Source organism: Myodes glareolus, chromosome 10, assembly GCF_982192425.1.
Source record: "Myodes glareolus chromosome 10, mMyoGla1.1, whole genome shotgun sequence".
Lineage (NCBI taxonomy): Eukaryota > Metazoa > Chordata > Mammalia > Rodentia > Cricetidae > Myodes > Myodes glareolus.
Window position 1 is genome coordinate 56,200,749 of NC_142035.1, and position 121,468 is coordinate 56,322,216.

The following is a 121,468-nucleotide window of genomic DNA, read 5'->3' on the forward strand; positions in this document are numbered from 1 at the left end:
CTATATGTTACCTAGGACACTAGGTTCCCTTGGGAATCAGCACTGATCCTTGGTGTTCCAAAGGTAACTGGACTGGATCAGAATGGCATGATTAGGAAACTTGAGCTTTAGATATATGATGGGAAATTGCCCTGGAGTTCTCAGGCTCTTACCTGTTCAGCTACAAAAGGCCAAAATGCTTCTTAAGATTGAAGAGCAGAAAGGAAACTCTTGTGTGGGCTTCCACAGCTGGTGTATGGAGGGTCAGGTTAGGGTTAGGGGCGGGACTGTATTAGACATCCATCTAGCCGCACAGGTATACCAGGTTGTGGCTGTATTAGTGGATCCGTACCTGGTTCTCTTGCCTTCGCCCACACTTAACAGGAGAAACCTATCTCCCAGCACACACAGACCCCTCATACTTCTTTCAATGAGAGCAAATTCACCAAAACATGGACTCCAGGCAGTATAGGTCCAGCTTATGTGGAAGCTCGGCAGAAGTGAAAGGACCATTTTCTACAAAGAAAAAAAACAAGATGATTAGGATCAGGATGGTTGTCACCACAAATAAAAGAGCCCTGGCTACTCTAACAGAACAACCCCCGGAACAGGAGCACTAAGTATTTTAGCCGGCAGGGGAGGTACCTGAGTTTGAAATTTGACAATTTGGGTGACCAGTCATCAGAAAAACTGGTGTGAGCTGACCGCCAGCAGGAATGAGTTTCCCTCATAGAGAAAGGTTTCGAAAACCATGTATATCGACCCAGCGAAAAGTTTGGAGGCCTGAGAAATGTGAGTGTAAAAATATCCCAGATTAACTAATGAAAGAGGTTTATGTTATTTACCAGATCACAAAAACAAGGCCTGAATTCTATAAGAAAGCAGGCACCGACTTTCTGCCCAAGAAACCACGTCACCCAGGTTATGTTCCAGATGGAACATAAACAAAAAAATATCTTTCTGTTTACGTGAAACTCTGGAAATACACTCATGTGATATGGGCCAGTTACTGATGTGGGCAGTTACTGATGTTGCTTTGGCTTCAGTCATGATCCCCGGGATTTACTTTTATGGACACGCACACACACACACACGCACACACACACACAATCTTCTTTTGTTGCTGTTGGTTTCCTAGGGTCAGGATGGCTGCTTGAATGAGCTCAGAGGAAACGGCTTCATTATCCTTCACTCTAGAGGTAGCCCTCTAGCCAATTGTCCGTCACCCAGGGCTCACTTACAGACTCACACTCTAGCCCTCTGTCTAGAGGTTGAATTTATAAATTTCTTTATAAATTGCTATGTTACTCTATTACAATGAAAGCAAAGCTGTCTGCTCGACAATGGACAGTAAGCTACAGTCTGCTGCAGGCCTTGTTAACCGCCTGTTATTTTTGGTCCAGGTGGGGTAGGGCTCTATCAAGCATGAGGGCTCAGCCAACACCTCAGCTGAGGACAATTATCCTCAGTCTTTCCTGGGAATCTGACTCGTGTCCTGGCATTAGGAATAGGTGACGTTTGGGTCCCACCTCCTCCATTATGACGGACCCAGAACAAACAGATCTTTACAATTTCTGGATTGTAGACTGTACTGGGTTATTTTACCATCAACTTGACACTAACTAAACTCATCTAGGAAGAGGAACCCTCAACTGAGAAAATACACCTACCATATTGGCCTGCAGGCAAGGCTGTTGTGTGCGTTTGTGACTGATGACCAATGTAAGAGGGGTGCGGTTCTTTGTGGGCAGTACCTCTGCTCCTGGGTTCTGTAAGAAAGCAGGCTGAGCATGCCAGGAGGAACAAGCCCACGAGTATCATTACGTCATGGTCTCTGCATCAGCTTCTGCCTCCAAGTTTCAACCCTGTTTGAGTTCCTGCCCTTTCTTCTCTCAGTGATGGACTTTTATAAACTGTGAGATTTCTTCCTTTAGTTGTTTTGGGTCATAATGTTTTATCACAGCACTAGAGAGGAATGTAAAGAGGGGTGAGACAGGAACCCGCTCTCTTTCATGGAAAGAGGAAAGATTTCATAGAGGTAAGAGCTCTCTAGTGGCCTGGTTGCCTTGCTTTTCTGATCTTCACATCGAGCTCCAATATCTGTCTCTGAGTTTTTATTCTTTGTGCTACATTAGTGGGTTTTTTTCCCAAAAAAGCAAGAATGACTAGAATAGTTAACATCTGTCTTCTAATACATCATTTGCCAGATGTTGTACATCCCCTTGGCTTGAGTGTCTTATTTCCTTCCAGATATCCTAGGGACCTTCTGGCACTCTTGACAATAGTTGCATCTCTGATAATAGTTTTTAAAAAACATTATTGGGTTGCCTGCCACTCAGCAGCAAGGCACAGAGTTGCTGACAAGAGGGGAATAACAGTACTTGGGACAGGAGGGACACAGTCTGCTCTGTGGCTTCAGGAAGAAGGATGTGTGGGCACTGGCACTCTGTGTGTGTGTGTGTGTGTGTGTGTGTGTGTGACTTCAGGAAGGGTGTATGGACACTGGCACTCTGTGGCTTCAGCAAGGAGGACGTGGGGTATTGGCACTCTGTTTGGTGTTCCGCATCCAAGAGCATTACCACCTGAGAGATGGGTTTCCAGTGCTCACAACCAAATGAGTTCTGGGGCAGACTACAAAGATATGGATTCAGATTACTCAAGTCAAGGAGTAGACCAGCTGTAGAAAGTGACTGATACCATTAAAAATCAATCTTGGTGACAGATGAATCATCATGTGTGCCCTTGTTGACAGAGGTTTCTGTCCCACCAGGGTTTCTGTCCCACCAGGTCCCGCAGTCATTCAGTACCAAAAAAAAAAAAAAACCACACAGAGGTCTACATTAATCATAAACCAGTTGGCTTGGTACTTTGTGGCTTGGTACCTTTCATCAGCAAGACATTCGCATCTGCATCCTCTACATCTGAGTGACTACTACAGACTGAATCTTTATCTTCCCAGAATTCTCCTGTTCTCAGCACCCTACCCATACTTCCTGCCTGGTTGCCCCACCTATACTCTCTGCCTGGCTACTGACCAATCAGTGTTTTATTAAAATACAATTGACAGGGTACAGACCATTGTCCCACAGTATACCCTGAATCCAAAAGACTTTCCTTTAATGGGGCTGCCTCCTTGCCGTGTCCTCTGACAGTTCTATGTGGTGAACCAGGAGTTGAGCTGCCAGTCATACCAGAGGTCAGGAGATCCAGGCCTGGGTGTGTTTCTCAGTACTGTCAGTGACTGCTCACTGACATCATGGGCCTGCAGCCAGGTGATGTTGTCTATCCTTTGGAAGAGGCACATTTTTTACCTGAACCACATCAAACCACTGAAAATTCAGCTTCAGCAAGGACTAAGACTTCCCCTAAGCTCAAAAGCCTTTGAGGAGTTGAGGCAATTGATCGGATCGGAGTTGAAGAGTTTCAGACCAAATGGAACAACCCAATCCCTGAATAAAATGGAAATGGCTTTTGGAGATGCTGTGGATATCAACAGTCTTCAGGGTTTGGGTCAAACAAACCCTCGGGGCTAAAACAAAGTTCTTTTCGCTAAAGAGAAAATGAACTAGGAAAAAAAAAAGTCCAGCAGAGGCCAATTTCTTACTATTCATTAACTCCTAAGGCAATGCCACTGCAGATAAAAGTGCCAGGGACATTTTATACTGAAAGAACACTGCCTCTTTCAGTCTTCACTGAAGGTGCGTAAGAAGCTGGGGCGAATTTATGGAGGAATCTGGAAATTTGTATCCTCTTAGCAAGAACAGCAGACATTTCTATATGTCCACATGAAGAGGGCTGGTGAGTTTCATAAATTTCATAAGCTATTCCTCCAAATTTGAAATATGAAACAATATTTGCATATAAACTTTTAAAGCTGTGTTTGTCTATTGATTGCTGAAATAAAGACCTGTTTCACATGGAAAGAAAAAGAAAAATGCTTATTGGATATTCACAACAGCTATGTTTCTAACGCCTCACAAAATGAAACTCATCTATTTTGCCTCTGAGAAGTCTTAGAGGGCTCTTCCTCAAAACACCAGTTAGTGAGAAACCAAAAGTAGGAATCTGAGATTGCTGAGAGGAAGGGACCTTGGCAAAACAATGCCAGGAAGAGGTTAGAAGGCTAGGAGCTGGTGGGGGCGCGAGGGGGGCAGGGCAGGCAGGATTTGACTTGACTTCCGGCTATGGTTCTCTGGTCGCTGCAACAGAATACGGAAGTGACACAATGTGACTTCTGAAACTACATTGTATTTGTTATTCCATTGGGACACTTTAAGAACTAACCACGCCCATCCCAGCCACTTTTGGACCCTCCCCCCGCCGCCCTCTCTCTCTCTCTCTCTCTCTCTCTCTCTCTCTCTCTCTCTCTCTCTCTCTCTTGCGTGTGTGTGTGTCTTTGTTTAATGTTTGTCTATATCTCCCTTTTTTAAGTAATAAATGTCTAGCTTTATGTATAGCCTTATGTCCATTTACTGTGCCGTTCACCGTATCCAGCTGCCTGACTCTGCCACTCACCCAGGGACCCTGTACTGCTCCGGCGGCAGCTTCTGCCTGGCTTGCAGGCCGCCCGGGCCATCATATCATCATATTCTTTTTAAAAGAACAATAGTATTGACTGCAGAGCTCCTGCCAGGGTTTCTTGGAACACTGGCTCTCGGGACACTCCATCACGGAACACAGACCATCTCTAGATGACACAAGAACTACTTGTAGGTTCATCAAGAGCTTCACCTTCAAGTCATCTCAGCCAGGGCAGTGAGTGAACATGTAGGGGAAGCCCTGAGGCCTCAACCTACACAAAGAACTACAGTCAGCTAAGACATGCCAAGAATAGTCCTCCCCGGGTAGAACACACAATTGGTTATCCAGTACTAAATGGTCAGCCCTGAAAACATAATGCAAGTAACAGTTTACAGACATAGCGGGTTATATTATATAAAACACATTTTATATAATATAAAAGGGATGGTATAATGTAAAAAGGAGACCATGAATTTTAAAAAGAACAGGAGTGGTATATATGGGAAGGTTGGAGGTAGGAAAGGGAAAACGATGCAATTGTTTGGGTGGAAAGTTCCACCCTAACCCCCTCCCAGGTGAGTTGCCTTAGTCCAGACTCCACCTCCCAGAAAGCCTACCAAACAGTGACCCCCTCCCCAGAGAGGCTCAAGACCACTTCCACAGGCTATTTAATCCCCCTCTACCCCCAGAACAAACAAGTGGTTTTCTGGTCTTCCTTTCCCATTTTCGCTCTGAGGGTCTGGAAGGCCACCTGGGAGCCCTGGCATCCAATAAACCTCGGCTTTTTCTAATTCGGTTTGGTTTGGTCTGATTTGGATTATTGCGTCAGCAGAGAGGTTTATTGGGGTACAAAAAGTTTTCAGTAATTATCTCAAAATTTAAAGAAATGGTTGAAAAACACAGAGTATAAAGTTATCAAAGAATTAACAAAAGTCATTAAAATAAAAACAAATAACTAGAAACAGAAGAAATTCCGTCAGGAGCTGGAGAGATGGCTCAGTGGTTAAGAACATTTGCTGCTAGTGCAGAGGACTGGGGTTTAGTTCCCAGCACCCACATGATGGGTCACAACCTTCTGTAACTAACTCCAGTTCCGGGGTATCCATTGAGCCCTTTCTGCGTCTGAGGACACCAGACAGACACTAACATGATACACATGCATATATGTAGGAAAAACACTCACACACATAAATTTACAAAAAAATAAGAATTTATGCCTGCATGAAAGAAACATTATATCCACCACAACAATTACACGTCAGAATTGGTTCTTTAAAGCCCCACCCCCACCCCACCCTCATAGCCCTCTAGTTACAACTCCCAACTTAGCCAGAGTAGCAAAGAGTAACCCAGGCTTTAATTGGTACTTTCTGCGCACTCCTGCCCCCTGGTGGCCACATTCTCTCTATACAAAATCAACATTTCCTGCCTACTGGGTTTCATTCTTCCTGAGATTTTATGAAAATTGTATTCTTGGGTGGATCTTCCTTGATGTACCAGGCCTTAAGTACTAAGATTTTTTTTTCTGGAATTCTTTGGTATTTTTATCCCATCATTGTGTTCTTTCTGGAAGTTTTATCAGAGATCCCGAATTGATCTTTTACTGTCCTGAGTTTTCTTTCTTCTATCCTCCTACGCCCCCCTATTTTTTGAATGGCAATGATTTTAGAGTCATCAAAAAGAAAGTACCAAAACATCTTACTACATAAACAAAGCCATGTTTCCTAAAGCCTTAACTTACCTGTCTTGGCAATCGCTTGGAGGAAGGGGAAAGTTGAGATGTGTATGAAGTTTTGGACTCTGAGCGGTCTTAACAAGCTCAGACTTGATCGGGATTGGATAAGAATGGTGGGTAGGGATTGTGGTCACAGCAAGCAAGGGTCTTGAGACCAGTGTTCCTGCTTGGGAGTAACCAGTGCTTGATGGTTAACTGAACTGTTCAGTGTTCAATTTCAATGAGTTGTTTTAGGCTGAAATAATCACTTCCCAGAGTAAAGAATTCTTCCTTTGCCCCTCTGGGAAAGTTTCCTGCTCGTGCATCTTAGCGATGTAATAGAAAACTAAAGTATTGTAAAGATGAAGTGTAAACCGTGGGCATAGACAGCCTCAAAGCTTCAAAGTCTCCCTGCCTATCTACCTTCTGTTTTTTAAGCGAGGATGTTGCTATTGTTTAGTTAGTCGGAGTGGTTGGTTGGTCGGTCAGTTTGTCCATTTGTTTACTCTTTGGTGTTATAGACTGACCCAGAGCATTGAATACACAGCACATACGCTGCCAGTGAGCTGTACCCACAGTCTGCTCCCTTTGGTTGAATTTTTAACTCTGCTATGGCATCTTTTTATTTTTACAGCATTCTTATTTCTTCTGCATGCTCTTTCTCAAAAGCTCCTTTCTTTCAAGGGAAGGAAGCCTGCTGAATCTTTTGTTGCTTCCAATAATAGGTTTGAGGTCTTTAAATGATGTTTTCTTGTCAGTCTTTGGAGGTATTCCTCAACTTTCTGGAGGTGATCTTTGACTGTGTGTTTAAGAGCGAAGACTATCAGTTAGCATATGCATCAATTAAGCAAGACAAATAAATTCCAGGAGTCTGCTGTACAGCATTCCACAATAAAAATGTATGGGCTGCTAATGAATAAAAGTGATCAATAGTCTCACCCACCTATGAATCCTATAAACCTTAGTAATGAATAACCTGCAGGCAGAATGTACCCTCTAGTATAATAGTGGTATGGCTGTTATGGGAGTAACCAATCATTTTCTGATTGGATTTGAGACCTGCCCCGCAGGAAAGAAATTGTGTCTGGTTCTATAAAATTTGGGACAATCTTGGGGCTAAGGAAGTCATTGACCCTAAGGGGAGCTGGCTATCATTGTTTCACTAAATGGTTATCCTGCCAAAGAGTCTTCTAAATACTCATGTTTATACATAATATTAGTGTCCCATCCAGTCTTCATCAGTGAAGTTTCTTGTTGCAGTGGATGACAGCTAATGCAGAAAGAACTCACCAACATGCATGCCTAAGATACATGATGATGCAGTGCTTGGCCCTAAACAAAACAGCATGGCATGGCCATTGCGCTCATGCCCTCATTGCAGGTGTGGTTACCTGCACAAGGTCAAAGCCCTCAATGTTTGGTCATGAGTCTCTGGTCCTCATAGACCATCAGCAGATATCGGCTCTTGGGGAAGGGGTGTCATTTTATTCTGGGGCATCACCACTGATAAGTTGCCCATGCTCCAGTAAATAACCTCCCATCTGTGCCCAGGCAATAACAAAATAATAATAACAACTTAGTGGGTCACACACAGAAAGACATGAAAGTAAGATGGAGACTTAATGAGGGGAAAGTTCAGCTAGAGAGGGAGGCAGCTGATGGGAGAGAGGAATAGAGATCGAAACGACTAAAATTCATTATGTTTACATACGAAATGGTCTTACAAAAAATTGCAAAGACTCTGGGTGGATACATTTCACCTTGAGTAGTCTTAGTATAGTAAAATATGTGAGAAGACCGATGAGACCCGCAGCAGGTCAGGTCTAGGGGCTAGGGGTTGGGCTGGTCAGGGTTGATGGGCAGAAGGGTTCGCCTGCTTCAAGCCAGCAAGCTTCCCAGTGGGGATGCTGCAGTCATGTGTGGTCTGAAGAGGCTGGCCAGGCTGGCAGCATTCTCAGAGCAGAGTACGGGTGGGGAGGGCAGATGTCTATGTTTTATCCTGCCTTTCAGAGAAACCTCACTGTGAACACAGCAACGCTGCACGGGGCTGCGCCTTGTACTCCAGCGCTTTTCTCCTTTCAGAGACGCCTTGTACCTCATTCACTTGAGCTTGTCTGGGGTCTGGAGAACAGACTTGCACTGAGCTTCCCTCCCTGACTGTTTAGTGGTTATCACTCTGCTAAGTCAGTTCCCACTATTGCATCTGCTCTGTAGCTGCCAAAATGTGGTCACTGTTGTCATTTTACCCAGTGTCTTGGTCCTTGTGGGTTTATGCATTTTGAACCTATTTGTCGTTTTAGAGGTTTGGGAACAGGCGGCAGAGACAAGTGAATGTTCTCGTTCAACCACCTCTAACTAGGACACTGGCTTCTCCTAGTTCTGTGATTTAAAATGCATTTTAAGCGAGGAAAGAGTGAGTGGATAACTGGATGTGATGTTGGGGGTGTTGTATATTGGGAACCTCATGAGAAAAAGGAAGATTTGGTCTTTGAGAAGGTTCGTGGAAGAGATGAACTGTGTGTGTGTGTGTGTGTCTGTCTGTCTGTCTGTCTGTCTGTCTGTCTGTGGTGATTTCAACCACCAATGAATGGTGCTTTATTCTGGAAACATCTATGTATTACATGGTTATTAACATCCTTCCTCTCACCTCTATGCCTCTGCAAACCCAGAAAGATTGACAAACCAAAGCTGTCATGTATAAAAAGCTCTTACCTACTTTCTCAGAAGTCCCAGAGAGTGGCCCTGCCTGTGAGGAAGGGTTGTGAAGGACCCGTCTTGTGTTCACCAGACCGCCGCGCTTTTCCCTGGGGGAATCTCAGAGATTCATTTCTTCATCAGGACACACTATCGTCCCCCACTTGACACCTTAGCAACCTGAATATCGGATGCGTTTTTCATCTGGCAAGAGTCCAAAGTGACTTTGTGTGGGATGCTCAGGCTGAGGAAAGAGAGAGCTCTGTGTGTTTCTAGGAGACCATGTCCTGGGGGTTGAAAGGGGCTGTTCAGTTCGTATGCCTCGCCGACACTGCCTGTTTCTCAACTCTGTGGCTGTCGACCAGAGACGACCCCTCTGCTGCAGTTAGTTCTGAGAGTGTCCGAATAGGTATGCATGATGCTGAATCACATGGCACTCTAGGTCATCTGCAGGACCATCTTAGAAGACCTGGAGGCTTTCCTCCCTCCCTGCCTCCTTCTTTTCAGTCAAGGCACACTAGGTGGTGCTGTCTGCCCTGAAGTTTCAGCAGCAGCATCCCAAGGGTACATCTCCTGTTGGGCTCTTTCAGCACCTCGGCAAGCTGCTTCCCAGAACTCCAGCACTTTCCTGCCTGCCAGTCCTACAGGCAGCAACGGGGCAGACTTCATCACTCTGCGGAGTAAGCCAGTCCCTCATTCTGCTAGAAGAGATAATTATCAATAAGAGGGATGCTCTTTCAAATTGGTTATGTTATGTCCAAATCTGTGGGTCCCCACAAAAGCCAATATAGAAGACCAAGTCCTGTATGTAAAAGCAAAGAGTCTTTATTTTAATCAAGTTTGCAAACTCAGTCTCTCTGCATGTCCAATATATTGGAATATCCGGAGAGCCCCGAGCTCAATTAGAATTGGGTTTTTATAGCAGTAAAGGTGGGGGTGAGGGGTTTCTGAGGTTCAGGACCCCTGACAGGCTGACATTTGTCTAGGGTGTCCTGGTGAAGTGCTGGCAGGTGTTTCTATTTACAGTGCTTAGAATGCCAGGAATTTCCTTTGAATGGGCTGCTCTTGGGTGGGGGTTGGGTAATCTTGGCCTGCCAGGCATTGTCACAGGGTAAACTATTGAGACTCTAGACTCCATTTAAATTTATCAATGGCCAGAGTCCCAGGTAATAATGGTTGGAGGAAGTAAAGAACTTCCTTTCTGCCCAGACTTAGATTATCATGGCTGGCCCTCACAGTTACTTTCTTGGGTATTCTGTCTCAGCCCAAGGGATGGTGGTTGCCCTGTTCACCTGTTCTTCCTGTATTATTTTACCTCTAATGGTCCTCTTTATTCCTAAGAGTTAAACCCTATTACTATAGTATAATTCTTTTTAAAACCATTTAAGAATTTGTTTAGGTTTTTTTCAAAGCAGGGTTTCTCTGTGTAGACCTGGCTGTCCTAGAACTCGCTCTATAGACCAGGTTGGCTTCACAGAGATCCACCTGACTCTGCCTACTGAGGGCTGGGATTAAAGGGATGTGCCACCACTGCCTGGCTCACTTAAGATTTTTTTTTTTTGCAAAACGTTCCAAACAAATGCAAAAGGAGACTCCCAGTGTCCGTCTCCCTGTCTCTTTCCCTGTATTAGTCTCCTCTTGCTCTTCTGCTTTCTATGTTAGGTGGCTACAGAATTTTAAAGCAAATCTCAGACATCATGTCACACCTGTCACCTTTAAATAGTTTAGTATGCAACTCAAAAATCATTCTAAACAAGTGGGGTGTCGTGGCACTTGCCTGTGACCCCGGCACCTCGGAAGCCAGTGCAGAAGGATTGCTGGATCAAGGTCAACCTCCTGTGGAGCAATATTAGACAGGCCACAAATTTCTGCATTGTGTCAGCAGCCAGGCTTTCAAGCTACAATGGCAACAGAGGTGCTAAAAGCATCTTCAGACTGACTGTCTCCCGAGCTCAGGATACACTGATGTTGTTCTCCTCCTTTGTAATTATGAGGGCCTGGGAAGGAGTGTTAATTCCAAGCTAGTGACAGAGCTGCAAATGTGACTTTGGTCCTGCTACCCCGGAAACAGAATGCTAATGACCTGAGGGGGCTCAGTTTACCTTGGGAGATAAAAGGTGTTTGGAGAATAAACGCAGTGATCTTCAGGATTTGAATGAACCCTGAGACTCCCTTCCGATATTGCTGTGTGAACTGTGTCTCATTATTCCCGCACCTCCACACCGGTCCAGAGAGATAGTTTATGTTGGGGTTTGGACCCTGACAACCAACATACTGGCACCTGGCTGCAAAACAAAGAAAGAAAGAGAGAGAGAGAGAGAGAGAGAGAGAAATATGCCAACAGTTTTCTGCATAATCACAATGCCATTATCTTATCATTAATTTCTTAATGTCGTTCAATATCCAAAACAGTCATTTCTCCTATTATATATGAAAAACCTATAATTGTCCCATAGAGTCAAAATTAAAAACAAAAGTTATTCAATTAAATTTAGTTATGTCCCTTGAGATTCTTCTAAGCCTTTGAAGTTTTATGCATCTCTCAGTCTCGTACAGTACCCTCCCTTTTTCCTTTTGTTTGAATTGATTCGCTGATAGAATGAGTATAGTAATATTTTATTTAAGTTTTAATAAATAAAGCTTGCCTGAAGATCAGAGGGCAAAACTAAGCCACTAGAGGCCAGCCAGTGGTGGCACACACCTTTAATCTCAGGATTTGGGAGACAGAGGCAGAAGGATCTCTGTTAGTTCAAGGCCACACTGGGTTACATAAGATCAGTGAAGAAACAAATCCAGGTGGTGGTGGCTCACTCCTTTAATCCCAACACTTAAAGGGAATATAAAATGGGAGGAGACAAGACTCAGGGCTCAGTCTACAGTGCCCAGTCTTGGTAGAGGTGAGACTTCTCTAGTGGCTTGGCTGTTTTGCTTTTCTGATCTTCAACTTGAATCCCAATATCTGTCTCTGTGTTTTTATAATTCGTGATACATCTGATACACAAAGTTTGGGGTACGAATTCATGAAAAAGTCTTTTGCCTGTGGCTTTACAGCCACCAGCATAGGCCAGAACTACACACTCGGCCAGAGTCACCACCCTACTGGCTGGGTTTTTCTCTCTTGTTTCCCAGTAGGCTCTCCTTGAACCCCCTTCTTGGGCTGCTGCCAAACTAGGAAGCTGCCTTGAAATCCAGGCAATAAGCCTCCCATCCTCATCAACATTGTCCACAGATTTGAGAAGACAATTGGGAATTCTTAAAAAGGAAGAATTATTTAAAACACTCCCACATTAAAAAAAAAATGGGAAAACCATTACATTGGGGAGATTTGAGCCTCTGTATAATAATATGCTATACAGCATGAAAATGGAACAATTAAATGAGAGAAAAACTAATTTAGATGAAATTTATGTAACGTCAACTGTAAACACTATCAGCATTATCATTCTTGTTTTATCACTAAAAATGTTGATTAATCCAAGTGCTAAGAGATAGGCCTTAGAAAAACAATAAAAACAGAACGCAGAGATATTCAAATATAGACAGAGGAATTTAGTGGAGAATCAATTTCAGAATAGCATTATGTGGTTAGAGAGGAACAGCCTAACGTTTTCAAACAACCAACCCTAATATATCCAGTAATCTCACAGGAATTGCCAGATGGAAGAGGCTCTGTTACAGCTACTGGACTCTTGTGCCAGCCACTCTTAGTTTTAAGGAGATCCAAGGAAGCAGTTGTCTCATATGGCATGCATTCACCTTCTGTGAAGCAAGTTAAAATTATGATCAGTGTGTAGTAAAATTATTCCTAAAGACTGGGTATAATTGGTTAAAACTGTTTTAGGACCTGGACCACAATTTCAAAGTAGTACCTGGTTCAGAGAAGAGGTTAAGATTATTGAACTCACAGAGATCCATCTGCCTCTGTCTCCCAAATCCTGGGATTAAAAATATGTGCCAACACTGCCTGGCTTCTAGTGATTTAGTTTTGCCCTCCGATCTTCAAGCAAGCTTTATATATTAAAACATAAATAAAATATCACTGTAAATGAGAGTCCAGCAACAAGATACCTCTATGGTATTAGATTATCCATGTGTTATGTTCTTTATGTTCAGTATCTCCTTTGTACTAGAGCTAAAACAACTAAAAAAGATTATGTGTGTGTATTGCCTGTGTGTCTGTCTGTGTGTATGTCTGTGTGTGTCTGTGTGTATGTCTGTGTGTATGTCTGTGTGTATGTCTGTGTGTATGTCTGTGTGTATGTCTGTGTGTATGTCTGTGTGTATGTCTGTGTGTATGTCTGTGTGTATGTCTGTGTGTATGTCTGTGTGTATGTCTGTGTGTATGTCTGTGTGTGTGTCTGTGTGTGTGCCTGTGTGTGTGTCTGTGTGTGTGTCTGTGTGTGTGTCTGTGTGTGTGTCTGTGTGTATGTCTGTGTGTATGTCTGTGTGTATGTCTGTGTGTATGTCTGTGTGTATGTCTGTGTGTATGCCTGTGTGTGTGTCTGTGTGTGTGTCTGTGTGTGTGTCTGTGTGTGTGTCTGTGTGTATGTCTGTGTGTATGTCTGTGTGTATGTCTGTGTGTATGTCTGTGTGTATGTCTGTGTGTATGTCTGTGTGTATGTCTGTGTGTATGTCTGTGTGTATGTCTGTGTGTATGTCTGTGTGTATGCCTGTGTGTATGCCTGTGTGTATGTCTGTGTGTATGTCTGTGTGTATGTCTGTGTGTATGTCTGTGTGTGTGTCTGTGTGTGTGTCTGTGTGTGTGTCTGTGTGTCACAGCACGTCTGTGCTTACCAGCTCCCTGGGACTGGAGGTACAGAGAGGAAGGTTGTGCCCCACACACACACGTGAGTGCTGGGAACTATGCCTGAGTCCTCTGCAAGACAAACAAATGCTCTTAAACACTGAGCCAACTCTTCATGGCCCTCTAATTATGATTTCAAAAGCTCTCCCTTGACAGGGAGATATCTCAGTGCATAAGAGTGCTTGGTGCTCTAACTGGAGGCCCTAAGTTCAGATCCCCAGATTGGTGTGACCAGGAGCATGGACAATCTAGGTTTTTTTTCACTAGCCAGTCAGAATCTAGTGGCAAAATAGCAAGCCCCAGGTCAGTGAGTGGTCATTTCCCAAGGAAATGGGGCAGAGAGATAGAGCAGGACACCTGACCTCCTTTGGCTCAGCACATGCACATACAGGCACACACAATTGTACATCCATGTATGTGTACACATGCACACACACACTCCTCCTAGGCAGCGCTGTGCTGTCACCCCCATAATGAAGCACATACTATTAATTGTTTAACTTGTTGTGACTTTAAGATTGATCTTTGAAGCCAGATATGGCTTCTTGAAGGCAGGGATGATAACCCATCACTCTAGAGGCCGAGGCAGGAAGAGCTTATGTTTGAAGCCAGCACAGGCTACGTAGGAGACCTTGTCTCAAACAATCAAAAGTCAGTTTACTTTTAACTGATTTCAAGCTTAAGGAAATGTTACAGAAACAGTTTGTCGTTCCCACATATCTTTCGCATAGCTTTGTCTAATGCTGGCGTCTTATATAAGCAAAGGAACATCATCACCATCATCATCATCACCATCATCATCATCACCATCATCAAGAACAGATCAGCCTTAGTATAGCACTATCATTTAAAGCACAGACTTTATGTGAACATTAGTGATGCTTCCACTTACCTTAGCTCTCTGCTCCAGGAGTTTTACATGGTACTCAGTTGTCCCTTCCGCCAGTCTCTTCCAGTCTGTGACAGTTTCTCCCTTTCCACTACCCCTCATGACATTTATATCTTTTTATAAGGACTCAATTCTCTTTGTGATGGGACAAGGTACCGACAGAGGTCTCATGGTGGGAAAAGCATGGCTGCACTCACAGCACCAGGGCCAGCCCTGTCTGTAGTGGAAGGGGAGGCCACTTGCTCACAGATTAGTGCTTCAGGGAAGCTGAGAGCTCAGACTGGAACAGACACCAGAGCTGACCGTCTCCTGTGGCCCTAAATTAACCATCTAGGCACCATGTCCCAAAGACTTCACAACCTTTCTGAGCCAGCATCAGCTAGAAACTAAATGTTTGTTTAAAATGAGCCTGCCGGGAGACATTCCACATTTCCCCATAGCTTCCTAGCCCTGGCCTCCACAAGTTCATGGCCATCTCACCATGTAAAATCCATTTGAATCCAGTTCCGAAATCTTTAAGGTCTTAAAACTCCAACACTGTCTAAAGGTCCAAAGTCTCTTCTGAGACTCAAAGCGATCTTTTATGATCTCTTAACTATGGTACCTTTAAATCAGAAACCAAATTACTTAATTCTAACATAAAATGGCACAGAATATGGCTGGATGTGGTGGTGCACACCTTTAATCCCAGCTCTCAGAAGGCAAAGCCAGCCTAGTCTACAAAGTGAGTTTCAGGACAGCCAGGACTATACAGAGAAATTCTATCTCACAAAACAACCTAAATAACAGCCCTCCCCAAATGCCACAGAATAAACATTCCCATTCCCAAAGGAAGGAGTAGAGAAATAGCAGAGAATCAGTCAACCAAGGACTGAAACCTAGAAGGAGGGAGTGTGGTGGGAGACACACAGGCGACATTAAATGCTGCAGCTCCATGTCCACCATCCAGGATTCCTGATGACATCATCTGGACTCCAATGGGCTCGGGCAGCCCTGGACCCTTGGTACAGGCCTCCATGAAGCTTGAACTCTTGTGCCTTGCATGTCTGAAAAACTAGTACCACGTGGACAGTGACTGACATCAAATTCTGCAGTCAGCACAAGACCTAGCCTGGCCTCCACCACACAGCGACCCTGGGCAGTGAGGACTCTTCCCTAGGAAGCTGGTTTGAATTCGGAAACCCTTGCAGGGATACTCTTTGATTAAGAATTTTCTTTCAAATGAGTTTTCACTGATATACACTAAAGCCCTTGGTGGGGAGGCCCTGGCCCTCAGCAGGCCTTTCCTGTTGTCCCAGTGCAGAGGGCAAGGTCTCTCTTCAATTGCATTCGTTTCTTTAAGTACTGTGGCTCCTTCGCCTCCGGTACCGTGTTCGCAGCTTTAATGGGGTTTGAATGTCTCTTCTGGCTGAACTTCCCAGTTTTCTGCTCTTTCTGCTTTCTCGTCATAAACCTGCTAAGCGCAGTTTAGAGAGGGAGTCCCTCAGACTCAGGCAGCGCGCGCAGATCAATCAGTGCGAAGTCTTTGGGGTTTGGGGAGTTAAAGTCAGGAACCACTCGCTGGGCCAAGGAAAGTTGTAAATAGAGATGCTTAAAGTGAAAAGCATCTCTACCCCACTATTTCTTGCCCATGAAGTGGCCACTTCCCCAAACCACAGTTCTAGCCTCAGCTACCTCCGATTCAGCAGCTGTAGCTAAGATGACCTTTCCAGAAGAAAAATCTGGTAACAGTGCAACTTTTCAGAATTACAGGCGGTAGTGGCCCCTGCCTTTTACTCCAGCACCTGAGAGGCAGAGAATCTCTGAGTTTGAGGCACATCTGGTCCACAGAGCGAGTTCCAGGACAACTAGGGCTACACAGAGAAACCCTGTTCCTAAAAACATGTGAGTGTGTGTGTGTGTGTCTGTAAGTAAAACCTAAATACCTTAACATTTCACACCAGCCTTTCCAGAAGGTCTGGGATATAAATCATCAAAACACACATACACACACATGCACACGCGCGCACACACACACACACACACACACACACACACACACACACTTACTCTTACTTGGGCAACAGTGTGCACCTCATTCTCTTATGCTGCTGTGCTTTTACACTTCTGTCCTGTGTGAGGCACAGGAAAAAAAATCTCCATGTATGTGAAGGCCTGACAGGCTGTGTGTTGTTGGCATGAGCTAGCATGTCAAGGACCCTAGCCTCAGACCCATGGAAAAACAACAAGATTCCCCCAACCCACCTTGCCAAGGTCGGGGTGAGGCTCGGAGGCCTGGTAGGGCCTTTCTCCAGGCCATGAGTGGATGTTGGTAGTGTGTGCAGAGGGCACCACCATAGATTCCCCGCCTGACTAGGGTTGTTCTTTCCTGACAGGAAAACCTCAGCGACGTTCCTGGGTAAAGTCTGGGTTGAGACAGACACACGGTGTTGATCCATCCCTCCAGTGAAGACCTGGACCACAAACAGTTGGCAGCATCAACCATAACGTCATCGGCATCTTTGTAATGGATTGGTGGCCAGTGAGAATGTGCTCCAAAGACATGACCAACCCTCCAGGTGTGACGAAACCCGCCACTGACCACCTCACCTGAATAAACCGCTGCTGTGAAGAGCAGCGATCACTGATTCTCTAGTTCCACCGTTCCTGCTACACTTATTCCTTGTTTTTAGCTGTAAAGAATATAACTCTTCCCCATTTATTTCTTTAGCTTCAAAACTTTTTTTTAAGTGTGTGTGTGTGTGTGTGTGTGTGTGTGTGTGTGTGTGTAAGGGGTGCCTGTAAGTGTGTCTGTGCTGCACATGCATACATGCATGACTGGTGGAGGCCAGGAGAGGGTGGTGCAGCCTCAGGGACTGATTCCAAGGCTGTGCCCTAGCCATCTCAGGTCAAGAGCAGAGAGCGGCAGGAGACCTAGAAGAGACTCGGGTGTCTCTGAGGGCAGAGGGATTGTTGAGCCCCTGCACCAGAGTGGGAGGAAAGATCACGTGGATTTGCCAGAAGAGAAACAAGACACTCGGTTAAATCTGAATTTCACACAAATGGTGAATAATTTATCCGTTGAACGGTGTCCCAAACACTGCATGCAAAACTACTTACACTAACGCTTTTTGGCTTAGCTAAAATTCAAAGTTAACTGAGCATTCTGCATTTTTAACTCGCTAAACTGGCATCTATAGGGCCAGATTGCAGAGAGAGCTGACGCATACTGAGGAATTTTCTCCATGGTTAAAATGAGCCCGTGGAGGATTTGGATACAAAGGAGGGGATCTGAGACCAGTTAGAAGACAATGACGGCTGTCCAGGCAGGAGGTTCTGAAGTATGAGGCCAAAGCAGAAGGAGAGAAAAAGGATCGGTTCTAGCAACTGGTTAAATATGATTGTTGAAACAAAACAAAAACAAGAAAAATCTATGACAGGTTTTCAGACTGGGTGGCCGAAAGAATGACAGCTGTCATGCGCAGATGTGCTCATCTCAGAGAACCCTGCTCTAAACAAAACCTTGTTTGACCTTCCTTCTCCCCAGTCTTCACACCTTTGAGACCTAGCCTCAGTTTATCCTGATCCCCAGGTTATGCCCAGGCCCTGCACGTCAAATGCATCTTAGTTCTCTCTAGAGCGGAAAGTGTGGCCTGAACTTTTTCTACACCACCACCGTGGAAACAATTCCTGATACCTTAGACAGGTATGGCTGAGCTATTCAACCCAAAAACCCTACTCTGAGCGTCTGTTCCCAAAGACCACTTCTGAGATCCACATGCTTTTAGCCTAGGATACCCCACCCCCGTTAAAAAAAAATAATCAGAGTTTAATTTACACAATAATTCAGGTTTTTTGTTCTGGTTTTGTTTTTTGCTTGTTTGTTTGTTTTTTCAAGACAGGGTTTCCCTGTATAACAACCCTATCTGTCCTGGAACTAGCCCTTGTAGACCAGGCTGGCCTCAAACTCACAAAGATCCCCCTGTCTCTTTCTCCCAAGTGCTGGGATTAAAGGCGTGTGCCACCACTGCCCAGCAATAATTCATTTTGTATGACAGTGTTTTATTGGCTATTATTTGAAAAAAGAAAACGTGAAGGGGGGGAGCAGAAAAGAAGTGGAAACCAAGGTGAAGTGGTATGTTCCCAAGAAGGCCATCACTTTACCACAGACGGAATGGGTGACTTGCTCTTCCAAGGTGCCTCGGGGAGTTCACTTGAGGTCTGTCAGTCCTCCAAGAGGCTTCCAAGGAAGCCAAAGCCTCTGAAAGTCATTTCAGCCAGTGGCCAGGAGCTTCAGCCTTCCTTCCTGGGAGCACTGACTTTGAATTTATGGTTGTAAGAGACAATACAGAGGTGTGGGTATTCACGACCGAGTAATACCTAGTCCCTGGCATTCATTAAGTACTTATTAAATATTAAGTATTAGCATTATAATAATTGTTGAGTTTTGTGGCATGACGGTTGCAAGCATGACTTGACCGGCTGGAGCACCTTGTCTAAGCCTTGGTAAACACCATTGTGCCAAAATGGAAGTCAGATATGCAGCCAATGAGATCTGACTGATTCAGCAATGTATAGGCCATGGTCAGGGCAAGCCAGCCATACAGCAAGTGGTTTCAGCATCTCCACCTGATGGTGATCCCATCCAGGTAGCATACAACCAGACAACAGTGAGTGGCTACTAACGATTCCTTACGTTATCTACCCATCTTTAAACCTTTTAAATATTTGACTGGTCTCTGAAAGCCACGAAGGACATAACTTGATATTTGTTTTGTTTTATAAATGACAGCCCTGTGGCTGAAGGATAGTTTACCCAATCACAGGGTTCCTAGATTTGCCTCTGAAACCAGGCAGAGAGGAACTCGAATGTCAAATATAAGAATAATGATATTTTCTTTGGGAAATTTGCTACATTATCCTTTGAGTTTGCCTAGCCATAAGGAAATATCGTTCACTTGATGAATAATTCAAATCCAAGTCCCGTTGCTATGGAAAGGGAGCAGCTATCTTTGCCAATTGTTTTTTATGAGGTGCTCAGCTTCACAGACATAATGTTTACCTCTCTTGAGGGAGCAACAGCTCTTGACAAGAGGAAATATGATTTCAGTAAAAAAAAATCCCAGTTCTCTGTGCTTGTTAAAAGTTGCTTCACTATTCTGTGTTGCTTCTTGCTTCAAATACATGGGAAAGGTTCTTATACTCAAGGGTAACCTGGTGGCGGATGCAATAGATACCAACCTTGAGACGGGGACAAAGAGAATTTTGAGCCTTGGAAAAAAAACTATGTAACTTTTGCTTTTTCTAGAAACCGAGCAAAGCTGTTTGGTCTAGTGAAAATATAAGCTGTGGGGAAAATGACTCCCTGCAAATCTCCTAATGCTTGCTCTTCTGTAATGCGTGAGCATCTGCTTGTAGAAAGCCAACTTAACTGTAGCCATCTTGGCTGGAACTGCCATCTTTCCCCAGCTGACTCTGGCATACGCCCCAAACTCTATGAGACAAAGTTAAAAAGGCTGAGCCTGCTGTGCCAGCCATGATGTCAAGACTCTTTGTTTCTTATTTTGTAATGTTCTATGTATTATCGTGTATATGGTGTGTGTAAGAGAGATCACACACGTGCCACGGAATGAGAGCAGAGGCCGGAGAGCAATTCTTTTGGAGTCAGGTCTCTCCTTTCAGCTTTACATGGGTTCCAGAAATTGAACTCTTGTCGCCAGGCCTTTGAGGCAAGTGCTTTTACCCACTGAGTCATGCTGTTAGCCCCTAGACTGTTTCCTGACTGATAATAGACACACAAATAGTCTCTGAGAAAGGACAGTCACATTCCGATTGACTGGTGTATATCTTTGTCTCACTTTAACCCTCCCTTCTGATTTGGAGGACATAAGCCCTCATGTTTTGCTGTCAATCAGTACATTTATCTCTAATAAAGTGTGCTCTGTACAATCCTGGACATATCTGTTTTCATAGATTTCATCTCCTTCACCTTTGGCGGCCAGGCTCTCATCTGCTGGAATGGGCTGTTCCAAACAACTGCCATTAGCGCTGGAGCCATTGGATGACCTGGTTCCCAGTGCTCTTGGGTCACCTTCGTTGTGTAAAAGTGGATATGACTCCATCTATTCTGAACTTTAGACTTATACCTTAACCATAGCCCAGGACTTTCTGTCTATACCCCCTCAGCAGGATCCAGTCCAACCTAATCCATCCTCTCATCCTGCTCTTCAGAGTCTAACTAGAAGAGAGTTGGGTATATGCAGGGCATGAGACCAGGTACCCCTGGAGAGAAATACAATACACTTATGGTAGATGTGTGCAGAAAGTATTCACCTTCATCCACTTGGCCTATTAGGAAAAAAAAATACCTTAGACCAAGAGGATTCTAAACAATAGAAATTTATTCCTCACACTTATACTTTCTGCATACATCTACCATAAGTGTATTATATTTCTCTCCAGGGGTGAATTGTTTGAATGCTGAGAAAGGAGCAACAGCTGCTAAGAGATATTTGTTTATAAATGCTGCTGAATTAATCCAAGATAGATATTTTGAAAATACCTTGGCTTCAAAATTGAAGTCAAAAGGTATGTTACTTTGGAGAAGAGATTCTGCTTTTGTTTCCACAGAAAACGAGAGGCTCTGGATTTATTCAGAGTTAAGAAAAATCATCTTTGACCAAGGGAGGCCACCTGAGCAATCTCCGACAGGAACAGATGGCCCAGATGTCTGAGTTATACATCCAAAACAGATTCAAGACTGCTGCCTGAGATGATCAAGACTCACAGGATACTCCAGTCAGAACTTGATTATAACTCTAAATTTTCTTTAGGTCCCCATAAGATTATCAGCGCCCCCAACCAGCAGGAAGTAGCCTGAAATACTACGCCCACATTCCCAACAAATGGACTATGGGTATTTTTCTTTGTTTAAAAAAAAAAAGAGGGAAATGGTGTGGGAGAATTGTCTGTATCTGTCAATCATATTTTAATAAAACGCTGATTGGCCAGGCAGGCAGTATAGGCGGGAAAGCCAGACAGAAAGTAGGGGTGGTGCAATGAGAACAGGAGAATTCTGGGAAGCAGGGGTTCCTCAGCCACTCCTGCGCAGATCACTGAAGAAGCAACATGTAAGCTATCACACTGAGAAAGGTACTGAGCCCATGTGGCTAACATAGATCAAAATAATGGGTTAAGATAAGTTATAAGAACTAATAAGTAGCCTGACCTAATGGGCCAATCAGTTTATAACCTTATGGAGTCCTGTGTATAATTTCTCTTTGGGATTTGCCGGCTGTTGGGGTACCGGGCGGGACGGAAACCCCAACAAGCCGGCCCTCATGTTACAGACAGAGAGGGCTGGAGAGATGGCTCGGCGGGTAAGTTGTGTAATGTACCCGCAGAGGACTTGAACTCATTTCCAGCTACCCACATGGGGTGGCACAGCTACCTGTAACTCCAGCTCCAGGTGGTCCCACACCTCTGGCTGCCTCTGGCCCCGACACACAAACACACAGACACACATGTATAATTTAAAAATAAAATAAATCCTTTATTTTAAAAAACATTTTATGTACAGGGACCATTTTTGCTGCTGTATGAAGATACTAAGGAGTTTTCAAGTTTACAAATATCTGACAACACAGAAAAGTTATCATTAGCATTCATAGGCACTTCACATAGAATTTTAGAAACATAGCTTTGCACCTCCATCTCTGCCCAAGGACACATCATAGACTATAGCACTTTTATGAAACGCTTTTGGGTTTTGGTGGTTTTGAAACTGTCTCCTCACTCTGTAACCCAGGCTGAGGCAGTCCTCCTTAGCTGTGGACTTAGTTACGAGGTTATGTGGGTGTACCACCATTCCAGATTTAAATCTAAGCATCTATGTGATTCCCTCACTGCCCTCACTCCAGGCCGAGCCAGGGATTGAACTTGGATCTTGGCTCTTACCACATTTACAATATTTCCCCCTTAGCTGCATTCCTACCATAATTTGTCGGGGAGTGGGGGGAGTGGAGCTTGGCTTATGAGGCGATTTCTTTCTGGTATGTGGCACTCCAGTGGAAAAGTGGGTGCTGATTTTTATACAGGGCCACAGGGAGCCCAGAACTTTGATTTTGTGGATTTTAGTGTGGGCCTAGTAGAATTCGAAGCATAAGTATGTGTCTGGAACACAAACCCGTTCTACAAGAACTGCCATAGAAATGTCCCTCCCCTGGCTCATACACAGACAGGGTTGCTATAGAGGTCGCAGCACTTAGCGAGACTCATGGCACTGAACTCCTTGTCTTCCCAGGGACCCGAGAAAGAAGGCGTATTGGTGCCGTTCAGCCGCGTACTGAAACGATAAAGCGAGGGAGATGCCCGTGTGTCAGACACAAACAAGGCAGCGCACTCTATCAACAAGTTCTACCAAGTAGCTGAGAACAGAACTCCAAACCTGTGAGCGGGTCTGTTGGCCACAACCAGGAAATGATAGCCACTTAAATGCCATTTTCCTACACACGCTGTAGTTAATGCTAGCACAGAACCCTGTCCAGTGTCTGCCCTGTGGCCAGCTCCCGACCCCAGCCCAGTTAGAAATAGCATTTCCAAACAGCTGAGACAGAATCAATCCCTTATCAATGATCTAGAGTTGAATTTAATAAAAAAAAAAAAACAAGCTGATAACCTAAGGCCACTTTTCTCTTGAGAAGGAAAAACTGCTTACATTTAATTGGTATAACTTAATTAGGCAAAGATACTTTTCTTTTAAATTTCTTTGATTTTTATTTTATTTTTTTTTATTAATTTATAAAAATTTCCTCTTTCGCCCCTCCTCCCACTACCCTCCCACTCCCCCCACTCCCTCTCCTCCACCCTCTCCGGTCCTATTTGATTTTTATTTTATTCAAATTGAAATAGAATTACATCACTTCCTCCCTTTCCTCCTCCAGCCTCTCCCAGCTAAACTCCCTCAACCCACGCCCATATTCTCCTCCACTCTCAAGTGAATAGCCTCTTTTTCTTCAGTTATTATCACTACATACATATGTACACATGCATGTATAGGTGTGTGTGTGTGTAAAATATATATGTAGTTAGCTAGTTTTTTCAAATCCTGTCTATGTATGAGTGTGGGTACATGACAGGAAGCAGGTGCCTGCGGGTGTGGGTACGTGCCTGGGAACGGGTGCCTGCAGAGGACTGAAGCATGAGACCCTTCTGGAGCTGGAGTTGCAGCTGATTGGAAGCTACCCAATGTGTGTGCTAGAAATAGAACTGGGGTCCTCAGCAAGAGCAGCCCGCTAACTGCTGAACCACCTCCTCCGGCCCCAGAAACATTTCTTTCAGGTTCTAGCTACGCACGATTCTTAGAATGTGGCTTTAGAAAATCCACTGAGAACATACACGCCAGGCTAAAATCTATCCAGCTTAGAAATTCCTCTTTAATAATCCGCAACACTGGCGAGTCATTTACTTTATTTCTTGACCTGTTACGCAGCTCTCATCTGAATGCCCCACAATGAACAGATCACTCGCGGACATCGCCTCCTAAGCAGACTCCAGTTCCGGCTTCTCCCCTGAGCGCCAGACTCCAGCTGACTTGTGAGCGACTTCATATGGTGTTCACACAGGAACCTCCGAATGGACATATCCAGGACTGGAGGAGGCTTGGCTTCCTAAAGTTCTCCCCAGTCCCTACAGACCTCTACCAGCACACAACTTCAGCTTTGACAATGTCAAATATTCTAATTTCTCATACCTTCCTTTTACGTATCCCAAAACTAGTTCTTTTGTCTCAGTGACAGGTCTATTTCAAATTCTAAACTGCAATAAATGTAAATGAGATCATCTTTATATTATCTAAACAAGGTCATCTTGTAATTTTAAATTTGTCATCTCTTGGTCTTTCTTTTTATTTTTATTTTTTTGTTTGGTTGGTTTTGGTTTTTTGAGACAGGGTTTCTCTGTATAACAACACTGGCCCTCCTGGAACTCCCTCTGTAGACCAGGCTAGCCTTGAACTCACAGAGATTCACCTGCATCTGCCTCCTGAGTGCTGGGATTAAAGGTATTCACCACCATGCCTAATGGTCCATTTCTATCTAAAAAACCTTAGAGTTTACCAAGTAGGACTATTGCAAAATCATCACCTAGAAACTATCTAATTTCAGTCACAACAAATACAGTAACTTCTTAAGAGGGGCCACACTTCTTTCCCTCCCCCGACACACCACTGATAAACAGAACCTGTCACACACAGTAGGGCCACTACTGAAGATAATAAGAGAAAAGAATACAGACGGAGGCCACACTAACTTTCGTGTTTTGTCTCATATACTCCATACAGCTTCCACGGGACTGTACCCAAGACCTCTCATCTCCCAAAATCCAGAAGTTTCCTTCACGGCAAGAAAGGAGATAGGAGGAGGGAGCAGGAGCTATGGTGTTCACCTACCTCTGGAAAAGCTCTGTGCAGCACACGTAGGTCTCGTAGGTTCTGTTGGTGAAACTCGTGCTTAGGAATGAGACACAGTCAGCTTCAGCTCCCCTGGGGACATAGAGGATTCCTGAATGAAGGAGATAGGAATTACATGAAATTACGTGAAGGAGGAAGATTTGGCATAGGGTCCCCAAAGTTCCTTCCTGTTTGGTTGGGAGTTGGAAACACTGTAGCTTAGGTGTCTGTGGTATGGGTGTTTGGTTAAGTGACTATTCTGAGAGAGATGCTGTGATCTCTGCCAGAGACAGCGCTTAGGCACCTACCTGCCATGCAGGCACTGATAAAGGAAACACAAGCTCCGGTGAAGAGGGCTCTGACCACAATCTTGCACAAGTCACTCTTCCGCTGGGGCACCATCGATGCTACAGGCAACAAAAGAAAGCAATTGGATGTCTTCCCCATACAACAAGGTAGGGTAGCCCATGGGTCCCCATTCAGAAGAATGTAAGAGAAAAACAACACAACCCATCAGATGAACAGGGCCCTTATACCAACCACCTAAGGCTGACAAAGCTGCCGTAAGAAGTGTGTACATATATTAGTTATTTATCTATTTATACTTTCCTGGGTCAAGGATAGTATATCTGACCCTCCCCTCAGTGGTTCTGGAATCTACACAAGATATAGCTGAGTTAAGAAAGGCTCTGAGCTGCTCCAAGCGGGTGGATGCCTGGCATTTGCCAGTTGAGAGCTACACTCTTAAGTCTGGACTGGAATTAGATGAGCCATTGAGAGCCAGAGGACTAGAGAGGGCAGCATCCATCTTATCCTGACCTCCAGAATCACAGCTAGCAAAATCACAGTGGCTGAAGTAACCAGTGTGGACAGGCGTTTAGCGGAAGAAGGAAGATCAACCAAAAGGAAACTGTTTCATCTAATCAGCTAGCAATGAAATAAATTTAATAATTCCATCCCAGAGTGCCAGAAGTGGTGGCTTTCACACATTCTTTACATATTCTATTTCTTCTAAGACTCATTTCTAACTTGTCTCTCCCAAGTGCTTGGGATTCTAATAGATGCTCCCCACTCTGGCCTCCAGGACCACTCCCTCTCTCCTGGTGTTTCTGCAGTCACAACCCAAGGTCAGCAACCTCTCCTCTCCAGCCATCGGAACTGAGTCCCCTACACTCCAGGGCGCTCAGCTTTTAGCCCGACAATGTATAATGCTCACTTGTTCTATTTATTTGGGTTTTTTTTGTCTCCTTTCATTTCTTTTTTTTTATTTTTGATTCCTATACAAATGTTGCTTTTGTGAAAAAATAAAACTACTGAGTAGCTTAATAGCAGCAAGTACCCTTGGCAGTTGGTAAGATAGAAATGTCATTTTAATAACTTCTCTCTTGTAAGTACCTTTGGCAATGGTAAGATAGAAATGTCATTTTAATAACTTCTCCCTTGCAAAGAAAATAAAAATAAACCCTTTTTGTGCCTTAGCAGGAAGGAGAAGACGGGGGCGAGGGGGAGTCAGTCTGACTGCATGAGCTCTGAGTTCCGCGTGGCCTAAGAGACAGCTTGCTTGCTTTGCGTCAGCTTCTCTATCTCACCTCAGTTTTGCAGGGGGCAAAGGTTGGGATCTGTCTGGCCTACTGGGGAGGACCTGGGAGAACTTAACAACTCACTCAGGCCTCCCAGGGTGATTCCTATGGAACTAAGATTGGCGAATCCACAGAGCGAAAATGTTGCAATAATTTCAGCTTTCACCTAGGAGGAAAAAAAAAAAAAACCAAGTAGATAAATTCAGTCTTGCTGTGACTCACAACCACGGTAGAAGTTTCAGGACACACCAACTCTTTCTTGTAGGGTTCTAAAGAACCATGAAAGATGCTCAGAAAACAACGGCCCCCGAGTTACAACAGCTGCCGTGATATGGTAATACCACAAGACTCCTTGCCCGGCACTGCAGTTATTAAACATAAGGAGAAAACTACCTAGGGACCCAAGCAGATGTGAAGAAGACAATTCACAACAACTTGAATGTGCAAATAAAGGGACTTCAGAACATCTGAACGGTGTGTTCCTTGTGTAAGGAAGCACCAATCATCTAGGTCAAACTTGGGCCAGAATGCAGGGGAGAAATAACAGAGGTTCGGCACTGAGACTGCTTGTCTTGGGGTTAAGCTGGGACACTGGGAAATACCTGGGGGCCTCCAATGTCTGTGTGGAACGTGTGCTTTCCCTGAGATATGTGTGACCCAAACCTCTCTGTGACGTCTCTGGATTATCACTTACAGAAATCCACTGTTTCTCGCCGTTGATCCACTCTTCTACCCCAGAGAGACGCTTGTTCTTATACTGAGACAGTTGTTGATAGGCCACAAATTCATTTATGAAGAACTTGACTCCCACTACCTCAGCCACCAGTGGGCAGTCTGCCCAGTCCACACCCATCATGAAAACCATAGGCCGAAGGACATAGGAGCAGATGACCTGAGTGGGAGGGAAATGCCCCAGAGGAAGAAGAGCAGACAAGAGTCAGAGGTCAGGAGCCTTGCTGGGGACTTAGCCCTGCTCTCCCTACACCTCCCTCTTCTGCTCTGGCTTTCTCTTAGCTTGTGTGGGTCAGGAAGAAAAAATGGCCAACACATATAAGGCTTACCTGGAAACTGAGTCCATGTATATCCACCATTTCACCCAGCCAGGAAAGAGTTGCATTGATGAAGGCCAACACAGCCAAAAAGGCAATCAGATTGGCTGCAACGTTAGCAACAAGGCCTATGGCGTCTGTGGCTCCATTGCTCGCAGCTTCCAGGATGTTCCTCTCTTCCCTGTGGTTATTGGGCACAAAGTATATGCTACCTCAGCTCCTCAGAGAAGAGAAGCGCCATTGCCTCTGAGGTGTGAGAGATGATGCCGTCCCTTAGTGAGTCCAAGAGTGGAGATTACTCTGAAGTGACTGAGATGTTATTGCAGGACGGCCTGATGCCAAGGACATGGAGTGATTGTCTAAGGGGTTAGGGCCAGGTGGGAAGGTTAAATCGAAACAACATAGAAATGATAAGCTGACGTCAAGATAGCAAAGGGAGACACGAAATGGCATTCTTCCTTCAAGGAAACTGGAAGTCTCTGCCAGCACGGGACCTCTCCAGGCAGCACACCTTACCATCTCCCGAATCAGACACTTGCCCTGACTCACCCACGGGGCAGCTTCACTCCCTCCTTGCTCTTGAACTTGGACTCTTCCACTTCTGGATATACCAGTTTGGACAAGGCAAGCGCACAAGGGGCAGCCATCACTGAGGCAGAAATCAAGGAGGAAGCATCAATCTGTAAGGCCAGGTGGGGGATTAGCATGACCCGAGGGATCAACTGGGGTGTACCAGGAGTGATTAAGGGGACTGTGCCTCACCCCGAAGGATATGAAGGCTCCCAGGACAGTGCCTGCTATGGTAGCAAAGCCTCCGGTCATCACTGCATGGATTTCAGAGAGGGTCATGTCTGCAAGGTAGGGACGGATGAGCAGAGGTGCCTCCGTCTAAAACCAAAGAGAAACCGTCATATACCAAGAGCCACACACCCCATATCAAAGTGCTCATCCCAGGCATGGAGTGGACCCATCCGGTGCACACCCTTCCAGCCAGTGGACCAAAGCTGTGCCCTGAGGCTTCAGAGCGGCCCAACCGTCTCCTTGCTGCCTGTGTTTTCACTGTTTCTAGAACATGTTATTAGACACCGGTATTCGTTTATTTATTTATTATTATTCGTATTTTGTTTACCATGTTTAAATGCATGCAGTTACTGGGTGAATTATGGCATACAAGTGCACTTACTGACCACAGACTAGATGTCTACAAAGCATGCATCAAATGAACTGAAAATAACTTATCTAAGCAATGCCTTGTGAAATAATAATATCAGGTCCCCAAGAAAGCTCATCCTGAGAATCTGAGTTCCATGTCTAGAATTCACACGGTAGAAAAAGAGAAACGATTGCCACGAGTTGTTCTCTGACCTCTGCATGAGTTCCATGGAATGTGAATGCTTACACACACACACACACACACACACACACACACACACACACACGGTCATTAAAAAAGCATAATAAATGTCTGTAAAATTTCTATTAGTTAGGAAGATTCAACTAGGAAATTACCTAGCCTCAATCTAGGATGTCATTTATCCTTCAATGAGTGACGGCCAAGGGACCTAGTCACTAAGATCATTAATGCAAAGATGATTGTAAATAATTAGAGCAAAAATCGAGGGCTGTGATAGAAGAATCAGAAGTCCTCTGAAAACATAGCAAAAGCAGATAATCAGTCTAAGGCTTTGGAAGGAAAAGACCTCAATGTTAACTTCTTGCCCATTTGAACAACAATTGTCCCTGATGTTGATTTGGTCAGTTAGTGAGCAGTTTACTGGTTATCAACAACTGATAGGCTCTTCCAGGAGACGAGACTCTAGGAATGCCTTGGGATTACCTTGATTAGATCATCCTGTGAGAAACCGTTTTAATAGGGGTCACCGATGTGGGAAGACCCACTCTAACAGTGGGTACCATTCCCTAGGCTTCTGGAGGACATTAACAAGAACGCTAGCTGAGCACACACATCATTCTCTGCCTCCTGACTAGATGCAACGTAATCAGCTGCCTCGAGTTCCGGTCACCAAGATCTTCCTAACAAGATCTGTCCTCTCAGACCGTCAGGCAGAAATAAGTAATTTCTCTCTTACTATGCTGGTTTTTTCTTCAGTATATTTTATCACAGATATAGGGAAGGACACTTATTTCACACAAACACCACTTTTATTTCATGTTGTGGGATATTTGTACACTGTGTGAGGATGTATTTGCTGAGATTCGTCTAATAAAGAGCTGAACAGCCAATAGCTAGGCAGGAGGTATAAGGCAGAACTTCCAGGCAAGGAGAGAGGAAGAAGGAAGAATATAGGTGCGAGAGAGACGTGAGGAGACACAGAAGAAGCAGGATGTGTGGTACGTGACAAAATATATATTAATTAAAAATGGGTTAATTTAAGTGATAAGAGCCAGGTGGTGTGGTGCACACCTTTAATCCCAGCACTCTAGTGACAGAGGTAAGCAGGTGAGTTCAAGGTCACCTTAATCTACAAGAGCTAGTCCCAGGACAGCTAAGGCTGTTACACAGAGAAACGCTATCTCAAAAAAAAACAAAAAAAAAAAAAAACAAAAAAAAAAAACAAAAAAAACAAAACGAAAAGGGCTGGAGAGATGAGCACTGACTGCTCTTCCAGAGGTTCTGAGTTCAATTCCCAGCAACCACATGGTGGCTCACAACCATCTGTAATTAGATCTGGTGCCCTCTTCTGGCCAGCAAGCATACATACAGACAGGACACTGTATACATAATAAATAAATAAATCTTTTAAAAAAACAGACAAACAAAACCAAAACAAACAAAAATAGCTAGTTAAAAGCAAGCCTAAGCTAAGGTCGCGCTTTCATAATTAATAATAAGTCTCTGTGTCGTTATTTGGGGCTGGTGGTACAGAGAGAGACTTGTTTAAATTCCACACAGATGGACGCACTAAGGAAGTCCTATGAAAAAGAGCCCTATTAGTCCTGATCATGACAAGCCATTGCTTCCTCAGAGACCTCTGAAAACAGGGATCTCAGGGAGTTACACCAAGAAACCAGGAAGCAGCTCAAACATCCTTCATTGCTCCTGAAGTCCCAGGATAAGTCACGGATGAAGATTTTCACTTATATTCCTGTGTAAGAAGCTGCACCAGTAACTCAGCACCTTCTAGATAGTGTGTTCAGACTGTGTATTGGGCATCAGGGCTGAAAGTACTGAACTAAGTTCTCCTTGACCCTCTAAGGTTTCTTCCATAAGGGACCAACAGCTTCACCATCTTCATTTCTTGGACTTTGCGTGTCTTTCAAGCTGTGTGGTGACTTATACTCCCAGCACCCGGGAGGTGGAGGCAGGGGGATCAGGAATTTAAGGCCATCCTCAACTACACAGTGACTATGAGGTCAGCCTGGGCTACACTGAGATTCTATTTCAGAAAAAAAGAAAGGAAGAAGGCGGGGAGTGAAGAAGGGAAACGCCTCTTTTTTCTGAATTTGTTTTCTGCCAAGTTCCCAGTTCTCGAGAGAAAAGAAAAACAGAAGGCTTCAAGGTACTCACCATTCCCACAAAGATGTTTCCTGCCACAGCCAGGGTCTCGGCAGCAGTGGTGCCCATGGTGACTTGCAGAAACCAGGCAATCTAGAAGAATCCAGACTCCTAAATCATTCATCTACAGTAGGAAGAATCTTGGCTAATGTCCAGCAAAGCCCCCCCCCCATTTCCTCATAAGGAACCCGGGAGCTAGGGAAATAGTGCGGCGGGACAACAGAATGAGTTACAAACATATTAACCAGAACTCACCCTGGGACTTCTAGGCCATGCAGATCACACCCAGGATGTAAGTGCGGTCCAGACCAGTTTTTTACTATGTTCTGTCCTAGCCTTTCCCAAGCTGGGTAATCATTTGATATCAGGATGCTTAAAGGGAGGGGAACCTTTTCACATCAGTTCTGACTCCATGTTTCACGTAGGAACACTTTTCCCAAAGAAAGTCAGCATCACTCATTCCCCTGACTAGTCCAAGCTGGCAGTTCTTTCGTGGCCTTACCTTCTGAACCACCCATTGCACGAGGCCCAGGTAGTAAAGAATAGACATCACGCATCCAAAGAAAATAATGATTGGCAAAGACTGCAAAGAAAATGGTGGTAGCGGATGAGAGATTATACTACATGTGTATGCGTGTCACAAGCAAGCTCTTCTACGCCTCTCAATTAAGCTCTGGGCATTCCCAGGGCATCTGATACAAGGTGGCTTAGAAATAAACTCAAACTGAACTGCAAACCTGTAAGCCTATCTATCAGTACGAAACCATAGGCTACTTCATTTCCTGAACTTCTCCCTAACCTGCCTTTCAATCAAATGATCCCTGGTAAGGCTCATGAGAAAAGAGTGGACTCCCTTCTAAGGTCAAATTGGGAAAGAGACTATCTGACCTCGTGGACACACGTATCAGCCTCTGCTTTACCCTCACCCTTTAACTGGCATTGGCATTCCTGCACACAAACAGGTATTACCTGAAAAGCAAAAACGTTTTGGACCAGGGCATCACCGAAAACAAAACTGGAGCCTTCCACAGTATAAGCCAGGAAAATCTGAAGTGGGGGGAATAAGGGATGAGAGTTAGGACAGGCAGGACGCAGAGAACGCTGTGATCTGCCTCAGTTGTGACCCCCGTGGGCAGGTCATGTCCCAAGAGTTGGTCATGAAATGACAGACTCAGCAAGTCAGTTCTCTTCGCTTGTATCCATCACACTCTCTCTTTACCCAACCAGGTTCCCCAACACCGCCATGAAGACAGAGGCCGACAGCCTCATGCTCCCCTCAAATCTCCATTCTCTGGGTTCCAGAGGCATGAAACCCTGACATTCAATTCCCTGTACCTGGATCTGATCTCCCAGCCACTGAAATGCATTAAATCCGGGTTCAGTTCTGATGACCAAAATCCCAAAGATGAACTGAAGGCCCAGGCCCCAAAACACCGTCCTCCAGCATACCTGGGATGAGAAAGAAAATAGCCCAGCATGAGTTCCAAACCTTTACTTGTCTATTGCCTGGTTCAACTGTGTCCTGTGAGTGGAGCTAGGTGAGGGTGCTAATAGTCAGTCTGGGGTAACACGGCTGAGCTGGCTAGCTTTATGTCAACCTGACACAAACTAAAGTCATCTAAGGGGAAGGAACCTCAGCTGTGGAATTGCCTCCACAAGACTGGGCTGTAGGAAGTCTGTAGGGCATTTTCTTAAGCAGCGATTGATGCAGAAGAGCACAGTCCATTGTGGGTAGTACCATTACTGGGTAGGTGGTTCTAGGTTCTGTAAGAAAGCAAACTGAGCAAGCCATGAGGAGCAAGCCAGTAAGCAGCACCCCTCCATGGCCCATGCATCAACTCCTGCGTCCAGATTCCTGCCTTGTTAGAGCTCCTGTCCTGACTTCCTTCAACAATGAACAGTGATGTGGAAGAGTAAGCCAATTAACCCTGTCCTCCCTGACCTGCTTTTGGTCATGGTGTTTCATCACAGCGATAGTATCCCAAGACAATGGCACAGGGAACAGGGAGACCGGTAAGAAAAAATAGGGTGACATTGTGCAAAGAGACAGTATGCCCATACAGATTTCTTTAAATAAATTACATATTTATGACACAGGTATATAATAACTCCCACAAATGTCATTATTGCACAGTGCCAAAATATGATTCTCTGTCATATTTTCTTTTCTTTCTTTCCTTCTTTATATTTTCTTTTATTTTTCTCTAGTGCTGGCTAGATCCATATAAACCACAATAACAATCGGCAGGCCTAGAGTCTCTAAAAGTGTCCCAACGTCTCTTAGGAATAAGACTGTCAGAGGAAAATTCCAGGAGTTGTTACATGGTCCTAAGTCTTCATCATGACTACCTGACACGTACCTTTGGCCATTTCTACCACCCCTTGTTGCTGTTATGCCCACCCAATGACCCCCAACTCACCGCGCTGGGGTGTTTGGAGCAGACAAAGAGGATGAGGATGAACATACAGATTCCTGCAAAGGAGATCAGCTGCTCGGGCCTTTGAGCCGTGTCGAGAGCCAGCCACAGGATAAGGCCGACCACAGAGGCTCCTATGAACACCCTGAAGGCGGAATGCCAGAGCTATGTCACCAACTCAGTGAACGAGCAACCAAAAACCCTCTGACGGATAGGAAACTTCATCTGAGGGTCCATGAGATAACTCAATAGCTTACTCTTTTTTTTTAAAGATTTATTTATTTATTATGTATATAACATTCCTTCCATGTGTGCCCACATGTCAGAAGAGGGCACCAGATCTCATTATAGATGGCTGTGAGCCACCATGTGGTTGCTGGGAATTGAACTCAGGACCTCTGGAAGAGCAGTCAGTGCTCTTAGCCTCTGGGCCATCTCTCCAGCCCAACAGCTTACTCTTGATTAGACAGAGATGGACCTTGAGAATTATCTGGTAGTTACTTAGCTTCTACTTGTTCCTAATTTATGGAAGTAAGTGTCTAATCTAATTAGACAGATCACATAACTTCTCTTTTCTCATATAGCCATATCAATAAAATTCAGTATAAAGGTTCATCCCTGAAGATGCTTCCAATGACTAATCAAAACACTGAAAACAGAAAAAGAGAATGCACTGGTCCCATATGATGGCTACTCAATTTTTAGCCACTCCAAGGGTGAGACTTAAATAAGCCATGTATGGATGTATGATCTTTACATATACCAAACATATTTCAGTACATAGACTGAAGGCTTGGGATGTAGCTTAGCAGAACACTTGCCTAGAATCTATAAGACTCTGGGTACAATCCCCAGCCGACCACAAAAAATAAGGATCCAGTCATGGTAGTGCAAGCCTTAGGGAGTAGAAGCAGGAGGATTCAGGTTTTAAGATTGGAATTGGAGAATTGGCTCAGCAGCCAAGAATAATTGTTCTTGCAGAGGACTCAGGTTCGATTCCCACACCCACATGGTGGCTCGCCAACCATTTGTAACCCCAGTCCCCAGGGATCTGATGTCCTCCTCGGAACACAGTGGTCACCAGGCACACATGTGGTACACATATGCATTCAGGCAAAACACTCATACATATAAAGTAAAACTGCAAGAGATTAAAGTCCTCAGCCTCACGGTTAGTGTGGCGCCAACCTGGCTTACATTACATCTCCTTTCTCAAAGACAAACAAACACAGAAACAAACAAATCAACAGACGAATTTCCCCAAACCTAAGTGAAGAGAATTAGAAAGGAGATCGCAGGTGAAAAGAAACCAAAAGAAGCACATGACCCACTGAGACACCTCCAGCGCAGGGCGGCAAAGAACCACAGTACCGGACAAAAATCCACGGCTCTTTTCTACACGCCTTCCTCAAAGTGAATAAAGCTGGCTTCCAAAAGCTTATTTAATGAATAAACTCGCTTTGGCTTCTCCTCCCACACACTGTCAAATAAATCAGTGATACAAAACTTCAGTGATTATCTGTTATTTCTCCAAATTATCACTATTGAACACCATTTTCTGTGCACGCACTGGAGAGAGGGAAAAGAGAAACTTTCTGGACAGTCTGGCCTACAGTCAACACACATGGACAGATTGGCGATAGCTACTTCAGAACCCAGTTCAGTTATGCTAATGATTAAGTTTGCGCCTAAGATGCTAAGACAGTGGTTCTCAACCTGGGGGTCATGACCCCTTTGGGGTCATATATAAGATATTTACATTATGACTCAGTAGTAAGATTAATAGTAGCAAGACTACAGTTACAAAGTAGCAAGGAAAATAATTTCACAGTTGGGGGTCACCACAGCATGAGGAGCTATATTAAAGGGTCACAGTGTTAGGAAGGTTGAGAACCACTGAGCTAAGAGGTTGCCAACTACAAAAGCAGGTAGGGGTCTCTGGAGGACTAGAAGGGAGGAGGCTGGAGCATAGGCAAGAGAGAAGCAACTTGGCTGTAGCTTAGCTAAGTGCAAGCGTGCGCTCTGACCCCTCCATTAAAGACAAGTGCAGGCTTTCTCCCTTTGTCACAGGCTCCTGGGATTCCAGACTGAAACTCCTCCCTGATCTGAATGAAATCCCATCTGTGCCAGCAATACTGACCCAAGGCTGTAAGAAGCCAGGCTTTGTGGCTCTAAGGCCCGTGGCTCTGTGGTTTCTATGTTTTATCTCCATGTAGATAAGAGCCTGGATCCCTCTCAAGAACTGTCAAAATGTTAAAATGTTCAATGAGATGCCGATTATGCTCAGTTGGCTTGCCTAGGATGCACAAGGCCCTGGGTTCAATCCCCAGCCCTCCATAAACTGAGTGTATGAGTGCATGCCTGTAATCCTAGCGTTCAAGAGGTAGAGGCAGGAGGATCAGAAGTTCAAAGTCATCCTTGGCTACATAGAGAGTTCTGAGACCAGCTTGGACTAGAGACTTTGTCCCACAAAAAGAAAAAGAAGAGAAAGGAAGGAAGAAAGGGGAAAGGAGACAAGGAGAGGGCTCCCATCTCACCAGTGAGTTCATTCACTGATACATTCACAATTAAAAGGACTACTCGAAGGGGGTGGAAGCTGTAGGAGGTGGGGCCCAGTTGAAGGAAATTGGTCACTGGGGACATGTCCTCACAGGTTACACCTTGTCCCAGATCCCTTGCCTTCCTTATCTCTTGCCTCCTGGCCTCCACGGTGTGAGCAGCTTTGCTTCACCAGTTCACTTCTCACCATGACATTCTGCCCTATCACCAGCCAACATGGATGGGGCTAGGGGTGCATAGGTTAAGCCTCTGAAACTGGGAGCCGGAAGGGTCTCTCCTGCACATTCATTGTTCCTAGGTGTTCCGTGAAGGGCAACAAAAGGTGATTGACACACTTACCACTTCACCCAAAGCTTCAGGCGGCTGTTTTGCAAGGGCTTCAGACAGCTCATTAATTTTTCACCAAAGCTTTTCTTCAGAAAGTGGCAAGCCAGGACGAAGATGACAAGGCAGGTGAGGATGAATAATGCCAGTGCCCTCTGGAAGTTCAGGATGCAAGCCGCCAGGAAGTAGGCGGCATAAGCTACAGGGAGAAAGTGAAGAGTGAGAGCCAGCAAGGCTGAGCTTCCACAGAGCCCCGCACCGTGCCTCTCTGCTCCCGGCGAAGACTCGCTGCCTTCTATTTTACCTGCTGTCCTCACTCTCTCCCTTAGATTTGGCCAACAGCCACTGTTAGACTCTTTGGAAACCGGACATCTCTTGGGTTTTTATCCCCCAGCTATGTTGAACTGTCAAATGATTAACCTTTTCTCTTGAGCAAAGCCACGTAAAGGAGGCTGCCTCTAGGAGGAAGAGCTACATGGGGCTTCTCTAGGTGCTCCCAGCTTCATCCCCAAGGACAACTTTTGATCTCATTGTCCCAGCTGCTTCTAATCAAAGCCCCACATGTTACTGGCAACATACTATAAACAAGGTTTTATGACTTTCAAAAATAATGTATAGCGCTAATTTTAGTTATAAACCAGTAAATAAGTTATGTATAACAGGCATCTGTCATAAAGATTACAGACTTGTGCCCTGATTCAAACCTAAGCACTAAAAAAAGAGATTTTATATATATATATATATATAACATATGTAATCTTGACACAAGTTAATGATTCTAGAAATGCTTGTGGTTCTCCCTTCCATAAATCTTCATGATCTCACCTAAACACAAGAGACCGAGCAGGATCTTCTTGGATAATGCAGCATGTCTCTTAAAGAAATGTCTCGCCTTGGTGAAAGGCTGCAGCTTCCTCCTGATGAGAAACCACATCAAAACCTGAGAATTACTTCCTCCTGTTTGTGAGGTTCTCAGACCTCGGATAGCCCAAGGCAGTGTTCAACAGTGTTCCAACCAGGCCCCAAAGGCCACCTCAAAACTTGTGTCTGTACATAGGTCAGAATGGCCCCGCTCAGCCTAGAGTACATCTTCGATAGCAGTGGACACTGATCATGTGTTTTTCCTAGGGACAGGTGTTGCTCGGCTTTCATATTCAGCCTGTCCTTCTTAGAAACCATTCTACCATTGCACCCCAAAGCCACACAAAGCCTTTGTAGTTGTGTGTACGTTGGCAGAAAGGAGAGAAAGCAAACCAGCTTCAAGAGTCTCTGCGTCAGCAGGTCTGAGAGAAGATGCCCAGCAAGGGCTATTCAAGATTGCTCTGTATCGTGTTTTCCACGTGTGTGGGCTCAAAGAACTTTGCAAATACTAACAGGGTTCCTCTAAGACCCCCGAGGTTGTTCTTGCAACCTGAAAGCTGGGGAAACTGAGTAAATTTCCCAAGGTCACGGAGGTTGTAAGGAGTAGCTCTCGAATCTCCATATCTCCCTTTGCCATTCCTAAGTGTCCTTAGCACATTGCAGCCATGTGAGCAAAAAATATTCCACTTTCAACAAAGAAATCGAGCCCAGCTCGAAGTGTCCTGTGTGACTATGGTGCTAAGGTATGTTGCTCAGCCAGAGATGGAACCAGCCACTACCTAAATGGTCTGGGGTCATGGTGCACACAATTCTGGGTTCCTTCTCTATTGTTGCCATCTGACTTGAGATTGAAACTATAGTGCCCATTGCCCCTATAGCCTTCCTTCTTCGTTTCTGCCTCTATCCTCTTCTCTTCTGCAGGGAGTCCAACCCTGGCTTAACTGAGCAGGGTGTACCTTCTCAAGTACATCTCAGGTACCGGGATGTCAAAGAGGGAGGCAAACTATCCTCATCAACCCTGGCTTGTCTAAGCCCATCTCCTCGGGAGGATGTTGGGGTCTCAAGACCTCTGCCACTATCCATTAGAGGAGAAAGTGGTGGGCAGGAAGTTTGTTTATGATGTCAGTATCCGAAGGTGCCGTTACCTTAGGAACATCATTCGCAAGGCCCATCAAGCAATGCCCTTAATTTTAACCCTAGACGTCCACAAGCGCCAGATCTTTGGTTTGCTCTTCCAGGTCCTCACACCCTGCTAGGGGCCTGGAAGTTCAGTCTGTGAGGACAGAATCACTGGACAATAAACCCTTGGCTTATCTACCGGGGTTCTGCCCATGGGACCTCCTAGGCTATCTAGGTATAGAATGGCTGAGGTCCACACATAAGCAGGGAGGGACTTTGATCTGACTATCCTACCAGGTTCTCTTGCATCATACCCCTTCTGGTCTAGGGACAGACTGTGTTCACTGTTTCAAACCTCAGGTCTCGTACTCTCCTTCCCCATGGTTCTGCTCCACTTCATACCATTTTCAAATGTCCGTGTTCTTTTGTTTATTTGTTCTTATGTGTATATTTGTGGAGGCGGGGGTTGTGCACGCCGAGGCCAGAAGAGCTGGAGTCACAGGGAGCTGTGAGCCACCGGATGTGGGTGCTAGGAACTGAGCTTGGGTTCTCCGAAAGAGCAGCACACATTCTTACCCTCTGCGCATCTCTCCAGCCACTCTTTTGCTTTTCCTTAGTCTTCCCCTATCAGGATCGGGTTTCGTTATGGTATTTTCAGACATATGTGTCATTATACTTCATTTGCACATAACAGCCTCTGGATGCGTAAACTCTCTTCTGGTTATTCTAGTTTAAATACGCCACCTGGTTTCCCAGTACACAAGGTGAAGATGGCTCAAGACCACGCCCAGTTAAATAGCAGTCAAGCAAAGGCACTGTGAAATAGGATGCTCCATGCACTGGTCTAAGAGCAAACAAAAATCACAGGCTTAGGGCTTCTGCCCTCACCTCTTCACCATTTCTTGGGGACCGTTTCAGTGCCGGCTCCGGACATTGCTTAAAACCCTCTGCAAAGCCCATGAACAATGGAATCCTAGAACACCAGGTTAGAACTGAGCCTCTGGTACTAAAAAGAAAACAAACAAGCCCGTAGGTGGTGGCGTATTCCTTTAATCCCAGTACTTAGCAAGCAGAGGCAGGTGGATCTCTGTGGGTTTGAACCTAGCCTGGTCTACAGAGTGAGTTCCAGGATAGCCAGGGCGACACGGACAAACCCTGCCTCGGATAAGAAACAAATAGATGAACAAACCAATGAGGATGGACTATGAATGAGAAATGCTCCAAAGCAAACGAGAAAAGTTTTTTTTCAACCTTTTAAACTCATTGAGAAGTTCATAGAAGCACGTGGGCAAGTGTCTGTGCACTCTGAATCTTGCCTGGCCCCGCATCTCAGTAACAGCACCAAGCTCTTCACACTACACAGTGGTCCAGTTTGAGTCTTAATGTCTGTGCTATGGCTAGAAATTGAGCTGATTTCTCATGGTGAGTGAGCACTGATGTTCTGCCTCTGCCTCCAAGTGTCTGTTACGGGAGACTTTCTGGGCACTGACTAAAGGCAGCCTCCTAACATGCATACTGCCCGCATCCCCGAGTGATATGTGGAAAAGAAACAGGTGAGCAGGATCAGAAGCACTAGCTAAACATGGCTTTAGTCATCACCAGATCCAGCGGCAAAGACATTCATGAATTTTCTTAGTTACCTACTTTCGAGATGTAGAAACTCTCCCAGCTGAGAGAGACGGAGCCTTGGCAACTGCTAGAACCTGGAACTCTTCGTCTAGCCATTAGTGTGGGAAGCTTGAGGGAGCTTTCAGAGAATTCAGCTCCAGTGACAGAAGACAGTGTGGCCCTGCCTGAGTCTTTGCTAGTCTGGCTTGAAGGAGGAAAGACAAGAAGGAAATGGAGGCCACAACTCACAATCAGCTGATGGTGTGAACGAAGCATGAGGCTAGCCTAACACAGGGGACCAGAGACTTTCAAAGGTCAAAGTCTTATTTTACACCCAATTAAATATCAGTTGGACAAAGCTACTACAAAACAAGAGGGGGCGTACTCTAAGAAATCAGTCCCAGACAGAAGACTTTGTCCCTGTCTTCCTAACCACAAAGCCGTTCTTGGAAGAACCACCTTCCCACTTTTCCACAGTCCAAGTTCTGCACACAACTGGTTCTGAGCTCAAGAGCTGGACGATGTAGCCACACAGGAAACTGAGTCTCCAAAACAAACAGACCTTAATAAACACTGTGGAAAGCCAAGTAGGGACTGGAAAGCCTGGGGAAAACCTGTCAGGAAAAGGCAGCATGAGGCCAGCCTGAGCGACAGAATAGGAATGTCCTGATACAGACAGACAGACTGGCTGACTGGTAAGAAGAATGTATACAGTGGGTTTTCCAACCTACCCTCAACTTTTTCCTCACAGAACTCTCCTCTGTCCAAGTTGGAGGTAGCATTTGTTCCGATAGGCAGGGGAGCCTTCCCAGGGAAGCTGTTCTAACTCATGACTATGCCCCCATGTCAACTTCAGGGATGGGGGGGGGGCGGGCTTGAGAATATTTCTTTTGCAAGTAAGGTTATAGGTGCTATGTGAATAATTAAGGAACAAGAGGATGAGTTGGATTTGCAGATGTTCTCTTCCCTCAACCTCCTGGGAGCTGAGATTCTATGCAGGCTGTTAAATGCATGAGAGTGGAATCTCTTGCTGGTATAATGGTGCACGTCTGTCAACCCATTCATCGGAGGCTGAGGCAGGAGGGAGAGTTCTGGTCTTACTGAGTGTGAGAATAGTCTGGGCAATATAGTAAGATCCTCTTTCTGAAAATATTTTTTTTTCTCTTTGAGCACAGTTTAGACATGGATGTTATAAATATATTTTCTTACCTACCAAGTGAGATGGGCAGTTGGAGTACTTTTTGGTGAAGGACAAAGCAGTAAACATTTTAGTTTGTAGACTTTATATTTTATTTATGTTTTAATAAAGTGTGACTGTAGACTGAGACCCTGAGCTCTTGTCTCCTTCCGCCTTATATTCCTCTCTAGTGCTGGGATTAAAGGTGTGCACCACCACTGCCTGGCCTCTGTGGCTAACTAGTGTGGCTGTTGGGATTAAAGGTGTGTGCCACCACTGCCTGGCCTGTATGGCTGACTAGTGTGGCTAACTTTGTGCTCTGATCTTCAGGTAAGCTTTATTTATTAAAGCATAAATAATATCACTACATTTTTCTTAGAACATGTCCATACCCATTTGTTTATTGTTACCTATGGCTTCTTTCTCACTAGAGTGGTAGAGTTGAGTAAATACAACAGAGACTATAAAGTCTACAAACTAAAATGGATCTTCCTATATTGCCCAGACTATTCTCACACTCAGGAGTTTGAGGGAAGAGAGCATTAGCTGCTCTTCCAGAGGACACAGATTTGATCCTAATATCCACAGGTGCAGGGAATTTGGTGCCCTCTTCTGGCTGCCTTGGGCATTGCACACATGTGATGGACATACATACTGGCAGACAAAACACCCATAAGCGTAAAATAAAAATGATTTTTTTGTGGATGTAGAAAAGCAGATGGGTGTGGGGGCACACACCTTTAATCCCAGTACTCTGGGGGCAGAGGCATGAGGATCTCTGAGTTTGAGGCCAGCCTCGTCTACATAGTGAGTTCCAGGACAGCCAGGGATGTTACAAAGAAAACCCTCTCTCAAAATACCAAAAAAAAAAGTAGAAAAACAAAATACATTGAAATATAAACTATGTGTAAATGAATATAGATATTTTATATAAAAATTTGTAGATTAGCCAGGGTATGATGATGTAGGCCTGTAATTCTAGCACTTCAGAGGCAGAACGAGGACCAGCGAGTCAATGCCAGCCTCGGTTTCATGACTGTGAGGAGATCTGGGATACAGAGGCTCTGTTTCAAAACTAAATAAATAAATACAAAAATAAATTATATAAAGCAAATTGTGGAGATGGTAGAACATAAGGCAGTTAAAAGGCGAAGATGTCACTGAGTTAATCAATTTTTAGGAAACAAACCAACAAAAGTAATCTTTCATTCCAGAACATCTTTGGACTTACACTCCCTTCATCAACTCTCCAGGATTCTGTTCTCAGCATGCGTATCAATTCCTGGCCTTTCATACCACTGAACTTAGCTTCCATCTGAGCAATTTTACCCAAACTCCCCTTTGGCTTTAGCACTGACAGCAGGTCCATGTTCAGACTCAAACACCCTTCACCACCCCTCCCTCCCCGGCTCCTGAGCGCACAGCACTACGGACTGTGGCTTCACGCGTCAGGCTTCTCCCTTACCACCCACATCGCCATCTTCCTTCAGCCTCCAGAGAACAGCCTTTTGTCTCTGCTCCTATGGATTTCTTTCTCCTGTCCCTAAATCTGAGCATTCCAGAAAAGCTTTTTTGGTCACGTAGAGATGGGCTTTTTATTTTGTTCTGGACAGGGTCCCACTATGCAGCCTTAGCAGGTCTAGAAGTTTGGCCACAAACTCATAGAAATCAGTCTACCTCTGCCTCCCAAGTACTGGGACTAAAAGCATGCACCACAAGTCCTGGCCTCAGAGAGATTTATTTTGTTTTGTTTTAATTAATATGAGTAGATTTGTTCCTAAGTCTCAATGCTCTAATTTAGACAAAAGAATTAAAATTAGTACTTTCCTGTTATGAAAAGTAAACTAATTACACAAAATTACGCATAATAATACTCAATAAATGTTAGCCATTGTTACTGTTATTATTGCTGTTGTCGCTATTTTTTTTAAAGTCACCTAGGCTGACACTGATGGGCTCGTCACTGTCATGAACTGACACTTCAGTTAGCTCTACAAAATACGAGCACATACATGTGGAAACGTGCAGTGATCCTGGTCTTGTCTGTGAGTCAGGCAGTCTGAGAATGAGTGGCTTTGATCTGTTCTGCTCACTTCTCTTCCCCATCCCCCCAGGTCCTTGGTGACTAACTAAACTGGACTCTGGAACATCCTTACCCCGGGCCATCCTTCTGGCTGTGTTCCTCCGTCACTTCAGTCTTTTTGCTTTGCTCAGGATTTCCTCTTTCCTATAAGCACAGGTAAAGGTGAGGTCAGCCGTGCAGCCTTGTCAGAGAGGCAACAGACTAAGAAAGCCGCTAAAGACACCCCACAGCCCACAATGTGAATTACCATGAGTTCCAGCCCTGAGTTCTCGATGCCATTCTCCATGGTGGCCTGGGAAACAGATCCTCTTCCCTCTGCTTTCTCCATCTCCTGCTAGCCTCAGCTGGAAAACAAACTCAGGGCTAATTTCTGGCAGATTCTTTGTTCTATCTAGTTCGGGACGAGGGAGAATTTTTAAGGCCAGATCCTTTCAGAAAACACAAGACTAACATTCTGACTAAAAGTCAGCTGCTTCCATTAAGAATAAGGACTGGAAAGATTGGGAGCTGACTAATATAATAAGTAATGAAAGGTAGAATTTGATTTCTTGTCATAAATGGTTATGGAAGAAGGGGCAAGGAGACAGAAGAGCTATTAAGGGCAGGAAGAACTGGAATGAACTGGTGAGCCTCCCGGGGTCCCAGGACCTGGGTTGAAATATAACCCATTTAGTTATTCAATTCAAGGGCTATTTAGTAATGTTCTTTATCTTTTTCCTGGAGCAGGCCCCACTGCTAAGCTGCAAGGAATGAGAAGGAAAATGACAGCTGAAGAAGCCCCATGGGCCAAGGATTTCTGGGAAAATAAGAGAGATAAACAGACTGCATCCAGTAGGGTTCTCTAAGGAACAGAACCGATAGAAGGTGTATATAGAAGAGAAGGTTTTCTAGATTAACTTACAATGTGCTGGGTGGGTCGGCACAGTCCAGTCCAGGTCCCAATCTGGTGCCTGGAGCGTCCTGCAGAGCTACTGGTCTCCAGTCCACGTGGGATGCTGGAGACGCTGGACCCTGGTGTCAGTGGAGAAGGACAGCAGTCATAGAGACCAGGACTTTCCCCAACAGGAGATGAAGGCAGGCAAGCAAACAGCACTTTTCCCCTCAGACTTCCTTCTCTTTAGGCGATTACCACCCGCAAGAGCCGCCCACTCTGGGGGAGGGGCTTCTTGGTAGTGCGCTTCTCAGTTGGGTGTAGCCCAAATTCTAATTGGTCTTAATAAATAAAACCTAAAGTCCAATAGTGGCGGGTGAAAGGTGAAGGATCAGAGAAGCCATGTAGCCAGTCACTAGAGAGACATTTTGCCCCTACCAATGTTCAGATTGAAGGGGCGATCCTGTCCTCAACCGACATCCAGGGACTGCTCTGAGCTCCTGTCTCCTCCCACCTTATACCCCTCTTTTCACCCAGCCATATCACTCCTGTCTCCACCTCTCAAGTGCTGGCATTAAAGGCGTGGGATCCTAAACGCTGGGATCACCTTTGTGTGGGCTCTGTTTCTCTTTTAGATTGGATCAATCCCACGTAGCCCAGGGTGAGCTTGAACTAACAGAGACGCCTCTGCCCCTGTTTCCTGAGTCCAGGGATTAAAGGTGTGTGCCGCCACTCCCTGGCCCTTAGCGGCTTGACTCTGCACTCTGATCTTCAGGCAAGTTTTATTTGTTAAAACACAAATAAAATATCACTACCGTTGCGTCAATCAAATCATTCCGTTAGCTGTGCATTTTCAGATGAGTACAAGGTCCTAATTCTGCCTAAAATGATATAGTTATCTCATGTACCACTGTAAATGTGCCGTTCTTCCCTCGGAATAAGTGACAAGAGGCTTTGAGGAATGCATAGTCTTTTAGTATCCTACAGCTTAACTAGGGCAAAATAAATTTAATTACATTTAATTACTGATATTATCTCAGTCTTTACATTACAGGGTAAAGGAACAGAAAGGGAAAAACCCACAAATGTTTGCTTAATATATGTGCCTATATATTTAAACATATTCTTAGCAAAATTAGGAGAGAAACACTAATGGCAATAACAATCCCCATTTCTGTAGCAGGCCCCTCCCTTCCTTACCTGGGGTTTATAACTGTCTTCCACAACCCATTCCGTAGTCCCTCCACCTTCAGCCAGCACCTCAGCCAGTCTTGGCTCTTCACCTGGAGGAGAGACCCATACACTCTTGAAAGGTCTGGGTTGACAGAGTTGACTGATTGGTTCCTGCCTGGGTTGAATTGTTGTAGCTTCCCATTGACGTTAATCTCAAGGTTCGTCTCTTGCGTTTGATACACTCTCCCTTACCTCCGCGGCAGAGAAACAATCCAATTTCCCTTTGGTCTGGGTCAGTAACCCCTCCTGTCTACACTATTCCTTCTTTTCAGTCTGTTGACTGAAGGGCATCAGGAACTTGAAGTGGCTAGGGAAAGGTCTTAACTTCCAGCTCAGAGGGCACTCCCTCTTCTAGGCCAGCAGAGGGAATAAGAAGCAAACGTTTGGCTGGTAGCTCACTGGGGATGAGGGGTCCTTTCCATTTCCACGTCTCCATCCTGGACCAGTGAATCCTGAGTGACAGGAGAAACCGTGTACTGGGCACTGAATTGAGCATATTTAAACCTGTGGTAGAACCTCAGTATTCTAGGCGGCAGTGGCCAACTGTGTCTTTTCCAGGGGGAACTGGGGATAAGTTCTTACTAGCCTATACTAATTACATATAATGATGGAAGTCATTATGACATTTTCATACATGTGCATAATGAATTTCGATCGTATTCAGCCCTCTTCTCCTCTCCCGCCTCCCTCCTCTCCCACCAATACTCTTTCTCTTCCAAACTAGGCCCTCTCCTACTTCCAGGTCTCAGTTTTTCCTTCTGTGACCCAGTAAATTTCACGAGGGTTTCTTTACAGGATTATGGGAACCTTACCAGTGACTATACCTGAAGAAAGCGTGTCTCCTTTCCCTATCAACCACTAGCTGCCATAAATAAAGGTTCAGGCAAGGGTGGGACTCCTCCTTTCTCTCTCCTTCCCTAGTGTTGAGCGGACAAGCCTAATGTCATGCATATCTTGTCGACGTAATCCTCTCTGTCGTGAGTCCAAGAGTGTTTGTATGACCGTTGACTTCATGCCCAGAAGTCATCTCTCCACGTCCTCTCTGCCTCCCTTCCTCCAGCCCTTAGGTTCTTTTCCGCCCTCTTTTCTGTGACAGTCACTGAGTCCTGTACGTGGCTACATCGATGTCTCATTTATTCAAAGTACTTAGGCCGACTGTATTTCTTCACTCAACCCCTGACCTCTGAAAATCCACTGACCGAAACTGGTAACTACCGTCTTACGGACACAAACAGCTCTTTAAAGCTGCTTCTGCTTAGAATGGCAGTTTGATAGGAACTGAGCATGTCTACTGAGCAGCAGGACTTCCCCATTGGGAAATAGAGCTTCCTAACCACAGGCTTTTGACTGTGAATTCCTTCCTGTCGGTTAACAACAAATCCTATCAGTCGGCTGTTGGCTCTCCCCTACCGCTATTGGACTAGTCAGTAGTGTTGCACACAGCGTCCACAACTAAGACCGTGGATAACAATTCCCCCTCTCCCGCCCCCCGGCCCCCTGTATTCTGTGTAACACGTTCTGTGCTATGAGAGACAGTCAGAAAGGAAGAAATTTTTTAGCCACATTCTAGCATGATTTTTCTATGTGTTGTGGTCAAGGAATGGGGCTTCTTCATCGATCTGGTCTTACTATCTAGTACTGGTGAACAAACACCAGCCCTGGCATGTTTTGTGCCCCTCCCACGGGACTCACTGGGAAACAACCCATGGGGAGGTATCGCATCCCTGACACAGGCTTTTGTTAAATAACTCATGACTTCTGGGGTCAGCATTTTCCACCTACATAAGTTACCTCCATCCAAACTATTAAGTTTATTTTTGTTGGCTCATTAAGCGTCTGTGGTGTTTTCAAGCATCTTTATTTCTGGCTGACTCCTTTTCCCCTGTGTCCTGCCACAGCTCCTTGTGCCTCTCCACGCCCAGCGTTCCCCTTTCCGTTTTCATAGCACACACATTCCGCTTCCACTGGAGGCGCCTTTCCCCCCTTTGCATGGAATCATTTCTAGTTTTCTGGGATTTACACAATTACTTCCACATAAATGCACACACACACACACACACACACACACACACACACACACACACACACACAAAGGCTTCTTCGGAGACCATTTATGTTTTGAATCCGTGTCCAGGGTATGACACTGCTTCTTCTATAGCCAGGATTCAAAGATCCAGGGATCAAGATGTGGAAATGGGAGCAGTACATCTCATCATTTTCCCCAGTGGGCCATCAGCCAGATTTTGTTTCTTATTCCTGGGAGCTTATGCTCTGCTGGCCTAGAAGTCTTAGCTCCAAAAGGGGACATGTTTCTCCCAGGAGGAACACTAGACACCCAGTGAACTGAAGGTGAAGACTCCTTGCTAGCCACTTGGGGTTCCTGATGGTCTTGAGTCAGTGGGCTAAGAGAGTAACAGCAGTGTTAGGAGGAGCCATTGGACCAGAAGGATAAAGGGTAATTGGATTCCTTCTCCACAGTGGAGGCAAGGAAGATGATGTCTGCAGTGCAGAAGGGCCTTCAGCAGGTCTGTGATTAAAGTCAGTGGGAAGCTACAACCCAGTAAGACAGGATGATAAATGGCCCAGATCTTTGAAACCTTAAGGTATAGATCACTCCTCCAGGTAAAAAGCCACAACTGGCTAGGTTATGGTTGCAGTGCTTGCTGAGGACGGAGGGGCTATGGAATGATGGCAGAGAGGGTAGTTACACACACCAGCTGACCACGTGGCTACTTTCAGAAATGATTGGAATTTTCATGTGTGCTTTTGTCCTAATTAAAAGGGCATGTTTGTGCATCTGTACACTTATATTTGTATTTCTTTCCTCTATTTCTTTTCTGTTTAGATTTTATCACATTGTATTCATTCTTGCCTGTGTGTGTGTGTCTGTCTGTCTGTCTGTCTGTCTGTCTCTGTGTGTGTCCACGTATCACAGAGCACAAGTTGAGGCCAGAAGACAACCTGAAGGAATTCCATGTGGGTCCTAGTGTTTGAAATCAGGTCATCTATCTTGGTGGCAAGTGCCTTTACCCACTAAATCATTTTTTCCAGCTCTCCTCTATTTATCACTTAAAGAAATTACCTTATTTTAAAATTCCTACTTATGTGTATTTGTGTGTGTGTGTGTGTGTGTGTGTGTTGGATCCGCTGAAGCTGTGGGTGTTACAGGTGATTGTGGATGTGGGTGCTGAGGACAGAACCCAGCTCCTCTTCAAGAGCAGCAAATGCTCTTACCCGCTGAGCTATCTCTACAACCCCCTATTTCTTTACCATTTAGTGCAACATTGAGATAATATCAGTGGTTAAGTGTTGCAAATGCATAGTATCATACCCAGGGTGTGGTGCACTAAGAGACCAAATGTTCCCTAAGTGAGTTTGTCACTTGTTGGAGAGGAGAAGAAATGATGTGCTTGTAGTTCTATGAGGGACAGTAATATTATGGTAGGCAGAATCGTGGTGTTGTCACTGTTTTCATTTGGAAATCAGTCACGACACAAAGACATGTGACTGGGTATCAAGTTAACAAGGGGTGGGCGTCTAACGGTTAATCTTGGTTTTCAACTTGACTGGATCTGGAATCAACAATTTTTAAAGGCAGGAAGCTAGGCACACCTGTGAGGCACTTTCTCGACCAGATTATTTAAAGTGGGAAGACCTGGCGTTTAATGTAGGCAGCGCCTTCCAGCAACACCCTAGATATAAGAAAGAGGAAGAGGGCTGGAGAGATGATTTGGTGGTCAAGAGCACTGGCTGTCTTCCAGAGGACCCAGGATCTCTTCCCAGCAACCACATGATATCTCACACCATCTGTAATTCCAGTTCCCCGAAATATGACATCCTCTGGCTTTTGTGGGCACGAGTCATATGCAAACTCTTTAGTGAGTTTTACTTCCAGATTGTGATTAGATATTTTTCTTGTTTGTTGGAGAAGGTTTGCATGATCTAAAGATTATATTGATGGGAGTCCTTGGTTGATAGGTCCCAGAGTTACTCTTATGATTCACTCCTCAAGCACTTCTGACTCTACCTTCTATCTCCACTGACCCGGGAGTAGCAAGGTCCACACGGCGATTACAAAGACTGGATGTACTTACCATAATCAACAACACAGTAAACTTTAGCACCTGCTAAACTAATCTCGGTGTTCTCAGAAATGAAATAAGGTGTCTACCCAGGGTTTGCTTGATCTCTACAAGTGAAGGGACTCCAGACAACGGTAAGAAAGGTTACTTTGAATTACTGAAATAGAGAATCAAGGTCCCCTCAACTCATTTCCTGTCTTGAGTCAGTTTAAAGACACCCCCTCAAATGAATGGGAGACCAGGACCCCTTGAGGCAGAAACTCCTACAATATTTGAAAGTTTCCCTCTGACTCTCTTTCCCTACGGGACCTAGAGATTTTTACAATGGTAACTTGACCTTAGAGAAAAGGAAGTGATCAGACCTTCTCTAGTTCACAAGACTCTGCCTCTGAATTGATGTTGATTTCCGAAGATCCCAGCAAGCATTGTGCCCAAAGTCAAAGAGGCTTGTGGAAGTCAGGTTGTTTATAGACTTCAGCAAAAGTCTGGCTCACAGTGGGCCCAGTAAGTCTCTAAACTTATCCTGCGTGCACCCCAGAATGCACAATTGGGACAGATAATCCCCACACTGATAATCCTATCTGCGGTTGGAAAGGCCAAATACAAGCAAATAGAGCTGCCCCTGTCAGGGAAAATAGTGAATAAAACCAAGATGCAAAGCCTGTAGCATGACAGAAATTTGTGCCACCACCAAGGACTTGAAAGATGCAGGGGTGATGGTTCCCACCACGTCTCTTATTTGTCCTGTGCAGGAGGGCTGAATCATGGAGAATGAGAGTTGATAATCACAAACTTAATTACGCAGTGACTCCAATCTCAGCTGCTGTACCAGATGTGGCTTCCTTTCTTCAGTAGACTAACACATCTTCTGGCACTTTTTATGCAAATGTTGACCTACCAAGTGGTTTTTTTTTCTTAATATCATCCCACAAGAACCACCAGAGGCAATTTTTCTTCCGCTAGCAAGGCAACACTACACCTTTACTTTTTTACTTCAAGAGTTCATTAATCCTCTGGTCTCATTGTTATAACTTTGTTTGCAATCATCTTGGTATCTGTCTCTTCCACAAGTAATCACACTGGTCCATTGTATTGAGGACATTAGGCCTATTAGACCAAGAGAACAAGAAGTACCAATCACTTTGGACTTGTTGGTAAAGCATATATGCATCAGACGATGGGAAAGAAATGAACTAAATTTCAAGGATTTTTCTACCTTGATGAAACTTCTAGGAGTGCAGTGGTGTGAGCCAGGCAGAGATGTTCAGAATTTCCATTCTAGTCCACCGATCAATGTATCTGTTTTTAAGTTAATGCCATGCTGTTTTTATTACTATAGCTCTATCATACAGCTTAAAATAGGGAATGGTGGTACTTCCAGCACTTCTCATACTGTTCAAGAATGTTTTAGCTAGCCTAGATTTTTGTGCTTCCACAAGAAATTTAAGATTAATTTTTCAATTCCTGCAAGAATTGTGTTGGATTTATGGGGATTACATTGAATCTGTAGATTGGTTTTAACATCAAGAAAGCAAATAACCCAATTTAAAACGGGAGCATACGGGGCCAGAGAGATGAGTCACAGATTAAAAACACTAACTGCTCTTCCAGAGGACCCAGGTTCTGTTCCCAACACCCACATAGAGGCTCACAATCACTATAACTCCGATACCCAGGAATCTGATGCCCTTGTCTGGCATCTACAGACACTGCATGCAAGTGGTTCAGAGTTGTATGTACAGGCTAAACTTCTACACACATAAAAAAATATTGTATAGCCGGTGGTAGTGGTACACACCTTTAATCCCAGCACTTGGGAGGCAGGGGCAGACGGATCTCTGTGAGTTCGAGGCCAGCCTGGTCTACAAGAGATAGTTCCAGGACAGGCTCCAAAACTACAGAGGAACCCTGTCTCAAAAAAAAAATAGATAGATAGATAGATAGATAGATAGATAGATAGATAGATAGATAGATACTATTGCATGTTTTCACTCATACATGGATGCTAGCTTTTAAGCTTTATTATTGTGGGATTCATTTGGATTACCCACAGAGGTTAGGTATCTAGTAAGGAATTTCGAGGGAAAGGGGATCTCCCAAGGAAGGGGAAATAGAATCTAGTGTTATAAAGGGATAAAGTGGAAATCAGAATAAGATGATTAAATGGGATGGGAGATGGGAGGGCGAGGAAAAGGAGGGAATGTGGGGAGGAGTAATTCACGCTGAGTCTTTCAAAATGCTGTATGGAAACTAACTACTGTAAAAGTCTCCTAAAATATGTACATATGCAAAGCGAATTTAAATGAAGTTATCATATAATGGGGTGGAGAAACAATACCTCAACTCGACATCATGTGCTACCAGATAACAGCTCCAGTACAGGAATAGGTTACATCATTAGAGTTGTTGACCAGTGGGTTCCCAGGGACCTTTCTCCAAGCTTACAGACTATGGCCAATGCCGTTGCTGAAAACACTACACTCTTACGTCATAGAACGTGGAGAAATGCAGATGGTACTCAACTGGACACATCATCCCTACAGATAGTGTTCCTAGTTCTAGAAGCATTGTGTATGCTACTGGAGAAGAAACATCATCAGTCCCATCTAGTTATTACTCCTGCCAACTGCAGTAGTGACCTGCTGACAAGATACACCCACTGGGGCAACAGTGTGTAACATATATCATAGGAGTAATAGTATATTACTTCTATATTATAGTAATATAATATTATAGAATTAGTCACTTTTTAAACTGGATTTTAAACCCAGATCAATGAAATGGAGCCCATACCTGACACTGTCAATGAGGCCAAGAATCTAAGTCTGGATAGGTGATGGGCCATAGGGGAAAACCTACCACTATTATTCTGCTAAACGAACATAATGATAAAACAATTCCTAGTGATATATCATTATAGATCAGTGCAAGCTTCTTCCTGCAGTCGGTGACAATTAACACAGAGACCCACAACAGGTCAATATGCAGAAGATGGGGGTATTTGCAATGCTCTGCCCTAGTTGGGACATCTATATCACACCATCCCCTTAATCTATGTGAAAGAGGCAGAAAGGTCGCAAGAGCCAGAGCTGGTATATGACTGCAGGAAAACGGTGTTTTCTGGACAATACAGGGCAGGTGTGTGTAAGAACTCACAAGGCCTGTGATAGCATACACAGACTTGCACAAACTCAGGCCAGACAAAGTCCCAGCATGAAAGAGAGGAAGTGGGCATAAAGTCCCAACCTCACCAAGGATCTAGTCATAATTGATAGCTTCTGGGAGGGGGAAATCTGTGTTCACCAATGGAGTAGCTCTGGGTATACTCCACTCCAGGACAAGCCCCACGCTCAGGAGTGGTCAGCCAATACAAACTGGTCTCCATGGGTTTTTTTTTTTGAAAGAACAAGAAGTTGGATAGTTACAGATGTAGGGGAGGAACTGGGAAGGGGAAAGAATATAATCAAAACTTATCATATAAAATTCTCAAAAAAATAATAAAAGCATTATTCTAGAAAGTTCATTCTACTATTTAAAAAAGAAATTAAATCAATTCTATCAAGCCAAATGCTTCAGGGTGGTGGGAAACATGGTAGAACTTACAGGGTCTATGAGCATGAGTTCATTATCACACTTCCTTGGCTGTGAGGTGAGTTCCTTGGTCAGAAGCAATACTGCCTGGAATAGCACAATGGTGGGTAAGACATTCTATAAATCCACGAATAGAAGTTTTGACAGAAAAGCTACAAACAGAAGAAGAAAATGAATAATCACAAGTATCTTTTTAAGTAAGAAAAAAATGCTGCTCTTTCCACCAGATAAGTAGTTCAATGTTGTTAACCTGCCACCAGATCGCTGGCTGGTCATCCCCAGGTCACTGGACACCATATCAAAGGCTCCTTGTTAATCTCGGCTGCTGGGCAGATTTGGCACTCACCAAGCACCACAGCAAGGCCAGCCTTGGTGAAAAAATCCTCATTATTTAGCCAATACATAGCCATCTCTCACACCATGGCCACTTGGGCAGGGATGGCCAAGGAAAGAAACTGACTGTCCACAGAGTAGGTCATTCAATCCACTGGATTGTTAAACTCCTCCTCTTCTGAAGTCACCTTTCAGTGAGCATTTATATAGCACAAAGCTAGCTCCATATCCTTGCCTGTTTGGAGGAGTTATACCCGCATAGCCCTTCCCCAAACGTTTTTCACACCAATTTTCCAATCATACTTCCAAGTCCCGGGCCATTCAGGCAAATCACTAGCTACAGTCCATGCACCAGTATATAAAGACATCTGGTCTTTTTGATACCAAACAAAATGCATGCTCATGACAATGTGTACCCCCCCCCAAATTCTGCCTACTGTGATTTTCCTTCCCCAGTGTCCTTTCATGTCGTTCCAGAATGGGACAGCAATGTAATATGTATCTACTTCTGGGTAGAATCTGAATGCCATTTAGAGCCTTCGTAAACTGGATCTTAGTCTTTCCTTTCTCAGTCAATCACAGAGCATATCCCACAAGGCCTAAGGTGCATGCTTGGGGACTGAAGGCATTATAACGTAGTAAGAACTTCTTCATGTAGCTTAGCTGTGCCCCCAGAATCTGCTTGAAAGCTATCACACATAGAGTGCCTTGCTGCTCTGCAGGTCCGTCATTATGGTTTGGTGGATTGAGTAATACCCAACTCATGATTGATAGCTCGTGTTACATAATAATATTATGGGATTGTTGTCAAATGCTCAGTTTCAACTAAGTAAGGCGTAATGCCAGGCTTAGCATTGCTTATCAAAGGGAGAATAGCTATCTGCAGATAACAGTAGGACTTTGCCCCAAAATTCCCAGAGCCTGATAAGTGATGTGGTGTAATTGGCCTAGCATCCTGCACAGCAGCCTGGACCTATGGGGGAAAAAAAAACCTCTTACTCAAAACCAGCAGCTTTCTGAGACATTGGTGTATGTGCTGGAGTAACACACCCAAGTGAAAATGTGCTGCCCCCAAAATCCAGATAAGCCCAGAAGGCGTTGTGTTTCTTTCTCGGTGGTGAGAGGAGCCAGGCACATTAAACTGACCATTCACCTTAGAAGAAATATCTCTGCCTGACCCGCACCATTGGATTCTTAGAAAGGAGTCTTGAATTTTGGTTGGATTTGTTTCCCATCCTCTGCAGGGCAATGAGTTCAGTGTGAACAAGGGGGCTTGCTGTGCAGGGATGAGACCCTCAGTTCAAATCTCGTGACGATACTTAGAAAAAATTAACCAAAGCACAGCCATACATGACTGCAGTCCCAGAGCTGTGGGGACAGAGACAGGACGGGCTTGGTGGTTGCCAGGTGAGTGAAAACCTCTGCCTCAAGGAAACGGCAAAGAAGACAATAGAAGAACACCTAACATTCTACTCTGGCCGCTGCATTACGTACGGACAGGCCCCGCCCCGTCCCCACATGCAACACACACAACACACGCACAGCTAAAATTTAAAAATACCATTTCATTAAACATATACCATCAATCTTTATTGTGTGAATTACGCATTCCTGTATAGGACAGGACACCTGAACTTCATCTGACTACTAAGAAATCTGGCAAACCAGCCTTCTGCCCTCCTCCAGTGCCTTTGCTTACCCCAGCCTACGATCCCTTGCAGCTTCTCGTTGAAGACTAAAAGAAAAACACAGGAGCAAGGAGGAGAGGCCTCCAGCCATTGGTCAGCTTTATGCCTCAGGCCCTCCTTCACTGCGTCTGTCCTTGCTCTCAGTTTAGGGGTGCAACCCTCAAGTTAATATTTATAGATTTTGGACTTTTTTGCAGGTCTAGGAATTCTGTGGGAACTTTCAGCCCAGGGCCTCACACCTGCTAGACTGTCTCTCTACCACTGAGCTACATCCTCAGCTAATTCTGCTGAAGGTTTTAACAGGTTTATCTGTAGGAGCATCGTCCACCACTGGACTAGTTAGTGAGCGGTATGCAAACAAGGGTCGGTAGTTTTGTACTGGAAATATTATTCTTCTAGAAAACAGGACTATGCATGACTGCATGCCAACTAGCTGGTATGAATCCCTTTATCAGTCCATTTGACTAATGGATAAGTGCTCACTATCACCCTGGCAACCACCTTGTTTTCTGAGGATACAAAGACAATGTCTCTGCCATTCAAAAATCTAGGGATCACTAAGTGTCACATCCTGTACTACAGGATCCTGGAAAACCGATGGGGTCGATTAGAGGATGAAGAAAAACAAATGACAGATACTTCAGACATGATAGGCACACATACAGAAAGGCTGGAATCAGGTGAGCTGTGCTCGCTTTGATGGAGGGCACCTACTACCAAACCTAGCAACCCAATGTGTTTGCTTTATATATAGTACCAAGTGGGGGGGCTGGCTCATCTTGGGGAGAGGTCTCTGTAGAGGAGCAGTCTCAGGCTCTAAACATGTGGGAGAAGGAAGCTGGGGTGGGCTGATGTTCTCTGCACACTCTGTCAACATTCACATGGATCCTTGGAAGGCTTGGCTGTTTCCCTGTGCCTGACCTGCGGAAGGTTTTGCTGTTCTCATGGGCCTGAGGCACTGGGGTCCTTGACAGAGCCTTGCTCATCTCAACAATACATGTTCACTTAGGATATTGTCTGCTCCCCACAATGAAGAAAAGGCAGGTGTGTTGAGAAGCTGAGAACACTTGTACTAAAGAGGTGACAAGGTAAATAACGGAGGGTATAATTGAGGAGCTGATTAAGGGAGGTTGGGAAAATTTGTACACCAGTTAAGGAATGGAGAGGGATGCCATTTTGTTGAGCTTGCAGTGTTTGGTGTTTACTTGATCCTTATTTGTCCAGCTACTGTGGCAGCATCCTTTATTCTTTCTCAGAGCCTTTGAGTGTGTCATCTTTCTCTGCAGTCTGAAAAGAAAAAATCCTTTTAGTATCCTCTGTAGACCTGGTTTAGTGGCTACAAATTTCTGTAGTTTCTTTAGGTCATGGAAAGATTTTCATTCCCCTTCAGTTATGAGGTATTTTGCTAGGGAAAGCAGCCTATGTTGGTACCTGTCTCTCATACCTTGAAATACCTCCAGCTTTTTGACGTTCCTGTTCAGAAATCGGCTGCTATTCTGATGGGCACTCCTTTTTATATGATGCAATGTTTCACTCTTGTAGTTTTTCTTCATTGTGTGCCTTTTAGTGTTTTAACTATTATGAGACCTGGGGATCTTCTTTTGTGGTCCTGTCTATTTGGTGTCCTGCACACCTCCAATACCTTGGTGGGCATCTCTTCCCCTAGACTTTGAAGTTCCTATTTCTGCATTTTGGTTTGGTTTTTATTCAGTATTGCTGATTTTTATTGTTCTATTTTCACATCCCATATTGACTTCCTTATTTAATTCAGTTGTTTTGTTCTCTTGGGACATCATCCAAGAGCCTATTTGTGTCCTCTTTGATTTCTTTGAGCATATTTATAATCATTCCTTAGAATTCTTTGCCTGGAACTTCATTTAAATCATTTTCACTGGGGCCATTACTGTTGTTTTGTAACTTTGGGTGAATTGCTGTCTTGTTTTTCATGTGACTTATGTTTTTTAATTGGAATTTGCACATTGATTGGATTTTCTTAACTTTTGAAAATTTCAGTGACCTTTCTTCTCTCAGTGCAAGTGTCTGTAATGCCTAGGGGAATTAGGTTTTAATAAGACTGGGGTGTCATTTTCCTCTGATAGTTGATTGTTTGGGGCACAGGGATCTACTCTCAATACTTCCCTGAGAGTAGAATGCTGTCTATAACAATAGTCACTGTGGAAATGAATTAATAGTAAATTAGGAATCAGTCAGCCATTAGCACCAGTCATTTTATGGAATAAAGGAAGACTGATAATACTCTCTGTGTAGATAATATTAGTTATTGTGAGCATGAGTGGAAAGAAACAGAAAAGAGAGGAAAACAGAGTGATCTAAGTGATTAGCATTGGATTAATTAGAATCGGCAGAGATGAGAACACTTGTAGACAGAAATTTCTGTCCTGTAGCCATTTAGTCCCAAAGAAATACACAGAGGCTTATATTAATTATAAACAGGTTGGGCCTATTAACTCAGGCTTAATATTAACTAGCTCTTATACCTTAAGTTAACCCATAATTCTTATCTATGCTTAGCCATGTAACTTGGAGCTTTTATCAGTGAGGTATTCTTGTCTCGCTTCCTCTGCCCCTGGCTTGTGACTGTGTCTCTTTCCTCTTCCCAGAATTCTCTTAGTCTCATTGCCCTGCCTATACTTTCTGTCTGGCTACTGACCAATCAGTGTTTTATTAGGCCAATATGAGTGACAAATCTTTACAGTGTACAAAAGCATTATCCCACAGCACTTTCCCCCTTTATTTCTTTTCAAAATAAGCACTGAATCTAATCTCCTTTGTTTAGCTTTTTTCCTGGCCATTATCCATAACAACTTGTAACCAACAGGTTAAACAAAGACAAACAACCATAATCAATTTTTTGAGAATGTAGGTGTAGTTTTCTAGGCTACTCCCTGCTGACTGGGGGCACTGATAATTTTATGGGGACCCAAAGAAAATTTAGGAATATTGTCAAGTCCTCACTGGAGTATTCTGTGAGGCTGGCTCATCTCAGTCAGCAGCCTTGCAGCAGTTCTGGATGTGGAACTCAGAGGAAACTGCAACAGAGGTCCCCTGAAATGTTGGATCATCTGGTCCATCTGCTCCTAACGAAGATTTTTCAGGGAGTCTTGCTTGATCAAACTTCATTTTTTTTAACTCAGGATGAATCCACAGCCTTTCATTTCCTCTGGAAACAAAAGCAAAACCTCTTCTCCAAAGTAACATATCTTTTGACTTAAATGTTGAAGTCAAGGCATTTTCAAAATATATAGGTTGGATTAATCCAGCACATTTATAATCAAATGTCTGTTGCTCCTTCCTCAGCTGTCAATCAAACAATTCAAAGACAACACAATAACGTACAGTATCCATATTCTTTGTGTATTTTCCATCTTTACATGACTTTTTTTAAAACTCTATTTCTTTTATTTTTATTAGTTAATTTTTAGTTTTTTGAGACAGGGTTCTTCTGTGTATCATAAGCTGTCCTGGAACTCACACTGTAGACCAGGCTGACCTCAAACTCACAGAGATTTGCCTGCCTTTGCCTTCCAAGTGCTGGGATTAAAGGTGTGTGCCACCACACTTGACTGCTCTTTTCTTTTTCTAAGGACTTTCTTTATCCTTTTTCTTTTCTCTCCCAAGCCTGCATTTATTTTTAAACACACTGTAAACCATTTAGAGGTTTTTTTTTTAATCTGACTCTGTCTTTACTGATATTTCTATCTTTTTCTGACCACATGAGTCTCTAATCTGCTAAGCGATATGGCTAGGATTAAAGTTGTTACTTTGGCGGCTGGCTCAACCCCGCTCCTTCACTTTTTTTATAGTCTAGCTTCATGGCTGAGGTACAGGCAGGAGCCATATTTACTACCACAACTCTGTGGAGCTTCTAGGTCCATGCAACCACCAAGAAACCTGATGTTGGCTGTTCATAAACATCATTTAAGTGTTTAGTGGCAGAGACTCTTAAAGAGCTGCGAGGTTTTTGCTGCTAACACTGAGTCAGGAAGCCTCTCTTAAAGGAGCGTGCCTCTGCTTCCTGCCAGCAAACAGAGAAAAAAAAAAACAGAGAAAAGACGGTTACCAAGAAGCTGTGCTTGCCTCTGTTCTTGTCTGTCTTGAATCCCTTTTTCTTAATGCTTTCTCAGGCTTTATGTGGAAATTCTTGCCAAACATTAGGGCACCATTTGTAGACAGAGGTTTCTGTCCCACCTGGTCCCATAGCCATTCAGTCTCAAAGAAACACACAGAGGTTTATATTAATTATGAACTGCTTAGTCTATTAGCTAAGGCTTAATATTAACTAGCTCTTAAAGCTTAAATTAACCCATAATTCTTGCCTATGGTTTGCTGCGTAGCTTAGTACCTTTCATCAGTGAGGCATTCTTGTCTTGCTTCCTCTGCATCTGGCTGATGACTGCGTTTCTCTTTTTCCTCTTCCCAGAATTCTCTTAGTCTCGTTGCCCTGCCTATACTTCTTGCCTGGCTACTGACCAATCAGAGTTTTATTAAACCACCCTGAGTGGTTTGGCTAAACGTAGACTTAAAAGAAAGAGGAAAAGTATGTTCTCAGATAGTATGGAACAGTCCAAATCTCAGCAGGAGGCTGAGCCACACAGACCCTGCACACCAGGCTTACCTAAGCTCTTTGGAAGAGGAAAATGAAGACATTCAAAAAAAAAAAAGAGGAAGAAGAAGAAGAAACCTGTACAGAGCAGAAAGTATCCCGTCTAGTAAGTTGGCACTGGGTGTTAAATAAAGAGGAATAGATATTGTGGGGCAAGAGAGGTGGTTGGGGTACAGGATGTAAAAACTGGCTGGCCTGATTGGTGGATTTAGTCTTGAGTTTTTTAACATGCCTTTCTCACACCTGGGAACTCCTCCTTTGAATGACTGGGTTAAAGATCCTAGTCCAGTCTATGAGCAATGCTTCACAGGCAGAATCTCAGATTCTGGTGGCACCTGTGTGTCCCTTCAGTGTTCTGGTTGCAAATGCTAGCCTCACTCCTGCACAGCTCTTTCCAATGCCCTGCATGCTGCTTGGAGCCTTTGTGAAAATCCCCATAGGTCTTGGGTTTCGATTTCACTGCATGGTGCACCATGGTTGGGGTCTAGTAAGGGTTTACTTCTGGGTTGCAGCCTATATTTTCCTTTCCTTCATGGATTCACATAGTCTACAAAGGACCAGAAAGTTCTGGGACCTGTTTTCAAAAGACATGAACTCAAACCATGAAGGCTCCATTCTCGTGGCCTAGTGACTTTCCAAGAGTCCTTTTCCCAATATAATTACATCGGTGGTTAAGACTTGGCCCAGAATATGATATCAGACAAAAATTGACACACGTCAATTGAACAGAACAGAGAGTACAGAAATAGACCCACACAGATATAGTCAATTGATTTCCCACAAAGTTATAAAAGCAGCTCCATGGGGAAAAGATAATCTTTTCATGAAATGACACCAGAACACATGATAACTACACATAGCACCAAAAGCAAAAACATGGCCTTTAATTTATTACTTCTGGTGTACTTTAAAAGCTATCCAAAATGGATTATAGACCTAAGTCCAGACATGGCTGGGTACAGTGTGATAACCTAGAGTCCCAGCTATTTGGAAAGCTGAGACAAGACAATTGCTTTGACCCTAAGAGCTCAGTGCAGCTTGGAGGACACTGAGTGCACTCAGTGCAGAATAAAAAAAAGGGGGGGAGGGATTTTTACGTTTACAAAGACCTTTTTGGATACAACACTATCAGCACATTGCATACGGAAAACTAACAAACTGGGTTTCACAAAAAAAAAAAAATTAAGAACTTCTGCTCTTAAAAAAAAAAACAAAAAACACCGAGAATGTAAATAGGGTTGTGAGATGGCTCAGCAAATGAAAATGGCTGCTGCCTACGGCTGATGATCTGAGTTTAATCCCTGTGACCCAAGGTGAAAGAAAAGAACGGACTCCTGGGGGTTTCTTCTGACCTTTGTACACAAATAATGGTATGAGTATGTTCATATATGCATGTACACACACACACACACACACACACACACACACACACAAATGAATGGTGTAAAAATAAATACCCTAAATAGGTACATCACATTTGCAAATCTTATCAAACCAAGGACTCACAGGTATATGGGGTGTATACTTAAATATCTAATATAAAATGTTATTATTCTAATTTCGTCATCTATTTCATTTATTTGCTGCTTATTTTTTTAGACGTTTCACTACTAGCATTAGGGTATGTTGTATGTATATATTACATGTGTACAAGTGCTGGCACACACTAGTGAAGCCAGAGGCCAGCCTTCCGGAGTAGCTCTTCTCCTTAATCACTAGTTCGTGATTTCTAGTGGGGTGAATCAAGTTGTGAGGATTGCATAGCAAGTGCCTTTACCCACTGAGGCATTTCACAGACTTCTATCTTATATCTGTTAATTAGTTTCCCCCTTGTTAAGGGTCATTTATCACATGCAGGATAATCTATAGTAGAAATATGTCCGATGTCAGTGGGCAATGGATTTTTCCGTTTGTCCTTAATTATTTCTGGACTCCACTACTGGGTATTAATTAGGTTACTTAGAAAAGGGTTAACATGTTGAAACATCCTTTACACTTTCTTAGGTGTGAAACATCCTCTAAACCCTGGCTCTCTGGGCTGGGCAAATATGTCCCTGCAACTCTGTTCAGTGTTAAGTGCTCTAATGCTAAAGTAAGGTCTTTCCACTTTGACTAGTAGGGTCCCAGGCCTGTGTGAACCTCAAGGACTCCTCTGCCAGGTCTCTCAGGGGTTATTTCTAAACCCAACCATCTCCTGATGTGCATGCGCTGATTCATTTCCTGTTACACCGCTCTCTTCTCCACACCCTGTGCTCCGAATTCCAGTCACCCTGCCATCCCTGGTGTCTCAGCTCCGGAAGACCACGGGTCCATACCTGGCTTCTGCTCTTAGGCAGTCAGCTGAGACACTGACTGTAAGGCTAATCTTGTTTACCTTCTTACAGAGTCCATCTTGCATACCTGTTGTTCGATATCTGAAAAACGTTGTTTTCAGGATTGAAGTTGGGATTATTCAGCTGTTTAAAATAAGTTGATAAAGCTGGCCCCTGTTATTCTACCTTGGCCAGAAATGAAAGTTTATAATTACCAAGTAGGTTCTATTGTGTTGGACACAGCCTTAGATGTTGAAGATACAGTGGTGACCCTCACAGGAAAAGGCCCTGGCCTCCTGGAAGATGCATTTTAATAAAGGCCTGTGAAACAAGGGTGGGATTCAGCCAATGCACAAAGATCTGAGTGCTCTCTTGGTAGGGACCTTCTATATCTACTAGTGTAGTTTCATAAAGCAACAACTGTGATGTCAGAAAATGGAAAGGTCTCCCATGCTCTAAGGTAGGTAGAATTAACATAAGAAAACGGCAATTTTGCCAAAAGGAATCTACAGATTCAACACAATGCTCATCAAAATCCCCGCAAAATTCTTCACAGACCTCGAAAGAACAATATTCAATTTCATATGGAAAAACAAAAAACCCAGGATAGCCAAAACAATCCTGTACAGCAAAAGAACTTCTGGAAGTATCACAGTTCTGAACTTCAAACTCTACTGTATAGCTACATAATGAAAACAGCCTGGTATTAGCATAAAAACAGACAGGAGGACCAATGGAATCAAATTGAAGACCCAGATATCAATCCATACATCTACAAATACCTGATTTTTGACAAAGAAGCTAAAAATATAAAATGAAAAAAAGAAAGCGTATTCAACAAATGGTTCTGGCATAACTGGATATCAATATGTAGAAGAATGAAAATAGATTCGTATCTATCACCATTCACAAAACTCAAGTTCAAATGGATCAAAGGCCTCAACATAAAACCAACCATACTGAATCTAATAGAAGAGAAAGCAGGAAGTACACTTGGACGCATTGGTACAGGAGACAACTTCCTAAATAGAACCCCAGTATCACCAGTTCTTCCTGAATCCAAGATGATGGAAGAAATCAAAGTACAAAGGAGTACTTGGAGGCCTCTGGATCCCTTCCTTACTCAGTTCTACCTGACCTTAACACCATCCAAAACAACCATTATTCATGGGTGTAGAACAGAGAAACTTAGAGCAAAAGGAGTGGCAAGGATCCCTGGGATCTTGATAGTACCTATCTCACTGGCTGGGACAGTAAAGGGTCATCAAGCTGCAGACACACCTGGGAGCCATGTCCTAGGGACATTCTACTGGTCATATACTCGGGCCCACAGTGAACCTGCCACACAACTTAGTGGAGACAATAGGCATCCATCTCTCCCACCCTGGCCTTCCATACATACTCCTAATTTTATAAAATCCTGGACCTGTGTGGTAGTGCTCAGGAGAGTTCAAGGTCAGCCTGGGCAACACAGTGAGACCTGAAACTTCCCTGTCTGTCCCAACAACAAAATTGCTTATCTCCTCCCTCCCTTTATCCTGCTGACAAAGGAAGTATGCCTTATGCTTGCTTCTGGAGTTCTGTAACTTCATTAGCACTTTCTATGTCTGGCCTTACGGGAAAGCAAAATACGAGTCATTACAGGGCTCTCACCAGGGAGTTCCAAGGAACTTAGGAGGAAGAAAAGGAGGGGCCGAAGAGAATGCAAGAGAAAGTCTAGAGATGCATTTCTCTAGCAAGTTGTAGTGGCTCACACATGCGCTCTCAGCACTCAAGAGACAGAGGCAGGAGGACCCCCCAGAGTTTGAGGTCTGGTCTACCTAGAGAGTCTCAAGTCAGTCTGGGCTATAGAATAAAACCTGTTTCAAGCCTCATTCCCCCAGAGAAGAACTCAGAACTCAGAACTCAGAGAAGAACTCATTCTGAGCAGAGAAAACAGAATGAAAATATGGCAGCTCTTAAAGAGCTACAGTGTCTCTGTGGTGCCGAGCCAAGTCTCCTTTCCTGTCTTCTATTTGTGATGGGGATGCTTGGGTGTGGCAGGTTAGGGCTGGGAGCACTCATTGGTTCTAGAGATTCAGCATCGATGCTCTTCTGTAACCGTCATGCTGGAGCTCAGGGACTTTATTCCCAGAAGTTACTGTTCTTGAGAAATTTTTTATCTGAGTTCTCATTTTAAAAAGCCTGACTTCCAATTGGGAAATGGTGGCACACGCCTTTAATCCCAGCACTCAAGGAGGCAGAGGCAGGCGGATCTCTGTGAGTTTGAGGCCAGCCTGGTCTACACTATCCAGTTCCAGGACAGCCAGAGATACACAGAAAAACCCTGTCACGAAAACAAAGCAAAGCAAAAAGCAAACGAACAAACAAAAAGGCCTGACTTCAAGTATTCCTTATTTAATGTTAATTAATTCCTTATTGATTTGGAGTTGGCTAATCATCAGCGTGACCAAACTGTAAGAGACCACTTACACTGAGAAAATTGTTTTTGATTGACCAACCAACCCCTGGCCTTCCCACTGCATGTTCTAACTGTACCCCACTGGAGAAAATCTACCTACATTTGAAAAACAAGTTATCAGGAAATAATCATTGGGCAAAATCTGCTTTTAAGCATTTCAGAGCTTGAACCCTCTTGGGTTTGTTTGGTTTGGTGTTTTCCTATTAAAAATGAGTGCAAAGATTTTAATTTGGAAGGTCTATGAGTGATAGTCACCACAAATGCCTGTAAGGTTACTGAAGATGGGCAGGCAAGCTGGTTCAGTGGATCAAGGCTCTTGTCAGCAAGCCCAAGGACCTGAGTTCAATCCCCATGACTCACCTAGTTTAAAGAAAGCACACACTCCCACAAGGTTCTTTGATTCACACACATACCTACATACAAACACACACACAAACATAATTTTTAAAAAGTTTATTGAAGAAATTAAATTAAAAAATAACAAATGTGAAAAGTCATTTCAAAAGTATTACTGTAATAGCCACTTTCAATATTAAAGATGTTAGCTGTGGTCACTTATCCCTCCCTTTTAACTTAAGCTAGATTGCTCTTTTATATTTCAGGTACTAGTCCCTTCATTTAATCTGCATTTTCTCATTTACTCCTAACCACAGACTTTTGAGGAAGGCACCTACTGCTATGGCAGTTTTCCAGTTCAAGCAGAGATAAACTGATTTACCAAAGTCATTCAGTGGGCAAATGGCTATGTGAGCCTAGGGTCCTCGATGTTAACCAGGACTTCACCGCTCATCCCTTCAACTTCACTTATCCTATAAGACTCAACTCAAGGTGTTGCCTTTCCCTGACTTCTGCCTTTGGACAGCGGTCCAGCACCCTCACATAAACTGGTCATCTTCTGCTGCCCTAGCAACTCATGCAACAACTGTGTGATCTCACTTGTATTTCTTTCTAGTCTTGTTGTTTGTCATGTCGTCTTGTACTGTGTCCTAGAAGAAAAATAATCATTGTGCTGGTTAGTTTTTTATCAGTTTGACACACCTGAGGTCACCTGGGAAGGGGATCCCTCAACTGAGTGAATGCCTGTCCATCAGATCGACCTGTGAACAAATCTGTGAGTCACTTTCTTGATATGGGAGGCTCCAGCCAAAGGTGGATGGTAACACTCATGGGCAAGTAGTCCTGAATTGTCTAAGAGAGCAACCCGAGGGACCTGGGGAAGCAAGGCAATGCGCAGTGCCCCTCCATAGCCTCTGCTTTAGCTCCTGCTGCCAGGTTTCTGTCCTATCTTCCCTTCATGATAGACTGGAAGCTGCAGTGAGAAATAGCTCCTTTCCTTTCCAGAGTGCTTTTGGTCATGGTGTTTTATCATAGCACTAGAAAGCAAAGGAGAATGTTCGCATAAAGCAAAAGGGCCATCGGAAGGGTTATACAGTGCTAGGAATGCAGGCCAGCGACAGCACCAGGGATGCAGGCCAGCGACAGAGTACTTACTGCCTGTGCTCAGGGCCCTCAATTTGAGCCCCAACATCAGAAAATGCAAACACGTAGAAGGAACACTTATTCTTATGGAATAAAAGTTCTCTGCTCAATTCTGGAACTGCAAACAAAGTTTATCGAACACTGAAAATATCTTAAAAGTTGTATTTGCCCTGGCACACACCTGTAATCTCAGCGTTCGAGAGACTAAGGCAGGAGGATCACCGTGAGTGTGGGGCTACCTGGCACTACATGCTAATGCTAAGATCAGCCTCAAAAATACCAAAAAAAAAATGTATTTGGCAAATGTCTTGATTGGCTCTTTTGCTAAAACAGTAGCTGTGTTAAAAAAAAAAAAAAAGAAAAAGAAAAAGAAAAGAAAAAAAACTGTTAAAGAAACGAGAAGGTCCTAGGATAGGTGCCTGCACCATCCACAGCAAAAGAGAACAAGAATGCCTGTTCCTGCTCCAAGGTATTTGCATTGTCGTATTTATTCATCGTGTATGTGACGCACCTGTGTGCCGTATGTGCATAATGAGTGCCTTCACCCGTGTATGTGTGTGGAGGCCAGAAGAGGGTGTTGGGTGCCCTACTCTGTCACTCTAGCCTGTGAATCTGGACCTGCACTGATAGCTAGTAAGGCCTAAAGATCCTCCTGTCTCTGCTTCCCGTGATTACGGGTTTATGTGTGTACAACCATACCCGGCTTTTTTACATGGGCTCTGGGTATTTGAACTCGGATCCTCATGCTAGTACATTAAGTGCTCTTAGCCACTAAGCCATTTCCCCAGCAGAAGAACACCCACAATTCCTTGAGAAATGAAAAGCATGGTGCCTAGTAATCCACAAGCGTTCACTACACGGTGGCTAGGGTGTCTGCACCCGTAACAGGGAGAATCACTGAAGCATCTCGGGAGAAGAAGCAACGTTGAGTGAGTAGCACACAGGATAGGACAAGTCTTAGCAGAGGTAGCAAAGACTAAACCAAAGGACCTACAGCTGGGGACACAGCTCAGCTGGTCAGCACTTGCCTACCAGGAAAAATGTCCTAGGCTCAAACCCCATTACTGTAAAAGAAAAGAAAAGAGAGAGAGAGAGAGAGAGAGAGAGAGAGAGAGAGAGAGAGAGAGAGAGAAGAAGAAGAAGAAGAAGAAGAAGAGGAAGAAGAAGAAGAAGAAGAAGAAGAAGAAGAAGAAGAAGAAGAAGAAGAAGAAGAAGAAGAAGAAGAAGAAGAAGAAGAAGAAGAAAGAAGGCAGAGGAAGAAGGGACCACTAGCAGTCACGCTCTGAAGCTAGGAGTGCTCGTGTACCCCTGTGACCCTGCACAAAGGAGACTGAGACAGACATCGCAAGTTTGAGGCCAAAAAGGTTACAGAGTAAGACCCTGTCTCAAAACGTTGGTGGTGGTGGTAGTTTTTGTTTGTTTGTTTTGTTTTGTTTTGTTTTGTGCTGAGCTGCAAATTCACTTTCCTTCCTGGCTCCAAACCTCCGGTAAGGTCTGCGTCTGACTAGTGCCACAGCTTGGCGTCCATAGTGTTTAGCGTGTTCAAGGTGCCAGGTGATATTTGAAGACAGCAGGGACGTGGAGAGGAGACTGGGGATGGAGGTGGGTGTGTGTTTTAAAACCAGCCCACTTAGCAGTGAGACTTCAGAAGAAGCTGGCAAACAGAACCTGGGGCTGCAAAGAAAGAAGTCCCCCCAAATTCATACAAATATTTGAAGCGATGGTATGATGGCTAAAAAACTCCATCTTGGGCTAGTATCCATCTTGGTACCCAACAGCCATGTCCCCGACTCCAATCCCTGGAAAGTGAGTTCTCAGTAACCCTGACTCAGTGACCTCCCACCAATGCACAGCCATGACTATCTGCTTGTTATAACATGACTGTCTGCTTTTTGGCTTCTGTAACCTGCTAAACGCGGATAGTCTAGGACTATTTTGAGGCCACCCTGGCTACCTACTCTGGGCAGAGCAGAGCAGCTCTTGGCTTGTTTGTGCAGATATTCATGGTCTTCTTTGGTCTCTGTCTTTAAAAATCCTTCCCTCACTCCCTTCACACAACAATCTCAAGTTTGGCTCAGAGACTGTTGTCCTGCTAGTAGTAACCTATAAATGCTGCGGGAGTATCTTCCGCTGCCTCAGCCAATAGTCGCTGAAGCATGAGCCCACAGTGTGGCGGGGAGCGCCTTCCGCTCCGTCAGCCAATAGCCGCTGAAATACCAGCCCACTGGGGCGTGGTATATTTCTCTTTTAAAAAGAGACACAGATCCCGGATCAGGCCCTCTTGGTTCTGGCGCTTGGTCCCGGCTCCTGCTCCAGCGACTAGGCTCCCTTCCTGACGGTTTATGGTGTATGTAAGTTTTACCCCCCAAAATAAATAACCCCTTAAAACATAACTGGTGTGGGATTGATTCGCCGATAGATAAATCCTTTTATTATGATTGGGTTAAATCTGTGGCCTTTTCCCAGGGGTCATGAACTTCAATACATTTGGAGGCTTCCAACCTAGGAGAGCCTGGGAGGTCTGGGAGGTCCCTGGGAGACCCCAGACACAGGGCTGGACCATGGGGTTGGAGGATGGGTCTGGGAGAGGTCCCCAGAGGGAGCAAGTCCAAGGGGGACTTGATAGGTTCCTGGGACCCCAAGGTCACGGCTCTCAGGGATTGCCCGAAGCAGGAGTAAGTCCAACACAAACCCGAGAGGCCCTGGGGAACCCAGACTATGACTATCACACATTTGCAAATTGAAAACAAAACAGAAGTAAGAATTGTTAGCCACTAGCATCTGAAACTCAGACCTGATTGATAAAGATGAATTTCTGTTGTTGTTGTTGTTCTGTTTTGGAGTCTGGGCATTTGGAAAAGAGATGTGGGGAGATGGGAACCATCACAGACCCAGTCTCCCCAATAAAGGAGATGCCCTTCTGTCTGCTCAGTCTGGTGTCTGAATGAGAGTGACCACCACATGTCTGTTTGTTTCATCACCTCTGCTGGTGTGGACTTTTCTTTTCTTTTCTTTCTTTCTTTTTTTTTTTTTTTTTTTTTTTTTTTGCTGTTGTTTGGTGGATCTGAGTTTTCTGATGTGCTCATAAGTTTTGTCGCAGATCAGGCACAGGAGCTGGACGGAGCACGGCTAAGACCCCTCGGGAGTGCATGCTGGTCATTTTGTCAGGATTTCACTGAGGCAGATGGCTCCTGGCTCCCTCCATGCTAGCTCCCCCTGGAGCTTGCTCTGTTCCCATTCCTGTCACTGCCTAGCTCCTGTCACTGCCTAGCGGGAGCCTGCTGTTTAAGTCTCCCAGGTCTCACAGATTGTTATCTCTGCTGTTTAAGTCCAGAGGTCTCACAGATTGTTATCTCTGCACTTTCTTTGCTCTCTGCTTGACCTGGTCCCTCACTGGTGACTGGTTTTTGCAGGGATCCAGGTGTCTTTTGAGTATGGGTAATATTGAAGTGCCGTTTTGATGCTGGTCTGCTTTATTAAAAAACCTGACTCTGGAGTTGGGTTATGGACCTCTTCTCCAGACTTGTTTAAAAGTCTTGTTTCTTCCAGCTGGGTGATGGTGGTCCGCGCTTTTAATTCCAGCACTTGGGAGGCAGAGAGGCAGGAGGATCTCTGTGACTTCAAGGCCAGCCTGGTCTACTACAGAGTAAGTTCCAGGACAGTCAGAGTTACACAGAGAAATCCTGTCTCAAAACGCCAGGCCCCTGCCCCACCCCTAAAAAAACCCTGATGTCATCATTATCTGATTGCCCATAAATGTCTGGCTTTTATAGTTTTCTGTTCAATGGTGTCTAGGTTTCAGAGACTTAGGTTATTCTACAACTTGATGACTTTTCTAAGAGACAAAACACTAAACCTTTCATGCTCCCCGCCTCCATCAGCAGACACACAGCTATGGAATTCTCTCAGAAATAATCCCAGATATGCCTGCTTAAAATGATAAGAACTGGATTTGTTAAAAGTCAATATTTCTTCAGAAAAGGAGACAATAGGTGAGGTCACTGGATGGTCACCTGCTAGCCAGCCATTCCCACAGCTGCCCGCAGGCAATTAAGCCCTGGTTGCCTGAGGCCTCAGGATTTCCTGGAAAACTAAGACACACAGGTCAAAGGCTAACGTTAAGGAGGAAGTCCACCTGCACAGCAGTGGGAAAGGTGTTACATACACTGGATAAAGGCTCCAGATATCTTCCAATGCCTCCCCATGGAAAATGTGTTATAATAAATGGTGAATTTGTTAGTTATGTCTCATGTTATTTAAATTTTTTAGTCAAAAATATATAAAAATTAAGATGACTAAATGTAATCACAGATGTCTCTTTTTTCCCCTTCCTTGGTTCTTTTTTACAAAAAAAAAATCATCTTTTAAAGGTCATGGATATCCAAAGCTTTTGTTAAAATGTAAACTTTCTGTCTCTCAGGATGGCAAGGGGACAGAGGGGAGCTATAAAAGTCCAAACAAAAACTTGTAACAAAAAGATTAATAGTTCAAGTCTATATATAGGTAATATCAATCTACTAATACATGCTTATATGTAACTTGAAATAACTTTTTTGTTTGTTTGTTTTGTTTTTATGAGACAGGACTTCTCTGTGAAACAATCCTGGCTGTCCTGGAACTCACTCTGTAGACCAAGTTGGCCTTGAACTCACTGAGATCCACCTGCCTCTACCTCCCAAGTGATACAATTCTTGTTATCTCCTTTTTAGACTAACAAAAGGTCTCTAAGATATTCTGGATTAGGATAGATTTTTATATGATGACTTTTGTCCTAAAAATAAAAATTTTAAAGAAAAAAACCACAACATATTGTTAAGCTCCCAACTTAACACATATGTTGAATAAATAAAATATATTTGATAAATAAGGTTTATAAATTCCTTAGGTCTACTTAGGTTAACAATAATTGACTTAAAGATACATGTCTAGCCTCTTAGTCTTTCCTAACTTAAGTAAGCTTTAGCTATTGGTTAAACTGAGTAGTACAAAGAAGTAATATTCTGTAATAATGCACTGTAAAAGAATCAGAAAAATAAGGTTGCCAGTTCCTGTGGGCTGCATTTATGGTTTTGTAAGGTTCCCGGCCACTTTATGGACTATAGTTATAGTTTAAAGTTTTATTTTATTGCTAGAAATTTTTCAATTAAATCTTCAATTCAAATTTTAAGACTACGTTTTTTATTTATTTATTTTTAAGACGATCTTTTCTCATTTTACATACCAATCTCAGTTCCCACCCCCTCTCCTCCTCCTGCTCCCCCATCTTTCCCTCCCCATCCACTCCTCAGAGAGGGTAAGACCTCCCATGGAAGTTAACAAAGTCTGGCTCACTTTGAGGTAGGACCAAGTTCTTCCCACCTTTATCTAGGCTGGGCAAGGTATCCCTCCAAGGAGAATGGGCTCCAAATAGCCAATTCAAGCAGTAGGGATAAATCCTGGTCCCACTACCAGTAGCCCCACAGACAGTCCCAGACAAATAAGTTAAATACAGAAATAAATCTGTAAAACCTAATTCTGTAAAAGCTACTAAGTCATTGTAAATTGTTAAAGATAACTAGACATGCAAGTTAATGGTCAGTCATCTTATAAATAATCAAGTTCTTTAATGCGTTCAAAACTAAGTCTATACTCATGGCAAACACAAATTCATTCATCTACAGAAGCAAGCGTGCAGGAAGAGGCAAATGGACACCTCCCTTTATATAGTCTTCTGTATATGTTGTCAGGTTAAGCCTGAAATACGTAACTGAGAAGAAACAGAGTCTGTTTAAAATCAGGTATACTTAATACATTAAATAATGCCCCTCAACTCCTCAGAGATCTGCTGAATATGGCATTTAAAAAATGTTTGATGAAGACCCTTCCCATAATAGACAAAATGCCTGCACCTAGAGACAGCCCTAACGTCCCCTTCAAAGATGACAGTGGGTCACAAAAGACTCCACCTGGATCATGGTACCACCCATCAGTGGGCAAAGAACGGCCCCACGCCTGACCCCCTGCCAGGACCCTCGCCAGACTGTGAACAGACAGGACACTGAAGAACTGACTGTCCTTCCTTGCCCTCACTAGCGCAGACCAGTCTCTCAAGCTCCTCATCCACATGAAAGTTTCTCAGCTCTTCCTTGCCTGGCAGAAGGCTGATGCTGCCCTACATGGCAGCTGAGAAGCTAATGCTGTCTTGTGTGAAGGACACCCTGACCTCTGACGGCTGTCCCGAGAAATCTACCCCCAAGGAAAGCATCAAGATTCCCACAGTGGAGCCTAGGATAACTGGCTAGCGAGTAGGTAAGTCTCTGTCAATTTCACTCATACGGAGATCATTTGGATTGTACGTCCCGCTCAGATTTGTCCTTCTCAGATCTCAGAGGAGGGAGACAGCTAACTGTAGCTTTATCAGTTTAACAGCAGGAAGCATCCAGTTGCTCCCCTCGTCCACAAGGGCTCCAGCTGCCTGCTCAGTCCATTTAGTATGTAAAACTCAGGCCTTGCTTTTCCTAGAGCTCCTAGGTCTCCTTTTGAAAAAGGCAGCCGCACAGTTTACCTGCTGAAGCCTTCACAGTAAGAGAGATAAACTCACAAAACAGTTTTTCAAACAAACAAACAAAAACCTTGCTTTTCAATAATTGCTTTCAGTAATCACCCACCTATGTCTCGTGGTAAATAATTAGGTTAAAAAAAAGATTGGGAGTTTATTAAAGTGCCAAACTTCTCCAACAGGCTACTTTCAATTGGCATAATGAGGTTTCCTCTGTTTAATCCTTACACACACACACACACACACACACACACACACACACAGCCTGAAATACTCAGGTATTAACCAACCTCTTATTTTTCTATTCTATCTCCTGGTCCTCAACTTACACGGAAAGTCATTTTTAAAAGTCCCTTTTATCCTTTCATTTTGACTTCTCCAGGCCTTTTTCCTTTTCTATCTAGAAAACTAACTTTTCTGCTCAGCTCATTGGAATATTCATTCTGCTTTACAGAATTAAGAGTTGTCTGACTCTATAATTAAAAGCACAGGGGCTAGAGAGTTGGCTCAGTGGTTGAAGAGCTGACTGGTCTTGTTGGGTACCATATCCAGATTATAAAAGGCAGTTCGCAATCATCTGTAACTCCAGCCTCAGGGAATCCAGTTCCCTCTTCTGGCCTCCATGTTTTCCTGCATACACACACACAGACAGACAGACAGACAGACAGACAGACAGATAGATAGATAGATAGATTTTAGAATGCATTTCAGGGGAAAATAACCAACGAGCCAGGCAGTGGTAGTGCATACCTTTAATCTCAGCACTTAGGAGGAAGAGGCAGGTCTATCTCGTGAGTTAGAGGCCAGTCTTATCTACAGAGCAAGTTCCAGGACAGACAGGGCTACATAGAAACCTGTCTCAAAAACACAAAACAAAACAAACAAAAAATTCACTGTAATAACTAAAGTTTGTTTTAAGTTTAAATTACTGTACTTAAGAGATCTATAAAACAGAAAAGTGTCTAACCTGTAAGCCCCACTTGCCCCAGGACAGCTGGCTTCCTGGAATGACGGGGTCTGTTGTTCATGTTCCATAACAAGCCACATGCCCTTTGCTTCTGTAAGCAAGCTTGATTGCCCCAACTGCACAGGATGTGTTTGATCACATGTAAACAGGAGGTACATAGGCAGGAAATGTGTCAGGATGTATGCTTGTCCCTGATTGGACGAAGACAGGAAGTGTGTAACCTTGTGGGTTTTGCCTTTATAAGACTCTGACTAATGAATGTAATTCGGTGTCATACTCTGGGAATCCTGTGTATGGACCTGGTCAATGCCCATTGTCCTAACCAGTATTTAATAAAGCTTGCTTCAAATCTGACTCAACTTGGTAGTGGTATTATTCTTTACCTGATGGGATTAATAGCATTGAATTATGCTCCTTAAGCTGAATGATCATATTTTTATCCTTTGAAAGTATAAGGTCTTTCCATGAATTTGATGTAAAACTTAAAATAGAACATTAAGACTGCCTTTCAAAATACAAATTGGAGGCAGAAAAACCTCAAGAGGAAACAAATACTGTACCTCACCACAGCCCTGCAGAGATGCTCTGTGGGGCTGCTTCTCCCAAGGGACGAGCCTAGGGTTCAATTCCTTTTCCAAAGAGGCCTTGTCTGTGACTAGTAAGACTCACTGGCAAATGGTTGTTCACGTGCCTATATTATATGTCTATTATATTCAAGAAGTTATATAAAATATGAAGTATTAGTGGGAAATTTTGTTTTAGGTGAGACAAATTTATTGACCTTTTTTAATTTATCATGCTCATAAGTATAAATTGAATACTTTTAAAAAGAACATCAATTAATTCCTTGCTAATTATAAAGTCAAATACCACATTTCTTCATTTGACCCAATAGGGCTTTTGGTAAATTCCCCTTCTAATTTCCCTTAGTTTAAAACTTTTGTTTTAGCAATGTAACATAGTCCCTAATTATTGCTGCAGTTGTTGTTATTATTATTATCAATTTTTGGAACCCACAGAATGACGGGGAAGCTCAGTCAATCACATCTGGCTTGTGTGTGGCCACCTGGAGCCAGGTAGATAAACGGGGGTAGTTAGGTGCGCACGCGCTCTCTGCACGGTGCTCACCTGACCCGTTTGGACTTAGGACCTTTTACTCTGGTCGCGTGAGTTTCCCCGTTTTTCATTTATTAAATTATATCTGTTGTTTTGAGCTGGTCTGGTTATTTTAGTGTACCTATTGAATATGCCTTCACCTACAACAGAATATAAGAAGGATAAACTTGACAGCATTAATAACCCTGGGGAGTCACGCGAATAGAAAACACTCCATGTCCTGGCAAGCTCTCCTGGCCTGAGCTTCTGTGCCTCAGCACCATGGGACCAGCCTAGAGCAATGGCGCTCACTGAGACTCAGCTCCGTGTCAGAACTGACTAGGCTCAAGAGAATCTGACAAAGGCCACAGCGTCGTCATCTTTCACGGGTCGTCTTGCTGAATTTTCCCGAAGTAACAGTCTCTAATTTTTCAAGTCCCTGTTTACAGAAATGGGACTTTGAGAGATGAAGCCGCGCGCCCAGTCGCTACTGATCAGAATCTTTCAAACGGAGTCAAGATAACTGCGCCTTTGCTTGAGTCATAAGCTCCACACAAGCAGGTTGCAAACGTGCCCTCTGGTACAGCAGAAGTGTAGAGGACACTGATTACAGATAAGGGCAGTTCAGCGTTGACTCAGTTCCAACAAAGCCTTCCTCAAACACCCTTGCAACCAGGGCAGGCCTAATTGGTGAAACAACGGACCTACCTGTGACCGAGGGGAAGGAGTAGAGAGCAACCCGCTCTAAAATCACTGTTTCTGAAAGAGTACGTGTGTAAGAGAGGAGCCATGGCTGAGGCAGCTTATGTACTAAATGGGAAGCCAGCAGAGTCTTGGGAATGTGTCCCCTCTCACTTTGACTGTGTGTCCATCCTCCGACTTCCTCTCTCTGGTTTGGTCATGGTGAATTTCATTCGTGTCACGCAGTGCTGGACCCCAGTAGCCCGAGGCCAGTCTTCTAATGCTCATCTTCACCTCCAGCCCTCTCTGCCTTGACTAAAACGATACGCGAGAATAGTTCCTTGCTGGAACCCCAAATCAGCAAGTAGCTCTTGTGACTTCTGACCTCTGTTGCTGGGCATTTGAAAGGGACGTAGCCTGTATCACTCAAGGGTCTTTCTCCAAAGCCTCCATCAATGTCTGGCTCCTCCATGAGTGCCTGGCTCCTCCCTCCATCAGTGCCTGGTTCCTGAAAATTAGTAAAATGAAAGACTTTCGGGAGCCAGGGAGTCCTCGTGAGGACGGTAAAATCATAACACCATTGGTCTAGATTTGCAGGCAGACTCGAAGGCTGCATAGTGGGCTACTGAGCTCCAGCTATACCGCCTCATCAGTCCGCCTAAGAATACTTGGGAGCTAAAGCTGTGTTGGGAAAAACAGGTCTCGCCACTTAGGACAGCCACAATTCCTACACATGTGACCCTCAGCTGCCTGGTCCTTTAACTGCAGTCCCTCCACTTCCCTAAAGAACTCTTCGCTGCAGATGTCCCGAGATACCCTTCTGCATTATTTCACAATTCAGGGGTTTGCCCTGCAAAAACTCGAACAGAAGGTTGAGTCTTCTTCCCGCTAATCTGTTTGGGACGGTCCCACCGACAGTGAAAAGGATTCCATCTGACTTATTCGGGCCTCTTCGGTTTTCCTCTTTGGGTACCCCGTAACAGCTGCCTATGAGCACAGTGTCAGCTATTGAGCATGAGGACTTCACGTGATAAAAGGTGTCAGTCCCGTGGAGGCCCTGGACAGAAGAATAAAGAAGAAAGTTAACTCTAAACACTGCATCTTTCTGGGTCTTGGGTGCCATCATAATTCCTCTCCCTGATGTATAAACTCTTCCCCCTACTGGGGTCGTAGGACACCAAGATGCGAACTGGAATGCTGGGAAATATGTCCCCATGTTCTGAGCCACACATTCATGTCCTCATGTGTCTGAGCCCCACAGCAAGTGATCTGGATTAAGCCTTCCGTCCTTTGAGTTTCTCCCAAATTACAGTCAAATTAAGTCATCAGGGTGGGACCCTAACCTGATAAGATCAGTGTTCTGAGAAGACAAACCAAACAGCTTGCTCACCCTAGGCCCCTTGCTCACTCTTTGTTAGGTGAGGGCAGGGTGATGCGTGATTTGTATCGGTCTGTTTTGTTACTTAAGGACAGGGTGACAGGGCTGTGTGACAGTGTGCAGTCAGGAACCGAGCTGGTCAGCAACAACTCAATCAGTTTGTACCTTGACCCCAGGCTTCCACCCTCAAGCCACCACGGGAAAGCAAACAGCTGTCACGGAATGAAGAGTGATCTGCCCTGCTGAGGGCATCAGTCCCCCTTGACCCTTTCAACACTTCCTCACCTGTAAGCCTCCGAAGAAAATGACTCAGTCACCCACAAAAGCAAACAAATGTAAACAAATGAGTTAAAGATGCAGCCGCCAAATCTGTGGTGTTCTCTTGTCACAGCCTGAGCAAGTAAGACACATGCCTGGTTAATGCTTTAAGATCTCCGCTGGTCTTAAGTAGAGTTCAGTGGCAGAGGTGGCCCAGCATGCCAGAGGCCCTGGGTTGAACCCCCAACACCATGAATAAATAAACAAGCTAATTGATTATTTTTTAAAATGATATTCAGAGGCTCAGATAAATAGACATACTCAAACCAAGATTTTAAAAGACAAGAACAGACTGCTCCTCGTGAGACCACCTGACCCTCTGAAGTCTCTCACCCACCAAGCGGCTTCCTGCCTGAGATCCGCTGCCCCTCGTGGCCCGCTGCCCACTGCCGCCCCTCTGGGAATGATGCCATTTTACTTAAACCATTACTCTACTTCCGTAATAAAAACAAAAGAAAAGGCAAGAGCACACTTCCTCGACAGTGGAGGTCAGGATTGAGAAGGTGGACTTTTCCAAGGTGAGGCCTGTCTATTGTATTTGAGACGGGCGGGCGGGCTGGGCCTGAGATTCCCCACTACCACATTGTTTGTGATAATGGGAAGCTTCACTGATGCTCTCCCCTTTAAATAAAAAAATAAATAAATAACATAAAAGACAAGAGCATAAGTCCATGAGAATTACAGCGTCATACAGATTCTGTGCCTAATGGCCTGGGCAAGGAGGTTCCTTTGGAATTTGCCAGGGAGGGAAACAGCCACTGCTTACGTGGGCCCAAGTTCCTTTCAAAAAAAAAAAAGAAAAAGAAAAAACAAAAACAAAAAAAACCAAAAACTCACTGTGCTGCTGCTTAATTTGCCACTAGGGGTCACTATGTTGTCTTGCACAGGAGCACATATCTTGCCCATGCAGTTTGGTTTCATCTTGGGTAAAAACACTTTCAGTTTAAGTAGTATTCTTTTTAGTTCTGGAGATGCCTGCTCAGAGCCAACAAAAACGACCCTGTACCACAGCCCTCTAGACACACGTGACTTGTAGAAGTTCTGATCTCAGCAGGCCTCCACAGGTTCAAAGAGATCAGACAAGCACCTGCTATTTATTCTTTATATAAAACTTTATATTTTTATTATTACTGTTATAATAAAAATGTTATTTTTCTTACTCTTTCACAATGGAGGTTTTATTGGTTGAGGAGCAACATACACAGACATTTCAACTCTAAAAACATGCACCGAAACTCTGAAGACTCATACACTGTGTTCACGTACCCAGGAGCCAAGCCATGTGTTGTTTCTCTTTGAACTTATCCCAGTGATGCTCCATCCTCACACTTGGCAAGTTTTTCCAGGCCTCACATAACAACCAAGCGCTCACAATCCTCAATTCCGCTGACTCACAAGTTTGTGCCACATACGGTCCACACTCAAAAGTTCCATCTCTCACAGCACATTACTACCCTGGTTAGGAAAATGGGCTGCCATGCCCAGACAGTTCTGACAGGGCAAGGACCGGGGAGGGTTTTTTTTTTTTTTTTTTTTTTTTTTTTTTTTTTTTTTAAGAAAACAGTTCTACTAGAAACGCAAGGCCGGATATAACTGAAAACATTCTAGACACAAATGCATGACCAAGACTCCAAATTACCATTTAGTATGCTTTGTGCTGTAGGATATAAAACTGGCCCCCTCTACGGAATGTTATGGTGACCCCAGAGACAGTTACAGCTTCTCCTGATTCAGTATCCTGCTATTTTCTGGTTGAACCAAAAAATAAACAACCAGCAAGTCGTTTAAAAAAAAAATCATTTACGCTTAAAAAATGGGATGAGGTGGGATTTCTCCTCATCTTTTAAAAATGTTTCTAGAGCTACTAAAAAACTCGCATTTACAAAATAGTTGATAAAAAAAAAAAATATTCCTCTGGATTGTACAAGAAGGGAGGCGGGGTCACCGACAGACATGGTGGATGGTTAGTCGGATTTGGCTTCTTTCTCTTCTCCTCCAGAGGCTGGGCTCTGGTTTTCAGTCTCTCCGTTTTCTGCACGCAGATCCGCAGTTTGCTGCTCAGTCACTTCAGCTTGTTTGCTCCCCTCTTCTCGTTTGTTTGAGCTTTTTCTGTCTGATTATCCTTTCCCGCGTCCTTTTTCCGACTCGCATCCACCTGGGCAGGGGCGGGCTTGGCCCACAGCCTGACCCCCGCGGCTCTGGATGGGAGACCCGTGCGTTGTCGAACCTGACCGAGCCGCCCAGCTTAGCCGCTGCCGCTGCCCGATTTGTGGCGACCCCCGCGGGGGCCAATAATAATGTCGTTATTATTATTACTAGTGTGTGTGTGTGAATGGTGCGTGGGGTGGGGCTCATGTCATAGCCTGCATGTGGAGGTCAGAGGGTAACTTTGAGCAGTTGGTGTTATCATTCATGACGAGAGTGACCCGGGGCCACAGCGGGTCAGGGAGATAGACAGATATGCCAAGCGGGAAAGAGCTTGGGTATCCAGTTTCTTTAGTGGACTATGGCGGGGGAGGGGAGAAAGGGAGAGAGAGGGAGGGGACAGAGAAAGAGAGGAAAGAAAGAGGGGAGAGAGAAGACAGAAGGAGGAGAAGGGAGAGAGGCTAAAGCTGCCTCTTCAGAAAAAAGAGGGCGGGGTGTGGGGGGAGGGACGAAGTGAAAAAGTGAAGGCTGGAGGTCAGCTTGCCTTGGCAGGAGGTGGGAGATTGGAGTGGGTGGGGCTTGTCTCTTAAAGGGACAGGGTACCCAGGTGACAGGGCCGGCCAACAGAAAACAACAGTTGGTCTGTTTTCTTTCTACCTTTACATGGGTTCCAGGCATTTCACCCAGGTCACCAGGCTTGGGTGGCAGGCATTTTCACCCACTGAATCATCTTGCCCATCTGTATATGTGTTGCTTTTATTGGCTAATGAATAAAGAAGCTGCTTTGGCCTATGAGAGGGCAGAATAGAGCTAGGTGGGAAAACTAAGCTGAATGCTGGGAGAAAGTAGGCAGAGTCAGAGAGATACCATGTATCCGCCAAAGGAGATAGATGCTTACTGGAAGGCCATGACTTTGTGGTGATGCACAGATTCATAGAGATGGGTTGATTTAAGATATAAAAGTTAGCTAGAAATATGCATAAGCTAATAGGCCAAGCGGTGTTGTAATTAATATAGTTTCTGAGCAATTATTTCAGGTCTGGGCGTCTGGGAAACAAGCAAGCAGTCTCTGCCTTCAGGCCTCCTTTTCTCAGCACTGACAAACTATGAAGCTCTGCACTGACTGCTGCCCCTATAGAAGACAATTAGAAAATAACTATAGCAGGCTCTATCCCCAAGTCTGTGGCTTCCTGCTCATGGACTTCTGACCAAGATTACCGTACAAGGCATAAAAGACCCTGTGGAGCAGGTCTCAACCCAATCAGGAACTGGCTGTTACTCCACAACAGTTGTCCACCACTAGGCGTGCCTCACCTGGCAGGCCTGCATTGCGGTGTGCAAGGTCAAGTGCTGGGTGTTACCACTGATGTCTTTTCTCCTTCTGTAGGCTACATGGAACCTTCTGGCACTGTGAAAGATGGCCATATGGAGAAGTCTCCAGGTAGATTTGAAATTGATCTCTTTTTTTTTATGTTCTGTAGTCAAAGTAACCACACTCTTCAGCAATGGGGTCTTACCATACAGTCACCCCATGGTGGATAACTAAGGGCAATGCAATAGCCCAGGCTGTTTTGAAGACCTCCGGGGTACCTCTGAATGATAACTCACAGGGTGATATCACATGCCCTGCAATTTTCATTTAATAACACATGTAGTCTGAGAGTGAAACTGTATTACTATGCAGAATAAGTCTGTTAAATTTATTTTTAAGTCATCTTTTGAAATTAGCTTACTAATTAGGGGATTTCTGTCTTAGTTAAGGTTCCTGTTGCTATGAAGAGACACCAAGGCCATGGCAACTCTTATAAAGAAAAACTTATTTAATTAGGGCTGGCTTAATTTCAGAGGTTTAACCCGTTATCATCATGGCAGGAGGCATGGTAGTGTGAATGCAGGCAGACATGATGTCAGGGAGGGAACCTAGAGTTCTTCATCTCCATCCACAAACAGCAGAAAGAAACTGTGTGCCACATTGGGCGTAGCTTGAGCAGATGAGACCTCAAAGCCCACTTCCACCGTGACACACTTCCTCCAAAAGGCCACACCTACTCCAACAAGGTCATGCCTCCTAAAAGTACCATTCGCTATGGGCCAAGCATTCAAACAAATGAGTCTATGGCCGGGGGGGGGGTCATACATCTTCAGACCACCACCGTTTCCATTAGGTTTCTCACACACCCTTAGCTTTGGTGCTCTATCCCCTCCTCTCATGAACCCCACACCATTCCCACTTAATCCTTTAACTCTTCTCTTGTTTTATATCACATGTATTCTACTATTCTTCTAATTTAATTTTATTTACTTATTTCGGGGGGATTTCGAGACAGGGTTTCTCTATGTAACAGTCCTAGCTGTCCTAGAACTAGCTCTTTTCGACCATTCTGGCCTCAAACTCACAGAGATCTGCCTGCCTCTGCCTCTTCAGTGCTGGGATTAAAGGCGTGTGCCACCACTGCCCTCTCTAATTAGATTTTAATTGGGTTATGAGATGGCAGGCTCCCAGAGGTCTTAACTTCTTCACCCTGAACACCTTAAACCTTTCATGCATCGACTTTTCACCTCTCTGCTTTCATTTACCTAAAATCTACTACCTTCTCCCTTAATGTGCCTGCCTGCTAAATGCCCCTTTCTAGTCATTTATGAAGCATTTATCTAATTATTCTTTATCAGTAAAAACTCAGGAGTCAGATATTGGGGTAAGAATCTGAATGATCAGAGAAGCAATCAGTGACCTCCTCTCTCTCTTCATTATTGATCCAAAAAGGCCAAGAATCTTTCTAAACCCCTATTAATTTCCGTGTCTCTCTATCTGTCCTTTGTCCTCCAAAACCTCTATGGCTAATTTTGGTCAGCTAGTAGCTATCTCTGCCCTCTGATTCACAGTAAATTTTATTGTCAGTTTCAGGAGTGTCAGAATGTGATCCAAATATCCCACATTTCCCCCTTCTGTCTAAAGGGAAGACTTTAACTCTAACACAGTAAAACTATATACAAGAAGAACAATTATAGGGTAAGATTACATTCACAATGTCTAGTCCATTTGCCTTCAGCAAATTCAGAGAATATACTCCATTATCTATCATATCTTAGTGAAGTCAAAGTTTTGTACCTTTTCTATCCTAACTTGTACTGGGTGGTTTTGTGTATCAACTTGACACAAGCTAGAGTCATCAGAGGAAGGAGCCTCAGCTGAGGAAATGCCTCCTTGAGATCCAGCTGTAAGGCATTTTTTCATTTAGTGATCAGTGGCAGAGTACCCAGCCCATGGTGAGTGGTACTATCCCCGGACTGTTGATCCTGGGTTCTATAAGAAGATGGGCTAAGCAAACCAGGGGAAGCAAGCCAGTAAGCAGCTCCCCTCCATGGCCTCTGCATCAACTCCTCCTTCTGTGATCCTGACTCTTTTGGAGTTCCTGTTCTGACCTCCTTCAGTGATGAACAGCAATGCTGAAGTGTAAGTTTAATAAGCCCCTTCCTTTCCTCCTTGCTTTTTGGTCATGGTGTTTTGTTGCAGTGATACAAACCCTAACTAAGACACTTGTATTATCAACCCAAAACTCTCTTTTTAGACCTCAAAGCATTTCCTTAGATAAAAAACTTAAGTTTTTATGTCTCTCAAGTTCATACACTTTACACCTCTTTTGTGAGTTTCTTTTCTGAATTTGTAACAAGGAAAACTGTAACTATAACTATCTAATCTTCAACCTCATCAAAGACCTGGGAATGATACAATATTACCTGAGTAAACAGGAAGTGCTTCCAGAACTATAGAAAATGACAGAGACATCTGGCTGTCTGGACAGTCACCCAAGTTTCCTCTGCAATGTTGGGCATTCATCTTCTGCCTGCAGGCCTAGAATATATGAAAGACTTTTTTTGTGAAGCAGTAATTTCAAAAAACATGTCCTACTTTGTCTTGACAAAGCTTGCCAGTCACCTTCTTTTGTGTCCTACTTGTCCAGTTTTGACAGCATAGCATCAGCAGTTAAAGCACAGACAAGTTCTTGCCCAGTGGCTAATTTTTCCACAAGAAAAGCAAACTCCATATGGAGGTTCTTTGATGCCCATCATCCTTTTTTGAAGTAAATTGAGTGCTACCAGGAGTAGACATGTCTCACTGTTATGAAAAGCCTTATGTTATTAAAACATCTTCAATGCTATATTCTGTAGGTCTCTGAAGTGTCTGAAGACCACCTGCCTATCTCAAATATTATCTCTCAGTTTAGCTGGGATCGGCATCATGTCAAGCCTGATGACCTGAGTTATCTTCAGGACTCATGCAAGTCGTCCTCTGATATCCACTAGTGTGATATGGTGTTCACGTGCCCACACATACACTCACATACATACATATGCACGCACACACGCCAGCAACTTTCAGGACAATATTAAGCAGTCATATATGTGAGGGGATGTGGAGGGCCGGACCACATTCTCCATTGCTTCTAGGAACAAAGGTAGAGATTGACCTCGGTGACCCCAAGGTGTGGTGGTACACGCCTTTAGTCCTGATGCCTGGGTGGCAGAGGCAGATTGACCTCTGTGACCTCAAGGCGTGGTAGTATACGCCTTTGGTCCCAATGCCTGGGAGGCAGAGACAAGCAGATCTCTGTGAGTTCAAGGTGATGTAGCACACGCCTTTAATCCCAGCGCACGTGCTTGGTAACTCTCTACCGCTGCGTCCCTGCCTACTCCCGAGGCATCATCTGGGATAATGGGCAGTGGACCCATCCAAGAGTGACACGTCAGAAGCGAGGACTGTTTCCTTTATAAGGGTTGGGTTCCATCTTATCTGGGTCTCCGCCATGTTGGCTGATGCCCGCTCTCCCAAGGGGCATTAAAGCTTTACTGCAGAAGTATCCTATGTGTACCGCGTGGTTCTTGCTGGCGAGACGGTAGCGCGGGACAAGGGGAAATATGTGTAAATTCAGGAAAACGATGATAACAAGGAAAATATTTCAACAAATAAGTTTACATTTCCAAACTTTAATTTGAAAAGAATTTCAAGTAGTTACAAGTAGAATAAAGATAATAAAAACACACAGGCACATCATAACAAAGTTGCAAAGAAAAAACCCATGATAATAAACAACTTTTCAAAGTGTTTAAGAGATAAAGATTGATACTGATACAGATATACATGAGATATACAGAGAAAGAACAAATAAGAATTCTAGCACTTTTCTCATCAGAAACAATGCAAGGAGAGGATAGAGAACAACATCTTTAAAGTACTGAAATATAAATGTAAATTATTGTTATTCAATACAAGGAGGAAATTCTTTTCAAAAACAACTACAGACTAGCAAAATGATTTAGCCAGGAAAGGTACTACCCGCCTGGCCTGACAACCTGAGTTCCATTCCCTGGGCCAATGTGATGGAAGAAGAAAACCAACTCCCCCAAGATGTCCTCTCCCCTACACACACACACACACACACACACACACACACACACACACACAGAGTGAGCCAGGCAGTGGTGGGACACAAGTTTAATCCCAGCACTGGAGAAGCAGAGGCAGGTGGATCTCTGAGTTTGAGGCCAACCTGGTCTACAGGGCAGTTTTCAGGATAGGCTCAAAAAAACTGCACAGAGAAACTCTGTCTCAAAAAACCAAAGAGAAAAAAGAAGTTTGGTTCATCAAGAAGAAGTCAGAAAAGTAAGGAAACAGAAAAACAGAGTAATTTAGGAATCAGTAACAAAGCTTTAGTTTGGGTTTGGGTTTTTAGTGTTGGAGGCTGAGTGTAGGGTTTCACACAAACTGAGCACGCTAAAACACTGAGCTAGAGCGTCCATCCCTTGACGTTTTGAAACCTTCACTTCATTGACTCTGTGACAGAAAATCCCTTCCAATCAGTCAATTCTAGAATTGGAAACCACTCTCTGTCATCTTCTGGACTCAGGAAAAGTTTTCAGGTCCCCACGAGAACTCCCCGTGCCCTCTTTTTAATGAGTGTGGAAATATCTAGAAACAAGTGGCCAATTAATGCAGGCGTCTGTGCTCACATCTCAGATGACAGCCACTCTGAGCCAAGAGCATCTTACACAGCTGTGTAGCTCCCGCCATACTCAGTATTTAAAGAACAAAAATGCTTGAAGAATGGCGTGAGGAGAGAAAGAAGGAAAAGAGGGAGGGAAGGATGAACTTGGGGATGGAATTTCCGGAGAATCCCTGAGGGTGGGTTCAATTAAGTCAGCTATGTCTCCCAAATTTAGACTCTTACAGCCTCCACTTCTAAGTCAACCTCTCGGGATGCAGCGCCTCCTGGTGGACACCTGGGTCTGCCACGGGGGGGCGGGGAAGTAAGGGGACTGGAAACCGGAAGAAATCTAACTGGCAATGCCTGGAGCTGGGATGCATGCTAGAAGAGCTCTCAATACTGCCGACTTCTTTGTTGGCCCTCAAAAAGGGAAAGCAGAGAAGTAGGGTGCAGATAAATGGCCACTGAGTGTGCCAACTGGGTCACGGTGAAGTCAACCCAGGCCGGGCTCTCAGGGTCTCTAGCACTTGGCTTTGTCATCCCAGAAAAACCATCCCCTGAGATAAGCAGAGGAAATGAATCACATCAGCCATACCCAGGAATCTAAACTGTAAAACCACAGGAAGGTGAACAAGCCAAGAGTTCAGAGGCTTGGGCACAGCCATGCTTGCTCTTCTCGGCAGGCAAGTCCGCTTGGCAGCCATGTCACAGACGAGTCTGTGGCCCTGGAGTCAGAGCAAGGAAAATTGGCAGAGCAGCCTTCGAAGAGGATGTTACAAAATTCCGATAGCTGAGTTGACCCGTCTAAAATGACAATAATCCTGTCGGGAAGGCCTGCTATGGGAAACGGAGGAGAGCATCCTCCTGTACCCTACTCTCTCCAACTCCGCCCCCAGACTCTTCCTGCAGCTGGGTCATGAGACATCCATTTAGCTTCCTTCTGCATTCCTGGTCATAGAGGTGGGTGACCAGGTGTTTCAAAGTTATGTTTTCTAGGTTGTTTTTATGTGTGATGCTCATTGACACAGCAACAGGAAAGCTCATTAAGGGAAAACTAGTTCCTTCTGTCAACTGGATGAAATCTCTTGCCTGGGTGTAGACCTGACATTCCAAGCTACCCAAAACACAAGAGTTAATCCAATTCATATTAATTTGCCAGTGGACCACACACAGGAAGACTCACCTTAGAGATGCTAAAACAGATGAGTGGAATAATTATCTTTTAAACAAAATTGTATAATTTAGCTTCCCAGAATTTCCACCCCCGATACAGTCCCTACAGGCTGCTATGAGATCCTGCTGGATCTGCCCACCTTACAGAGTCCTCTTCTTCTTTTTTGGCTATTTCTTTCTGATCGGAGTCTATATGTGTTACCTCCCACACACCCCGTACTTTGGGCTTTCTCACTCTTTCTCTAATGCACCCCTCCTTGTTGGCTTAATTCAAATGGCATGGCTTTTCTCTTTTTCTCCTCCATTCTCTTCCTCTGGGCAGCTGCTAAAACTGACAACTCGTCTGCCCTGGGGAAGCTTTTGTTTTGTTTTAAACTCTTAATAAAATTGTATACTTCGAATAAAATTTGACTTTGCTTGACTTTCAATTTTTTCCTGCCTTTGACCTAATTGGCAGTGAAAATGAAATGGTTCCTGCACCCATAAATAGCATCAGCGTGACTGCTCCTTCCTTCTTGAGTATCCAAGCAAAACAGCCACCATCTTGACCGGATCATCTGTGCCTGGTTGCTAGACGCCATCACAATTGAGACAGAGGTCTGCGGCTGTTCTCTCAGAGAAAGAAGAAGTGGGGAGGGTCACTGACTCCTCCTGAGATTCCAGCCACGCTTCCTGGCCACCTGTATGTCATTCTGCACTAACTCCACGTGACCTCGGGTCTCCAGAAACATTACAATTTATATCCTGGGGCAGGCTGATTGAAGAGGAGACTGCATCTATGTGACAGTGGGAAGAAGCCAGCGTGCTGGGTGAACACTTTCTAGTGTGGTCACTTTATGGTCACCTGCCAGTAACCCCTCACTCATGCTAAGTACACCCTGAGGCGTACTTAAATCCTTCTGGTTCCTGACAGACCTTTGGTAGAAGTGCACTTTGGTTTGTTGTTGGGATCTTAGAAAGAGAGGGTAGACATGGTTTATGTCTCCCCATGGAAGGTATGCCCACAACTCCCCCACACCCCATTCTGGGTGCACCTCATAGGAACAGCTGCCACAGTCCTAGTGACTTGCTGGCTCACTTTCTGTTGGCACTGGTGTCCTAGGTACATGGCTTCTAGTGCAGAGCCTGATAGGTTTTCAGGTTCAGCTCCTACTCTGTCCTGTTCAAGAACATTCTTAAGGAGCAAGCTGTCCTGTTATGTGGCTTTAAACTCAGCAAATCTAGTAAACTCCTGGGAGACCCAGGAAGATTACAGCATACAATGGTGTGTGAGGGTTTTTTTGGGGGAGTTGCTTTTGGGGGGAGGGTTTTGGCTTGATTTTGTGTTTTATTTTGGGGGATCTTAAGGTGCAATGAAGTCTTGATTTTATGCACTGTGCATAAAATAGTTTTTTTTCTTTATTAAAAGTAGTTCCTGACGTGATTGTGGGTAAAAAAAAAAAGGGGGGGGCACAACCCCATTACAATGTCCATCTTTTCCAGGAAGGTTTCCCGACTTGCATTGCCGCCCCAGATCCTCTGGGAGGAGCTGGCAAAGTTCATTTTTCTCTTGATCCTCTCTCATTCTTTTCTTGACAGCCACACAGCCATCATCCAGCTCCATCACTTCCGGTTGGCCTATTAACAAACTACAGAACTGAATTCGATGAGGCTGGGTTTTTGTTTTGTTTTGTTTTAAGAATATAAAATAATTAGTGCATTTTGTTTTAATCTGAGGTATATTGGAAAGAAGCTGCTCCAGGAGAAAATACCGGCACCCACAAGGCTAGCTAAAGATAGCACTCAGCAATGTCCTCAAGAGCTAAAGTCTCAACTACTGTGGTAGTTTTCATTTATCACATGATCTGAACAACAACAAAAATAGTTCGGTATGTTTTCCTACCTACTCCACTCTAACCCCTAATTTTTGCATTGTTTCTATAAATCCTATATCACCTGTGATGAAGTTTTAAGTCATGTACGGTTTTTAAAGGACTAATGACTTAACCATTGGCAGGGTCAAAATGGGAAAGAAATACATCCAAAATAGTGTATACATCCAAAAGGAATATACTGTATCTAATCTGCCAAAGTTGTAACATTAGTTCTATCCGAACATTTACAGTATCTGAGATTTAACAAGGGTAGTTAAGGAGGCACACAAGAACTTGCCACCAGGAAGAATGCGAACACTGCACTAAAAAGGCGCCCTTGCCGTGCCATTGTTTCCACAATGCCGTGACTCGGATTCGAACCGAGGTTGCTGCGGCCACAACGCAGAGTACTAACCACTATACGATCACGGCGAGCTACCGGAACGCCACGACACAACGTGCTCCTAGTGCAGTTCTTGAGACGGGACTGACCAATGTCCTGCCATCCCTATGCTATTAGATCTCAGAGGTCCCAGCTGACCGTAACGACGAGCTACGAGTTTCTGCTTGGCCTTGGGAACACACCAGACAAAAAAGGCGGACAAGAAAGTGCTTGGAAAGCCCAGCGTGATGGCGCCTGGGAAAACTAAAAGTCGGGACGTGGCGGCAGGAAAATCCCGAGTTCGAGTCCAGTCTGGATGGAATGAGACCCTGGCTCAAAAAAAATAAAAGGCTCAGTCCCTTGCTGTTAAAACTGCAGCGAAGCGGAGGGATTTAGTCCCCCTCCCGACCCCAGGACCAGACCTAGCCAGTAAAACCAAAGCGCTTGCGCACACTCGCAAGTCCCGCTGTTGATGATAGGCGGAAACGAACGCTAGCAAACCAATGACGTCAGGAGGGGGAGGGGCGCCCAATAGAGAAGAGATCAAGCAAGGTTCCCTGACCTTAGGTTCCCGGTAGCTCGCCGTGATCGTATAGTGGTTAGTACTCTGCGTTGTGGCCGCAGCAACCTCGGTTCGAATCCGAGTCACGGCATTGTGGAAACAATGGCACGGCAAGGGAACTGTGTTTTGTTCCGTTTTAAGACTGGTAGAGTCTGGAAAATAGATCTCAAATTCCGGTGACAGTTACGAACAGCGTTATACCGTTTGTGACTAAACTGAACTGCTGGAACACAGAAGCGTCAGAGTTTGGGATGGGACGGGGTTCCGTTTACTCCACAAAGTAAAAAGAATACATCGGTCTGAGAAGTGTAATGTACATATTTGTATCTTTTCGTGGTTTTTCTTAGTTTCGTATACATTTATGGCTTTTTACAAACTTCCATCAAAGTTCTAGAGCAGACGCCAGAGTAACGAGGCTCCGCAGAGGGCGTCACCCTTGAGACAGCTCTTATTAAGTAGAATGGGACTCTGTCAAGCAGCAATTTAATGTTCAAAGGCTTGAACACAGTCATGAAAAGGCTTTGTGATTCCTCTCCCAAGCGCTCTCTCCCTGGGTCACCTTTAGGACCCGCCCGCCCCTACAGCGATGTCGGGACTGGCGGGGCCGACAGCAAATGCTCCTCGAGAACCTGTTGAATGAATGGGCACCTGACGAATGGGGGCGGGAAAAGACACTGAAAGCCACGCGAGCAGGAAAAGCAGGCGAATGCCCTGCCGTCTCGGACTTGAAATGGTGGAAAGGATTTAGTTGGTATTTAGCGAAATCTCTAGTGGCTCTGAACGAGAGGGTAGGTGGGCACTTCGAACTCACTCGTCAGAAGCTACGGTCACATTCTTTGTCTAGCAAATAGCCACTGCCCTCTGTGAAAGCCGTCACATTCCAGGCGCCGTGTGGGCGCCAGCGATGATGGACAAGAAGAAAAACCGGACCGAGTCCCAGCTGCCGCCCTGAAGGGTCAGAGGTGGGCGCAAAGGAGGGAGGATTTAGCCATCCAGGAGTGGGAGAGGCTGGAGGGGAGAGGCGGGCGGGGTTGAGGTTGATACACTTTCTTTGAGCTACGTTTACACTTTCAAATCAGTACCGAGAGCTTTTGCACACTCCGCAAAGGTCACTCCAGAATGGGTCTCTGCTGGGAGAGAGGGAGGATCAGAAGCCGGGATCCAATAGGGAACGTCCCTGCAGGCCCGCTGGCAAGTGTCCAGACCACCGGAGACCCTCTTCTCCAAGACAGTTAGCTCGGGTCCCTGGACACTCAAGAGATGTCCTACCAACCCTCACACTGTCACAGGCGAATTCTTTGCCCAAGGCTAAGGGATCTAAAGTCTCAAGAGTAAGCAGCGAAAGCGCAATGCGCCTGCGTATTCTCAGATCGTAGATTAGAGTCCCGCCCAATAAATGGGTCATGTAGTGACGCAGAAAGTGGGATGGCCTATGAGTATTCAAGAGAATATTTTTCAGAGAAATCTGACAGGTCCCCGGTAGCTCGCCGTGATCGTATAGTGGTTAGTACTCTGCGTTGTGGCCGCAGCAACCTCGGTTCGAATCCGAGTCACGGCATTGTGGAAACAATGGCACGGCAAGGGGCCTACCTTTTTTTTCCTCAACCTTCATCTTACAGGAACCACAGCTTCTTTCTCTCCTTTGAATATCGAATCCTTCTAAAAATCGCCACCTCCAAGAATTCTTTAACGTTCTAAATACGACTTCAGATCGAACTATTTCTAAAGCTTTCCTCCTGGAACGCGGTGTCTAAGCCATTCAACACGAGCGAAACAGCACCCATGTGACCTTGTGGGTTTTTTCTCCGTTTTTTATTTTAAAAACTGCGCCGTTCGTTTGCAATTACAGACTGCGTGTGTCCAAGTCTAACTGAAAGGTTCTTTCTCATTTTTCACTTCGCCCGCCAGTTATTGCCATTTTCCAGCACCATTCTCTTGTCGTGATAGTCCTGGTGTTACAAATACCTGACTACAGAACACGAAGTGATAGCTCTGCCTAGGTGGGTAAGGGTACTCACACTGAGGGAATCGCCACTCATCTCGAGCTCTATCTTCCTTGTGTCTCCCACCTCCCAGCCCTGATTCCCAACTAGCACAAGCAGAGAACAGTTTAGGTGGTGAAACAGAAGAAAGAGACTATCCATTAAGACCTGAATTTAGAGACTGAAAGAGGAAATTGTCTTGGCAGTCCACTTGAAAGCCCTCCAGTCTTATCTCTTAAGATACAACGGAAGCAGGACCACTGGAGCTAGGAAATGCAAGAGCTTCGTTGGCAGGCTTTATGGAGTCTGTTTGTTGCTTGTTTTTCTCTAGCTTTTATTGTTGCTTTTATTGTTTTAGGATTTGGGTTCTTTTTATCTTTTAAAAAATATTCATTTTGTTTTATGTGTATTACTATTTTGCCTACATTTATAGTACATACCCAGGGAGGCCAAAAGAGGGCAGTGGACCCCTGAGACTGGACCTGGGTTCTCTGCAAGAACAGTGAGAGAGCTCACTGGGATCCCCAGGCTTCAGTCTTCCCAGGGTTCGGATAATGGTTATATGTACCACCATTCAGATGCTCTAAGTCTTGACCATGATTGTGTTCCAAACACACACAATTTTTTTTTGTTTTTTTTGGGGGGGGGGCGGGGCAGAGGCTCAGGTAGCTGAGGCTGGCCTTGAACTCACTTTGCTGTCAAAGTTGACTCTGGATTCTCCTGCCTCAACTTTCCAAGTACTGAGATTACAGGCGTATACTACCACATCGAGCTCCATAAATACATATTTGAACAGAGGGCTTTTGGGGGGGGGTTGTCTACTTCCTCCCCCCAGGATCTTGCTATGTTCCCTGGCTAGGTCAACCTCAAACTCAGTCCTCTAGCCTCTAGAGTAATTGAGATTACAGATTATGATTGCAAGATTCGGCTTTATGTTATGTTCTTTCAGTATAGAATCATATTATTTTCATATTAAAGACATAATAATCTGTGATTCCACAAAAAGAAAATGGGGCTCTCCCATTTTCCAGTAGCACAAAGCCCTCTGTACCCATTGTTCTTCCTCCTTCCTTTCCTCGTCGCTCCCTTCCTCTCTCCCTTTCATTTTTCCCCAGCCTTCAAAGGGACATGGCAGTAAGAAAAGACATGAAGTTGGTGGTAAAAGCTTGGCACTTCGGTGAACTCCTTATACGGTCTCTGGCAGGGAGAATTCAATCAAAGGCACCGAGGCTGCTCACCCTCCGCCAGTTGTACTTGACGGGAATACAGCCCAGTGTGCCAGACTTTCTGGTGGTTTTGGAGAAGTCAGGCACTTGGAGTTATGTGCAAGATGCCCCCTAATTTTAAACACTGGAAGTTAATTTAATTTTTTAAATTGAGTTGATCAAAACTATGTAGGTAAAACAGAAGCTGGTACAATGAGGAGGAGAGGTTTACTGGCTGAGAGCACTGGGACCTGGGTCCAATTTCAAGCACCCACACCACAGTTCATAAATCATCTGTACCAGGATCCAACACCTCCTTCTGGCACACAAGTGGTCCACAGATGTACAAGCAGGCAAAACACCCATATGTATTCTTTTGAAAGTTGGAACAAATGGAGTCTACTCTCAGAGTTAATGGATAACAGAGCACATATTTGAGAAAGAGAAGAGAAAAGATCCATGAGAAGTTGATGACATGAAGTAAAAACCATACAGGCACCTCTTGAAAAGGCTCTCATTGGCCAAAGTGGGAGAATTTGAGTATCAAAAGGAATTACAATATAATGATGGTATGGTGGTTGTTATGCACCCACACACATACAGACTTACGTGTTTGAATGTTTGACCTATAGGGAGTAGCACTATTAGGAAGTGCGGCCTTGTTGGAGGAAGTATGTCACTGTGGAGGCAAACCTTGTGGTCTTACATGCTCAAGCTATGCCAGTATGATACACTGTTCACTTCCTGTTACCTAAAGATCAAGATGTAAAACTGTCAACCCCTTCTCTAGCACCATACCTGTTTGTATGCTACCATGCTTCTCACCATGACAATAATAGACTAAACCTCTGACCTGTAATCCAGGCCCAATTAAATGTTTTTCTTTATAAGAGTTGCTGTGGTCACGGTGTCTCTTCACAGCAATAAAACTCTAACTGAGACAGGTGGCAACAGATTGTATCACACAGAAAATTTAGTTTTTGGAAGATTTGTTTTATTTGTTTGTTTGCTGTGTTCATGCACACGTGTGCATGCATGCCGTGTTTGTGCCATGTGTATGCAGTTGCCTATGGAGGTCAGAAGACAGTGTCATGTGCCCTGGAGGTGGAGTTACACACAGTTGTGAGCCTCTGGACATGGGTTTTGGAAGTTAAACTCTAGTCCTCTGGAAGAACAGCAAGGGTTCCTGACTGCAGAGCCTGAAAAATGATCTTTCTAAATGTAAATGGGTGTCTTACCTGCATATATGTCTGTTCCCCATGTGCATACCTGGTACCTGCAGAGGCCAGAAGATGGTGTCAGATCCCCTGGAACGAGAGTTACAAAGGGTTACAAACTTCCATGTGGGCGCCGGAAACTGAAACTAGGTTCTTTGGAAGAGTAGCCAGTGCTTTGAACTGAAGTCATCTGATGTGAGATGCCCCTCTTTAGGCTGTAAATATGTTTTAATACCATAGGTTAATAAAACCTGATTTGGCCTAAGAAAGGGCACAATATAACTAGGCAGGAAACCCAAGCAGAGAAAAAGGGAGAAAGAAGGTAGAGTCAGAGAGATACCAGCAGCCACTGGAGAAGCAAGATGTAAGGTAACAAGCCAAGACTCCCTGAGAGGTCTCATGGGAGCAATGGCCCAGATGATCCAACATCCAGAACAACTTCAAAGCAACTGGCTGAGACTATGTAGCCTCATAGACTACTACAGCCAAGATTTAACCATAATTCTAAATTTTCTCAGGATCCTCATAAGATTACCAGTGCCCCCCAATCAGCAGGAAGTAGTATAGAAAACTATGCTCAAACTCCCAAAATACTGTTTATGAATGTTTGTTTTCATTTAAAGGGAGTTGGTAATAAAATGTTAATGGTCAAGGTCAATCTCTTTCTAAATAAAAAAGGGGATATGATATAGAAATGATGAAAAAAAGGGAGATTATTAAATCTACTTTAATCCAAAAAACAACTGTTAATCTCAAAATACTTTACATTGGTAGGGATTTTGGTTTACTGATACAAATTTAGGTCAATTTTGTTATACTGTATGTATATTTCTACTCTTGTTTAAGTCATTATGTTATACAGCTTATTTAAAATATAATGCATAGTAAAGAAATACAAATTAGTAGTCATCTATAATAGTCAAACTTACAGTCATATAAGTTAGGTTTTCTAGATATACAGAGATATATTTCAGGTGGATATGTAATCTTCAAACACTTTAAAGACCTATAGAATATAGCATTTATATGTTTTAAGAATTTAGACTTTTCTTGACATGAAATGTCTACTCTTGGCAGCACCAATTATTTCAAGAGGATATTGGACATTGAAGAAGCTCCTTTTGAAGTTTGCTTTCAATATGGCAAGGCTAGCCATTTGGGCAAGAAACTGCTCTTGACTGGACTGTTTGGCAATATGTTATATAAACTGGACATACAGGACCCACAAAAAGGTAACTGCTGAACTTGCCAAAACAAGGTGGGACAATCCTTCAGGATTCCTGCTTCATAAGAGTCTGTCAGACATTCTGCAGGACACAGTATAAGTGACTGATAAATTTTGCCAAAATAGGCAGTACAGTCCTTCAGATTTCCTGCTACAATGAAAAATTTGCCAGACACTCTAGGCCTGCAGGCTGAAGATGGATGCTCCAACATCACAGAAGAACTTTGGTGAATGTCTAGGCATCCAGATGTTGCTGTCATTTCTAGAATTTTGGAATTTGCTTATAATGCACTTCCTGTATACTCAGATAATATTATATCCTTCTGGGATCTTTGATGGAGTTGAAGACTAGATAGTTATAGTTTTCCTTAGTTGTAATAGAAAATAGATTAGAGATATAAATTTGGACTCACAAAGATAGGATGAATGTATTTTCTTTAATTTTGTCAAATACAAATAGACTAAATTTTATAACTATAATTCTTGCTTGATAACTGTTTTTGTTTTATTCAATTTTACTGTATTAAAGTCAAAATCTTCCTTTTAGTTAGACAGAAAAGGGGAGATGATGTGGGATGGTTCTCTGTATGCTGTGAATATGTTTTATTATCATTGGTTAATAAAGAAGCTACTTTGGTTGATGGCAAGGCAGAATATAGCTAGGCAGGAAATCCAAGCAGAGAAATAGGGAGAAAAAAAGAAGGCAGAGTGGGGAGACACCATCATGTAAGAAGCAACCTGTAAGGTAGCAAGCCACAAGCCTCATGGTAAAATAGAAACGAAAAAATGGGTTAATTTAAATGTAAGAACTAGCCAGAAATAAGCCTGAGCCATCGGCCAAACATTTACAATTAATACTAAGTCTCTAAATGTTTATTCTGGAACTGGTAGATGGGAGAGAAACCTCCAGTTACAACCATCTCTCCTGCTTCTTAAAGAAAAACTACTTTTTCTTCTTTTATTTTCTTTCTCTTTTCCCCACAGAACCTCACTGTGTAGCTTTGGCTGGAATGGGACTTGTTCAGACTGGTTTCAAACTCACAGAACTCTGCCTGCCTCTGATTCCAGAATGCTAGGATGAAAGGTGTGAGCCATCATATCCAGCTTGAAAATGATTTTTTAAATATATTTATTTTTACATGGATGTCTGTGTGTGCCTGAGTGTATGTGCACCATGTGTGTGCAGGAGTCCTTAGAGGTCAGAAGAGGGCATCAGATCCCCTGGAACTGGTATTACAGGCAGTCGTGAGCTGCCATGAGTTTACTGAGAACCGAATTCAGATTCTCATAAAAGCAACTTAACTGCTGAGTCAACTCCCCATCCCTGTACTATAATTCTAATGCCATCATCTATCCCTCTACCTCTATGACATCCTGTCTCTCTTCTAGATAATTTTATTTCTATCCCCCACTCTCACCCCTGTGAATACTATCTGCATCATGCTGTCCCCGTGTCTGTGCCTTTGCCTGACTCATGATGTTCTCCTGGATCGGAAAGGCTCTTCACCTTTTATTTCATCTCTCCAAACCTTAAAGGAGCGTAGAAAGTCAGGGAAACATAAGGATGACATGGGAAAACCAGATTTTCCTCGCCCCAGAGTCTGGTTGAAATTTCAAAAGATTCCTACCACTAAGGCTAATGACCTGAATTCAATTCCTGGCAGAACTGTAGAAGGAGAGGACCAGCTCTAACCTACACACACACACACATTTTTTGATGTAGGTGGGTCTTATTTCTATTTGTTGCCTTCATTTGTTAATTAATAGAGAAAACTGCTTGGCCTGATAGATCAGAACATAGGTAGGAGGGGAAGACAGAACAGAATTGTGTGAGAAAGAAAGCAGACGCCATAGCTCTCCTCTCTGAGATGGATGCAGGTTAAGATCCTTCCCAGTAAACCACCACCTCGTGGTGTTGCATACATTAATAGAAATGGGTTAATCAAGATGTGAGAGTTAGCCAATAAGAGGCTACAGATAAGGGGCCAGGCAGTGTTTAAATAAATACAGTTTCCGTGTAATTATTTCGGGTAAAGCTAGCCGGGCAGGTGGTGGGAAGCGGCCCGCTGCTCCCTTTTACAATTTTTAAATGTTAAAAAATTTCAACAAGATTTGTTGTAAAGGTTGCCAACATAGTTTTAATCTGTGTCATGCATAGATATTTTATGCTACGGTAAATAAGTTCTGAATGTATATGACCTTAAGTAGGCCCTCATTCTTTTCCCCAAACATCTCTGGAGAATCCCGAGCAGAACTGCTAGTGTTGCTCACAGTAAACTTATCCTACATCCATGTATCCTTGTGGACTACAGTTTTACCTTATCAATTATAGTCCTATCAGGGACCCCTGAGGAACCGCCTTGTGGTCTCATTTGGGTTTCTTAGAAAATCTTTGAATATGGTACCCTCAAACCCCTCCAAGATCTGATATATGATTATTGTGAAAAACAGAAGCCACCAAAAGCAATGAGAATGACTCTTGGGGAGCCTACAGGAGCCTGTATCCACAGGGATGTCTTGGGGAGCCTACAGAAGCCTGTATCCACAGGGATATCTTGCTTCTTCAGCTCTTCTTTGAGAAGCCTACACCCATGCTTTTGGGTGTGTCTTATCTTTCTACCGAGAACATCTCTTTCTCTTAACATTTATTATTAAGCCTATATTAGAATATCATTTTTAAGGATTTATTTATTTTTATGTGTGTGTGTATGTGTATGTGTACACATGCCCACAGACACTGGAAGAAGGTACGGGAGCCCCTGGAACTGGAGTTGCCTGACATGGGTGCTGAGACCAAAGTCAGTCTGGAAAAGCAGAAAGTGCTCTTAACCACTTGTCTCTTCAGTTCCCACCTTTTTTTTTTTTTTCTTTTTTGAGACAGAGTGTCCCAGGATGGCCTTGAATTCATCAAGGGAATCCTCCTCTGATAGCCTCCAAGTGCTAGATTATAAGCATGCCCACCATATTTTCCAGGGTTCTGTTTTTGTTTGTTGAGACAAGGTCTCTCTGTATGTAGTAGCCCCCGCTGCCCTGGAACCAAATGTGTAGACCAGGCTGGCTGCAAACTCCCAGAGATCCTCCTGCCTCTGCCTTCCAAGTGCTGGGATTAAAGTGGTGCACCACCACACCTAGCACCGCAGGTTTGTTTTGATCTGTGGGACAGGGTTTCAGACAGCCCAGAGTGACCACAAATTCCTTATCAAGATGATGTCCTTGAACTCCTGATCCTGTGGCTTCAACCTCCCAGGCACTGGAATTATTTGTGTATACGACTGTGAGTCTTAGTCCCTTTTCTATTGCTGTGAAGAGACACCACCACTAAGGCAACTTACAGAAGAAAGCATTTAATTTAATTGAGGACTTGCTTACAGTTTCAGAAGGTTGGTCCATTATTATGGCCGAGAGCACAGTGGCAGGCTGGCAGGCATGTTGCTGGAGAAGTAGCGGAGAGTTTTACATGCTGATCAGCAAGCAGCAAGGAAAGGCCAGGGGCAGGGGATTTGAGGGGGAGCTGCAGGGACTGGGCCTGTAGTGTACTGTTTATTATTATTATTATTTATTAAAACAATCTTTTTATTTTACATACTAATCCCAGTCCCCCCTCCCTCCCCTCCTCCTGTTTCCTCCATCTTCTTCCTACCCCACCCCCTATCCACTCCTCAGAGAGGGTAAGGTCTCCGATAGGGAATCAACAAAGTCTGTCCTATCCCACTGAGGCAGGACCAAGGACCTCCCCTCTGCATCTAGGCTGAGCAAGGTGTCCCTCCAAAGAGAGTGGGCTCCAAAAAGCCAGTTCATGCACTAGGAATAAATCCTGATCCCACTACCCGTGGCCCCACAAACTGCCCAAGCCACACAATTGCCACCCATATTCAGAGGTGTGGTGGGTTTTTGAAACATCTAAGCCTACCACCCTCAGTGACACATCTCCTCCAACAAAGCCACACCTCCTTCAACAAGGTCACACCTCCCAATCTTACCCAAAAACAGGAGCCTATGGAGACCTTTCTCATTCTAACCACCAGGCACCACCCTGCTCCCCTCATTTTACATTTTCTGAAGCAAATCCAGCTAGTGTGATGGCTCACACCTGTAACCCCAGCACTTGGGAAGCTTGAGTCAACAGTCTTGCCAAGAATCCGAGGGCAGGCCTGATTGCAGAGTGACTACCAGGCTAGCCAGGGCCACATCTCAAGGGCCAGGGACAAACAAGCTATCTCATATTAATCATCATCTGCCATTCTTAATTTTCACACCAGCCACTATTATTAGCCTATCTAGCATAGGACCAGGAGCATTGTCTTGCCCACAGAACTGGCTAGGTCATTGAGCTGTTGACTCCTTTCACATGTGGGGAGTGTGGCAACCCCTTCAGATGGATTAGCGAGAACATCCTCGGGTACCCGTCATCTCTTTTGCTCACCTTTGCACGGTTAGTTAATATTTTAGACTGTACATTCTGGAATGTAAACCTCTTATTTCTGTATTATACCTCATGCAGCGACTGTTTTCAGTGTCTTTTACGGGCCCACTATTCAATGTGTAACTGGGGTCCAACAGCTTTTGTATTACCTGACAGTATCCCAGTTGGACCTGCAAAAATGATAATCTGCAATGTAACAAGACACCCCCACCCCGGGAGATTAGCGGTCACATTACTGTGTGGGAATTCATAATATTTGAATTTGCACACAGAAATGTAATATATTTGAAATCTGGAATCATAGGTATATTAGACTTGCTGTTTTCCCATCACACCGTTCTCCCTCAGCTTTGAACTCACTCCTCTTTGGAGACTCACGTTTTCTCTGCTCATACAAAAGGCTATGCTAGTCTATCAGCTCAAGGCTCTCTGGAGACGGAACAGAGGTTCGCTACTTTAAACCCGACTGCGCTTTTGTAGGGAATTCCTGGTCAGCTACAATATGAGACCCTACCCTATCTCAAAAACAACCACGAGCAGTTGGAGAGGCACAGAGGCAGCGTGCAGAGCCTGTACCAAGGTGAGATAAAGCAGCAGATAGTTTTCCGGGTGGGGGCGGGGCGGGGGAGACTTGTTGGCCTCAGCTTTATGGCTGCAAAACTCTGCTTCGTTTCTAAGACAAAAACGCCAAGCACCTGGGCATCCGAGCAGCGTTGGAGCCCTGAGACTGCAAGAGGCTGCAGATAAACAACATTGCAACTGTTTCTCGACTTGATTTATTGACTTGTCTGATTCTATTCTTTCACTAACCTGATTGACAAACCCAGGGCGTAGCTTGAGGGATTTCCACAAGAAATCCTTCAGTCCAACCATCAGGGCTGTGTGGGCCTGCTGGGGACAGGTGCGATCATGGATGGGAATTATTTGTGCGAGCGAGGGTTGTTAGCATGTGAAGTGGCTGGGTGTGTGTGGAAACCAGAGCAATAGGTGTCTCCGGCGGAATTGATTACATGAGATGTGAGAAGTTTGCCTGGATAGAAAAGCAACCTAAATTTGGGTATGAGCTGAGGGATAGGAGGAGGTAGGCGGGACTCCCAAGACGAGGGAGTAATAGGTACATCTGAAGAACGGTTCCTTTCTAGACTCTTAGAGAATATTGTTTCCGAGTCTCTGGGCTTTGGGGAAGGAATAAGATGGGTGGGATATGCCTGGGGGCTCGTCTTTCCGCGTCTGACGCAAAGTGGGAGCTGGAGAAGAGCAGATGGGACCAGTGAGCGCCCCACAGGAGCACGCGCAGCGACACGTGGAGGAGTCTCCCTCGGCTCGGCAATCGCACCCCCGCACCCCGCTGTCTCCCATCCACTTCTCTCTGGTCCCCGGGTCCCCGTTAGGCAGCGAGCCCCGCCCCTCTTGTCACTGCGAGCCCCGCCCCTCCCGCCGGCGCAGCCCCGCCTCCTCTCGCCCCGCCCCCGCCGCCCGCGGTCTGCTCGCTCAGTTGGGAGGACCCCATGCTACTGAGCGGAGCTCCTCCTCCGGGCTCCGGCCCTGGGCCGCGGGCACAGGGCAGCGCCGGGGGCGGCCCCGGGGGATCTCGCCGCGGGGCTGGGGGTGCGGGGGCTGGCCCGGGAGGGGGCGGCAGCGGCGGAGTCGCAAAGTGGCTGCGAGAACATCTTGGCTTTCGTGGGGGCGGCGGCGGAGGGGGCACCAAGCCCGCCCCCCCAGAGCCCGACTACCGTCCCCCAGCGCCCTGCCCGGCCGCGCCCCCTGCGCCGCCCCCGGACATCCTGGCCGCCTACAGGCTGCAGCGTGACCGCGACTTTGAGGACCCCTACTCCGGGAGCTCGTCCGTGTCTGCCGCCCTTTCCACCCCCGCCGCCCCTGGCCCCACTCCGCCCCCGCGCCACGGCTCGCCCCCGCACCGCCTCATTCGAGTCGAAACCCCCGGTCCCCCAGCGCCCCCTCCGGAGGAGCGAATCTCCGGACCCCATGCCAGCAGCGACAGGGTGAGTGGCGCGCGGGGCGTGGGTGGCCAGGAGGGGTGGTGGTCTGAGGTCTGGCGATTTGGAGAGGGACAAAGGTAGCTTGGCTGGGGCAGCTTGGCTTGGGCTCAGCCTTTAGCTGTCAGTATTTCTGGTTGACACGGGGGCTCAGATTTTAACCCCTTTGTTAGATTCTCCACTGACTAATTTGAGCCCCAAACTGCCCAGTTTCCTGTTAGAGCCCCAGGACTGATGACCTCCTCCCTCATGGGTACTCTAAGCTTTGCAGCCTCTCCACTGTGATCCCGGAGCCTCTTTTTCTAACGGACATTGAGAAGCACCCCCCCCCCTCCCTTTTGCAGGTTTATGGCCTTTGTGCCCTCTACAGAGCAGCAGCTTCTCTGCCCTTTGATCTCTGACTCTTTCCCCCAAGGCAGAACCGGCACAAAGCTTTCTTGTCTTTCTCTCCCCTTTCTACTTCCTCCCACCCTGTCCTGGAGTCCAGGCATCCTCGCAGGCTGAAGCCCCAGAAAGGAACTGAAAAGTGAGATTTCGTATGTGAAGACAGCAAGTGCTGGTCTTTGCCTTTCCCGATGAGGTTAGAGGGGTGAGCTGTTAAGATGGGCATTGTGCAGCTCTTGCCAAAGAAACTCACCCCCGGGGTGCAGGCACACTCCTTCAGTTCCCCTCAGTATGAGGATACTTGATGGTCAGGACCTGTTGCCCGGTGAGGGCTGAGCAGCTAAGTGCTTTGGCCATCTCCCCTTGGCTTCCCTCTTCCTCGGTCCATTCTGAGGGAGACTGGAGCTTCTCTTGGAGCTGCAGACTCAGGGGAAAAGAGTTTGTTTCCCAGGACATCTGACTTCTTTCTTAATTCCACTTTTATCCTGTCCTGCAAGATAGACAGCCGTCTGTAGTTCCCCATCCCGAAATTGGAAGATGGTAAATGTGAGCCACCCCCAGCTCTGCTGTCCTCCACATGTCTGAGATCTAGTCTCTCTGGGGCCTATTCCTCTCCTCAGCAGAGAAGATTTTTATCTGATTAAAAAACAGTTATTGTCTGAATCCTCAGGTTTCAGAACTAGGGTTTCCAGCCAAGAGAGTACTGTCCAGTGAGGCTTCCTGGATAAGAGAGATGTGTCAAGAGCCCCAGATATGTGACTTGTCCCTGCCCGCCCCCTGCCCCGAGTTCTTTCCGTAGAGCATGGCTGCCCATCCTGACCCAGCATCCTTAAGTTGTAAAGCAAGCAAGGTTCAAGGGCACTTCTCCCAGGCTGTACTGTCTCTTTCCAAACTACCCCTGCTGCTGTATGCTGTGATGGTGGTATGGCAACGAAGTAGGGGGAATAGCTAGGCCTTGTCCTCCCCACTGACCAGTTAGTCTCCTCCTCTTTAGCCACTGGCTGTTGGCCCATGGCCTAAGCTGTCCTTGGCTATTTTCCTCCCTGTAGTGGCTTAGAATGACCTAACAGGCTTCCCACTAGGGCTGTGGGTCTGCTTTTTTTTCTGCATTTCTCTGTCTCTGAAGTGTCTGACAAAATGTCCTGAAATGGTATCTGTCCGTTCTCAGGGTGGCCTAAGTGTCAGGAACTTCCAAGACACAATTTTCCCACTTTCTCCCAGAAACCTCCAAGGTAGCCATAGCCACACATACAGACCCTTAGAGCCTTCTTGTCAAAACCATCCAGGCTTCAGTTGGGTCAGCTCTGATCTGTGGGTTGTTCAGACCTGGGGGAGGGGGCACACACACAAGAGGTGTCTGATTCTCTTGTCAGCCAGCCACAGAGACCGGAATGAAATCCAACAGGCTCTCCCGGGAGCCACACAATCCTTGCTTTCTTTGGTGGGTGTGATAAAGGGATCAAGGATGTGCCTGCCACCTGAGCTGTCCCAGGGGCTGACCTAGAGCTTGTCATTATTCAGAGAGCAATCAACTCCCCACCATCTAGGAAGGAACCTTGAGAGTCTTTCCCCGGAAAAGCTAGGTACAACAAGGTGCCTGAGCTCTTCCCCTAAACCAGGTCGTCAGACACCCCCAGGGCACATGCACAGTGCCACCCCTGGCCCTCGCTCCCACAGAGCTGCTGTTTCCAGACTGTGTGGTTGCTTCCTTCCTCTTCTCAGCTCTGCAGAGCTCCTTGGCTGGCAGAAAGAGGCGCCAGAACGCTCCGAGAGGGGCTGTATCCTGAGACTGGATGATGTGGGTAGAGGCGCTTCTACGCTAGGCCGGAGGAGCCAAGGAGCCCACAGCATGAGGAGGCAGGAGGAAATGGGGAGCTGGACAGGGTCCTGAGGTCGCAGGGTTTCATTAGCCTTCTTCCTATGCAGGGCTCCCTGGCTGCCAGCCCACCCTGAAACCCACTGCTGTAATTGGCAGAGGCACAGAGCTGACCATCTGGCCAGGCCTAGCCGGGCAGGTGTGGGAACAGCAAGATCGACACCCTGCAACCGGCAGCTAGGGCATGGCCAGATGGCCCCCAGAAGAACTCCCCCTGGTGCTGGGCCCTTGTCCCACCTCCAGGCTTTGCTCTGGCAGAAGGACCAGCGTGTTGGGCCTCCTCTTCATTCGTTCACTGTTCTCCAAGCTTCAGCAGGAAAAATGTGGTCTAACTGGGGAAAGGGGATGGGGCTATGACTGAGTGAAGGCTGGGTTGCCTGTCATCTGCTGTGTGCCCGCTGTGATGCCAATAACAGGCGAGACCTGGCATGGGCAATGAAAACGGGTGCCCCAAGTTGAAACCAGGCTTCATATTCCTAATCCATGGGCAAGACCCTAGGGCCCTTGAGTACCCGGAAATTGTTTGTAGATATTTCTCACTTTTATGGGAAAAGGCTCATAGCTCTCAATATTTTTTTACACGAGTTTTTAGCCCCTCAAAGTAGTATTGAAAACTTTTTAAAAGATTTCATTAACAATTTAAAAAATTATGTATATATGTTTATGTGTATGTGTTTATGGCTTTGTGTATGCAAATACAGGGCACTTGGAGCCCAGAAGAGGGCATTAGATCTCTGGGGAACTGTAGGTACAGGAGGTTGTGAGTAACCAGATGTGGATGCTGAGAACCAAACCCAGGTTCTTTCCAAGAGGAGTGTGTGTCTTTAACTACTGCACTGTGTCTGTAGCCCTATACTGAGAACCTTTTTAAAAATACAAACATGTATGCATATTGCATGTGTGCTCACGTACAGACACACATGGGAATGTCAGAGGAATTTCTGGGAGTTCATTTTCTCCTTCTTCCATGTGGGTCACAGGGATCAAACTGAGATAGGTTTGGTGGCAGGAACCTTTACTCCCTGGGCCTGTTTACTAGCCCCAGTATTGAGGACTTTTAATAACGAATATACGTCACAGATGTACATAGACTAGCATCCAGGCCTCTTTTAGAGAGGAGAGGACAAGCAGGAAGAGTAAAGTGAGGCCGGAGGTACCTGTATTTCATCAAGGCATTCCTGTCCTGATGTTAGCATAGGACCACTCTTAGCCAGTGTTCATCAAGTGTAGTGTGTGTGTCCTTATGTGACACTGGCCTGGGTGCTGAGAAGGACACCTGTTCCTTGTTGTTTTATTTTTCTTTTGAGGTTTTTCTCTTTTGTTTTTACCCATAAGCTTGCCTTCCCATGGGAGTCTGGTCACCTTATCTCGTGCTTGTTCTGTGTTGGAGATAAAGGGGGAAAGTCGTGGCGGAGGGAGGAGTCCAGGGGAGGGACTTCTGTGGCTCAGATAGACCAGCCCTGGGCTGCTTGTCTGTGTTATCACTGGTGCGTCAAGAATGGCTGAAGAATGTGGCTGCTGATGGCCATGGGGTTGGCCTGTGGCACCAGATGTCCAGGAGATGGCGTGGCCAGGGAGTGACGTGGTCAGCATCTCAGCCCTTGCACCCTGCCTTTTGAGAGCTGGCAACAGCTGAGCAGTTGCTTGTGGATGGGGAAAGAAAGCTGCCTAAGCTAAGCTAGACCTGACCGGGACTGAGTCCTTCAAGGGTGCCTCCTGCGTATTCTACCTGTCCTCATTCCAGAGCCAGCGTGACATTGTATAAGAGCAAAGATGGGGCCTGACTCCTGCATGCTCTGAACACCTCCAGGTGCTTCACTTTCCTAGAACTTACTTTGTGTCTATCAGTATGAGCTCCCGGGGGACCCCCAGTCCTTAATACTGGCATTTGCTGAGCATATGGCTTGTGCCTGGTGCCATTTTCCAGCAGCTAACTTGTACTGGACCAGTCAGTAGTTATAGCAGCCTTATAAGAGAGAATCTGCCCCTGGGCTGTGCATAGGGAACCAAAGCACAGGGATGTTGACTTCCACTTGCAGGGCTTCTCAGCCAGCAAGATGTAGCCTTGAAGTTTACCACACAGCGGGACTCTGGACCGAGCCCCACGCCTGCCACGGGTACCCAGCAGAGAGGTGGTATTCCTGCAGTGTTTGCTAACTAGCATGTGAGACTCTTAGAGAAGGGATGATGTAGTTCAGGGCTGAAGTCACTGTTTCTCGGGGACTAGGGCCTAGCCCTGGTGGGACTGTCTTGAACACAGACATGACATACCCCGGGCCTTACAGGGTTGGTGGTGTCAGCCACGTGTCTGTGTTCTTGAGTGTTTTGTAAGTATGATTAGAAAGGGAAAAATGACCCTTGTGCTTTATGCTGGCATTTCCCAGGCGTGTACAATAGGAGAAGGTATCAGAGTAAGTGGGGGCAGCAGGGACAGGTGTTTGACCTCAGAGAAGTAAGTAGTGTACTGTTAACCACACTGATCAGTTCATAGGTGTTCGATGATGTAAATACATTGGGGAGATATTAAAACAGACAAGTGATTTTTTTTCTCCATTGCAAAAGATTGAGCTGGTGTGGGGTTGGGGGTCTTATAATGCTAAGCAAATGGCTCTTGTCATTGAGCTATGTCCCCAGCCCCTAAACTAAACTATAAACCTAAAACATGGAAATGCCTGTGAAAAAGGCACTGAATGTAAGCTTGAAGCTGTGGAGGAAATAGCAATGAGAGAGTTTGGGAACTCTGAAGTCCCCAGGGTACCTGCTCCACAACCCCTGGAACCCATGGGGAGGTCCAGCTGCGGAATGGGAGAGGACAGCAGATGTTAGGCCTGTTAGCTACCTTGGAGAGGTGTGGGCAGGAAGGAGCTGGAAAGTCTCACAGCTGCTCTGGGAGGGCCTCTGCCCAGCTGAACAGAGGAGAGGCAGGGTCCTAGGGACAGCCTACCGGATGGTAGCAGAGAACAGGGAGGGACATGGGGCCCTTTGAGGAGCAGCTGCTTTACCTCCTCGCTGGGAAATGGTTCAGCTTTTCAGTGGCATGCAGGCTAGGACAGAGGCTGTGTGCTTCAATATCACCTTTGTGTCAGGCGCCTTTCCAGTGCCCCACCTGGCTGGCAGTTCCTCCCATCTGCCCTTGAGCCAAAGGCTTTGATCCCTATTCAGAAGTAGACTGTCCAGTGTGCCTGATCCTCCCACTGCCACTGGTCACGCAGGCCACTCAAAGATCAGAGCGATTGGGGTAGGGGTGGCATATTGGTGTCACTTCCAGGATAGAAGCCTATGAAGGTGTTCTAGTAAATAGGAATTCAGTGTCTACTGTGTGCTGGGGCATGGGATGGGTATTGGGCAGAACAGTGGGCATATCAGAGGGGTTCAGGGGCCACGAACAACAAACCATCATAGGCCACACATAGTCCATAGGGAAGTTTTTCTGTAAGCAGTTTATCCCCCTGTAGACACAGAGGCACCGGGCAAGTAGGCCTGGGCTCTGCTTGGAGTTTTCTGTGCCCAGAGTGGGTACCAGTCCTGCCAGCCTTCCCAGCTGGTGACTCTGCTGCCATTCCTGTTCCTGGCTTCGTGGGTAGCCCTGTGGATGCTCCAGCCCAGGGTGGGGGTCGGGGCTTCCCGGAGCAGGGTGTGGAGCCAGGAGTGGAACAGAGGAGCCATTGAGCTGCCACCTGCCTGCCCACAGGCACTGTCAGCTGGCGCTGGGGAGGCGCACAGCAGCCTGGGAGGGGTCAGGACTCCAGGGAGAAGCAACTGTGTGCAATTCTAACCGGGCTTGCAGAGGGGAGACCTGGAAGGGCTCTGAGGTGGGGCCCCAGGAAGGGTGTGGAGGGCTGACCTCACGGCGAAGCTTGTTAGGACCCTGTCTTGTTTAGAGAAACTTGGTCCTCCATTCTGACCATACTTTACCTAGGTTCATGTCTTCTCCCTCTTCGAAATCAATCAGAGAAGAGCGCTTCCATCCTTCCCTCTCATCTTATCAGATGGATTTAACGTGATTTCCTCAGAGCTTTCAGTTCCTGGGGTGTTCACTTGTAAGTGTGGGTCCTGCCCCCCTGGAAGTGCCCAGTCTGTCTGAAGGTAAAGCCAGTAAAACAAGCATTTGGAACACAAAGCGATCAACCCCAGGAAGGAGGTACCTTACAGGCCTGGAGAAGCATGGAAGAGCCTTCTGAGGGGAGAAAAATGAGTAAGGATTGGCCAGAGTAGGAAGGTGTTCCAGGCATGGAGGAAACCATTGGGTAAAATGACAACAATGCTTTCAGAGCGGTGGTCCAAAGACGAGAGTGGACCCTTGAGCATTTTCCTCAGAACACTGGAGGTCTGCGTATTGTAAGGTTTAAGGAGACTGTGTCAGGTGACGCCGACGTTTGTTGAGCAGCTGCCACACAGGTGCTGATGCTGTGTGCTGACTGGCAGAGTCGCTAGCAGTGGGCAGTGGGTAATCCTGTCGGTGCCGCTGGCCTGGGAGAAAAAATCTGGGGATCGTGCGATGGATTCAAACAGACTGCTCTGTCTCCCGGAGAAAGGAGGACACATGGGTTAAGGCGATGGTGGGGATACAATAGAAAGATTTATCTAGGGCCTCTTGGTTGCTTATTGGAGCTAGAGACAAAAAAAAAAAGTAAGAGTTCTAGGCTAACAGATGGCTTGGAGTGCTGACAGGTTGGTGTGACCTATTCCAAGCAGGCAGGAAAGGAAGTGTTGGAGTTGAGGGCCAGACTGAAACAAGGTAGTAGTAAAGAGACCCAAGAATAAGAGAGAGGCAGCCATTGAGACAACCTCAGAAACCTGTAGGTGGGCCAGATGGATCAGAGGAATGGCCAGAAGGGTCATGAGGTAGGATTGGTTCTTCCGTCTCCTCCTTCCGGGGGTCCCCATTCCCCCTCCTTTCACCGACGGCAGGGTGCCCACCTGGCTCAGCCAGCTCTCACGGCTCTGACCCAGCTCAGGTGTGAGGTGTAGGCTTCAGTGTGTGAAAGGCAGGAGTGGCCTCTCCCTGTGCCACCTCTGATGTCACCCACCTGCAACCCAGCATGTGACACAGTGCTCCAGGGTCTGGCTTGGTGAGTCCTATCTTCTCCTGCCCAGTTTGGAGAAAAACTCCATCATCCTCAGCCCTACCCTGCCCTGAGTGTCTCAGGTTCGTCCTCTTTCACTGGGAGAAGGTTGATGGCTAACCCCTGTATGTGACAGCGATGGGCAGCTGGGGCAATGGGAAGCGAAGACTGGCTTTCTGTAGCCTGGTCTCTGGGAGCTCAGGGGTTTGGTAGTGTCCCAGGGTGCCCCAAGGCAGTTCTCTCCCAGGAGCCTGAGAAGACCGCTGGCTGTAGGTTGACAGCCCTGTACACAAACAGCAAGAGTTCCAAATGTGATTTTTCCATTAAACCGAATGGTTTGGGGTGTGTTCCCTACCTACCTGCTCTCCAGTTTCTTCAGAGAGCGTGTAAGAGACCACACGACAAGGACATAAGGGTCAAACAACAGAATGGTGGCAAAGTGATGTCCCTGCTTTCTTTTCTTGTTTCGGTTTGTTTGAGACAGGGTTTTATCACTTAACTCTGGCTGGCTTGATAGTCACTATGTAGGCCAGGGTGGCCTCGAACTCCCCGAGTTCTACCTGCCTCTGCCTTCTGAGTGCTGGGATTACAGGTTCGGGCTGCACCATCTGCTTTATTTTCTTCACGGTCACTGACTGTTTCTCCATTGAGCATCTGAAGAGTAGCAGACCGCACTGCACTAATCTCTTGCCTCGCTGTTCTGCCCTTCCAGCTCTTTTTGGAACCAGTCGTCCAGCGACACATTTGTAACCAGTGCTTTTGACCTCTCTGTTGAGCCTCTGTGTGTATAGGTTGTTGTCCAGCTTGGACCCTAAGATAAACTCCTAAGAATCAGTCACTGCTTGCTCGCTGTTTAGCCTAGGAGATGACCACGAGGCAGAAAATTAGCAGGAAAGAAACAAGCCCCATCTCTACCCGGGGAGCGGAGCGATCTGTCCTTGTCTGAGCCTCCTTTTCTTTGCTGACTCCCATAGTTGGCAATCCTAGAAGACTACGCAGACCCGTTTGATGTTCAGGAGACTGCCGAAGGCTCGGGAGCAACTTCAGTTGCTCCAGAGAAGGTCCCTGAAAATGATGGCTACATGGAGCCTTATGAAGCCCAAAAGATGATGGCTGGTAAGTACTGAGGATGAGGGAGATGCTCCCTGAGGCCTTGACTCTCCAATATAAACGTAAGGACTGGTCCTGTGGGCCCCAGAAAATAGGGAGAAAGCCTGTGCCAGGTCCTCAGGAATGTGGCCAGGATCTTCAGGACAGTCATTTTGGAAGAGACAGTATATGGTGTGACACCCAGGCCGTAGAAAAGGCCTTGAAAGCAAAGGTCCGGTAGAAGCGCTGGAGAGAGGAGGGACAGGGTGATGGTATATATCAAGTCGGACCTCCCCAAAGGAGTCAGTCAGCGGCCTTTGGAAGTGTGATGCGTCTGAACTGACATTATCAGGGAGAAACACTAACGGCAGTTGAAAATGTCCATGTATTAGGTGTCATGGTGTGAAGCAAGTATCTCAGAGAAGAAAGACTTGAGTCAGACCCGCCCTTGGGGAACGGAGGCCAAGGGATGACCCCGGGAAAGAGTCTGGGAGGGGGTAACCAGAGGACGAGGGTGGGCCAAGAGAAGTGCTGGTTTGGGAGACCGAGAAGAATGCAGAGGTTGAAGTGAAAAGCTTGGACTTGTGCCTCAAGAAAGAAGCAGGATTCATGTGGCATTTAAGGGGAGTTCTGAGGCCGTGGATACAGAATGGACTAGGAGAGCCTATTGTAAAGCTGAATTAGCAAGCTCTTTCAGAAGTGGTTGGGCTTGTTGCTTCCTGACGTTGTGTGGTTTTGGGTGTTCTTATGAGAGATAGTGTCACTACATAGTCCAAGCTGGCCTGGAACTTCTTATGTAGCCCAGGCCGGCCTCAGATTTACTGCAACCCTTCTGTCCTCACCTCCCAAGTGCTGCGATTACAGGCATGCACCACCATGCCCTGCCCAGTTGTTTGGGTTCTGAGCAGCCAGTAACTAAAAATTCTTTCTTCCTCTCCTTGGAAGAAATAATTAAGAAATACAATTAATGAAAGGTCTAATGGAGATTAAGATATCAGCTTTATTACTGATAAAGTTGATCAGAGAACATAACTTAGTGATATTAGCTCAATGGGTTTCTTGTACTTTTCAAGAGAGTCAAACTTGCCCACTTAGGCTTGGTGGCACAGGGTAGTTGTAGCCTCTGCACAGGGGCGTGCTTCTCAGTGCATGGATGAGAAAGAAGTGGGATTACTGTGTGTCTGCAAGAAGGTGGAACTGGCTAATTAGATGAGCTGCCCTGCCCTCCTTCTTGTTAGAGATGGGTAAAGGGACAGAGTGTTACCTCAGAATGCTTATTTTAGGGAACCCTGGAAACCCCAGCCTGAAAAGTGGAGGTTTGTCCAAATAGAAGTCTAGATATGGAGAGGTGAGGTTGAAAGTCATGAGGTATCGGCCGTGAGCAGATGAGATTTCAGCTGGAGAGATGGCGCAGTGGTTAAGCGCACAGACTGCTCTTGCAGAGGACCTGAGTGATTTCCCAGCACCCATATCTGCATATCTGGTGACTCACAACAGCCTGTGACTCCAGCTCCAGGGGACACAACACCTCTCTGTGACCACCTTCTCTCATATGCACAAACCTGCGTCCAGACAGACACATACATGTGCTTAAAAAAACAAATTATGTCTAAAAAGAGCAAAGAATGCAGTAGGGTCAGGCCCAAGGGAACATCGTAGTGACCGGAAGCAGAGAAAGTAAAAGCGCTACCCTGTTTAGGTCTGAGAGAAGATGGCCTGGGCCATGCCACAGGTGTCCTGGAATTATATGTGGAAATGAAAGTGCTCAAGTGTGCATTTTTCTTTCGGAGCAGTGGGGCCTGGGGGGAAGGAGATGATACTGGGCATTGAACCCAGGCCTCATGCATGCTAAGCAAGTGTTCTACCACTGAGATTCAGTCCCAGTCCTAAAATACACATTTTTGTGGCAAGTTAGCTCAGGGGCTTTTATTATTATTATTATTATTATTATTATTATTATTATTATTATTATTATTATTATTATCAGATTTGGGTCAGTGATCCCAAAAAGATTTCCTAAGCTCTGGAGAAGGTAGGGAGTCTGAAGGGAGCTGTTGTCAGAACCAAGCCTTGTTAGCAGCTGTTCAAAAAGGACCAGAACTCCAGACACAGTGGTGCAGTAAGTCTGGACAAACAGTTCAGAAGTCAGGGTAGGCAGAAGTGAGACCTGGGCTTGGGGACAGAGGCCAAGAGAAGATCCAGGAGGAAAGAGCAGCGGGAGGGAGAGAAGCCAGTGGATGGCACCGACCTGTCGAAGGGGAGAGGCCCGGGGTATATGAGTAACAGAGGATTTCCTGATTGCGATTATTTCAATTAGAACAGAAGTGGAAATTAATGAACAAGTAAACAGAGCTGGGCACTAAGGAAGAGATGGACTAGAGGAGGACTGTGCCTCAGTTTCCTTCACATGCCCACTTCAGCTTCCCAGTTCTGGCTGGCCATCCTGGGATCCTTCTCCTATCTTTTACCTGCCACTTCTTCCCCTGGGTCTCATGCTTTGAGAGCCCTGGAAATGTTTCAAGGGTACGGGACCAGGATTTGTGACGGCTGAGTTCCCCTAGCGCCAGCGCATGGGCTGTGAACAAATACCGCCCGAGATGGTCAGGGTTGAGCTTACTCACCACGTCTCTCCTTCTTGCCCTGGCAGAGATCCGGGGTTCTAAGGAGACTGCGACCCACCCCCTACCTCTCTATGACACACCCTATGAACCAGAGGATGAGGGGGGCAGCCCAGAAGCTGAGGGGACTCCCTGGCCCAGGGAATCCCGCCTGCCCGAGGATGATGAGAGGCCTCCAGAAGAGTATGACCAGCCCTGGGAGTGGAAGAAGGAACGGATTTCCAAAGCCTTCGCTGGTGAGTCTTGCTGGTGAGGGAAGCTCTGCTGGGGCCTCTGAGCACTTCCCAGGCTCGGAATGGAATGAGTGGACCCTGGGAGCCAAGCAAGGTCTAGGAGTGGAGTTCTAGAGCAGGATGATTGAGCTCTGTGCATGGGTTTGGGACTCGGGCAGTGTGGATGCAGCGCTATGTGCAGGGCATGGGTATGGGAAGAGAGAAGGGACTTTCCTACATCTCACCTCTTGGAGGCCAAGAGGCTTGAGCTATAACTACCTTTGGGGATTTGGATAAAAATAAATTCTAATACAGAATTATGAAACTTGTGGCATATATTAAATATATTTGACCAAGAGGGTATTTAACACTTCAAATGATGAAAATAGATGTGCGTATAATATGGATTCTGGGGCTGTGTCTTCAGTGGTAGGCCCTGCCATGGCAAGGGTGTCTGGCTCCAAGGGCAGTTCTGGGCTACAGATGGAGGCTGTGAGGTTGCTAAATGAAGATCAGGTTTCTCCTGTCCCAACCACACCAATGTCCCAGGCCCAAGTCCACCATGGAAACGTGCATATTGGCAGTCTGAGATGGGTGGAGCAAGGGCCTGGAATTGGGAGACAGCCTGAATCTTGAGGGCTTAGAGGCCATTAAATTTCATTCCTGCTTCCATGTCCCTGCACACACACACACACACACACACACACACACACACACACACACACACACAAAAAACCTCTCACACAGAGACAGCTCATCCTGCATCCAGCCCTGAGCTCTGCCCTCCCCTCCCCACCCTGGCAGCCAGACTGGGAAACCACAGGTTTCTGCTTTGCTTCCTGTAAAGCACACACCCATCAAGGATGGGCCATTTATCTCCAGAGGTCTCCTTGGAGAATCAATACTGTTTGGATTGCTTAATGGGAAAATCTATGTTCATCATTAGGAAGCCTCGTTAGTGGTCCTGCAGCCTCTGATGGCGTCACTCTTCTCAGGACTGGGAAGAGGAGAATTAGGTTTCAAAAAGAATCATCTGCCCCAAGTCTGAGTATTCCAGATACCCCGAGGCTTTGCCCCCACCCCCACCCCTAAGGCTTTGCCCCTGTCTTGGAGTCTGCCAGTTCCCAGGCTGGGGGTTAGGAGAGAAAAGAAGACGACAAGGGGTGTCGGGGAACTGGGTGTGGTCCTGGGAAGTGTGGGCAGCTCCTGTGCCCATGTTTCCACTCTCCCGGTCCTCTTGGTCCCTGGAACTGGAAGCTAGTGAGGGGTGAAAGATTAGGGCCGATGGAGCAAGATCCTGTGCCTTCCTGTTTGCCACTCAAAATCCCCACCTTTTCCTTACCAGGCAAGGCTGGTCTAGAACTGGCCCTGCCAGGCCCTCAGAGTCCTATTCTGCCTCCGGTGTTGCCTCTGCCTCTGCCCTCCTCCTTTCTAGGCTGTGTGTATCTTACCTCTGCGTTTTGGTGTCTCAACGTCTGCCTCTCTCTGTCTCTGTCACTGTCTCTTTCTCTTCTCCCTTCTGCTGCTGGCTCCAGTTGACATAAAGGTTATCAAAGACCTACCTTGGCCTCCGCCTGTGGGACAGCTGGACAGCAGCCCCTCCCTACCTGACGGGGACAGGGACATCTCCGGTCCAGCTTCACCCCTCCCAGAGCCCAGCCTGGAGGACAGCAGCGGTGGGTCCTTTGGGGACTTGTGGCCAGGGTGATAGGTCCTTTATCCTTTAGGCCCTGTGGGTGTGAGTTGGAAGAGTTCCCCTTTTCCTGCAGAGAGAACAAAAGTGCCCATCCCTCTCTCCCTAGAGCTGTATGCATGGTCTTTTAACAAGGGCCCTTTCCTAGTAGGTTCTGCACCGTGCCACAAAAATCTACTATTGTCAGCTATTAAGGAGGCTGAGACAGGAGGACTGCCTTGAGTTTGAGGCCACGCCGAGCTGCTACATAGTTCCAGGCCAGCCTGGACTGTAGAGTGTGGAACTTTGTCTAAATACAGAGGAAACCAATGTTTTTATAATTTAAGTTCTCTTGGGGTGGAGCTTTGCCTGCTAAGGCAGGTGTTTGTGAGGTGTGGGGAAGTGCTGGCAACGGAGATGCTCGCCTCTGGTGACTGGAGGAAAAGAAGGTAGTCATTCATTCAAGAGCTAGAAGGAGAAAGAGCCTCGGTCCTTGGGGGATGGGGGAGGGGAAGGCATTAACTTCTACATCCAGCTTTGCCCAGAATGAACACCCAAGGGTGTGTGGGGGGGAGTGGTGTGTGTGTCCAGGCATCAGCCTCTGTTGCACACTTTGCATGAGACTTTGTAGATAGTTTGTAAATGCAGGCTAAAGAGAGAGTCATCTGTGTATGTGTACCTGTGGGAGGTCCCCTTGATTTAGCTCTCAGGCTGCCCTGCCCTGGAGATGCCAGACCCTGTGCTTCTACGGATGGGGGAGGAAAAGCAATGGGCAGCGACCTTGGGTGGAGAGGGGCCGGCAGTCTGGCGGCTTTGGACAGGATTAGCCTGTCAGGATGGCACCGAGGGGAATCAGATAATTGTTCTTGGATCAATAAGTCATTTCTACAGAAGGGCTTGGCAAGGCGATTTGGGGAACGGTAATGAACTCTGAGGAGGAGAAAGAAACAATATTATCAACGCTGAAGCCACCCTGAGGGGGATGGAAGAGGAGAAGCCAGTCGGCGGAGGGAGAAAGCATAAGTGGTTTCCCATGTTTTGTCCTCCCTTGCCTGCCAGCGTGGACTGGGAGGCCCCAAGGGCCCTGCCGTGGCTTAGCATCTGTCACACCCCCTCCCCCATAGTGGCCCTGGATTCTGTCCCTGGAGTCAGGCAGACAGGCCAGTGAGCGTGTCCTCCCAGAATATGCCTTTGACCCTTGTGGGGACTTGAAAGAAGTAAGGTGGGGAACTGGCTGTTGGAGAGGGCTCTGCCTCCAGGGACCTCTGAGTCCATGGCAGTATGTTCCTTACAGCCCAGTTTGAAGGATCGGAGAAGAACTGCCTGTCGCCTGGCCGGGAGGAGAAGGGGCGGCTACCTCCCCGGCTTTCTGCTGGGAACCCCAAGTCAGCCAAGTCCCTAGGCGTGGAGCCCAGCAGCCCTCTGGGGGAGTGGACAGATCCAGCACTGCCTCTGGAAAACCAGGTGTGAGTGTCTGTGTCCACTGGGGGCTCCCTCCCTATTCCTCCCTCCTGCAAGGGACACCCGGAATGGGTGGGCCTGGACGGCGGGGGACCCAGCAGAGATGCCCCCCTTCCCCTCTCTCATCCTCAGCTGGTACCACGGGGCCATCAGCCGCACAGACGCCGAGAACCTTCTACGGCTGTGCAAAGAGGCCAGCTACCTGGTGCGCAACAGTGAGACCAGCAAGAATGACTTCTCTCTCTCCCTCAAGTAAGTAAGGGTGGCCATGGGTAGAGGGCTAGCCCCCAGAAGAGGCTTCAAACAGTCTCTTCTGGTCCATCCAGGCTGGGAAGACCCACAATGCCTTGTGAACATCCGCTCGCTCCACCCCAGGCCCTGGGGAACCTGAAATGTCAGAGACTCCTTAACCCCTGTACTTCAAGGAAAAAGCACTTGAAGCTTTCTGCCACTAGCTGTTCAACCTCTCGAGGCCTCCGTTTCTTTGATAAGATTGAATAAGATCCATTTTATTGGGAAGGATTTAATAGCATTTGACTTAGTGTCTTACTTAGCAACTAGCATGTTCTTAAACACCACGCTAAGTGCTTAATAAATTATTGTCATCATTGTTAAACCCTAATACATAGAAGCACTGACAAGGAGGAGCTTTACCTAAAGTAGTCAGCAGGGTGAGGTGGGGGGCTAGGTCTTGGGAGGAGGGCAGACCTAGGTGCAAAGCCATTCCTAGGTGCAAAGCTGAGTGTGAGGAACTCTGTGTGTGAGGGGCAAGGAAGAGGTGACCAAGGAGATAGGGCCCTCCTTTTCTATCAGCTTGCAGTTCTACACAGCCTGAACTCAGACTCCCAGGCTCTCCAGTAGCAGGATGGCCAGCTCTTGGCAGCCCGGCATTCTGCCCAGGGTAGCCTGCCATCCACATGAGGTGTCCCAGTCACCTCCCCCAGCACTGCAGGGGTATCTTCAGTATTGCACACATGGTCTCCGGTGCATTAGATGCGGATATAGCTACACCTCAAACAAATGCACACATTTAAGATTATTCGTGTTCACTGAAAGGGATCAGAAAAAGTATCAAAGAGAGGAAAGCGGCCTCAGTTCTATCCTGGGCTTTGATAAAGCTGGCTGTGCAACCATAGGCAAATCCGTGAACTTCTCTGGGCCTCAGACTCTCCCGTTGCTGAATGAGCTAATATCGTGGGTTCTTCTAGCTCTCGTGTTCAGGAGTCCACAAGCTATAAAATCCAAAGAGGATGTTGGGAAAATTCATTTGTCAAAAGTCTGATTTACAACAACTTTAGGTGGAGCACTGTTAGTAAGATTATAATTGAAATTCTTGGCACGTCCCACCTAGCATATATACCATGTCCAAATCAACTACCACTCTGCTGATAAATCTCTTTTTATACAGATGAAATAGATCCAAGGAGCTTTGTTACTTGCTCAAGGTCACCATCTAATAATTAAGTCTCCAAGTTGGGCGTGTGGATAGTAACCAGTCTCAGTTACTCAGGAAGCTGAGGCACGATTTCGTGCACCCAGGATTTCCAGGCCAGCCTAGACACTGTTTCGAAAGACACAAAAAACCAGGACCTAGCTCAGTCTGACCTCAGGAGCCATGCTGTTCAGTGACAGGGTTCCACCCCTCACCAGGTGCCACGTGCCTCAAATCTGGTACTCTCCAGCTCAATGGGAGACACCGTCAAGATTTGGGTCTCTGCAGTGGAACTGGGCAGCTAGGGTAAGGGACCGCCTTAGTCTAGGGAGTAAAAAGGCAGGCCTGGGCGCCTGCTCCTGCTCTGGCTGATCTGGCCCCACAGGCTGTCTGCCAGGGTCTCGTTTGCATATAAATGGCTTCTCTGAAATACAATTATGGTTTCTCTTCTCTCCCTAATGGAAGGGCTTTCACTGGTAATTAAACAGCTTCCTCAAAAAGCCTAGCCAGCCCTGAGCCCTGTGGCCCAGCTGGTCCCACCCAACCCCCTGAGGGTCTGGCCAGGACCTTGCTGTGTCTTAATGGACCCTCGGACTAGTCCCTGGAGGTTGGACAACACAGAAGCCCCTCCTCCAGTGGTTGGTAATGCTGATGGAGACCACGGTACCTTTCTTAGCCAGTCTGTTCCTTGGGAAAATACCCTGTGCAGTCTGAGAAAGGTAATTCTCCCAAGTGGATTGTGGGAAGGGTGAGAGAAGACAGGGACCACACTGCTTCCTACAGCACATGGGAGCTGCTGCTTACTGCCCTACCTCCCCATTGCCCACAGATCTATGTTGACCTCATACCCTTAGCTCCTTCCCTCAGGGTCTGTGTGGTCACTGTGCACACCAGACGGTATCTCAGACTTACAGATGGTCCCACATCCTGATACACACCCAAGCAAGACTTCAGGAACCAGATCCCAAGAGGAGGGGACTTAGGCCAGTTTTCTCCCACCCCTTTCCTCTCTTCAGTTTTCCTCTCAATTTCTTACTTGTTTCCCAGTATAATAGGTCTGGTCAAAGGTTCTCTTTCTCTTTCTTTCTTTCTTTCTTTCTTTCTTTCTTTCTTTCTTTCTTTCTTTCTTTCTTTCTTTTTGTGACAGGTAGATGAGGTAAATGATGAGATATGCCAACCCCACCTCTGGTACAAGGATATTAGAATGGAGGCAGCCTGTAGACAGACTTTTTGGGGGGCCACCAGCCACAAAAAACAACACAGAGACTTATTAGGAAAGCCTGGCCATAACTTAGGCTTGTTCCTAACTGATTCTTATAACTTAAATTAACCCATATCTTTGAATCTACATTCTTTTTTAAAACTTTGTTTTATGTGCACTGGTATGGAGCTGTCAGACCCCTGGACACCGGTTGCGAGCCGCCAATGTGGATGGATGTTGGGAATTGAACCCAGGTCCTCTGGAAGAAGAGCCAGCGCTTTCAACCGCTGAGCTATCTCTCCAGCCGTTAATCTACATTCTTTAATGTGGCTTGGTTACCTTTACTCTGCACTGCCCATCCTGCTTCTTCCATGTCGAGCCGGCGACTCCTCCTTCTTTTTCCCAGCATTCTCTCTCTGCCTGGAAGTCCTGCCTGTCTCTCCTGCCTAGCTATTGGCCATTCAGGTTTCTAATGCACCAGTTTTGACAACAGTGTATAAATATCCCATAACAGGCTCCTCACTGGTCCTGTTTCCCACATATAGGCCTCTAAGCTCTCTTCTTGCTCCTCTGGGCTCAGGCTAAGAGAAGGCAAATTAGGCTTCGGTGCTCTACCAAACATCCCTTACACCATGCCTGTGGGTAAGTTCCAGACCCAGAGCTTGGCAAACCAGGCCTGTGGCAGTCTGGACAATTGTTCTTACTGAGTGCCTCACCCCAATACTTTCTAATGTGGGGCGGGGGGGGGCATTTGAGATCTGGCTGGAATTTTGCTCAGTGGGTCTCCGTCTGGAAGGCAGAGGGCTAGCTAATACTGATTTTCTGGGTTGTTCGGGGAGATGGAGAGGCAGCATTTTGGGGTACAGGTAAAAGAGATCCAGTGTTTCACTGTCATCCTCAACAGCTTAGATTCCGCAAGAGTTCTGGGAATCTTAACTCAGGCCAAGCCAGGATTGGCGAGTTTGATACCAAAGCAATTTCAGTACTAGCCAATTTATGAAGTAAAGTTGGGGGGTTTTAGTTAAAGTTATTTCAGTATATGGTTTAAGCATGAGGAACAAAAGATATGCTCAGAAGAAAACTAGGATATACTCAAGTGTGTGTACAGGCTACTGAAGGGAGAGGGTGTGGCTCATATTCTTTTGCTTTGTCTTGTTTTTTTACTATAATCGTGTGTAGGATTTGGGTCGGGTCTGAAGTTACTGTCTTATCTTGGTGAGCTCCTGATAGGATTAGTAGCACTAAGGTAAAAGTTTAACCCACAGGAATATAGGAACGTGGAATATCTTTGCTGTAAACAGGGTTTTGGGTAATTTTTGTTTTTTTCCCCCTGCAATTTTAAATCAAACCATAGGAAAAGGAATGAGGCCTTCCCCAAGGGCTTACACATTCAGGCCTTAAGACCTACCTGCTCATTGCTACTTTAACATAACATTTCTATATTTGAAAGCAATATTACTTCTGCGTCAGCCGCCTTTACAGCAGACGTCAACTGTGCAAGAATTCTTGCTGCTTTGCTGGCAAGAGGCTTCAATCAGACTCCATCCAGGGTGAGGGGCTTGCCCTCCTCACCCCCTCCCCGAGCCCCCTGGCTCTGTGATCTCTCTCTCTAGGCTGCCTCACTCTGTCTTCCTGATAATGTCACTCTAGGCCTACAGGGCTGGCTGACTGAACTGAGAGTTAGTACGAGATCCAAGTAGAGAAGGGGTGCCCAGGAGGCAGTTGAGAACTCTCAGACTGGGGGGGGGGGGGGCTCCACATTAGTGTCGTTCCTCCCCACACTCTGCAGAGGAGAGCTCCAACAAATACTGGCTTGGCTGTCCCACCTGCATCCTCTCCCTCCTGCCAAGGGCATTCCTCACAGGTGCTGCCATGTAGCTCAAGAAAGCTGGGATTAAGGGTGGACCTGCAGTTCAGCCGGTAGAGTGCTTGCCTAGCACAGACAAAGCCCTGGGCTCAGTCCTCAGCACCCTATAAACTGGCACACACCTGTAATCAAGAAGTGGAGACAGGAGGATCAGAGGTTTGAGGTCCCTTTGATTATTTAGCAAATTTGAGGCTAACCTCACTTACCTGCGCCTGTCTTTAAAACCAATTGAGGTAAGGTTGAGCTGGCCGCAATTGGCCACGGGCTGATGGACTGAGATCACAGAACTGGAGGGTGCTGGTCACCGCACTCCTCACCGGCACACACCCTGTACACTCACCATACACACATCCTTGGCACACCCAGTATTCTCACCACAAAGCCCGTGTGAGCTACCTACTCAGCCCCCCACCCCATCTGTATTCACCTCCCACTTGAAGCTGGCTTTGTAATCACATTTGCTGGGGGTGGGAGGAGGTGGAAGTAGGGGGCTGGGAAGAACCGCTGGTCACCAGGATCTCTTCCTCTTCCCAGGAGCAGCCAGGGCTTCATGCACATGAAGCTGTCCCGGACCAAGGAACACAAGTATGTGTTGGGCCAGAACAGCCCACCCTTCAGCAGCGTCCCTGAAATCGTGCACCACTACGCCAGTCGCAAGCTGCCCATAAAGGGGGCGGAACACATGTCCCTGCTCTACCCTGTGGCCATCCGGACTCTGTAGATGTGAGACCAGGGCACTATGATAGTGGAGCCAGCCTTTGCAAGGACATGATGTCACAAACCTGGCTTCCCCTTGTCCTACGACCTAGTAGGCGCTGAAGATTCCTTAATTTATTATAAAGGGGAAGGAATCCTGGGCCTTGGAGTAAAGGGGCGGCGTGGGGGCTGGGAACAGAGGAAAGCCTGAGTAGGAAGGAGGCTCCCGCGCCACCACCCTCTGCCCCCTCCCCTCTCTCCATCCCTCAGGCCCGGTCCCCAGAGGGCCCTCCCGGGCTCCGGGCCAGAGGCTCGGCCAGGCACGGCCGCCGGCGCCGCCCAGGGGCTGACGGGAGGGGCGGGAGCGAGCGCAGACTGTTTATAAACCCGCGCCGGAGCCTCCGCCGGCTGCCCGCGAAAAGCACTGTTGAAGCCTCGGCTCTTTCCTTTGAGCAAGCGTCAAAACGTCCCCCGCGCCGCGTCGCCCCCGCCATTGATCCTCAGCGAGCCCAGCTTCCCGCCAGCAGCCGGCTATCCGGGAGGCGAGAGGCGGGGAGACAAAGAGGGAGGGTGGCTGCCATGCGGAAGGCGCGTCCCCCTGGGGCCGCGGCGCTCTCTCGGCTCCCTCTGGTGGCCGGGCCTCAGGGCCGCCCTGCCGCTTGCTCTGTGGAGGCCAAACACCCCTGGTTCGTGGTCCGACTACCCGAGTCCCCTTTCCTACCCCTAGTTCCGCGGCGCCGTGGTGCGCCATGAGTCGGTTGGGAGTTTCTAATT

The 121,468-nt window shown here is 45.7% G+C and overlaps 2 protein-coding genes, 2 long non-coding RNA genes, 3 other non-coding genes and 1 pseudogene across 9 annotated transcripts; 6 read left to right on the top strand and 2 right to left on the bottom strand.

The window, feature by feature from the left end:
- Positions 1-1,322: 1,322 nt before the first annotated feature.
- On the top strand, positions 1,323-3,512 carry LOC125416881 (thymidylate synthase-like; annotated as a pseudogene).
- Positions 3,513-3,630: 118 nt separating this feature from the next.
- Positions 3,631-17,302, top strand: LOC148120653 (uncharacterized). Its single transcript, XR_015739098.1, has 2 exons — positions 3,631-3,777; positions 16,977-17,302. It is a non-coding gene; the product is annotated as an uncharacterized LOC148120653 (long non-coding RNA).
- Positions 17,303-22,106: 4,804 nt separating this feature from the next.
- Slc28a2 (solute carrier family 28 member 2) lies at positions 22,107-44,452 on the bottom strand. The gene is made up of 18 exons (XM_048459927.3): positions 44,223-44,452; positions 43,569-43,665; positions 43,395-43,465; positions 37,299-37,390; positions 36,489-36,672; positions 33,594-33,735; positions 32,509-32,622; positions 32,143-32,220; positions 31,676-31,756; positions 31,186-31,266; positions 28,419-28,544; positions 28,206-28,336; positions 27,669-27,837; positions 27,302-27,499; positions 26,692-26,773; positions 25,336-25,434; positions 25,028-25,139; positions 22,107-22,924 (listed from the first exon to the last, which is right to left on the bottom strand). The coding sequence occupies exons 2-18, from the start codon at positions 43,647-43,649 to the stop codon at positions 22,807-22,809; spliced, it is 1,959 nt and encodes a 652-aa protein (XP_048315884.3). The 5' UTR covers positions 43,650-43,665; positions 44,223-44,452; the 3' UTR covers positions 22,107-22,806.
- Positions 44,453-88,487: 44,035 nt separating this feature from the next.
- Positions 88,488-88,559, bottom strand: Trnah-gug (transfer RNA histidin (anticodon GUG)). Its single transcript has one exon. It is a non-coding gene; the product is annotated as a tRNA-His (tRNA).
- A 531-nt stretch (positions 88,560-89,090) lies between these two features.
- On the top strand, positions 89,091-89,162 carry Trnah-gug (transfer RNA histidin (anticodon GUG)). Its single transcript has one exon. It is a non-coding gene; the product is annotated as a tRNA-His (tRNA).
- Positions 89,163-89,699: 537 nt separating this feature from the next.
- On the top strand, positions 89,700-95,555 carry LOC146892574 (uncharacterized). Its single transcript, XR_015004041.2, has 2 exons — positions 89,700-90,033; positions 94,553-95,555. It is a non-coding gene; the product is annotated as an uncharacterized LOC146892574 (long non-coding RNA).
- On the top strand, positions 90,558-90,629 carry Trnah-gug (transfer RNA histidin (anticodon GUG)). Its single transcript has one exon. It is a non-coding gene; the product is annotated as a tRNA-His (tRNA).
- Positions 95,556-100,600: 5,045 nt separating the features above from the next.
- Positions 100,601-121,126, top strand: Shf (Src homology 2 domain containing F). 3 transcript variants are annotated; one of them, XM_048459736.3, is made up of 7 exons: positions 100,601-101,126; positions 109,421-109,562; positions 112,183-112,389; positions 113,901-114,041; positions 115,332-115,503; positions 115,631-115,750; positions 120,533-121,126. In XM_048459736.3, exons 1-7 carry the CDS (start codon positions 100,632-100,634, stop codon positions 120,717-120,719), a joined length of 1,464 nt encoding a protein of 487 aa, XP_048315693.3. In that variant the 5' UTR covers positions 100,601-100,631; the 3' UTR covers positions 120,720-121,126. The 3 variants fall into 3 exon arrangements, with proteins under 3 accessions (XP_048315693.3, XP_048315694.3, XP_085552529.2); XM_048459737.3 differs by lacking the exon at positions 113,901-114,041; XM_085696403.2 differs by lacking the exons at positions 113,901-114,041; positions 115,332-115,503 and having other exon boundaries at positions 120,533-120,698.
- The last annotated feature ends 342 nt before the right edge of the window (positions 121,127-121,468 follow it).

Coding starts and splice junctions, on each gene's coding strand:
- Slc28a2 (XM_048459927.3), bottom strand. CDS start 43,649: ATGGAGAAAGCAGAGGGAAGAGGATCTGTTTCCCAGGCCACCATGGAG. Junction 33,736..36,488: donor CTGAAGCTTTGGGTGAAGTG/GTAAGTGTGTCA, acceptor TTCCGCCTTCAG/GGTGTTCATAGGAGCCTCTG. Junction 25,140..25,335: donor TATCAGTGCCTGCATGGCAG/GTAGGTGCCTAA, acceptor TCCTTCATTCAG/GAATCCTCTATGTCCCCAGG.
- Shf (XM_048459736.3), top strand. CDS start 100,632: ATGCTACTGAGCGGAGCTCCTCCTCCGGGCTCCGGCCCTGGGCCGCGG. Junction 109,563..112,182: donor AGCCCAAAAGATGATGGCTG/GTAAGTACTGAG, acceptor TTGCCCTGGCAG/AGATCCGGGGTTCTAAGGAG. Junction 115,751..120,532: donor GACTTCTCTCTCTCCCTCAA/GTAAGTAAGGGT, acceptor TCCTCTTCCCAG/GAGCAGCCAGGGCTTCATGC.